A 144,179-nucleotide genomic window follows, 5' to 3' on the forward strand; every position below is an offset into this window, starting at 1 on the left:
AGTTTAAAGGTGATCCTCTTGTTGACGGGGAGCCAGTGTAGGTCTCTTAGGTGGGCTGAGATGTGGTTGCGGCGTGGGATGCCGAGGATGAGGCGTGCGGAGGCGTTCTGTATACGTTGCCGTTTTTTCTGGAGCTTGGCTGTAGTTTCTGCGTAGAGAGCGTTGCCGTAGTCCAGTCTGCTGCTGACAAGGGCGTGGGTGACTGTCCTTCTGATGGGGATCCATCTGAAGATCTTGAAGAGCATGCGTAGGGTGTTGAAGCAGGAAGATGAGAAGGCATTGACTTGCTGGGTCATAGTGAGCGCTGAGTCTAGGATGAAACCTAAGTTGCGTGCGTGGTTGGTGGGCGTTGGTGCGGTTCCTAGGGTGGCTGGCCACCAGGAGTCGTCCCATGTGGAGCAGTTGGAGCTAGGGATGAGGATCTCCATCTTGTCTGAGTTCAGTTTTAGGCGGCTCCTCTCCATCCAGTTGGCAATGGCCTTTATTCTGTCATGGAGGTTGGCTTTGGCGGTGGCGGGGTCCTTGGTGAGTGAGAGGATTAGCTGGGTGTCGTCGGCATAGGAGATGATGTTGAGGTTGTGGGATCGGACGATGTTGGCGAGCAGTGCCATGTAGATGTTAAAAAGGGTAGGGCTGTGAGAGGATCCTTGGGGAACGCCTCAGATGGTTTTGGTGGCTTCAGAGAGGAAGGGAGGGAGGCAGACTCTCTGGGTTCTGCCATAGAGGAAGGATGTGATCAAGTCCAAGGCTTTGTGGTGGATCCCTGCATCATGGAGGGTGTGGTGACAGATGGTGTAGAAGGGAGCGAGAGGTCTAGGAGGATGAGGGCCGCAGTTTTGCCTTTGTCGAGCATGGACCTGATGTCGTCGGTTGCGGCGATGAGGGCAGTCTCGGTGCTGTGGTTCTTACGGAATCCGGATTGAGAGGTGTCCAGCATGTTGTTGGCTTCCAGGAAACGGGTCAGTTGGGCGTTGGCGATCTTCTTGATGGCCTTCGCCGGGAAGGGGTGGAGGGAGATGGGCCGGTAGTTCTTGAGATCTCCGGGGTCCGCTTTGGGTTTCTTTAGCAGGGCGTTGACTTTGGCGTGCTTCCAACTTTCCAGGAAGGTGGCAGTCTTGAAGGAAGTGTTGACGATCGTATGGAGTTGGAGGGCGATGATGGGGCTTGCTTTGTTGAAGACATGGTGGGGGCAGGGGTCGGAGGGAGATCCGGAGTGGATGGTGCTCATGGTTTTGAGGGTGTCCCCGTCGTTGATGTGGGTCCAGGAGAGCAGCAGGTTGGTGTGGCTGGGAGCTTTGGGGTTTGTGGTGGCCGTGGTGGTCGTGGTGGTTGAGGTGTTGAAGCTGTTGTGGATGTCCGTGATCTTGCGGTGGAAGAAGGTGGAGAGGGAGTTGCAGAGGTCTTGCAAGGGAGGTGGGTCGATGGAGCAGGACCTGAGGTTGGCGAGTTCCTTGACGATGTTGAAAAGTTCTTTGCTGTTGTGCGCGTTGTTGTCGATGCGATCCTTGTAGAAGGATCTTTTGGTGGTCTAGATTAGCTGGTGGTGCTTGCGAATGGCTGTCTTGAGGGCGGTGTGGTTGCTCTCTGTTTGTTTGTGGCACCACTTCTTCCCAATTTTTCGGCACTCCGGCTTGGAGGCCTGAAGGTCGGCGGTGAACCAGATGGCCTTAGTGCTGGTGCGGTTGTTGGAGGGTTTCCTGATTGGCGTGAGGGTGTTGGCGCAGTCGTATATCTATTGTCTGAGGTTCAGGGCGGCTGTGTTGGGGTCGGTGGATATTTTATCCTTATCTTTCATATTGAATTTTGAATGGGTGACTAACCATCGACAATCTTTGTTTTTGAACAGTTCAGTAGACTCCGTGCTAATAGGCGACAGTCGGGGGGGAATTACTAAGCAAGACAACAAAGGGGCAACAACCTGGAAGGAGATTGAACTGTGACAAATTTAGATCAGAAACTTTTTGGCGGGGAAAGCATCTTATCACTCAATCTGTAGGTGCTGTAGGTGCCTCAGCTGAGCTGACTACAGGAACAACAGACTGTGGTGAAAAATATGTTGAATAATAAGCGGTAGCACCTGAGTCAGCAACGGGGGATGGGTGCAGCAATGGATGGTGGCAGTGGGGCTTAGATGGCTGCAAAGCTGCCGTCACGGTTTCAGGGCTTAGGTGCTCAAAATAGGGTTGGCAAACCTTAGAGATGTTACCGATTTCCATTTCCTGCACATTCTCCCTCAGAGGGGCCGAATAGTCCGTCAGTACTCCCAGAAACTTAGCTTGCAGCAAGTACCACACAGAGTCACAGAGTGAATCCAGGGAATTAGGTCATAAAGTATCAAACAGACCAGATGATGCAGATAAAGTGGAAGATACATTCTCAGCCATAGGCAGAACACCCCTGTTTTTTCTCTTACATTTGGCAGTCAGACGGCACATGGGTGACTGATAGCCTACCTGGTCCTTGGAGGGACCTAGAGTTCCAGGGGCATGAGACGTAAGAGGCTCTTCTTCAAGCAAATGAGGCATACCAGGCCCCTCAGATGCCTGAAGGCTAGCCTTATGAGCAGAAGAGTCAATGGCTGTGCATGCAAAATAAAAAGATATAAGTATTTTGGCCAAATCTTGTTCCTTAGCTGTAATACCAACCGCTCTAGCTGAAAAAGAGCCAATAGTAGTCTTTGGGTGGTCTACTGGGGATTTAAGATTCAGGGTTTTTTCTTCCCTATGGTAGTGTTAGACTTTTCATCCTTGGCGTGGTCTCCCTTAACTTTTTGCCTCTGTTCCCCAGGTTGTTGATGTGTGCTGAACTCTGATTTTGCTGTTTTTGTTACTCTGGGCACTTTACCACTGCTAACCAGTGCTAAAGTGCAAGTGCTCCTGTTTAAATTGTATGTAAGTGGTTCATCCATGATTGGCATATTTGAATTACTAGTAAGTCCCTAGTAATGTGCACTAGAGGTGCCAGGGCCTGTAAATCAAATGCTACTAGTGGGCCTGCAGCACTGGTTGTGCCACCCACATAAGTAGCTCTGTAATCATGTCTCAGACCTGCCCCTGCAGTGTCTGGATGTGTATTTTTACACTGTAAATTCGACTTGGCAAGTGTACCCACTTGCCAGGCCTAAACCTTCCCTTTCCTTACATGTAAGGCGCCCCTAAGGTAGGCCCTAGGTAGCCCCAAGGGCAGGGTGCAGTGTATGGATAAGGTAGGACATATAGTAATGTGGTTTATATGTCCTGACAGTGAAATACTGCCAATTTCGTTTTCACTGTTGCAAGGTCTGTCTCTCTCTCATAGGATAATATGGGGGCTACCTTTAAATATGATTAAAGTGTAGATTCCCCTAGAGAAGAGATGGACAGGTGGAGTTTGGGATCCCTGAACTCACAATTTAAAAATGCATCTTTTAGTAAAGTTGATTTTGAGATTGTGCGTTTGAAAATGCCACTTTTAGAAAGTGAGCATTTTCTTGCTTAAACCATTCTGTGACTCTGCCTTGTTTGTGGATTCCCTGTCTGGGTCAGTTGACAGTTGGGTTGTTTTTCACCTCACACCAGACAGTGACACAAAGGGAGCTGGGGTGTGATCTGCATTCCTGATTAGCCATCTCTGCTAGGAGGGAGGGGTGGAGTGGTCACTCTCATCTGAAAGGACTGTGCCTGCCTCTGACAATGCTGTCTCCAGCCCCCTGGTGTGTGTCTGAGGCCTTGCCTGGGCAAGGCAGGATTTCACAAGAAGGTGTGAGTCCCCTTTGAAGGAAGGTGACTTCAAAGACTAAAATGGGTATAAGAAGGGCATCCAAACTTACACACTTTAGAAACACTTCTGGAATCAAGGGGAACCTCTGCCTGGAGAAGAGCTGATCGCTGAGGAACAAGTGCTGCCCTGCCTGTGACTGTGCTTTGTGGAGCTTTCCTGCAGTGCTGCTTCTGCCAGAGTAAGAGGGCAAAGACTGGACTTTGTGTGCCTTCCATCTTGAAGAAGAAATCTCCAAGGGCTTGATGTAGAGCTTGCCTCCTGTTGTTGAAGTCTCAGGGATAGCAAAGACTTCTTCCTGCCAGCACCTGGAGTCTCTGGAGAGACCCCTACTCTGCTCTGTGGTGCCCTTCCAGTTCCTGGGACCCTGAAAGGAGAGGCTGGCAGCCTAAGGACCAAAAATACACGCACCGAGCACCGTGCGGAGAAAAGATCGACGCGAATCCGATCGCGGCTGAGAAAACGACGCGACGCCGACTCCGCAGCTGAGAAACGACGCCGCTGGAAACGCGACCGGAGAATCGACGCCCGGAGCAGGAGAAACGACGCGCAGCATCGCTGACGAAGGCTGAGAGATCGCAACCAGCGCCGCGGGACTTCGGACCGTCGCGTGGCTGGCTTTTTCGACGCGCCTCGCCGAGCCGAGCTGTTTTCGACGCATATACCCGTGCAGGGTTATTTTCGACGCACACCGCCCGTGCGGGGTTATTTTTGCCGCAAACCAGGTACATTTTCACGCTAGCAGCGCTAGTGTGGTGTTACAACTACCTAAAGACTCTTTTTATTTTAAACCTTTAAAAAAATCATAACTTGACTTGTGTATGTTGGATTTTTGTCGTTTTGGTCTTGTTTTGTCTAGATAAATATTTCCTATTTTTCTAAACTGGTGTTGTGTCATTTTGTAGTGTTTTCATTAAGTTACTGTGTGTGTTGGTACAAATACTTTACGCCCAGCACTCTGAGGTTAAGCCTACTGCTCTGCCAAGCTACCAAGGGGGTAAGCAGGGGTTAGCTGAGGGTGATTCTCTTTTATCCTAACTAGAGTGAGGGTCCTTGCTTGAACAGGGGGTAACCTGACTGTCAACCAAAGACCCCATTTCTAACATTGGTGACCAGCGGTCGGGATTTGGACTTGTATTTGTACTTGACATACAGTAATTAAGTGTACACTACTGTTTTGATCTCAGACCACTACGTGACCACATACTACTAGTCTTGTGATTTTTGTTTTTTACTTGGACTGTTTTTCTCTGCATTTAGTTTCTTTTTTTTCGCTGATCCCGGGATTGACTTTGCTGAAACTTCATTTGAGAACTTGCTTTTCTGTTTTTGGAACTGTGCATATTTTTTTTAACCTCTCATCATGTCTCAGTCTGGAGATGCCCTAGCTGAAGCTGCTTTTGACTTGGAGAAATTGGAGAGCTACAAGGTGGCTCAGTTGAAGCAGTTTTGTAGTAATGTTGGCTGTCCCATTAAGAGCTCATCCAAGAAGGATGAGCTGCAAAAGGCGCTGAGGGCCTGGGTGACAGCCAAAGCAGCTGAGGGGCACACAGATGAGGAGCCAGAGGGGGAAGAGGAGTTGCAAGTCACTCACACTGATGTAGTGGGTGGGCCTGCTATGTCTCAGGGGAGAATCTCTAGGGCAAGTAGCAGTGTATCCTCCAAGGGTCTGACACCTGAAGAGTTGCAGGACAGACAGGCAGAAAGGGAGTACCAATTGGAGCAGAGAAGGCTAGCCCTTGAGGAGAAGAAGATAACAATGGCTCATGAGCTTAGCTTGAAAGAGATAGATCATAGAAACCAGTCCAGTAGGGATGGTGGCAGCAATTCTACAGTGCAGCCTGAGAGAAGGGTACACATCCCAAAAGACCTTGTGAGGGATTATAAAAGGGAGGATGATATCTACTTGTGGTTCAAGGGTTATGAGTCAGCTCTCCACATGAACCTGGTCCCTGAAGCTCATTGGGGGGCAGCCCTGTGGAAGCATTTTGAGGCAGAGGGGAGGGACACACTGACGGCCTTAGGGGATGCTCAGAGTCTCACCTACCCTGCCATGAAGGAGGCCTTACTTACCAGGTATGGTCTCACCCCTGAGCAGTACAAAGAGAAGTTTAGATCCTACAAGAGAAAGGAATCCCAAACATGGTTGGAATGTGTTGATTCTTGTTGCAGGTCACTGGATGGTTGGGTGAAGGGCAGTAAGGTAAACACGTATGAGGGGCTTTACAATTTAATTGCTTGGGAGCACTTGTACAGTTTATGTTTTCCAGAGCTGCGCCAGCACCTCATTGACAGCAAGCTGACTGACCCCAGGAAGCTTGCACAGGAAGCGGACCGCTGGGAGAGCACCAGGGTCCAAAAGAGGTATGGGGGAGACCACGCCAAGGGTGGGCAGGGTCCCTCTCAGAAGAAAGGGGGGGGTAAGGGCAAACAGGATGAGTTCTCTAAAGGGCCCCAAACTGATTCCCAGGGTAAGGATTCCCAACCCCCCAGTGAAAAGAGGCCATGGTTCTCCAAAGGGAAGCCAATGGCAGGTGGTCCCCTACGTAAGTGCTATTCATGTGACCAGGTGGGTCATGTGAGGGGGGACCCCAAATGCCCCAAAAGTACACCGGCACCCACTGGTGCACCGTCCCAGGGTTTGGCCAGTGTAGCGCTTGGGGAGGAGTTGGTTTCAGGTGGGTGGGAACCAGCAGAAATGACCCTTGTCTCACTAGGGGACAGTGAGATGGTCCAGAGAAACCTAGTGCCTGATAACACTAAGAAGTACAGGCAATGGGTGACCATCAATGGACAGAGGGTGGAGGCTCTGAGAGACACAGGAGCCAGTGTGACTACAGTGAGGAGTCACCTGGTGTCTGAAGAGCAGATTGATCCCCGGGTACTTCACCAAGTAGTTGCAGTAGACAACTCTGAGCGCCTCTGCAGAGTGGCGCAGGTTCCCTTTGAATGGGGGGGGGTCTCAGGTTCCTGGAAAGTAGCTGTGAGTCCAACCATGCCTGTTGATTGTTTGCTAGGCAACGACCTGGAGGATTCCCCTTGGAAGGAGGTGGAACACAGGTCTCACTTGGAGATGTTGGGTCTGCCTGGGTGGGTATGCGTATCCACCCGGTCTATGGCAGCCAATCAGGGTAGTCAAGAGCCCCTGGAGCCTGAAACAGTGGCCCAGGGGACCGCCAAGAAGAGGAAAGGCAGGAGGCGCGGGAAACCCGCCCCAGAAGTTCCCACGGTCCGGGAGGAGGCAGAGCCTGAGGGTGATGCCCCGGAACCTACAGGGGAACAGGTGGCTGAACTGGGGGAGGTCCCTGAGCTGTCGCAGTGGCAGCAGGAAGGGGGACCCACCAGGGAAGTATTCTGCACAGCGCAGAAGGAATGCCCTACTCTTGAGGGACTGCGGCAGCAGGCTGCAGCCCAGGCGGCTGGCGGGGCGCCAGGTACTCACCTGATTTATTGGGAGGATGGCCTCCTGTATAGTGAGCCTAAGGTTCCTGAGCCGGGGTCAGCTCGTATGCTGGTGGTACCCCAGGGCTTCAGGACCTTCCTACTGGGTTTGGCTCATGATGTGCCTTTGGCAGGACATCTAGGGCAGGACAAGACCTATAAGAGACTTGTCTCCCACTTTTACTGGCCCTTGATGAACAAGCAGTCAGCTGCTTATTGTAGATCTTGTCAGACTTGTCAGGCAAGTGGCAAGAGTGGGGGGAAATGCAAAGCTCCCCTCCAACCTTTACCGGTAGTCAGTACTCCCTTTGAAAGGGTAGGAATTGACATTGTGGGGCCTCTGGATCCCAAGACAGCCCTGGGCAACAGGTTCATCCTGGTCTTGGTGGACCATGCCACACGGTACCCAGAAGCTATTCCTCTAAGGACGGTCACCGCCCCCGTGGTGGGACGTGCCTTGATGGGGGTTTTTACGCGCATGGGGTTCCCCAAGGAGGTAGTATCTGATAGGGGTACAAACTTCATATCCACTTATATGAAGTCTCTGTGGAAGGTGTGTGGGGTAACCTACAAGTTCACCACCCCTTACCACCCCCAAAGTAATGGTCTGGTTGAGAGATTCAACCGCACCTTGAAAGGCATGATTCAGGGCCTGTCAGAGCCCTTGAGGCGTAAGTGGGACGTCCTCTTGCCATGCCTTCTGTTCGCTTACAGGGAGGTGCCTCAAAAGGGACTTGGCTTTAGCCCCTTTGAGCTCATCTATGGCCACCCTGTGAGGGGACCGCTCAGTCTGGTGAAGGAGGCTTTGGAGAAAGCTCCTAGTAAACCACCCCAGGATGTATTTAGCTACATGCTGGCACTAAGAAACCAGACTGCCCGCTTCAGGCGTCTCGCTCAGGAGAACCTGGAAGCAAGCCAGGAGGACATGAAACGGTGGTACGACCAGAATGCCACTCTGGTTGAGTTTCAGCCTGGACAAAAAGTGTGGGTCATGGCACCAGTAGAGCCTAGGGCTCTCCAAGATAAGTGGACTGGGCCTTTTGAGGTGGTGGAAAGAAAGAGCGAGGTCACCTATCTGGTAGACTTGCAATCCCCCAGGAACCCCTTGAGGGTCCTACATGTCAACCGCCTCAAACCCCACTTTGAGCGAACTGAGCTATCCATGCTCCTCGCGACAGATGACGGGGTGGAGGAAGAGAGTGAGCCTCTTCCTGACCTCCTGTCTGCAGGAGAGAAAGATGGGTCTGTGGAGGGAGTGATCCTCTCCCCCTCCCTGACTGAGGAACAGCAGAGGGACTGTCGCCACGTGCTGGGACAGTTCGCCTCACTGTTTTCCCTGATCCCAGGAGTCACACACCTGTGCACACATGATGTGGACACTGGGGACAGTACACCTGTTAAACATAAGGTTTACAGGGTGACTGACAGGGTGAGGGCTTGCATTAAGGAGGAAGTCTCCAAAATGTTAGCCCTAAGGGTTATTGAGCACTCCAGCAGTCCTTGGGCCAGCCCAGTGGTCTTGGTCCCAAAGGCTACTGCTCCTGGTGCCACTCCAGAACTTAGGTTCTGTGTGGACTACCGGGGTCTCAATGCGGTCAGCAAGACTGACGCACACCCCATCCCCCGAGCTGATGAGCTCATTGATCGGTTAGGAGCTGCCAAGTACCTCAGTACGTTTGATTTAACATCTGGGTACTGGCAGATTGCCTTAACTGAAGGGGCAAAGGAGAGGTCAGCATTCTCTACCCCCGATGGGCACTTCCACTTCAATGTGATGCCCTTTGGGATGAAGAATGCCCCTGCCACCTTTCAGAGGTTGGTCAACCAGGTGTTGGCAGGACTGGATGAGTTCAGTGCCGCCTACCTGGATGACATTGCTGTGTTTAGTTCCACATGGGAGGAACACCTGCAACACCTCTGGAGAGTGTTAGAGGCCCTGCAGAAGGCAGGCCTCACTATTAAGGCGAGCAAGTGCCAAATAGGGCAGGGTTCTGTTGTGTACTTAGGACACCAGGTGGGGAGTGGCCAGGTGGCACCCCTACAGCCTAAGATTGACACGATTCTGGCTTGGGAGCCTCCCAAGACCCAGACTGAAGTGAGAGCCTTTTTAGGTCTCACAGGATACTATAGGAGGTTCGTTAAGGGATATGGTACCATTGTTACCCCCTTAACTGAGTTGACTTCTAAGAAGCAACCCAAGAAAGTGATCTGGACAGAGGCTTGCCAGAACGCTTTTGATGCCCTGAAGGCTGCCATGTGCACAGCACCTGTGCTGAAGGCACCTGACTACTCCACGGAGTTTGTTGTACAGACAGACGCCTCAGAGCATGGTATTGGAGCAGTACTCTCACAGCTGAATGAAGAGGGCCTAGATCAACCCGTAGCCTTCATTAGCAGGAGGTTACTACCCAGGGAACGTAGGTGGAGTGCCATAGAACGTGAAGCGTTTGCTGTGGTCTGGGCACTGAAGAAGCTAAGACCCTACTTGTTTGGGACTCACTTCCGAGTTCAGACCGACCACAGACCCCTCAGATGGTTAATGCAGATGAGGGGTGAGAACCCAAAACTGTTGAGGTGGTCCATTTCCCTACAGGGGATGGACTTTACGGTGGAACATCGACCCGGTACAGAACACGCCAATGCTGATGGTCTGTCCAGGTTCTTCCGCCTTAGTGATGAGAACTCCCATGAGGTTGGGTAGTTGCTCCCCACTTTTAGCTGGGGGGGACACGTGTTAGACTTTTCATCCTTGGCGTGGTCTCCCTTAACTTTTTGCCTCTGTTCCCCAGGTTGTTGATGTGTGCTGAACTCTGATTTTGCTGTTTTTGTTACTCTGGGCACTTTACCACTGCTAACCAGTGCTAAAGTGCAAGTGCTCCTGTTTAAATTGTATGTAAGTGGTTCATCCATGATTGGCATATTTGAATTACTAGTAAGTCCCTAGTAATGTGCACTAGAGGTGCCAGGGCCTGTAAATCAAATGCTACTAGTGGGCCTGCAGCACTGGTTGTGCCACCCACATAAGTAGCTCTGTAATCATGTCTCAGACCTGCCCCTGCAGTGTCTGGATGTGTATTTTTACACTGTAAATTCGACTTGGCAAGTGTACCCACTTGCCAGGCCTAAACCTTCCCTTTCCTTACATGTAAGGCGCCCCTAAGGTAGGCCCTAGGTAGCCCCAAGGGCAGGGTGCAGTGTATGGATAAGGTAGGACATATAGTAATGTGGTTTATATGTCCTGACAGTGAAATACTGCCAATTTCGTTTTCACTGTTGCAAGGTCTGTCTCTCTCTCATAGGATAATATGGGGGCTACCTTTAAATATGATTAAAGTGTAGATTCCCCTAGAGAAGAGATGGACAGGTGGAGTTTGGGATCCCTGAACTCACAATTTAAAAATGCATCTTTTAGTAAAGTTGATTTTGAGATTGTGCGTTTGAAAATGCCACTTTTAGAAAGTGAGCATTTTCTTGCTTAAACCATTCTGTGACTCTGCCTTGTTTGTGGATTCCCTGTCTGGGTCAGTTGACAGTTGGGTTGTTTTTCACCTCACACCAGACAGTGACACAAAGGGAGCTGGGGTGTGATCTGCATTCCTGATTAGCCATCTCTGCTAGGAGGGAGGGGTGGAGTGGTCACTCTCATCTGAAAGGACTGTGCCTGCCTCTGACAATGCTGTCTCCAGCCCCCTGGTGTGTGTCTGAGGCCTTGCCTGGGCAAGGCAGGATTTCACAAGAAGGTGTGAGTCCCCTTTGAAGGAAGGTGACTTCAAAGACTAAAATGGGTATAAGAAGGGCATCCAAACTTACACACTTTAGAAACACTTCTGGAATCAAGGGGAACCTCTGCCTGGAGAAGAGCTGATCGCTGAGGAACAAGTGCTGCCCTGCCTGTGACTGTGCTTTGTGGAGCTTTCCTGCAGTGCTGCTTCTGCCAGAGTAAGAGGGCAAAGACTGGACTTTGTGTGCCTTCCATCTTGAAGAAGAAATCTCCAAGGGCTTGATGTAGAGCTTGCCTCCTGTTGTTGAAGTCTCAGGGATAGCAAAGACTTCTTCCTGCCAGCACCTGGAGTCTCTGGAGAGACCCCTACTCTGCTCTGTGGTGCCCTTCCAGTTCCTGGGACCCTGAAAGGAGAGGCTGGCAGCCTAAGGACCAAAAATACACGCACCGAGCACCGTGCGGAGAAAAGATCGACGCGAATCCGATCGCGGCTGAGAAAACGACGCGACGCCGACTCCGCAGCTGAGAAACGACGCCGCTGGAAACGCGACCGGAGAATCGACGCCCGGAGCAGGAGAAACGACGCGCAGCATCGCTGACGAAGGCTGAGAGATCGCAACCAGCGCCGCGGGACTTCGGACCGTCGCGTGGCTGGCTTTTTCGACGCGCCTCGCCGAGCCGAGCTGTTTTCGACGCATATACCCGTGCAGGGTTATTTTCGACGCACACCGCCCGTGCGGGGTTATTTTTGCCGCAAACCAGGTACATTTTCACGCTAGCAGCGCTAGTGTGGTGTTACAACTACCTAAAGACTCTTTTTATTTTAAACCTTTAAAAAAATCATAACTTGACTTGTGTATGTTGGATTTTTGTCGTTTTGGTCTTGTTTTGTCTAGATAAATATTTCCTATTTTTCTAAACTGGTGTTGTGTCATTTTGTAGTGTTTTCATTAAGTTACTGTGTGTGTTGGTACAAATACTTTACGCCCAGCACTCTGAGGTTAAGCCTACTGCTCTGCCAAGCTACCAAGGGGGTAAGCAGGGGTTAGCTGAGGGTGATTCTCTTTTATCCTAACTAGAGTGAGGGTCCTTGCTTGAACAGGGGGTAACCTGACTGTCAACCAAAGACCCCATTTCTAACAGGTAGCAACAGTGGCACAGTCAGCTGATCAGATATGTAGACAGCCAAACTAAGCTACTAGAAGCCCAGAGGTAGAAAAAGAATATGACTTACTCCAACGCAGCCATGATCATCAAGAATCAAATAAATCGAAGACCTGGAGATGAAATTATGGGCTAAGAGACAGGGCCCAGCCCAACCTCGTCCAGCCACAGACAAGTGCAGGCAGGGCTGCTCTTGGCCTGGTCTTCTCCCAGGTGCACTCCTGGGTGCATCTCACACTGAGGGTATCCGAGCCATGGTACGTAGTGTTTCAAATGTGCACCCCCCTGGTGCTGCAGGCATGTCCTGGCAAGCCATGTTCTGTAGCCGGAAGTCCCCAAGCAGTCCATGGGCAAACAAATAGTTGAGCTGGCATCCCACGCTGCAGGTATCCCGACCGTGCTAATTAGTGCTACAAAGGTCCACTCCTTGGTGCTGTAGGCGCCTCCTGGTGCACGGTGTTGTACGACTTAAAGCCCCCAAGCCGTCCCTGCGCAAACAAGCAGTAGAGCGGGTAATAATTTATTACCAATTAAATATGGAACTAACATAAAAAGTTAATCTTAAATAAGTTACAATAATTTATAATTTAAATACGTTCACACCCAATTTCCCTATAAACCCAACAATGTGCTACTGAAATATAAATACCTAATTAAATGTAAAAATATTTTAATTACTGACTAAAACTTATGGACGATACTAAACAAAAATAAAACAAGCATTAAAATAATACTAATTCCTAAAATTAACTCATATACATTAAATTAATTAAAAACCATGTTCAATACAACTATATTCAAGTAAACAATACTATACACAATTATATACAATGATATTTTAAAAACGGATCCATACATAAATAAATTTTATTTTTACCAAACAATTTTCAAGTTGATAATAATTTTTGCATAATATTCTGGTAACTCGATATTTTTGAAACTATAGTTGTGTCATTCACACCAAAGAACATCTTTTGCTTTCAGGCATGGCCAACACCTGAAGTATTGTAAGCACTATAAGAAGTGGGGTACTAGTTGACCTCAAATAGTCCTTGTGAGGGTTAACCACTAAAGTAACTAAATAACCATTAGCTTAACCCCTTGATAGCTATGGCACAGAGCAGACAGACATAGCTTAGAGACAATGTATAATGCATCTATGCAGTACTAAAATAATTAAAAAGTCAAAATGCTAAAACATAACAATCCCAAAAGGAATTAGAAAAATAGAGTAAAACTGAATAAACAAAATGACTCATAAATAAAAACAAATCCAATAAGGGAAACCAGAGATAGGATGTTTTAGGTTTTATGTGGAAGCAGCGCACGTCAACAGGAATCTGGGCACAGTTTGAAGCTGACTGTGATAGAGCCAGGGTTGAATTCACCAGCCAGGGTCACACAGGTCAAAGGCTGTACCTTTGTGTTAGTCTTTTAAGCCCCAATCCTCCACAGGAATACAATTCTAATGCCCCCGACCTCAGGGAGAGCTCACCGGGTGTCGGGCAGAAGCCAGTAGTAGGGATGTGTACAGGTTAGTTGCCACTTCTCAGCTGGGCAGCTGCATGAAAAGCCTCTTACAGCTTTTTGTATCTCTGTAGCTTTAACAGGAGTTCTGCCTTAATCCTTGGAGTCCACCTGTTTGTCCATAATACAAGCGAGAGAGGGAGAGTAGGTCCAGTCCTTTTGGCTATTCTCAGATCTTAGATAGCGGGTTCAGTTCTCTTCTATCTTCCATATGTCCAGGAGTTTTCTGAAGTGAGTGCCTGGAGATGCCAAATTCATGTATTGGTATGCGTTTGTGGGTGGGAATGATTAACATGCCCTAACCAATAGGGTAAAGGTTCTCAGGGATAACCCTGCCCATGTTGGGCATTTTTAAGATAGGGCAAGGCTTCAGCCACACTAAACTTGGGCTTTGGAAGCTAGAGTGTGGTGAGTGCCTATGGTATCCCTAGTGTCCTTCTGCATCTAACACTATAGTCCAGTTTGAAGTAGGCCCTGTACCCACAACAAGCTTAGAGATGGAGGTCTGGCAGAACAAACACATAATAACTCTTTTGGCATCCAGTTCTTATATTTTCAAGTGTGCCTCAAGTGTTATATGTTAACTCTTAGTTGACCTGTCCAACAGGTTTTGACACTCCAGCAGGATTTGACACTGTAATGTCAAAAAGACGCTCACAGTATTTGGAGCCTGCCTGGCTGGAAGGACAAAGGAAGGGGTTAGGCCTAAGTGTTAGCTACATCTGCTTATGACATAGTGGGCCTCTTTGAAGTTAATCAAATTCCTGGGACCTTCTCATAGGCTAGCCTGTCAAGGACACAGCAACACGTCCTGACACCCAAGATCTTTGTCTTGCAGCAAGTTCACACCTCATCAAGGGGGCTATTCAAATGTTTATTACCGAGTGGCAGAATTAGGAAAGCCAAATCAAAATTAGCCCAGGAACTTCAGGCATAGGAAAAAAAACTTTCTAAAGGTTAGTTTTCCTTAATATTTGGTAACAATCTGGATTCCTAATTGATTTGGATTTTAATAACTATTGACAATAGTTCTTTAACCCTTTAGTTGCCAGGCCTTTTCCCCCTCACGTGCCAGGCCTTTTTTTGACTATTTGGGGCAGTTCATGCTTAGGCCCTCATACGTTTTTGTCCACATAAGCTACCCAGGCCAAATTTGCATCCTTTTCTTCCAACAGCCTAGGGATTCTAGCGGTACCTAACGTTTGTGGTTCCCCTGAAGTAGACCAAGAAATTAGCCAAAATACAGCAAAAATTCTGTTTTAAAAAAAAAAAATAGAAAAAAGGGCTGCAGAAGAAGGCATTTGTTTTTTTTCCCATGAAAATGGCATCAACAAAGGGTTTACAGTGCTAAAATAGCCCTCCTCCCAGCTTTCAGGAAAAGGCAGACTTGAATCAGAAAACCTCATTTTTCAACACAATTTTGGCATTTTACTGTGATATACCCCATTTGTACTATTTTTTTGTGCTTTTAGACTCCTTCCAGTTAGTTAGAAATGGATGTGAAACCAATGCTGGATCTCGGACAGCTAAACATTTCTAAAAAGTAGACAATATTCTGAATTCACCAAGGGGTCATTTGTTTAGCTCCTACAAGGTTTTCCTACAGAAAATAACAGCTGAAATGAAAAATATTGAAATTGAGGTGAAAAAACAGCAATTTTTCTCCACGTTTTACTCTGTAGCTTTTTCCTGCTATGTCATATTTTTTAAAGCAATATACCGTTATGCCTGCTGGACTCTTCTGGTTGCAGGGATATATAGAGCTTGTAGGTTCATCAAGAACCCTAGGCACCCAGAGCCAATAAATGAGCTGCACCTAGCAATGGGTTTTCATCGTATAACGGGTATACAGCAATTCATTTGCCGAAATATAAAGAGTGAAAAATAAGTATCAAGGAAACATTTGTATTTCTGAAATGGGCCAAGATAAGGAGTTGAGAATCAGTGGTTATTTGCACATCTCTGAATTCCAGGGTCCCCATATTAGCATGTGAATTACAGGGCATTTCTCAAATAGATGTATTTTTTACACACTGTCATATATTTGGAATGAAAAATGTTGAGAAAGACAAGGGGCAAAAACACTTGTTCTTCTATTCTGTTTTCCCCCAAGTGCCTCGATAAAAATGGTGCCTCACTTGAGTGGGTAGGCCTAGTGCCTGCAACAGAAAACTCAACATGGACACATCACATTTTTACATTGAAATCTGATATGTTTTTTGCAAAGTGCCTAGCTGTGGATTTTGGCCTCTAGCTCAGCCAGCACCAAGGGAAGCCTACCAAACCTGTGCATTTTTTAAAACTAGACACCTAGGGGAATCCAAGATGGGGTGATGTGTTGGGCTCCCACTGGGTTCTGTTACCCAGAATCCTTTGCAGACGTCAAAGTTTAGCAACTCACATTTTGGTGACAGAAAGTTCTGGAATCTGAAAGGAGCCACAACGTTTCTTCCACCCAGTGTTCCCCCAATTCTCCCGATAAAAATGGTAGCTCACTTGTGTGGGTAGGCCTAGTGCCTGTGACAGGAAATGCCCCAAAACACAACGTGGACACATCACATTTTCCCAAAGAAAACAGAGCAGTTTTTTGCAAAGTGCCTATCTGTGGATATTGGCCTCTAGCTCAGCTGGCACCTTGGGAAAACTACCAAGCCTGTGCATTTTTTTAAAACTAGACACCTAGGGAAATCCAAGATGGAGTGACCTGTGGGGCTCACACCAAGTTCTGTAATCCAGAATCCTTTGCAAACCTCAAAATTTGGAAAAATAACCACTTTTTCCTCACATTTCAGTGACAGAAAGTTCTGGAATCTTAGAGGAGCAACAAATTTCCTTCCACCCAGCGTTCCCACAAGTCTCCCGATAAAAATGGTACCTCACTTGTCTGGGTAGGCCTAGTGCCTACGACAGGAAATGCCCCAAAACACAACGTGGACACATGACATTTTCCCAGAGAAAACAGAGCTGTTTTTTGCAAAGTGCCTAGCTGTGGATTTTGGCCTCTAGCTCAGCCGGCACCTAGGGAAAAATACCAAACCTTGTGCATTTTTTAAAACTAGACACCTAGGGGAATTCAAGATAGTGTGACCTGTGGGCCTCTCACCAGGTTCTGTTACCCAGAATCCTTTGCAAACCTCAAAATTTGGCAAAACACCTTTTCCTCATATTTCAGGGACAGAAAGTGCTGGCATCTGGGAGGAGCCACAAATGTCCTTCTCGATAAAAATGGTACCTCACTTGTGTAGGTCGGCCTGGTGCCCGCGACAGGAAATGCCGCAAAACACTATGTGGACACATCAAAATTATCAAATACAGAACTACCTGTTTTTGCGGGGGCACCTGCGTTTTTGGTCCCAGGCTCAGCAGCCGTCTAGGGAAACCTACCAAACCCAAACATTTCTGAAAACTAGAGACCCGAGAAAATACAGGGAGGTGTGACTTGTGTGGATTCCCTAGTGTTTTCTTTCCCAGAATCCTCAGCAAACTTCAAATTTAGCTAAAAAAACCAATTTTTTCCCACATTTCTGTGTGGGATCACCGCATCAGCACAAATTTCCTACCACTCAACATTCCCCTCAGTCTCTCGGTAAAAGGTATACCTCACTTGTGTAGGTGGGCCAAGTGCCTGTGACAGGGAAGAGCCAAAAACATGTAAAAAATAAGGGGGAACCAAAGCGGGTCCAAAAGGACAGTTTGGAAAAAAATGTTTTTAGGCTCACAAGTGGAGCAGAAGTTTATTGATATAGATGTGACAATGCTGGGTGGTATGAATTTTGTGGATTCCTGCAGATTCCAGAAGGTTCCATCACAAAAATGTGGGAAAATGTAGATTTCTGCAAAAAGTGCTTTCTGGCCCCCTTGGGGGCAGATCAGCCTAATAAAAGGGGGGCAGAAATGACCTAAAATAAATTTGCCCCCCAGGGGAATGACCCTTGCCTAAGGGGTCGCTCCCCTTGCGTGAAATTGATGCACAAAAATAAAAAATCCCTGGTGTCTAGGGGTTTCTGACCCCTTTGGGGGGAGATTGGCCTAATAAAATAGGTAGCAGAAAGGGCCTAAAAATAGCTTTCCACCCTTGCCTAAGGGGTCGCTCCCCTAACGTGAAACTGACCACAAAAAAAATCCCTGGTGTCTAGTGGTTTCAGCCCCCTTGGGGGCAGATTGGCCTAATAAAAATAGGCCAATGGGGCAGAAATGGCCTAAAATAACTTTTCCCCCTAGGGAGCGACCCTTGCCTAAGAGGTCGCTCTCCACATCTAAAAAAATAAAACAAACAAAAAAATGATCCCTGATGCCTAGATGTTTCTGTCCCCCCTGGGGGCAGATCGGCCTAATCACAATAGGTCGATCTGCCCCCAACAGGGGCAGAAATGGCCTAAAACAAATTTCCCCCCTCCCCAGGGGAGCGACCCTTGCCTAAGGGGTCACTTCCCTCGTGTGAAACTGACAAAAAAAATCCTTGGTGTCTTTGGCCTAATAAAAATAGGCCAATCTGCCCCCAAGGGGGGTAGAAATGGTCTAAAGTTAACTTTTCCCCAAGGGGAGCAACACTTGCCTAAGGTGTCGCTCCTCACATCTAAAAAAACATAAAACAGAAAAGGCCTAAAAATAATTTGCCCCACTGGGCTGCAGCCCTTGCCCAAGGGGCTTATTGCATAAATAAAAAAAACAAATTCCCTGGTGTATAGTGGGCATTTTTGCTGCCCGATCACATCGCGATCGGGCAGCAGAAATGCTGAGAGAGACATCAAAGGAAAGGAAAAGCCTTTCCTTTCCTCTGATGCCTCTCTTGCCCCCTCCACGTGATTGGAGGAGAAATGATTTTGCATTTCTCCTCTGATCTGAGCTTCCATTGAGGAGGGGGCAGCCTCTGATGAGGTCAGCACACGATTGTGTGCTGACGTCATCAGACACCACGGGGGTTCCGGGTGAGCAGGGGTGAAAGGGGAAGCGATTACCCTTCCATCCCTGCCCATGGGAGGGAGGTGTGAGGCCCTAGGAGGAGCGCTAGTGCTTCCCCCGACAGCCCATACCAGGACGTAACAGTTACGTCCTCAGCACCCGAGCGGTGCAAACGAGGACGTAACCGTTAAGTCCCTGGCATCCGAGGGGTTAATTATTTTTCTAGCTAGTCACATACCCGAGATACAATATTAGTGTTTAGTACTGCATCTCAGAGTTTTGCTATGGAACAGCCAGCATTGCTACAGTGAAAATAGCTTTTGGAACCTTTTCACCATAAAGACATATGTAACATTAAAACATTACATGTCCTACTTTTAAATACCATGCATCCTGTGTTATGGGCAAAAAGGTCTAATTAGGGGTGACTTATAAATATTTAAAAAGAGTTTAGGCAAGGAAAAATAGGTTATTTTGACAGATCAGATTTGCAGTTTAAAAATGCGCATCAAGGCTACATAAGGTGGGCTGTTAGTTATATTTACATTGTTACTGTAGTGGATGGCATAATGGGCGCAGAGGTCCACTTGGGGCATTGTACTTACAAGCCCTGGGCATACTTTGTACCACTTACTAGGGACCTATAGGTAAGTTAAATATGCCAATTAGTAGTATCCCTATTCTACCGTATTGAAAGGAGGAGCACAAGCACTTTACCACATGTTAGCAGGGTAAAGTGCACATGGGTCTACAGCCAGCAAAAGTGTAAGGTCCAGCAAAAGACAACAGTCTGGGGTGACCACACAGAAAAGGTAGAATTCATAGAGTCCTCCTAGTATTTTTGTCACTCTTTCCTTTTCTGCATAGGCTCCCAATCCACTGCAGCATCTGGCCATGTCCTTCTATGTTTGGGTGCCCACTTCACTACTGAGCTAGTCCCTCTCCCCACCAATACAGTTGAGGATTATGTAGGTGGCTTCCCTCAAATTTATCTCCAATTCTTCAGAAATCTGGAGCCCCTCTCTTTGAATTCCTTTACCATTTTGGGGAAAATTGGACAAATGGAGCAAGGCGATGAAGGAGTATTGTGATGGGCTATGGTTCAAGAAAAGCCTTACTGTGATGCAGCAACCAAGTAGCTGCTCACATGAAACATGAGGCCACTAGTTGGCCATGCGCCTGCAACCCTGACTTCTGCTACCTGCTCCACCCAGGAGATCCAGGATAGAACCTTAATTCAGGAATCATGTCTACATGTAAACTCTGTCACATGGCGCTGTTGTACAATAAACTACAATAATCTTGCACACAACTTCAGAGAGGTACTGGAGCACTCCTCTTTATTAGCAAGGCATCGGAAGTGCAACTTGGGGATATCAAAAATCCTCTCAATGAAGGTTAATGTACATGTGCGTGTCCTTTTCTAACTCTGTAGGGGCTGTGACGATGGACGTCAGAACAGAGCAAGGAGATGAGGAGAGAGGGCATAGCCAGCATCACCTACAAAAAAGACATGATTTTTTTATAATGCTAGTTCATTGTAAAAGCTGTAGACATTATTTATGTGCATGCATACAATGTTAGTCATTGGTGTGTGTATAGCAATAGGCTGAAGTTAAGAGTAACTATATTTGAAGCCATTCCCTAAGTATACGTGTGGCCACAGTGTGAATTATAACTTGTCTATCAGCCACATATCACAGATATCCCCACCCAGCAAGCGACTGATGTACAAGAGGTAACTGTTGTAAGATGTAGCTGTTGTGTGTGCACCTAAGTAATATAGCAGACAACTTGAATATTGATGGAGTGCCAGAGGTTTCTTTTTAACAGAACTTATGTACTCTATGGCAGTGGTTCCTAACCTGTAGACCGGGGCCCCCTGGGGGTCCGCGAAGCCTCCTCAGGGGGTCCGTGACTGCTTAGAAAATTAACTAATATAAACTGATTAATAAAGTGTATGTAAATAAACTGGCTAAATGTACAATTGAAAATTTTAAAACGTACTGTAAATGTCTAGAAATGTGAAATTGAAGACTAACAATTAAATTAGTATCCTCAAATTGATTCATAGGAGCAATAAAAGTGCATCAAACATAATACCGTATGAATGTGTGGCTTCAATTGAATTTAGAAAAGCTCCAACCTTCCCATTAAATTAAAAAAAAATCAAAAATGTGTTTGCAAATTAAATAACATGTTATCATTTGTTTATGTATTTGATGGAATGTTTGTTTTTGTATTTTTTGTGTATTGTTTTGTGGTTCAAATCATCAACAATGTATAGGCCTGGGTCCCCAGATTCCAATAATGATTCAGTGGGGGTACCTGTATACCACTAATGATAAAGTGGGGTGCCACAGAAGTCAGAAGGGTGGGAACCACTGCTCTATAGCATGGTGGCTTAAGTACCACGTATGTGCAATCAATAGCACCTAAATTTTGAGGGAAGTGGGCAGTGACGTAGAAATGTCCTAACACCCGATGCATTTCTGCCAGTGACTGTGGCATGGTGATAAACTGGCATACTAAGCTCGTGATATATCTCTGTCTCTATTGTAAGCAGTCTGACTGGCTTGACTGTGAGATGACCAAGGTGTCCTCACTGACTCTCTGGAAAGATCCAGTGCCAAGGAAACTGAGTGCAGTCAGTATTTATATATTTATGGGTGCAGGAGCAGGCTGAGAGCAGGCTGTAGTTGAACTGAGCAGCTTCTTCTACTTTGCAAAGATGTCAATGATTACAACTGGAAACATATTGTATCAAGCAATGACTGCTTTCCATGACGTGCCAAAGATGCCGATCCTGTACCAGTATATCTCTCACTCCTCCTCGGAAAATTGTTCCTCAAAATGAGGGACAAAGATACAAAGCTCTTCGCTGACTGGCTAACAAAATCTTTTGGCATGTGTCTTGCTTTCTTATTTGTGCAGCCTGTGAGAGTTTGGCTGATATAGTATCAGTTGTGTTCAATGATTATGAAGCTTGATTGCAATTTGGGTATTATATTACTTGCACGTACAATTACCTTTTCATAATTTTTAAAAAAGAGCTGTGGCATTTAAAATAATTTATTAACATTTTTATTTTTTAAATTATTTTTGATGTCTTCCTATGTGGTGTTAGTGCTATTGCATACCTCCACTGGATTCTATGATAGTGCATTCCAATGTCAGTAAATGGCCATTGGGTCCTTAATTACTCCAAGGCTTTAATGGAGTAAATGTGTGCCTATTTTGTCAGTAGTACTACTGTACATGTGGGTGTAACTACTGTGAAGAGCAAATGCCATGCTCTTTTGTGGGTGTGTTTTAGTTTTTGCAAGTCCATCCCTATTAACCTCCTTAAATATCCCTTAACTCCCCTATCTAGTAGATATTCCTTATTTCCCCACCACACCTAGTTTCCCCTACATAAATAATACTAAACTGTATACCTCCATGGGTGTTGATATCCGCACATCAGATAGGCCAATTGTAGGCATAGATCTCCACCTTGAGCTTTGTGAGCAACATCTGCTGGTACTTAAAGTAGCATTACTGGAGTACTCTTTCCATACTCAAAAATGGTTTGTTGAATAGGCTCCATACAAGCATCTAAAACAATAGGCATGGAGGCATGGCCAAGATAGCAGCAGAGCAAAACACGCCAATTGCTCCTCCACCGCCCAGACCATCACCCGATGCTATTGACGGAGTCCCTGGGACCGCTGCCACCTTCAAACTTACCCCAAAAATGCTGTGACTGCCAGTAGGGGGTTATCTCTGCCCTGTAGGTGTTCCAACTGTGATGCAGAGGCCCGGGTGGCCATCCATGATCCAGGCAAGAAAGTGGCTGCCTGAGCCTGAGGGTCACGGCCCGCGCTACACCACCTCTCTCCGTGGTGACAAATGCCCAATAACATGCATGCATGTCAGAGTCCCAAGAGTCTTTCTGGGGGCTCACACCGATGTTGGAAGGACCTCTGCTGACATGTGCTGGCTCTTCGGTACATCCTGGGAAAGGCAAAATGGAGGCCACCGGCACCTAAGGCCAGACAATCTCATGGCCCAGCTCCTCACAGCAGCGGCAGCCAGCTTCTTGTGCAGTGGACAGAGGGAGGATGGAGGAGCAATGCACCAGACGCAGGAGGCTTGAAGCAGTCCTGTGCACTCTGCTGTGGCCTTTGGGCTAAGTGGATGACAGGGGGCCTGGGGGCTGGCCACAGCACAGAGCATTAGAGTTCTGGTAGGCCCCGGAGTGGCCTCTGAAACTGCAAGTGCCCTGGGCCCGGAGTGGACTTCTTAGGGGGCACTAATGACCAGAGAGGCCTTTAAACCACGGACACCCCGCACTGATGGGCCGGCCTACCATTGTGTCTCAGGGGCAGGACGGCCCTCCCCTTGACAAAGAAGTCAAACCAGAGACCGTGGAGCTTTCTCCCTCCTTGGCTGACTCTGGTTTGACACCCAGTCCACAGTGAGTATTGGGATTGGGCAGGCGGTGTGGTGCACCCCTGGCTGCGTTCATCTGAAGCAGACCCAGTGAGTCCATCTGATTTGGTGACTCCCCTCACACCGCATGACTCTGATAGTTTGGAGAAGTCCATTCAGATCGAGGAGATGATTTTGGCTATTGTGTGCCTAAAACCGCTGAAGGCCTCCAGGACTGATGGCTTTTCTCCTCAGTTCTATAAAATATTTTGTCCGGACCTGCCCCCCCTACTTACCTGACTTTTTAACCCCCTTGCTGATACCGGTACCATCACAGATACAATGCTAGAGGCATCCATCTCAGTTATCCCTAAACCTAGTAAAGACACTACCTTATGTGGTTTTTACAGTCCTATATAGCTCCTTATTGTGAATACCAAGCTGTTCACCAGCATCCTCGCCCACTCCCTTAATCTCCTCATGCCTGGCCTGGTTGACTCCGATCAGGCTGGTTTCATCACCAATCGCCATTGTGGGGATAACACCAAAAGCATACTCTACCTCGTAGACATGATCCATCGGTCAGAAAGAGAGGCTCTCCTCCTTTCAATCGATGAAATAAAGGGTTTGACAGAGTGCACTGGCCCTATCTCTTTGAGAACCTGTAACAATTTGGCTTCGGAGAAAGATTTAGACAATCAATCAAATTGTATTTATATAGAGTCGCTTCCCACCCGAGAGGGTATCCAGGCGCAGTACTGCTGGGTCAGTCAAAAAGCCAGGTCTTGAGCCCCTTCTTGGAGGGACATTAGATCCAGACTGTCAACAGCTCCCCACATGCATTGTTGAGAGGTAATGGCATGTTATCCCAACCCTTTCCATTCAGAGAGGCATGTGGCAGGGTTGTCCGGTCTCCCCTCTTCTTCTTGCCTTATACATAGAGCCCCTATCCCAAAGAGTGAGGACTAATCCCACCATTCTGGCAACCGTCTTTGGAGGAGGCCGCCATATCATTAGCTTCTATGCAGATTATGTTATTCTCGCCCTCGCCAATCTGATGTTATCCCATCCCTGTCATCGTGTTGGAGCTCCATTCGTTTCGGGAAGTATCTGGGTTCAAGGTTAACATACAGAAGTCCGAAATACTGAACCTTTCACTGGCTCTGCCACACAAAGCCTCTCTCTGCTCTCTGTTCTCTTTCAGGCGAATGGGAGAGCACATATCTTACTTCTGCATTAAGTTGGCCCGAATGGTTGCTAAGTCTGTGGCACTCAATTATGCTGCCCTCACCTGACAGGTCCTGTCAGACTTGGCTAGCTGGTGATGGCTGTAACTGTCCTGGCTGGAAAGGACAGCAGTTGTTAAAATGACAGTCTACCCATGGATCCTCTGTGTCTTTCAGGCCTTGAACCTGACACCACCAAAGCACACACTTTGGACTCTGCAGTTGGGGATCAATAAATTCATCTGGAAGGGCAAAAAATGCGGCTCCATAGGCAGTTGCTTTACTGCTCAACTCAGGAAGGCAGGTTAGCTGTCCCTAAGATTGTATGATACTACCAAGCCTCTCAACTTTGCTTCTTGGTTGAGTGGAGTAGCCCCGCCTCTAAGAAACACTGGTGTTTTATGGACCAGGCTGTGGCAGGTTCCCATACATGGAAGGAGCTGTTGCTGCCACACAGACGTAGACTGTTGGGTCTCTATTCATCTCCGATGACCGGCTCCACAATCTGGGTTTGGGACATTGTGGTGATCTGGGCCGGGCTTACCTCCTTTCCCTCTCCTATGACTCCTATTTTAACAAATCCTTACTTTTTTACAGGGATGCACCAGGAGTGGCTTCGGCAATGATGGGAGGGAGGCTGGAAGTGCATATATTGTTTGTTCAACACCCATGGGATAATCCTATTTGACTGATTGCGGACAGATTATGGCATGCTGGAGACAGACCGCATCCAGTACTAGCACATACGACACTGGGTGATGCAACCCTCCTTCAAACCGTACCCAGAGCACCCCCTCACACCCTTTGAGAAATAGGTCTTCATTAAGAAGGATGACAGAAGTCTTATCACAGAGATCTATGCAATCTTGGGTGAGGTGTCGACATTGGCCAAGACAGTGGTACAGAGACAGTGGGAGGTAGAATTAGGTAAGGCTCTTATCATCAAAGAATGGGAAGACCTCTACTACCGGACCCACCACACAACATGGCAAGCACAGAGATGGCTTATAAAATTGTTTCCAACTGGTACCTCATTCACACACAGTTTCAGGTGTGTTGCCCTGGGGATCACAAATGAGTGCTGGAGGGGATATGGAGGGAGAGGCACCTTGTTCACCTTCTCTGGCATTGTCTGAAACTGGTCCCTTAATGGGAGTGAATCCTAGATGACAAAGACAGAGGCCCTCATTCCGACCCTGGCGGTCATAGACCGCCAGGGTCGCGAATGGCGGAAGCACCGCCAACAGGCTGGCGGTGCTTCATTCGTCATTCCAACCGCGGCGGTACAGCCGGCTGGGAGAATCCTCCAGGGCAAGCAGCGCTGCCTTGGGGATTCTGACCCCCTTCCAGCCAGCCTGTTTCTGGCGGTTTTCACTGCCAGGAAGAGGCTGGCGGGAACGGGTGTCCCGGGGCCCCTGGGCATGGGCAGTGCAGGGGTCCCCTAACAGGGCCCCAGCCTGCTTTCCACTGTCTGCCTAGCAGACAGTGAAAAGCGCGACGGGTGCAACTGCACCCGTCGCACACCTGCAACACCGCCGGCTCCATTCGGAGCCGGCTTCAATGTTGCAGGCCCCCTACCCGCTGGGCCAGCGGGCGCTAACATTGTTAGCGCCTGCTGGCCCAGCGGGAAGGTCGGAATGCCGCCAGCGGTCTTTTGACCACAGAGCGGTCAAATGGCGCCGCCCGCCAGGGTCAGAATGACCCCCAGAGTCTTCAATACAACGATCCTGAAGTTCCTGGAATACACCATACTGGGGCTTCCCAACCCTTTAACATACCCTCTGCTCTCGTTTAGTGGGAGACAGATGGCCCTGGCCTTAGGGGTGGCTCAACAGGTCATACTCTCTCCATGGGGTTTCAACAGGGTCCCTGAATACACAGCATGGTTACATAAACTATGGTAAATGTGGGGGTTGGAAAAGATATCCTTAACCATGGGATCAAAACATGATTCCTACCTTGACCTGAGGGTGCCATTCATCACCATCCTCTCCATCAAATTCAATTAATTGACTTGCCTGACATTTTAAACTCCTGTGTCTTCTCCCCTCAGCACAGATGCCAGAGACAGCAGCCCGCTTTGAGGACTATACAACGACACACGTTTACTCAGGTCATTAACATGAGCCATCATATCGAAGGTGTGGGCCACTGTAGTTACCTCTATGGGAAGAGCATTGAGGGTGGACGAAGCTCTGGGGGTGTTTTTTATGTTATGATTCTGATTGTGTCTTGATGACGTTGCTTGAGCTAGTGTTGGAGGCGGAGAGCCGTGAACACGATTGATTTGTTTTTGCTATAAACAATAAACGGAATTGATCATAAAATAATAGGCATGCTCAAATGCATGAAAGTGAGGCCACACACATGTGGAAATACCTCAAGAAGCTCCAGGCGAGTTTGGGTCCCCAGGCAAAATCACACTTCTGCAGCCCCAGTCCTCTCGTGCCCACATCCACACTAGCAGAAAGAGAATGTGTCTGATGAGACTCCGCTGCGTTGGCAATTGCTGCAATTTTGCAACCTGCACAAGGCAGAAGAAAAAACAAATGTCTGCCACCCAGATATAATTGTTTGAATTTAGGGATTTTAAGCAAAAGTACAGAAAGAAAGATAAAAGTGATTTTGTTGAATATAAACTTGAATCCTTTTTCCATAAAATTCTATTAGCATGGCCCTGAAATGCTCACAAGGTCTTGACAGAAATTCTGTCTCTGGTGGGCAGCGAGTGAGGCGAGAACAGTAGATGTTTGTTACTACAAAAGGAGTGGAAACTGGTTGCCAGTCTTGCAGCATGGGTGTAGATAGTTTGGGAGCATTGAAGAAAGTTTTTGTGAAGACCTAAATTGTAATTTCAAATTTGCATCACAGACAGAATAATCAGTGCAGTGACTGGTAAGCAACAACAGTACTCTCCAGGTCGATATTCCTTCATTGGCCCTGAGCCTGCAAGGATTGGAGAAAAGGCCTGCAAGAATATATGAGGCACGCTTATTGAAGCATCCTCACTTAGGCTTATTAAACAGCATTCGTCACTCCCAAAGATGTTCATTTTTAAGATAAGACAATGTAAAATCTAACATTTAGAGCGACGTTACTCAAAGTACGGCCCGCGGGCCTCCAGCAGCCCCACGGACCGACCTTGGCGGCCCGTGGAGACGTACAACAAACGGCATATGATAATGGCCGCAGTATGTAAACATAGAAGATGGCTGCGGGAGCATGCTCAACAGTGGCTATTTGCGCATGCTCCTGCGGCCCTCATCTATGTTTACGTACGGCGGCCATTATTTATGGCGTTTCCGTGACGATTCTGGAAGCCAAAGCCCCATAAAAGTCAGTGCTTGCAGCTAACTTTTACGGGGCTTTGTCATCTGCTTCGTGTCACCGGCTCCACGTCTGCTGCCCACCTGCCTGCCTGCTGTTCTACATTTGTGGCATCTTTACAGTGCTTTGAGTCAGGTAAGGCTCTTTGGTTATTTATTTATTTGTTTTTAATGTATTGTGTGTGTTACTGGGGTAGGGGTGAGAGTAGATTGCGCTGTGTGTGTGTGTTACTGGGGTAGGGGTGAGAGCAGATGGCGCTGTGTGTGTTACTGGGGTAGGGGTGAGAGCAGATGGCGCTGTGTGTGTGCGCTGTGTGTGTGTTACTGGGGTAGGGGTGAGAGCAGATTGCGCTGTGTGTGTGCGCTGTGTGTGTGTTACTGGGGTAGGGGTGAGAGCAGATGGCGCTGTGTGTGTTACTGGGGTAGGGGTGAGAGCAGATGGCGCTGTGTGTGTGCGCGCGCTGTGTGTGTGTTACTGGGGTAGGGGTGAGAGCAGATGGCGCTGTGTGCAGATGGCGCTGTGTGTGTTACTGGGGTAGGGGTGAGAGCAGATGGCGCTGTGTGTGTTACTGGGGTAGGGGTGAGAGCAGATGGCGCGGTGTGCAGATGGCGCTGTGTGCAGATGGTGCTGTGTGTGTTACTGGGGTAGGGGTGAGAGCAGATGGTGCTGTGTGCAGATGGCGCTGTGTGCAGATGGCGCTGTGTGTGTTACTGGGGTAGGGGTGAGAGCAGATGGCGCTGTGTGTGTGCGCTGTGTGTGTGTTACTGGGGTAGAGGTGAGAGCAGATTGCGCTGTGTGTGTGCGCTGTGTGTGTGTTACTGGGGTAGGGGTGAGAGCAGATGGCGCTGTGCATGTTACTGGGGTAGGGGTGAGAGCAGATGGCGCTGTGTGCAGATGGCGGTAGGGGTGAGAGCAGATGGCGCTGTGTGTGATAGACCGGACCCTGCAAGGGTAAGAACTGTGCTGCTTTATCTTTGTCTTGTAATGCTTAGGCACCAAGTTAGACCTTTGTTTGTGCAACCTCCAAACAATAATGCTTACTTTTATAACCCATACCCACCAACCCAGTACAGCCAGAGAGAAACCACCCACCCATGAAAACTACCAAAAATCAGATGACAATCCCAATATAAATCAAACCATTTGTGAAGTGTCCAGTGGGGTACACTTTGTGTGATGGGCAAACACCTTCAGCTTACTCCTCCTCCCAGGGGTGTGGTTCATAAATGGCTGCTGCATCTAATTAAATGTCTCTTGTGATTAGGATAGGGATATACTCTGGAACATTCCCATTTGGCTCTTGTGATTAGTGTAGGAATATACTACTAGAGCCAGGGCTGTTGAAAATGTCTTACAATAATACACATTTTTTTATCTGGCCCCTGGCATTTCGTGCACAGTTGATTTCTATTGCTGTGTGACCCAGCATGCTGAAAAAAAACAGTCTCTAAAAAGGGGCCCGTATACCATTCATTGGCCTCATTATCACTCTAGTATGCCTAGCAGGTTGCAAGCATAATTGCAAAAAATACTTTTTATAACATGGTTCTATGGGAATCGGCAAAGGCCAGCATGTGTGTTGACAATTGTTAGATCACGGTATGCTATGTTTCCTTTTACACATCACTTTATATTACTTTGGTGTTGTGCACAGAGGTCTGTAGCGAGACGCAGTGTTGGTCCATTGGTCGTGAGGCGGTGTCGGTCCATCGGTCGCTCGTGAAGTGTTGTCGGTCGTGAAGTGGTGTCGGTCCTTTGGCTGTGAGGTAAAAATCTGATTCCTGACCCTTGAAAATCATTGCACAAACTCGCTGAGACCAATGGCCTACAGTCCAGTTACCAAGCCTTGCAAACGACCCAGATCCATACAGAGTGAACACAGATCATTCCAGGCAGCATGGGAAGAAGAGTACTTGTTTGTTGAATGGCCGAAGGAGAAAGCTACCTTTTTGCTTTGCAAAGAGAAAGTAAATGTTCTTAAGAGATATAACCTGGAACGGCACTACAAAACTCGACACGCAAGTTATAGTGAGAACTTCCCATTGCACTCACAACTGCGTTCAGCAAAAGTGGCATCGTTAAAGCAAACACTTCTTTCCCAGCAGAAGCTCTTCCTTTGCCAAATGAAGGAATCTGAGGCTGTTACAGAAGCATCATTCAAAATATGCTACCTGCTTGCCAAACATAAGAAGCCATTCACGGAGGCAGAGCTGGTGAAGAAATGTTTCCTTTCAGCAGCTGAAATTTTGTTTGAAAACTATAGCAACAAATCCAGCATTTTAAAAGAAATTGGTGCATTACAGCTATCGGATTCCACTTGTGCACACAGAATAGAGGCAATGGGTGAAAATATCCAGGAGCAGGTGATCAAAGCTGTCAGAGAGTCACCGTTCTTCAGCATTGCCATGGATGAGTCCACAGATATAGGCGATGTGGCCCAGTTATTAGTTTGGGTGAGGTATTTGGACCAATCGCTTCATCCCAAAGAAGAGCTCCTGTGCCTTCTACCACTGCAAGAGGAGAAGATATTCTGGACAGTATCTGCAACTACTTCGAAACACATCACATACCACTGGACAGTCTTGTTAGCATCACAACAGATGGCGCTCCTGCTATGGTAGGCCATGACAGAGGCTTTGTATCCTTGCTTAAAAAGAAGCTCACTGGACAGCCTGTAATAGACTACCACTGCATTATTCATCAGGAAGTTCTGTGTGCAAAATTAAAGCATGGAGAACTGAATAACGTCCTAAAGCTTGCAGTGAAAATTGTTAATTTTATTCGTGCCAAAGCCCTTAGCCATAGACTTTTTAAGGCTATGCTGCAGGATTCTGAAGCTGAATATACAGACCTCTTGATGCACACTGAAGTGCGATGGCTAAGCAAAGGGAAAGTTATGGACCGGTCCATTGCTTTGCTTCCTGAAATTAAACACTTTACAAATAGCAGAGGTCAAACATTCCCAGAACTAAAGGATGTGAAATGGCTTTAAATGCTCCATTTTCTTTCAGATCTATTTGCACACTTCAATGCTCTTAATTTGATGCTGCAAGGCAAACAACAGCTTGTGTGGTCCATGATGAATGGTATTTACTCATTTGAAAGTAAGCTTGTGCTATTCATAGAACAACTGGATGTTGCTGACTTCACCCACTTTCCAAAACTGTTGGCTGTGACTCAGAGGTTTCCAAATGCACAAGAAATGCTGCCAACGCTAAATCTTGGTGCATGTCTTGAGGAAATTTCTGGGGAGATCAAAAGGCGATTTTCTCAATTCAGAACCCTCAACCCCCTGTTCAGGTTGGTTGAAAACCCCTGGATGGTGAGTGCACGAAATGTTGATGCTGTTGAACTTATTGGCGTGAAAAGACCGCAAGCACAAAAGGAGCTGATAGACATGCAGCACAACTCAGCTCTCGAAGCATCTTTTTTGGGGCAGGCACCAGAAGAATTCTGGAACACTGTGCCTTCTGACAAATTTCCTGTTCTTTTTACAGTGGCCCAGAAAATAATTTGTATGTTTGGGTCAACATATGTTTGCGAAAGTTCGTTTTCCACAATAGGACTTTTGAAGAGTAAATTCAGAAATAAGCTAACAGACTTACATCTGGATCAGCTCTTAAGGCTTGCCCTTTCAGACATAATACCAGATTACAGAACACTAATAAGAGACATGAAGTGCAAAATAAGTTCTTAGTATGTCTTCCTTTGACATACCTATTTTCCAGACTCAGAGAAAACTGTGCTGCATTGGGCCTGTGCTGAATATCCTGTTCACAAGGATTACCATGCCATGCCTCTTAAGATTACTATTGTCTGATAATAAAAATGTTTTTCAAAATGTCCTCTTTGTAGGTTTGTAGTTATACCTGGATTCAAAATGCAGCATTGTTTAGCAATGTTTTGAAAAAGGGGGCGGGGTGGTTGTTCCCCCTCTAAGCCCCCCCCACCCCCCCCCCCCCCCCGCCCCGCTGTCACTTCAGTGCGGCCCTCGGCCGCAAACCATACTGCAATTTTGGCCCCCGAGAAAAAGTTTGTGAGTACCCATGATTTAGAGGAATAACATCTATCGCTATTTTTACATGACAGCTCCCAGTGGAGTAGGATGAACTTCATACTAAGAGATCTTGCATGCACGACTTCTGTAGCTACAATCAGCAGTTTGACCCACCTGTCTGTCTGTTGTCAAGACCATTTGGAGTGGGGAGGGCAAACATGAGCATGGGATGGCCCAGCCATGTCAGACCTCTTTTACATATGGCACTCAAGATGTAAAGATTTTTGGGTACAACCGGAAAACTCTAAGTCAGTGGTTCCCAACCTGTGGCCCAGGGACCCCTGGGGGTCCACAAAGCCTCCTCAGGGGGTCCGTGACTGCTTAGAAAAGTAACTTATATTAACAGATTAATAAAGTGTGTATAAATTGATTGGCTAAAAGTACAGTAATGACTCAATGGGGGGGTCCATATGTTGCAATAAAGATTCAATGGGGGTCCCTGGCTTCCAGTAATGATAAAGTGGGGGTCTACAGAAGTCAAAATGTTGGGAACCACTGCTCTATGTTAAATATGATAGCTGCAATCTTTCTAAAGCTCTAATCACAAATATTAGAAACTTTATGCGAATTCCTTAGGTATGCAGTGTACACTTTATCAATTATTAGAGAGCTAAAGCAGTCCTGAATCAGAGTTAAAATCAGCAGCTCGATAAATCTATGCCATGCATCCATTTCTAATATTATATATGAACTACTCAACACTCTGCAACTCAGTGCTGCTGAGTAACAAACTCAATCAAGGAATGTGGCACCCCTTTTGAGAAAAAGTTACTGTTGTGGGGAGTATAGAAATACAGAAATTACCATAGTCTTTATAAATGTTTAACTTCTAGGCAAAAAAAACTGTGTTTCCGCGTATTAGATATAAAGGCTGCTGCGTTTCAAGTGCTGCCGTAACAGCCCTTTCTAAAGAACGGGAACTGCCTGAAAAAAGCGTGAACTGCTGGGAGAATGGCACTGCGAGCCTTAACGAGAAAAAAAGAAGGCTCTGCACCATCAAAGGAAAACATCAAAGGTAACAAAGTGCGCGTGAAAGTGTGACTAAACCATGGTGCCCCTGGAATCATAGTGATATAACAATTCCCTGAAAGCCTTAGCAGTGTCGGGATCACCTTTCATTTATAGAAATGTCACAAAATAGGACGTCTTCAAAAGAATAAAGCAATTTTCACTGGAGTGCTTCAGTCATGTGCGCAGCAGGATTGGCTTATTTTAAACTTGAAAAGAAAAAAGAAATACACTTGTAGTTACATCACTGCAGTAATGGTGGATACTGAGTAACCCTCTGATAAAGTGAACGGGCGGCAAAACTTACAACCACACAGCAGAGAGCATTACCCCCTCATCTTACGTCCTCCTTGTCCCATTCCTGAAAGTCGAGGTGTTCTCACCTCTGACAGAGGTTATATTACACTTGAGATCAAACTAACCCTGTTGATTAGATGTTTCACCTTTTCCTATTGGCTATCTACAAAAGCTACTCTCAGGCAACCCTTCTTCCTGTTTGTTTCTCTGTCCTCGTCAGATAGGAGGTAAGCTAGACTATGCTGCGTCTTTTTTCTTTTTAAAAGTTTAATTCTTGTATTATGTTTTTTCCTTCCCTTGTCCCTGGCGCAGGGTTAAGCTTCGTAGGGCCAGATGTAGGAAAATTGTAAATTGCGACTTGCAATTTGCAATGCAGAACGGTGTCTCAGACACCGTCTGCGAGTCAGTATGCGGTCGCAGAGACCCACCTCATTAATATTAATGAGGTGGGTCGCAAATTGCGGCCCATACCGACTATAGGCACTCGCAAACATGGAGGCCTGCTGTAGTCAGCAGACCTCCATGTTCGTGACTGCTTTTAAATAAAGCAGTTTTTTTTTTTTAAGTGTAGCCCGTTTTCCTTAAAGGAAAACGAGCTGCACTTAAAAAAAAAAACGAAACCTTTAGTTTCTGTATTTTTTCAGGGCAGATAGTGGTCCCTTGGACCACTAACTGCCCTGAAAAAATAGTTTTGGGTCCATTCACAAAGGGGAAGGGGTCCCATGGGGACCCCTTCCAATTTGCGAGTGGGTTACCATCCACTTCAAGTGGATGGTAACTGCGACACCATTTGCGACCGCATATGCGGTCGCAAATGGTATTGCATACCACTACGAATCGCAAATAGGAAGGGAACACCCCTTCCTATTTGCGATTCTGAGATGCATTGGAAACACGCATTTGCGAGTCGCAAACGGCAGATTTTGCCGTTTGCGACTCGCAAAGTGTTTCCTGCATCTGGCCCCTTGTTCTTTGACACGCTCCCTGTCCATGTGCTATGCTGAGTCAAGGAGCTATCGTGATGTCACGGACTGGGCCATTTGAGAGCCGCTCTGTGCAGCATCTGAGCTTGTTGCTCATGCAAGTATCTTATCACTCGCGGCTGGCTTGGGAGGCAGCATTATGAAAGTTTGTATCCAAGATCTTGAAGATGGGTTTTGGCACCCTGGCAATCCTTACAACCAGGAAATGAACGCTGTAGTGGCATTTTGGTGTTCCTGGTTAGCAGTCGTGAAGGGCAGGAAAGCTCTGCAAAAGGAGCACAATCTTGAGCAACCTAATGAGGGGGAGGAAGAGGTACTCACATTTCCCACTTTGATATACAGTCTTTAATCACGGAGGCTGTCGATTTTGCTGTGGCTGAACTTTCAGAGAGGCAGAAACTGGCTACAGATGATGAACAGGAGTCTGTCTGATGAACGTGACTAATATGTCCAGCTTCCTCTGTTTAAGGAACTCTTAAAACTCAGGTTTGAGGAGAAGCCTGTGCAATCCAACGGGTTTTATATCAATATGCTGAGGCTGAGGTGGGTGATTTGCCCCTCCATTACATCATAAGGAACATGCTATTTAAGGAATGTAAAGATCCAGATAAAAAGTCAATTTCTCATTTTTTGAATAATTATTATTTGCTGAATGAGTTTGAGGAACAGTTCCTATAAATTTCCAGAGTTAATATAATGCTAGCAGTGATGGCTTCAACTTCTAGTTTGGCCTCAGAGGATTCTGTCCTCTCAGATTTTGTGGACAAGAAGGATGAGGCTTCTTTCTAATGATATTTTTCTGCTATAAATATGTCCATCTGGGCCAACATGTGCAGCGTATGTTTCTTGCGCTCTCTTCAAAAACTCTCAAACACTGCATGGCCAGTGAAGACCTTACTTCCATTTTAGCAAACATGGAACTTCTCACTCGTTTTTTCTCAGATATTTATTTTGAGTCTTTTATGCAGTCGCCTCTTCAGTTGGTTAAGCCATTTCTGGTTGTGACCTTCTATGGGTGAAATGTGGGAAGTTGGAGACTTATCAGCATCCTTTGGTCACAAGTTACCACTCATTGGTCAGAAGTAATTTGGTCTGGAGTTGGACCCTTCAGGTGTCTACATGAAATAAATCCTTCATCTCTCTTCAACAGACTCAGTCTGTATAAAATAAATGTACCTTTCAAGGCTGGGCCTGAGGCCAGGGGGCCGCGATGGGCAACAAGTACCAACCATCAAAACTCTTCACGATCAGTCATAAAAATGACTATCCCAAGGTTGCAGTGCAATTGGGACAATTTTATCTACAGTGGGAGCAACCCATCACAGACAGATGGGTCCTAAATGTGATAAGGGCAAGGTTATCAAATTCAGTTCAACAATTCCCCCTGGGATCGGTTCCTTTCTACTCCATTGCCAAAAGACAGAATTCATTGGCAAGCTCTGATGCAAGGTTTACAGACATTCTTAGACAAAGGAGCAGTCCTCACAGGAAAGATGGGAATGTTTTGTATTCCTTCCTGTTCTTTGTTCCCAAACACAATGGCATGCTTTGGCCTGTCTTGGGCTTGAAATCCCTGAACAAAATTATAGAGGTAGATCACTTCAGAATGATATTAGTTCAGTCAATACTTACTTCTGTGGTACAGAACAATTTTCTTGTCACGCTGTAATTAAAAGATGCATATGTTCATATCCTAAATAAACACGACTTGTGAATACTGTTTAAAATATCGGCATGAGAGTTAAATGTGCAGATGCACGGAGATAAAGGCAATGAAGTAATTAAACTATTTTATGGGAGCCGATTTGAAAGTGAAAACGTATCAAGCCGTGCTGATTATTAAAATGGAAATAATGATGTCACAACTTTCGAACAAGCCCCAGGTGGAACACACTAGAGAACTATAAATCCCAGAATGCACTAGTATAAATGAATATGTCCCAGAATGCTTCATGCATATATAAACTGTGATTGTGTTAATAATGTGAATACAGACGAGATACCACTTGATGAAGACGAGAGTCGAAACGCGTTGTGGGGTCTGACTTTATGCGTTTTGGAAGAAATAAATAGTTACCACAAAGAGAAACCTCCAGGAGTGCAGCGCCTTCTGTTGTTTTTGAATGTTCATATCCTTGTTTACCCATCGAGTCAGACAAGACCTTTAGTTCCAGACCTTGCTTTTCAGATTGGCAACTTCCCTGAGAGTGTTCACAAAGGTACTGGCTCCAGTTGTTGTTTACCTGCAGTTAAAAGACATAGGTATAATTCTATATCTTGATGATTGACTTTGTCTGCTTCTTCCTTCTGTAAGGCTCAAGACAATGCCCAGTTGATGAACAAAACTCTTCAGACTCTGGGGTTCATTATTAAATTTCCAAAGGCACAGCTTCAGCCATCTCAAGAAAAGCTTTTTATCGGAGTTCAGGTCACTACTCTGCTGAGCAAGGAATTTCTTCCCCCACAACAATTACTGAACATACAGTAGGTCGTCAACATCTCCAAACTCACAACTGTCTTTCAACAAGAGCATTGTTAAAGGTGCAGGGTCTCATAGCAGCAGCAACAGCTCTCGTGCTGTGGGAAATCTATCATCTCAAACCATTGGTGAGCAACATCCTGCAGCATTGATCACTAGTTTCCCAGAACAATGAGTCCCAGATTAAAGTTACTCCTCTCCTCATAGACTAACTTGCTTGGACTAACTTGCGTGGTAGTTATTACAGCCAATCTGACAAGGCATGTTCATTTCAGTCTTCTAGCCCCAATGTATCGTAAAAAAGATGCCAGCCAGTGGGGGTTGGGTGCAGTATTATGAGCTCAGGAGATAAATGGACTGTGGTCGAAATGGGAAGAAATCCAGTCCTTAAACTGGAGTGAGCTGACCTCTGTATGGCAGGCACTTCAGGGTGTTTCTCCCCAGTTAGAGAATTTGAATATGGTGGTTTGGACAGACAACCAGGTCACCCTGTGCTACCTGAATCACCAGGAAGTACAAGGAGAAAAATGCTGACTCAGCATCAGACAAATTTGCTTGGCCGAAGTTCACCTCTCAGCTTTATGAGTAGTCTATCTCCACGGTACATTGAATTTCAGAGCAGGCAGTCTTGATTGTAATATGCCATCTCTGTTACTTACCATCTGTAAAGTCAAGAGCTCAATTAAATGTGTGCTCGATTCGGGACTTGTGCTCAAATCGGGTCTCCTTGGATAGATAAGCATGTTTGCATTGCCAGAAAATGCTCTGATTCCTAGTTTTGTATGGAAACATGGTTCCTCAGGCTTGGGGCCTGAATGTTCTTGCCATCCATTGGCTACAAGAGATGACTTATGTGTTTCCTCCAATTGCACTCCTCTCAAGGGTGCTTCAGAAGAGTCAGGAGGAGAAGAGGCCGGTGATTCTCATTGCCCTTTTTTGCCATGTCTTAACTGGTTTCTGTGTCTCATAAACCTTCTTAAATGGGAGTTTTTCCAGCTCTCACTCCAACTCTCCCCTCTCCAGTATCCTATTCTACCATCAATTCATTTACAGCACCTAAAACTGACGGCATGGAATGTGAAGCGGTAGGTTTAGAGCAGGTGGGATATTCAACTCAGGTGGCAATAGACATCCAAGCATCATGCAAACTGTTTGTGCTTAAGTCCTACAAAAAGCATTGTGCTCTTCTAAGGATTTTGACCCTATAGCAGTGGATCCTTTTCAGTTTCTATAATTTTTCAGGGATGCATTTTTACATGGGTTGCCATTAAGGCACTCAATTTCCAGAGAGACTTCTCTACCATGTCTCCACTTGTTTCAGGACTGTTCAGAAGTTTTCAATTCAAAATATCAGTTTCCTCAAACCTAGTTCCTTTTTGGGATCATTCTATTGTGCTCAAGAGTTTACAACTGGCTTCTTCCAAACCTCTTAAAAAGGCAAATATTTACTGGGTGTCTGAAAAAACAGCATTGTTAGTTGCCATTACATATGCAAAGAGAAAAGGAGAATTGGGGTCACTGATGTAATCTTTTTCTTACTGGTGTTTCTTTCGGGACAGAGTGCTCTTAAGGTTGGACCCTAAGTTCATTACACAGGTTCCTTTATCTTTTCCTATGTCTCAGGAAGTTGTGATGTCAAAAGAGCTTTATCTGTCTGTCTCGACTGCACAAAAGACTTTAGAGTGTTCAAGTCTTTGTGTGTTTCTCAGGGATCAGCCACTAATGGCCTCTAGGTGCCCAGTGAGACTTTGAGCAGATGGCTTTGTCAAGCAATTAGTCAGACTTACAAGACAGTAGTGAAAGTTGTCCCTGCACATAATCAAGGCACATCTACTAGAGCAGAGGCAGCTTCATGGGCTGAAGCTGGAGGTGCTTCTATACATTAAATCTCTTGTGCAGCCACTTAGTCATCACTTCATATGTTTCTAAAGCACTACCAGCTAGATTTATCAGATTCAGTTGGTTCGTTGGTTTCAACAGTATTACAATTTGCAGTTTTGAGATGATGATATTATGCATTGCTCATTGATTCAACAATGATGTAATTGTTATACCAATAAACTTCTAAAGCATTATGGTTGTCGGTGCACCTTTTGCTTGGTAGAGCCTCAATCTTCAGGACTGGGACAAGGAGGACATGCGCCGATTCACTGTCTTCCTCATCCTTGTCCACATGTCTCCCTCCTGTACAGTTTGCACCTCCAACCCTGTTTCTACTTGGTAAAACCAGAGGAAGAGCTGCATCGGAGTGGGTTGTGTTGATAGCCAACAGGGAAGGGTGAGACAGCTAACCAATAGGGTTAGTTGTGTCTCATGCGTGGTATATCCTCTGCCGGAGGTGAGAACAGTTCAAGCTTCATAACTGGGATGGGGAGGACAGCAAATTTGGGTAATGAAGGTTACCAGAAATATGTGAGTAATTACATGTGCATACTGCACACACAGATAATTTAGATTCTAATGTCAATTACATGTAAGAAAGTGGATTATTACTTGCAAGGAACAATAACACTAACTTGTCTAGGAGAACTGGAAAGTCACTAAATTACCCTGAACTCAGCCCCCGGGTAGCTATGGCACCACAGAAGATGAGCTTAGCTTAGGGCAATGTGTAAAGTATTTTTGCAGTACCAAAACAGTAATAAATTCAAAACAAATAAACAGTAAAAACACAAACTGAATTAGAAAATCAAGGAAAAAGTGATTTAAAAAGAACACTAAAACAAAAACACACCAACAAGGGAAACCAAAGATATGAATTTTTAAGATTTTAAGGAAAAGTAGCACCAAAAAGCCAATGATTGTATACGGAAGCAGTAGACCGGGATGTAGGTGCAATTTCATGCCAACCACAATGGAGCACTAGTTGGATACACCAAGTGGGTTCATCACGCTTAAATATTTTACCTTCTGACTCAGTCCTTTTTAATGAGCTCAAAATCTTTCAGTGGGACGAGCCTGTAGCTGTATTCAAGAAAGTTGTATCAACAATTGTCACTTTTGCCCCAAGGTCCTTTTGATGGCTGCAAAGGTCTTGGAAGTTCAAACATTTTCTAAGCCCAACTTTTCAGGGTGTGTGGAGCAGATCCTGATGGTCACATATAAGGCTCCTGCTACTTCAGGGATGATAGTTAAGGGCCAGAACTCACTCCATTAGAGGCTGCCAGCAAGCTCCAGTCCACTTGGTAAGGGAGAAATGGTCATTCAGAAAAAAGGTCTGTGCAGCTTGTTGTGTCCCTGTAGCCACACAGGAGATGATCCAAAAAAGCCTTCAAATTAATTTAGTTGTTCTGGGAACAAGAGGGAACAGGTCCAGTTTTTCAGGACTCCTCTTAGGTCACAGACAGTGGGTCTAGTCCTCTATGATTCTTCCAGAGGTCCAGAAAGTGTTCTGAGGAGGGTGCTTTGGAGTGCTACATTTATGGTTTTGTGCTAGCCAGTAGGCGATGATGACTTCCGGGGCAACCCTTCCCCCCATTTGCAGCACATTCAGTTTACCAAACTGCAAACTATTCCACATTGCAGCATTTTAAGGGAAATCCAAGATGGCACAGGCCTTCTGCCCTTGGAGGGAGCATCTGTGCCAGCGAGGAGTGGGTTTATGGAAATGAGCAGCCCCCTTCTTCTCAGTACCAAAACCTGGATCTCGGACCAGTTTCCTCTGGAAAACAAATGGTTATCTTGGTACTAAAGATCATCAGCTGACCTTTCCTTGTCTCCCCTCACACTAAACTGTGAATAAGAAGGTCTCTAGTCTGTCCCTTACAATTTATTGAAGTTCTTAGAGCCTCCTCAGAATCTTTTCCTAAGCTGATTTATATCATACTTTTCACCCTCATTCCATCCTGTCATCAGTCCTAAGCCACTGTCTGCTCTCAGAGCATGTTTCACATATCATTAATATCTAAGACTATCTGGGCAGCTTCTGGCAGGTTCATGCAAATTGCCTCCAAGAGCTTCCGGCAGGTAAAAGGTAACTTTTTAAAAGTTGTATTTCTTATATTTTTATCAAGTATATTGTTATTAAAAATCAAACTTCACCCATGAACTGGATTTTTTATAAAAGTAATAGTTGAATGGCTAGTTTAGAACCTGTATATTGACATTTTTGAAGATCCAGTTGCAGCCCTGCTAGTGAAAATAGCTTTTGTGGTCTACTCACTGAAAGAACATGCAATTTTTAATTTTGTAAATATTATACTTTTAAATAGCAGTCACTCTCCATCGTTGGCAACAAGGTGTACTTTGGGGTGACATTAAAAGCAGGAATCTGTAGGCAAGTTAAATGTGTCAATTAGAGGTTATCAAATAAACATGTTTAAAGGAGAAGCACAAGCACTTTATAGTGCACATAGATGTAATGCCAGCAAAAAAATAGGATCCAGAAAAAAGTGAAAAATCTAGCGTGACAACACACAAAAGGAATATTTTCCATACAGGTGAATACCCATAGTAGCACAAATAGCATCTACAATAGACATAGGGTGCCTTTATGAAGATAAATTGCACATTGATCTAATAAAATGGGGAGTAGCGCAAATAGTCTTTGCACCTATTTTGTGTGCATTGTTACTACTTTTTACATTTTGCGCTCAGGTTAAAAACGTGTGTAAATTACAAGCACGTGCAATTTGCCCAAAGCTTTGAATCATCATTAGTGCAAAAACAGATGCGAATACTGTTAACATCTGTTTTTGCATTAGGGCAAAGGTTTAAATGACCAATTTGCCCAGATTCTGAGGCAGCAGGTTATTGGTGGTATGAGGATTGAAGTTATGAATTTGGTCGGTATCTCCACACAAATAACAGCAATTTTGAGTTTTTGGACCCAGAATTACTGCATTCAATCCCACATGCAGTTCCAGGTTCTGATCTTTTCTATGCACACTTTTCTCCTGCTATGAGCAGGTGTAAAATGTGCTCAGAAAAACATTCGGTCTTACTGGGTGTTTTTCCACACCCTGTACAACCTGAACTTGGATGAGGATGCCTCTCCCATGAAGTCATCACTCTGCCTTTCCTAGAATTGTGACCAAAGTATTCAGTTAATCTCATATACACTTTTTAAGACAAAATGTTCCTGCATAAGTACAACACAAATATTCTGTACTGTATTATAGTATGTGCAGAATAGCCAAATTATGAAGGAGGAGTTAGTGATTATATATTAAGCTAATTTTCCTAGCACATTATAGGTAAACATTATAGTAACATCTAGTCTGCTGGAACTGGATATTTAGTCTACTGGGACTAGAACCACAAATGAAAACAAGCCTGTAAAGATGGCAAAATGGGGGATGGAGTTAACACTCATTGTTGATGTCAGCAGGGACCTGAAGATCCTACATTTAAATGCCAGCAGAGTAGAGTCAGACTTCCAAACTCCCAAGGATGGCAAATTGAGTACCACTAAAATCTCTTACTTGCAGTTCTTGGAAATGGCAGTCAGAGGTGCTGCATCCATTAGTACAACAGGTCAAGCAAGCATATTCTAATACAGAGTGGCAAATCTACGTGAGTGTGCTAAACTACTTGGCTGCAGACACGGGAAGAAAGACCTTGGCCAGGAGAAGGATTGTCTTCATGCACACACCACAGTTTTGGACAGACAAATAATACATGAAATAATGATGGTATATCATGATTACATAAATTTCAGATTCCATGAACCTCCTTCATGATGTGAAACAAAGCATCTCTATCATGTGCCAAGAGAACGCGTAGCGACTTGAAATTTGAGTAAAAGCAAAACAGCTTTACTTCTGCGGATGTCCTCAAAAACAACAAACATGGAGGTTAAATAGGTTATTTTGTTGGAGGGAATGATCATTGTCTATGACAAATCTATTGTTAAGGTCACAACCTTTAAGCAGCTTTTGAGGTAACTCAGTGATGAAAGCTTTAGCATCTCGTCTCCTTAATCAATTTAAATTCTGCAGTGCCAGCTACAAAATGTTACAATTCTGCAGAATCACATTGTAATTCTAGCTAAGTATCCTGCATAAGGAAAGAATGGAAAGCATGGTATAACTGGTAATAATAGCATGCTACGATTTGTTTATACTCTTTTGGTGGGACAGGAATACCACCATATGGTATTCCGACCTTTAGTTTGGCCCTAACATCACGGTATTCTAGCATGTGCACTGCGGCCTAGGCCTGTCCTTAACAATACAATATCCATGACCTGTCCTGTGACCTGGAGAGGCACACCAAGCGCACCCTCTGAGTGGAAAGAGGACTGCAGTCCATGTCTTGGGTTTAGCACATAAGGCATTGGCTGCAGCATACTATGGGCATCATTTACAAAGTCCGTGGTGCAGCGCGGCACAGCAAGTGCCTTGCTGCGCTGCCCTGCATCACAGGAAAGGGCAGATGTATCTATAAGATACAGTGCATTTCTGTCCTCTCCCCCTGCATTTGTGCACAAATTGCTGCCATGCACTAACACAGGCACCCTTACACCATGGTGCAAGGGTGCCAGCATTGTGGGGATGATTGTTTTTGTGCAGGAAGGGATACCTTCCTGCACAAGAAACAATCACAAGAGGTGTTTTCCTCTTTGTATGTGTGTTACAGAATGCATCACTCATAGAAAGAGGAAACAACAAGGCGAAATAAAGATATTTCTCCCCATTGCATCACTCTTATGCCACCCTTGATGTGGTGTACGAATCTGACGCATTTCCAGACTCTTAAATCTGGGAATGCATCAGATTTCTTCAGGTTCCAAGGGTGCTGCATGGGAAAATCCAAAGCAACTCCCATGGAAGGCCCCTTTCACACAAAGTTACGCCTGAAAGGGGTCTATATTTACAAGGCCATGAAAAGCCATGCAAGGTTGCTTTGCATGGCCTTATAAATATGGGCTGGCACACTCAGTCACTGGAGCGTAAAACAAATGATGCTCTGGTGGCGCAGTGTGCTGCTAGTGCCTCGTAAATGAGGCCGTATGTTTTGTGATCTCATAAATCTGACTAGACCTTTTTTCTGGGTCAGTGAGAATGTGACCTATTAGCCCCTCCTGTGCAAAGATTTGCTGTTATGTGAAAACACAGAACCTTCCACTGACATCCTTTGTGTATGTTGTGTGCAGTGTAGCATGCGTGCAGCACATGTGCAGTAGGAGGAATACATTTATAGAGAAGTCAGTACTGAATCAAATGCAGATAATTTTAAATGCCCATGTTTTACCATGGCATAAGATGGAGAAAGAGGGCAGCTTCCCCAGGCAGTAGAAGTTTATTGCTGACATTCGTATGTCTGAATGGTGAAAGTGGGTTCACTGAAGTGAGTAGGATGGAGACAGGGCTAGCTTCAGAAATGCCATAGTGGACTTTGTTAGCAAAGAGGTGCAGAGTAGTTATTTTTTAGCACTGCCATTTGATTGATGGTAGCGGTGATGGGCGGGACTACAGTTTCAGTGGCTCAGGCAATGAAAATTCTAGGTGAGGCCAGCCCTTTTGTCGTCCCTTGAGTACTAATTCAGGCAGGCGGGTGACAGCCAGGTGCATAAACCTCACACTTCATTGTGCCCATGTTGTGGGTACTCCAGTTTGGAGACAGCGCCAAATGTGACCTGCTGTCAGAAGCATCACTTTAAGTAAAGGCTCTCTCTGTGGGGCAGCCTGAGAAAGACTCTCAAAAGAGAACCACCCCAAACCATTTCTGAAGTTTGAGACAATGGACTCATATCCCTTGTTTGGAAAATATGTACAAACAGAAGCATGAATCCACTTTGTTTCAGAATCAACATCACAATGACCAAGGAAGGGAGCGCTCCTAAGGGTACTCGAAGGACTGCTGTGTGACCAGGGTTGGAGTCTGCCTGACAGCCAGTCTACTAGATGTGCGGGGACATTACCTGAAGTCTGCACTTTCTGTTGGAGGAGCTGAGGGACTGTCTAGTGCCTACAAGCCTGCCTGCCTGTGTGCCTTGAAAGGAATTTATCTAGCTCTGCAGGATGAGAGGCTCTCCAGTAGGAGAATCCCAGCATATTCCTGGCCAGGGTAGCACCCACAGAAAGCTTACTTTCTTAGAAAGCTTAGAAAGCAAAGCCAGGAATGACCCATGCTGCAGAGGGTCTTTCAGCTCTCCATTGTTCCTGTCAAGAACAACAAATGTTTACATACATATGTATATGAGCCCGAGGCGGTCTGCATCTACCTTGTCATGTGTTTGAGACCAGGTCTTTGCCTTGACCTGTGTATTGGCCCAGGGTGGAGCTGCATCTACCTTGCTGTGTGCAGATCATCCCAGGTTAGTCTGCATCTACCTTGTCCTGTGTAGCGGCCCAGGTTAGGGCTGCCTCTTCTGTGCTATGCTTATTGGCTGAGGTCAGGCTGCAACTGTCTGACTGTGTGAAAATCATCCCAAGATGGACTGTAACTGCCCCAGAGTCAGCATTGGCCCAGGTTGGGGTCACAACTGCCATTGATAAATGGCTGCATCAGCCCAGAAGTTGACTACAACTGTCAGGAGCACCCACACAGTGGTGTTGAGGTCTGCTGAAGGTCTCCAGACTATCCAGAGTAACCACGCTCATGACAGAGATGAGACACACCCGACTATCTTAGTAGCTGCCACTGAAACTGCATGCAATCACTGGAGGCTTCTATCTACTTTTAGGATTAGTCACTGAGCTCGAGCCAAAGGAAGCCGAAGGACTAAAGACTGATTTCCCACTGAGTACAGCACTATAAGTCTAAAATTAAATGGATGGATCACAATACAATTTAGTATACGTTATCACCTGTAAAAACTTAAAGACTCTCATCGCTTATCACAACTTACAAACAAATAATCAACCGAAGCCACAGATTTACCTTTGCAATAGGCAGGAGTATTAGAAATTTAATTGTCAAGTCACCTGCACACACAAAGTAAGAACAGAAACACATTTTAACTTACATCGGTTTTGTTACTTGAAAGGCCTGCTGAAACACCATTTACCACTCACTCTCCATGATGTGCGATTCCAGAAGCTTTGTGGCAAGTTAAAGTGCATGCAGAGTACAGAGTAGCCAGACTGAAAAGAAGAGATGGGATAACGAAAAGGAAGGCCCGCCTTATGGCCTTTCCTGTATTCTGAAAGGGCAGGGTATTCAGTCCTATCACAGGCAAGGACAGGACTTGTGATCCCGCCCTTGCAGTTATTGTCAGATTTCAGATGGTCATTGGGATGCACTGATGAGAGCCCTGGCAGAATTTCTTTAGTGCATGTCCTGCACTACTAAAGGCATGTGCAGTATGTCTCCTAAGTGACATGGATTGTAGCTGCATGAAGAGATGTGGCTGAATTACCGCCCTCATGCATGTGCAATCCAAACATCACATAAGGTTGAGCCCTCAGGCACTTTCTTCCTGTCATTTGCTGGGCAAAGCAGCATGACTTGTGTACATTTCCTACTCTGCTTGCATGAAAACACGTTCAGAGAAGATCGTGTTTTCTTACAACTTGGCTCAGGCAAACAGAGCAGTATTCTGTGGAGTGAGTATGCATGGGGTCTGTGTGACAGGGCTCACAGCAGGTGGTGAGTCACCATCCAAAACACGCATGTACACCAGCCACTGTTGTCCTCTACCTTTCTTTTCTAAACCCATTTTTGTTGGCTTTTAGGACTATGTGCACTTTCTCCCTGCTAACTAGTGGTAAGGTGTTTATGGTCTCTGCCTTAAACATGTCAAAATTGGCCTCTATCTCATTGCTCTCCCTTCTAAACATGTTACAAAAACAGGCATATACCTAATAGGCACATTTAATTTACTTGTAAGTCCTTAGTATATAGTACTACATGTACCCAGGACTTGTAAATTAAATGCTACCAGTGGGTAGCAGCACTCATTGTGCCACTAACTGAAGTAACATTTTGCCACCCCAGCCTGGAATGTAGTAAATAACTGCCACATCGACCAGGCAAAATACACATTTTGCCAGGCCTAAACCTTCAGTTTTAATACTTGTGAGGCACCCATAAGGAAGACCCTAAAGGCTTATAGGTAGGGTGCATGGTATTGAAAAGGTCTGACATATGTGTTTAAGTTTTACATCCCTTGAAAGTGGAAAACTCCTAAAGTGTTTTTTTCACTGTTTTAAGGCATATTTCTCCCACAGCCTAACACTGGGTTAGATTTTAATACGTGGTAACATCAGATTGGGAGCAGACAGAAATCTACTGTTTACACTCACATGAGTTGTAATTTGAACTTTTCTTTTAATGGTAAAGTCAGATTTTATGTATATTTGTAGTTTTGAAAATGCTACTTTTAGAAATTTTGTATTTTCCTGCCCTAAGTTTCAGAAGCCTTTCTAGGACTTTCCAGCTGCCTGGGACTGGCCGGCTTCAACAGATCAAGACATGAGAGTGTTTCTGTTTTAAGATTTGTCTGTATTTAATATCTCTATGAATGCAATTCAATTGTTGAAGTGAAAGTAAATGTTTTTTTTAAATCTTTTATCAACTGTGTTAAAGTTGGAAAGGATACATGAGCATCTTCATAACTTTTGGGCTCAGCCACTTCCTTGTCATATCAGGACCCAGTCCCTTGTAAGATTTACACATTACCTATTATTAACCCTAATTATACCTGTAAAACAGTTTCTTCGAGCTAGTATATTAAAAATGACATTCAACAGAACTACTGAATGCCAGAGACCATACAGAATAAATGTGGGGCACATTTACACATTTTTAACACAAAGCAGGGCAGCAGGTAAAATGGCTGTGCTGCGTTGCATGAATGAAAGCCAGAAGAAATCTGCCACATCAACAAATATATGAAACATTTCTGCTGTCTCCGAGCACTGGCGTGCTGAGGCCTGCCTCGTGCCAACGCAAGCACCCTTACACTATGGTGGAAGGATGCTGCTTTGCAGGCACAATTCTTTTTGTGCAGGAAGCGATACCTTCCTGCACAAAAAACTATCCTTAAAGGCATTTTCCTCTTTCTATGTGTGCTTCAGGATGCAGGATGCAGCATGCATAGAAAGATTAAAATATAAGGAGAAATAAAGATATTTCTCCTCATTATGTCTGCTTCAGGGATGCGTAGCTTTTTGGTGCATTCCCAGGTTTACTAAATTTAGGAAATCTTGGAATGCACCACAATCCATGGGTAAATGCATGGGAACGATCATGTTCCACCCATAGAGTGCCTCTCTAACGCAAACTAACTCAAGGCAGGGCTATATGCTGCCTTGTGTTAGTTTTTGGGGAAAACACCCACACAAATCTGAGATGCTTGGATTTGTAAATCACAAATTACATTTTGTGCCATGGCTGCACCAAAAAGGTGGTGCATCTACCAAATGTTTGTAAATCTTCTCCTTGGATTTGAACTTCTGTTAGAAAACGAGTGATTTACAAGGAAGAGACTGAGATACAAAAACAATGCACACACCACATACATGGATTGCTTATTCAGTGAACTATTGCAGTGCTTAAGCCTAGAGGACCAGCCATCTTATTCCTCATCCCAGGAAAAAACTCCATCAATTTAAAAACAATTTATGACTCAGCACCCACAGCAAGTTAGTAAATTAGTAAAGACAATGTACAAAAATGCACAAACTCCCGAAGTCTTTTTCACAATTGACGCAATTCTTTATTCATGATTTGTTTATTTAAGTTGTTTCTTTTTCTTCACTGATTTTGCTGTAGCCAACATCATTTGTCCAACAGGACTTCTTCAGGGCTGCAAAACACATAATATACACACATTTTAAAAACATGCAAGACCAGAATTCCTCTTAAGAACATTATGGGTTATTTCTGATACTACATACATACGCACAAGATAGATGTGCTATAGATGAAACAACTCAACCAAACAAAATCAGTTAATTTAGAGTCTATGAATACACAGGTTTGTTTCAATTCACTACACCAGATTTTACATATTTTAAACACATCATAATATTCTATTGGCTAACATATTTAAGGATGAGACCATAATCAGAAATACAACAAATACAACTTTTTGCACGAAAGGTTATGCATGTAAAAATGGGGGGACATAATAGTATCACCCGAGGTAAAACACAATCTGCTCCACAAAAATGTCAGGTATAAAATTATACATGAAACTTAAACCTTATTCAGTGTATATTCTTAAAGTATGGTTTCAACTGACAGTTCATCATCAAGTACCACATTGCAGTCAAGGGAGCCATGATTCAAAATCTCTAAGAATAACCCATAAAACAGAGCCTCTAAACTAAATGCTACTAATGGGCCTGCAGCTCTTATTGTGCCCTTTTAAAGATTTCTCAAACCTGCCATTGAAGCCTGTGTGCAGTTCTAAACTTTTGCCAGGCCTCAATCTACTTTTTAATACATATAAGTCTTTTCATTTTTACATGTTTTAGTAGTGAAAAGCTCTTAAATTCATTTTTCACTACTGCAAGGCCTACTTTTCCCATAGGATAACATTTGGATACCTTATCACATGTGAGAAGTAATAACGTTCAATTGGGAGCAGGTAGGGATGTTAGGTTGGGGGTTAAATGAATGATACTTTAGAACCCTATTTAATAGTAAATTCAGATTTTAAGTCACGATTCTCAAAATGCTACTTTTAGAAAATTGGTGTTTCCTTGTCCTAGCAATTTGATGATTACAGCCTTATCCTGGGTCACATAACTAGGTGTAGCTGGCAATTGCCATTTGTGAATTCCTCACAGACACAGACAGCATCATAAAGGGGGAATGTGTGTTGGCAGGGTGGGCCATCCTAATGGGAAGGGCAGAGCTGTGACCTACCACACTTGCACTTTAAAGGTACTGCCTCATCACACACTTCACACTAGTCTTTTAACAGCCTAGACTCCTCAGAGTCATTCAGAGCCAAGGTAGGGGAAGGAAGCAAATTCCAAAACCAGATGTGGAGGGAAGTATAGAGGTTTCTCCCACTTCAAAGCTGGCACCAGATATTAATATTGGACCCTCAGACCAACTCTTCCAATCACCTCTGGACCTATGCAAGACTCGGAAGAAGGACTTCTCTGTTGCCCTGCTGCTAGAAGGACTGGGCTGATGCCCTACTTCCTACTCCCTGAAGAACAAAGACTGGATTGCTTCATTGAACCCAGAACCACCAGAGTGACTCCAAGGGCTCACTTACTGGCCTCCTGTTTTGAGCTACAGGGATATATTAAGCTCCAGAAGCCTATCTTGCATCTGCCCAGTTGCCCAGACTCAACTTGACCTGCGTGTGCCCTACTGCTGGCATCTGCTGGAGTGAGCCCTGATTTCCAAGAGGTGCCCCCCAGGAACTTGGCTGGCATCAGAGTGTACTCCTTCTGGACCAATTGTGGGTTCCCTCAGAACTGACACAGTGCAACACAACACAATGCAAAAGGACATATGAAATTGCATCGCATTGCAGCACCTTGCAGTTCCAGGTCGGTGGCCTCATTGCAACCAACGCACCTCCACATATCTTGATGTAAGACGTCACATCCCAGCATCTTGCAGCTCCTGATCACCAGCCTCATCAGAACTCAAGCAGCATGACGCAACTTGATGCAGAACCTCGCAGCTCCTCATAGGTGGCCCATTGGAATCAATGCAACTCGGCGCAGAACCTCACATCTCAGTCCAAATACAACAAAGTACATTGCCCAGCGAGCCATCCCTGTCCTTTAAACAGCCTGCGCTCCACCGTTGACAGCCTGAACTTGTGATTTTATCCCAGGCCAGTCCAACTAGGTCACCCCATTTGGCGCTTTGCACTTTTTTGGCTCTACTTTTACCTAAGACTTTGAAATTAAATATCTCACATTGCCTCTAAGCTAAGCCTGACTGCTTCTGTGCCAAGCTACCGGAGGGTTTAGCACGGGGTAATTTCGCGAATTTCTGTGGCTCACCCTGACATACATTGTGGTTGTTGCATAAGTATGGTTTCATCCCCTCTAACCAATAACCCAATTTCTCACAATGGGGTAGATTCAACAAGCATTTGTGATTATGGGACGTAGTACTACAAGAGTAATGTTTAATGTACCTTTGCATGCCTTTGTGAATTAACCCAAAATGTAAAACTCACTATTGGTAAAAGTGCAAATTGAGATCAGTCCTTTCTATTTCTATTAGTTGTGTATCAATATCACTTGACTGTTCCCCTTTTATTCCCATGCTAAGTGTTTTGGAGCCTATTCACAAAAGGCCTGTAAAGTACATAAAGGGTACTTCAAGAGTACTACTTTGCATACTCCAAAGTGCGTTTATCCCTAGCCCCTACATACTTCGGGTCAATACGCTTCACTAAATGATTATGAGTGCTGTTTTACATAGCAGATTGGTAAATGTCATTTTGTGTCTCAAATTCTTGATGATTAATTTTATTGCTGTGGTCATTAAAACAACTGCATCCATTCATATTAAAATGTGCAACAATAAGCAAATCTGCTTGAAGTTCATATAGAGGTTTTTAAGGAGAATATATGAAAGGTAAATGTTGCTTATTAACTGGGCCACTAAAACGTTGTGATCCTGGGCTGCAGAATTTTCTGTATAATTAGAGATTTGTTACATTTACCACATAATCCATCATCTGCTGCAAAACCTGCAGATTTTACACAAAAAAAAGTTTGTAGCTCAACCGGATCAAAAGTTATTAAAAACTTGGCAAGTTGTCTTCTTGGGCAGTGGAAGGGCCGCAAAAGTTGAGCAGTCATCTTTCAGTTGCATGCTGCTGCATTTATTTGTTAAACAAGTACTAAAGAGGTCAAATATTTATCTTTATTCAGATAGAGTTGCCATGAGTAAAATGGCAAAACGAGGAAGTAAGGCTGTCACAAAATGTGCGGCGTTATACCACATAATATGCCTCATTATTTGACCACCCGAGTAATTCCAGTGACTCCACTTATAAGTAAATTCGACATATGGGTAGGGGACAAGTATTCTACGGCGCTAAAGTTAAGTGTAGCTTGAACACACCCAGAAACTCAAAAGTTTTTGGATATTCACTCATTTTTCTTCAGCCAGTTCCCACCATGGAAGGGGCGAGCGATTCGGGCCTTTTGTATCAAACGGCTTTACCTGTTCTACGCCTTTGAGGAAATGTGTTGATACCTAAGAGCCCTACTTCTGTCAAGGGCGGCATGAGTAAATCTCTTTCCAGGTTGGGGCTGGAACATCCTCAACTTTGCAGTGGTTTAGGAAAAGAGATTTCTGCACAAAGACAAGTTATTTGCCCAGTGGACGATTTTTGTAACTTCATTGTACAAATGCAGTGTCCTTTTCCCATGAGCAATTGTGTACTGCATACGATGGGGCAGGTGTGATTGCCTCCCTACAGGCACATTTACTAATTCACAAACGTTTTCCAGGTTTACCTTTGCAAACCTTCGTGAATGTTCTTAAGTCTTAAATCTGCACTCATGTGAGGATGTAACTCATGGGGTGCAGATGTTGACCTTTCTTCTTTGAATGAGTCCAATTTCTTTCTTTTTTATGAGACAGTGGGGACAGGAAGGAGATTCTGAATTAAAGCAGCATCAGATCTCTAATCTCTCATATCCAGATTTTTTTACTAAACTTTCATGATTGCAATCAAAATACACAGTAAGCAGCAGGGGCACCGGGGTCTAGAAATTACATAGGGCACTCGTCTGCACCATGTTCTATATTATTATCGAGTGCTTTCTGCTCCATATCTTCTTACAAAGTAGAGTTTTGTTTTGTTTGAGCGAAAATGACTGTTCATACTTCACAAAACTGCCTGGACCTCCAGAATTAGAAACTGAAAATGTTATTATTACGATATGTAGCGTGCTGTGGTAGAACATTCGTGTGCAAATTAGCAGTTTATGTGTTTTATCATTGACAAACAATGGTCGCTAATGTTTATAGTTAATTTCAGTGAGCTGGGTAATTTCGAGCTGCAAACATTACTAAAGAAGGTGTCAGAACAATACCTTCAGTTTAGGCAGATTATTATTTTATTAATTGTTATCAGCGTAAAGTTTAAAAATACATATAATAAAAGCATAAAAATAAAAACGATAAATCTGATTATAACACTCCAAAATGCAATTCATAGTTAATTATAGTTAATTGCTATAATAATACAATCAATGTACTATTTTGAGCAAGAAAGACAATAGGCAGGTATAAATCAAACCCAAACACTCGGTTTCACTAAATAGGAATCAAATAGCAAATCATGTACAACTCATGCAATTAGAACTAAGAAGATGAAATCATTCCAATGATCATAGTTATACAACTATAAAAAAAACTACCAATAGCATTATCTAGTGGATGGGTACTCACAAATATATTCCCAGAGGCCACAAATTATGGTCTTTCGTGTGCCCAAGGGCCACATTGATGCAAGCGGTGTGGGAGTAGTGTTTGCCGGGCCGGAGTGGCGGTAAGGTGGGCGTTGAGAAAGTGCAGCATGCACATGGTGTGGTCAGTGAGTCATGGGGTTATTTTGAAGGTTTCACTCCATACTGCTTTTAAAATAAACACCTTGGCCCTCATCCTGACCTTGGCGGGCGGCGGAGGCCGCCCGCCAAAGTCCCGCCGTCAGGTTACCGTTCCGCGGTCGAAAGACCGCGGCGGTAATTCTGACATTCCCGCTGGGCTGGCGGGCGGCCGCCTTCAGGCCGCCCGCCAGCCCAGCGGGAAAGAGGCTTCCACGATGAAGCCGGCTCGGAATCGACCCGGCGGAGTGGAAGCTGTGCGATGGGTGCAGTTGCACCCGTCGCGTATTTCACTGTCTGCGCAGCAGACAGTGAAATACATTTAGGGGCCCTCTTACGGGGGCCCCTGCAGTGCCCATGCCAGTGGCATGGGCACTGCAGGGGCCCCCAGGGGCCCCGCGACCCCCCCTACCGCCATCCGGTTCCCGGCGGGCGGACTGCCGGGAACTGGATGGCGGTAGGGGGGGTCGGAATCCCCTCGGCGGCGCAGCAAGCTGCGCCGCCTTGGAGGATTCCTTAGGGGCAGCGGAAAACCGGCGGGAGACCGCAGGTTTTCCTGCACTGACCGCGGCCAAAGCGCCGCGGTCAGAATGCCCTGCGGGGCACCGCCGGTCTGTCGGCGGTGCTCCCGCCGACCCTGGCCCCGGCGGTCTAAGACCGCCAGGGTTAGAATCACCTCCCTAGTCTCTACAAGATTAATAGATTTCACAATACTGTGCTATGCAGTATCCGAATCACTATCCCCCTACCACACTTGGGGTAAACTTTCTCTACTTGCTATCACTACCCTGGGAGAGTCAAGGATGAAAAAAGAAGTAACTTCATTACTGAATTGGAATGAAATAGAATTGCAGAATATGAAACCAGAAAATCTGCTATCAGTCCCAGCTTCCCAGCTTGACCAAATTGTGTGATCCTATGTATGGCGTGCTGAGGCCTGCCTCGTGCCAACGCAAGCACCCTTACACTATGGTGGAAGGATGCTGCTTTGCAGGCACAATTCTTTTTGTGCAGGAAGCGATACCTTCCTGCACAAAAAACTATCCTTAAAGGCATTTTCCTCTTTCTATGTGTGCTTCAGGATGCAGGATGCAGCATGCATAGAAAGATTAAAATATAAGGAGAAATAAAGATATTTCTCCTCATTATGTCTGCTTCAGGGATGCGTAGCTTTTTGGTGCATTCCCAGGTTTACTAAATTTAGGAAATCTTGGAATGCACCACAATCCATGGGTAAATGCATGGGAACGATCATGTTCCACCCATAGAGTGCCTCTCTAACGCAAACTAACTCAAGGCAGGGCTATATGCTGCCTTGTGTTAGTTTTTGGGGAAAACACCCACACAAATCTGAGATGCTTGGATTTGTAAATCACAAATTACATTTTGTGCCATGGCTGCACCAAAAAGGTGGTGCATCTACCAAATGTTAGTAAATCTACTCCTTGGATTTGAACTTCTGTTAGAAAACGAGTGATTTACAAGGAAGAGGCTGAGATACAAAAACAATGCACACACCACATACATGGATTGCTTATTCAGTGAACTATTGCAGTGCTTAAGCCTAGAGGACCAGCCATCTTATTCCTCATCCCAGGAAAAAACTCCATCAATTTAAAAACAATTTATGACTCAGCACCCACAGCAAGTTAGTAAATTAGTAAAGACAATGTACAAAAATGCACAAACTCCCGAAGTCTTTTTCACAATTGACGCAATTCTTTATTCATGATTTGTTTATTTAAGTTGTTTCTTTTTCTTCACTGATTTTGCTGTAGCCAACATCATTTGTCCAACAGGACTTCTTCAGGGCTGCAAAACACATAATATACACACATTTTAAAAACATGCAAGACCAGAATTCCTCTTAAGAACATTATGGGTTATTTCTGATACTACATACATACGCACAAGATAGATGTGCTATAGATGAAACAACTCAACCAAACAAAATCAGTTAATTTAGAGTCTATGAATACACAGGTTTGTTTCAATTCACTACACCAGATTTTACATATTTTAAACACATCATAATATTCTATTGGCTAACATATTTAAGGATGAGACCATAATCAGAAATACAACAAATACAACTTTTTGCACGAAAGGTTATGCATGTAAAAATGGGGGGACATAATAGTATCACCCGAGGTAAAACACAATCTGCTCCACAAAAATGTCAGGTATAAAATTATACATGAAACTTAAACCTTATTCAGTGTATATTCTTAAAGTATGGTTTCAACTGACAGTTCATCATCAAGTACCACATTGCAGTCAAGGGAGCCATGATTCAAAATCTCTAAGAATAACCCATAAAACAGAGCCTCTAAACTAAATGCTACTAATGGGCCTGCAGCTCTTATTGTGCCCTTTTAAAGATTTCTCAAGCCTGCCATTGAAGCCTGTGTGCAGTTCTAAACTTTTGCCAGGCCTCAATCTACTTTTTAATACATATAAGTCTTTTCATTTTTACATGTTTTAGTAGTGAAAAGCTCTTAAATTCATTTTTCACTACTGCAAGGCCTACTTTTCCCATAGGATAACATTTGGATACCTTATCACATGTGAGAAGTAATAACGTTCAATTGGGAGCAGGTAGGGATGTTAGGTTGGGGGTTAAATGAATGATACTTTAGAACCCTATTTAATAGTAAATTCAGATTTTAAGTCACGATTCTCAAAATGCTACTTTTAGAAAATTGGTGTTTCCTTGTCCTAGCAATTTGATGATTACAGCCTTATCCTGGGTCACATAACTAGGTGTAGCTGGCAATTGCCATTTGTGAATTCCTCACAGACACAGACAGCATCATAAAGGGGGAATGTGTGTTGGCAGGGTGGGCCATCCTAATGGGAAGGGCAGAGCTGTGACCTACCACACTTGCACTTTAAAGGTACTGCCTCATCACACACTTCACACTAGTCTTTTAACAGCCTAGACTCCTCAGAGTCATTCAGAGCCAAGGTAGGGGAAGGAAGCAAATTCCAAAACCAGATGTTGAGGGAAGTATAGAGGTTTCTCCCACTTCAAAGCTGGCACCAGATATTAATATTGGACCCTCAGACCAACTCTTCCAATCACCTCTGGACCTATGCAAGACTCGGAAGAAGGACTTCTCTGTTGCCCTGCTGCTAGAAGGACTGGGCTGATGCCCTACTTCCTACTCCCTGAAGAACAAAGACTGGATTGCTTCAGTGAACCCAGAACCACCAGAGTGACTCCAAGGGCTCACTTACTGGCCTCTTGTTTTGAGCTACAGGGATATATTAAGCTCCAGAAGCCTATCTTGCATCTGCCCAGTTGCCCAGACTCAACTTGACCTGCGTGTGCCCTTCTGCTGGCATCTGCTGGAGTGAGCCCTGATTTCCAAGAGGTGCCCCCCAGGAACTTGGCTGGCATCAGAGTGTACTCCTTCTGGACCAATTGTGGGTTCCCTCAGAACTGACACAGTGCAACGCAACACAATGCAAAAGGACATATGAAATTGCATCGCATTGCAGCACCTCGCAGTTCCAGGTCGGTGGCCTCATTGCAACCAACGCACCTCCACATATCTTGATGTAAGACGTCACATCCCAGCATCTTGCAGCTCCTGATCACCAGCCTCATCAGAACTCAAGCAGCATGACGCAACTTGATGCAGAACCTCGCAGCTCCTCATAGGTGGCCCATTGGAATCAATGCAACTCGGCGCAGAACCTCACATCTCAGTCCAAATACAACAAAGTACATTGCCCAGCGAGCCATCCCTGTCCTTTAAACAGCCTGCGCTCCACCGTTGACAGCCTGAACTTGTGATTTTATCCCAGGCCAGTCCAACTAGGTCACCCCATTTGGCGATTTGCACTTTTTTGGCTCTACTTTTACCTAAGACTTTGAAATTAAATATCTCACATTGCCTCTAAGCTAAGTCTGACTGCTTCTGTGCCAAGCTACCGGAGGGTTTAGCACGGGGTAATTTCGCGAATTTCTGTGGCTCACCCTGACATACATTGTGGTTGTTGCATAAGTATGGTTTCATCCCCTCTAACCAATAACCCAATTTCTCACAATGGGGTAGATTCAACAAGCATTTGTGATTATGGGACGTAGTACTACAAGAGTAATGTTTAATGTACCTTTGCATGCCTTTGTGAATTAACCCAAAATGTAAAACTCACTATTGGTAAAAGTGCAAATTGAGATCAGTCCTTTCTATTTCTATTAGTTGTGTATCAATATCACTTGACTGTTCCCCTTTTATTCCCATGCTAAGTGTTTTGGAGCCTATTCACAAAAGGCCTGTAAAGTACATAAAGGGTACTTCGAGAGTACTACTTTGCATACTCCAAAGTGCGTTTATCCCTAGCCCCTACATACTTCGGGTCAATACGCTTCACTAAATGATTATGAGTGCTGTTTTACATAGCAGATTGGTAAATGTCATTTTGTGTCTCAAATTCTTGATGATTAATTTTATTGCTGTGGTCATTAAAACAACTGCATCCATTCATATTAAAAGGTGCAACAATAAGCAAATCTGCTTGAAGTTCATATAGAGGTTTTTAAGGAGAATACATGAAAGGTAAATGTTGCTTATTAACTGGGCCACTAAAACGTTGTGATCCTGGGCTGCAGAATTTTCTGTATAATTAGAGATTTGTTACATTTACCACATAATCCATCATCTGCTGCAAAACCTGCAGATTTTACACAAAAAAAAGTTTGTAGCTCAACCGGATCAAAAGTTATTAAAAACTTGGCAAGTTGTCTTCTTGGGCAGTGGAAGGGCCGCAAAAGTTGAGCAGTCATATTTCAGTTGCATGCTGCTGCATTTATTTGTTAAACAAGTACTAAAGAGGTCAAATATTTATCTTTATTCAGATAGAGTTGCCATGAGTAAAATGGCAAAACGAGGAAGTAAGGCTGTCACAAAATGTGCGGCGTTATACCACATAATATGCCTCATTATTTGACCACCCGCGTAATTCCAGTGACTCCACTTATAAGTAAATTCGACATATGGGTAGGGGACAAGTATTCTACGGCGCTAAAGTTAAGTGTAGCTTGAACACACCCAGAAACTCAAAAGTTTTTGGATATTCACTCATTTTTCTTCAGCCAGTTCCCTCCATGGAAGGGGCGAGCGATTCGGGCCTTTTGTATCAAACGGCTTTACCTGTTCTACGCCTTTGAGGAAATGTGTTGATACCTAAGAGCCCTACTTCTGTCAAGGGCGGCATGAGTAAATCTCTTTCCAGGTTGGGGCTGGAACATCCTCAACTTTGCAGTGGTTTAGGAAAAGAGATTTTTGCACAAAGACAAGTTATTTGCCCAGTGGACGATTTTTGTAACTTCATTGTACAAATGCAGTGTCCTTTTCCCATGAGCAATTGTGTACTGCATACGATGGGGCAGGTGTGATTGCCTCCCTACAGGCACATTTACTAATTCACAAACGTTTTCCAGGTTTACCTTTGCAAACCTTCGTGAATGTTCTTAAGTCTTAAATCTGCACTCATGTGAGGATGTAACTCATGGGGTGCAGATGTTGACCTTTCTTCTTTGAATGAGTCCAATTTCTTTCTTTTTTATGAGACAGTGGGGACAGGAAGGAGATTCTGAATTAAAGCAGCATCAGATCTCTAATCTCTCATATCCAGATTTTTTTACTAAACTTTCATGATTGCAATCAAAATACACAGTAAGCAGCAGGGGCACCGGGGTCTAGAAATTACATAGGGCACTCGTCTGCACCATGTTCTATATTATTATCGAGTGCTTTCTGCTCCATATCTTCTTACAAAGTAGAGTTTTGTTTTGTTTGAGCTAAAATGACTGTTCATACTTCACAAAACTGCCTGGACCTCCAGAATTAGAAACTGAAAATGTTATTATTACGATATGTAGCGTGCTGTGGTAGAACATTCGTGTGCAAATTAGCAGTTTATGTGTTTTATCATTGACAAACAATGGTCGCTAATGTTTATAGTTAATTTCAGTGAGCTGGGTAATTTCGAGCTGCAAACATTACTAAAGAAGGTGTCAGAACAATACCTTCAGTTTAGGCAGATTATTATTTTATTAATTGTTATCAGCGTAAAGTTTAAAAATACATATAATAAAAGCATAAAAATAAAAACGATAAATCTGATTATAACACTCCAAAATGCAATTCATAGTTAATTATAGTTAATTGCTATAATAATACAATCAATGTACTATTTTGAGCAAGAAAGACAATAGGCAGGTATAAGTCAAACCCAAACACTCGGTTTCACTAAATAGGAATCAAATAGCAAATCATGTACAACTCATGCAATTAGAACTAAGAAGATGAAATCATTCCAATGATCATAGTTATACAACTATAAAAAAAACTACCAATAGCATTATCTAGTGGATGGGTACTCACAAATATATTCCCAGAGGCCACAAATTATGGTCTTTCGTGTGCCCAAGGGCCACATTGATGCAAGCGGTGTGGGAGTAGTGTTTGCCGGGCCGGAGTGGCGGTAAGGTGGGCGTTGAGAAAGTGCAGCATGCACATGGTGTGGTCAGTGAGTCATGGGGTTATTTTGAAGGTTTCACTCCATACTGCTTTTAAAATAAACACCTAGGCCCTCATTCTGACCCTGGCGGTCTTTGACCGCCAGGGCGGAGGACCGCGGGAGCACCGCCGACAAGCCGGCGGTGCTCCAATGGGGATTCCGACCGCGGCGGTAAAGCCGCGGTCGGACCAGCACCACTGGCGGGGTCCCGCCAGTGTACCGCGGCCCCATTGAATCCTCCGCGGCGGCGCAGCTTGCTGCACCGCCGCGGGGATTCTGACCCCCCCTACCGCCATCCAGATCCCGGCGGTCGGACCGCCGAGATCCGGATGGCGGTAGGGGGGGTCGCGGGGCCCCTGGGGGCCCCTGCAGTGCCCATGCCACTGGCATGGGCATTGCAGGGGCCCCCGTAAGAGGGCCCCTACATGTATTTCACTGTCTGCTGCGCAGACAGTGAAATACGCGACGGGTGCAACTGCACCCGTCGCACAGCTTCCACTCCGCCGGCTCGATTCCGAGCCGGCTTCATCGTGGAAGCCTCTTTCCCGCTGGGCTGGCTGGCGGTCTGAAGGAGACCGCCCGCCAGCCCAGCGGGAAAGTCAGAATTACCGCCGCGGTCTTTCGACCGCGGAACGGTAACCTGACGGCGGGACTTTGGCGGGCGGCCTCCGCCGCCCGCCAAGGTCAGAATGAGGGCCCTAGTCTCTACAAGATTAATAGATTTCACAATACTGTGCTATGCAGTATCCGAATCACTATCCCCCTACCACACTTGGGGTAAGCTTTCTCTACTTGCTATCACTACCCTGGGAGAGTCAAGGATGAAAAAAGAAGTAACTTCATTACTGAATTGGAATGAAATAGAATTGCAGAATATGAAACCAGAAAATCTGCTATCAGTCCCAGCTTCCCAGCTTGACCAAATTGTGTGATCCTATGTAATTATTTTATTTCGTTTTGCCTCTCTTTTCTTCATTATCACATGTAAGATCTATGTTGAAGTTATGAAGTGTACACTACCTTCTCTTGTGATTGATTTAATAAACTAAAATGTTACCCTTTCTAACTCTAACCCAGGTCACCCAAGGGGTCCACATAATAACATGCAATGAGTGTGCAGCAGGGCTCTGACAACGCCACCACAAATGGATTGGGACCTTTCTAACTTTTACTTGTTCTTAAACTTGCCAATCACAATCCAAACGGAAACACAGTATTTAGCAACTGCTTGATATATCCTGGCCTGGCCTGTTGTGTAACAGATTTTTTAAGCATCTGTAGGATTCGATATGTTATAAACCTCAAAAACAGGAGTAAGCCGTTTAATGCAGGCAATTAATATCCTAGGGCAGAGTAACAGAAAATGCATGCGAAGTGCGTGAGTGATTCGCTGGCCCCATGGCACATTCATATTGATCATCACAGGCATTATAGCTTTTGCATTTGGTAGTATAATTTTTAATGGAAGTGTGAAAAAACAAACCTCAGGCCCTGATTTATATTTTTTTTGCGCTGCATTACCGTCATTTTTTGACGCAAAAATAGCGCAAACTTACAAAATACAATTGTATCTTGTAAGTTTGCGCCACATTTGTGTCAATAAATGACGGTAATGGGGTGCAAAAAAAGTATAAAAAAGGGCTTAAATGTTCAAAATGGATCTCACTTCGGAATAGATGTCATTTGAATAGGGCTCAAAGCCAACCTGAACATTATATGTAAGATATCGATGCACTATATAAACTCTCTTAGAGGAAGTATAAATATCTTTGCCTTCCAATATGCCTCCTTGATTCTCTTAGGTCTGCCACTATCTCTAACAGGGGGATCCTCAGATGGGTTCGAGGTCAAACAACTTTAAAACATTCCATACACGATCCCACCAAAGCATCTTACTTGTCCCAGCATGAGCAGCAAGCTCCCTTAAAGCACTCTAAAAGATCTGTATATTGGTCCTTATGCAGGCAAACCCAGTATAGAACTGGAGAAAGAGGAACAATAGTGGGAACGTTTGATCCCTAATTCATGATTGAGACAACCAGAGGTGCACCAGGACCCAGGGATCAGCAGAATCCTAAAAACCTATTCTCAATTTTCTGTTAATCAGAAATGTCTATATAGCCACACACTTCGGCTCCAAAAATAGTGGCAGGTACTATGTGAGATTTATTTATGTTCCACAAAGCACTCGAAGACTGACCCCCAATATTAGGAGCTGCTTCAAGATAGCTGCTGCCTTTTCTCTATATTGGTTCCATGAAAGCCTGTTCTCATATTGTATGCAAGAATGTTTCTATTTGAATCCATTCTTATTTGGGGCACAGAGAACTCGTCTATAGATCTTGCCTGCACCATCCAGTAATGATATGGGGAGATAGTTAGATGGATTAGTTAGTGTGTTCTTCTTGTGTATTGGAACAATTGTCATCGTGCACAGTGATCTAGGTATATCACCAGTTCTCAAGACTGAATTAAAAAATTAATGAGGACTGTACCCAATAATGCTGGTGCATGTTTATAAGGATCGAAAGGTCCAAAGACCGGGCATAGAGGTTTATTTTACAGCTGTCTTGAAACAGCATTTTTTACCTCTCCAATGGCATTGTCTAAGATGTCATTCAATATTGACAACTGTTGCTTCATACTTGGGTTTTCTACAGGCTGAGCTTCCATCGTACCAGAAGCATAAAGTATTGCAAAATATCAAACCCCCTCCTAATCCTCAATACACGAATCTTAATTGTTTCTGGATATGTTGCAGCCTGGGAAATGAGGAGCCAACATCTTCTGGATTTTTTTTCTGTAGCTGGCATTAAATGTCCCATATCTTCTGCAGCATTGCAGCCTTTTCCCACATATCAAAGCTTTATAGTATTGTCTTATTCTTACAAAAGCTATCTCTGAATCCCTGGAGTCATACTGTCCCACTAAAGCATGGGGCAGCTCCCTCTACATGCTCCAGTATTCTTGGTCAAATCAACAATAATCTGTTAGGATGCCATCCTCAGCATGGTTGGTGATTTTGGTGGTTGTCAAGAAGAAGGATGCATTAAAAGTAATTTGTCCATAAACAGTTATCACCCTGCCCTCACCAGCCCTTTCAGGTACTAATTCTATCAAACTTGAGTGGATTAAACTGGTCATACTTAGAACAAATGGTTACATTTTCCTAACCTCCATTTCACTGCCCTTTCGACTGCTAAACTGATCAGAAACAGGGCAATTTTTATATTATCTTCATCACAGGTACAACATTTTCATTTTTTCAATTGGTGAGGAGGATATGTTCGCAATTAGTCATGGGATTACCTAATATTCCATGCTATTGACCAAGCTTCAATGTTTATCAGAATATAGTCAATGAGGGATGAGCTTTTGCTTCATCTTTATGTCATATTTCCTTGAGCACCAAATGTAATATGACTCCGCAAACCAACATCATTGTAAAAAAATAATCCTCCAAGATCCTATTCATTTTACTATGCTGAATGACAGATTCAAGAGGAGTCTTCTTCTGGAATTGCACTTTTATACATGTCATCATCCTGGGAAATATTAAACTCGCCACAAATTATTATTCTATGTTGCAATATTTGTCTTCAATCAGATCTAATCATTGAGACTGATATTTTAATAATGCTTAAGATGGACTTAGCTTTATCTTTCCTCCAAGGAAGGACATAAACATTTGCTATATCAATAACTCCCATCATGGGACAGTCTCCACCCCAATCAAATATGTATTACATTGGTGGACATGGCTGATACAGTAAGACGTTTCACAGACTTTTTCAACCTTAAAGATATCCAAGTAACTGAACCCCCTGCTAAGTGGCCTGGTTTATATTTACTAACTGGAGCATAGTGAAGTGTATATCCTTCCATATTAAGTTCCAGCATAGCCCACGTCTCCTATAGGCAATAAATGTAATTTTGCCTAAAACTCATTGCTATTCTAAATCTTCCACTTTAGACATTATGCCAAATACTATCCAGCTGGTTGTTCTTAAAATGTTTAGCTCACTTCCCATAATAACCTCTCATATCTGTCCATGTCCCATCTGCTGCAACTTGGATGTATGCACAATGCTAACCTTCACCTCTACATCCTATAGAAATCTTTGGTGTAAATGGGCTCACTAAGGCTAGGGGCAACCAAGCCCATGTATTTTCTAATGGAACGTGCTCATTTTGGATGCTGTATTCTCTCTATGTGGTCCAATCACAGACCACCCCGCTATCCCATTTAAAAAAAAATACTAGCTGTTCGTCATCACTTCTGATTTTTTGTGAAAAAAATTTAGTGACCCATTTGACAAGATAGTCCATATTCATCACTAGCCACTGATTGATGGGGTTCTACATCTATGCCAATTATCCACAATCCATCAGCATTGTCCAAGACTAATCTGGCAGCATAAGTGGTTGTAAATTCTAAATAAGTAAAAAGCACAAATTTTACCATAACACATCATAGGATTCACACACTTCAAGTCTTTTGGGATAAGCAGTCATAGTTGTGGTATTTGATACAAAGGCCCTCATTACAACCCTGGCGGTCAGTGATAAAGTGGTGTTAATACCGCCAACAGGCCGGTGGTAATTAGCGCCAAAGTATGACCACGGCAGAAACCGCTCAGACTGACAGCCACTTTAACACACCGACCACCAGGGTGGAAACAACAGGCACCATGGCTGTAACCGCCTACAGCCAGGCGGAAGACAATGTTCCGCCCACTGTATTAAGACATGCCAATCCGCCACCTTTTCCAGGGCGGTACCAACAACATCAAAAGCCTGGCGGAAACACTGCACAGAAGGGAAACGACTCACCTGTGGAGACTCTGGGAAGAACCACGCTGCCATGGAGCCCGAGTTGCATGTCTTCCCCATGCTCTTCTATGTACTGCTCCACTACGAACACCAACGATGGCGAAGACGACCATGGTGAGTACATCTGCCTAGCACACAGGTAAGGAGGGAGGAAAAAGAGAGTTACATACACACGCAACACACAACACCCCACCCTCAACACCATACACACAAGCAGATGCAGCAACATAACATATTGACCCCGTACCCCTCAGGAATAATGCAAGGACAACTCCAATAGACTAAAGTGAGTGTAATAAGATAAATATTGTAGAAATACATGCATCCAAATAAAAAAGTATATACATATGTACAAATCAAGGGACACTGCCCAGTCCTCAATGTTTGTGGGCCACAGGGCCACATCACAAAGTCTAAGGCCCCACCTCACTCCTGCAACAACACGGAGAGAACACTGCAGGGGCATCAGGTCGAAAATAGGCAGGCACCTCAGGGGGACTGGGAACGGGGGGACACCTCAGCCGGAAGATGGTACAACGCCACTAGTCCTGGAGGGGGCAACATGCCCAGTGCTCTGTCCTGGGGAGTGCAAGGCCACGGTCTCTCGAGTGGATGACTCCTCCACTGGCTCTGGAGGGGGCAACATGCCCTGTGCTCTGTCCTGGGGAGTGCAAGGCCACGTCTCTTGAGTGGATGACTCCTCCACTGGCTCTGGAGGAGGCAACGTGCCCTGTGCTCTGTCCTGGGAAGTGCAAGGCCACAGTCTCTTGAGTAGATGACTTCTCCACTCACTCTGGAGGGGGCAACATGCCCTGTGCTCTGTCCTGGGGAGTGTAACGCCACAGTCTCTCGAGCAGATGACTTCTCCACTGGCTCTGGAAGGGGCAACATGCCCATTGCTCTGTCCTGGGAAGTGAAAGGCCACAGTCTCTTGAGTGGATGGCTTCTCCACTGGTTCTGGAGGGGGCATTGTGCCCTGTGAGCTTCATCCGGGGGAGGATGAGGTAAGTGGATGGCTTCTCCACTGGTTCAGGAGGGGTAATCGTACCCAGTGAGCTTTATCCTGGGGAGGATGGGGTGAGTGGATGGCTTCTCCACTGGTTCTGGAGGGGGCATCGTGCCCAGTGATACAGATTTTTGGGAGTGCAAGGTCACAGTCTCTCATCTGAGTGTCATACCCTCAAGATTTGCAGTGGCCATGCCGCACAATAGCCCATGGATGCAGGACTACACACTGTCTGCTGGCGGCAACGGCTGTTTAGTGGTGGCAGTGGTGGTGCTGCTGCTGGTAGTAGTGGGGGGAGGCTCCAGCCCATCCCTGCAGCCTCGGATGGCTGCCCACTGGGGCGGCTGCTGTTGGTGGTGGTGGCAGTGCTGCTGGTGGTGGTGGGGGGAGGCTCCAGCCCATCCCCTGCAGCCTCTGACAGCTGCCCACTGGGGCTGCTGGTGGTGGTGCTGCTGCTGGTGGTAGTGGGGGGAGGCTCCAGCCCATCCCCTGCAGCTTCGGACGGCTGCCAACTGGGGCTGCTGCTGCTGGTGGTGGGGGAAGGCTCCAGCCCATCCCCTGAAGCCTCAGACGGCCACCCTCTGGGGCTGCTGCTGATGGTGGTGGTGGCGGTGATGCTGGTGGTGGTGGGGGGTGGCTCCAGCCTATCCCCTGCAGCCTCGGACGGCTGCCCACTGGGGCTGCTGCTGGTGGTGGTGTTGGTGGTGCTGCTGGTGGTGGTGGGGGGAGGCTCCAGACCATCTCCTGCAGCCTCAGATGGCTGCACCACCATGGTTGGTGGTGGGGGCTCCGACTGAGTCCCAGCACCAGGCCCCTTGTCTTTATTGCCTGCTGATGCAGGCCCCTTGCCCTTCCTGGCAGCAGCTGGGCTGGCTTCTTGCCCCTTTTGGCAGCAGCTGGGGCTGGCTCCTTGCCTTCCTTCCTGCAGCTGGGGCTGGCTCCTTGTCCTTCCTTCCTGAAGCTGGGGCTGGCTCCTTGCCCTTCCTTCCTGCAGCTGTGGCTGGCTCCTTGCCCTTCCTTGAAGCACTTGGGGCAGGCACAATTCTGTCTTGCTGGCTGGTGGCCGGGATCCTTTCCCACCTGGAGTTGATAGGGACACTACGGTGCCCGTGGACTTGGTGGCTGAGGTGCTTGCCTGGGTTTTGACCACCCAGCCTGACGTGAGGGATGGGGATGAGGGGTAGGGAAGAGGTCAATGTTGGAGAGGAAAAGCTTCTTAGGGACATTGGGGCGGGAAGAGGGAGAAGGTTTGGGAGTGGAGGAAGATGGAGTGATGGTAGGAGGTGTCAGTCTGCTGTGTTTGGGTGCAGGTGCATGGGCTGGATGCTGTTGTGAGGTGGATGGCTGTTGGACGTCTGAGTGTTTGCGTTTGTGTACTTTGGGAGGAGGAGGCACAGACACAGTGGGAGAGGACACAGGGGACGTGTGCATGGATGTGGGGTGGTGACTGCCAGTGAGGGGTGTGTACTGATAGGTGTGCTGGTGATGGTGGTAATGGATGAGGATGTAGTGCATGCAGGTGTGAGTTGAGGAGCTACTGGGAGGGAGGTGGACTACGAGGAGGAGGGGGCCACAGTGGAGGCACTGGATGTTGGTATGTCTACATCTGGATGGTGTTTGTGTGAGTGCCTGTGGGATGAAGCGTGGTGCTTGTGTTTGCCATGTTCACTCTTATGTGTTTTCCTGTGTGCATACTCGTCTGCCTGTGTGCTTCGGATAGGTTGGGGTTGAGGGGAATGGGATTGGGTGGAGGAAGTTGGAGGGTGGAAACAGGGACAATGGCTGCCATCAGAGAGGAGGCAAGAACTTGGATTGATATCTGTTTGGCCGCCAAGCCAGTGTGAATGCCCACCAGAAATGCATTGGTCTGCTGCATTTGGGCTGCCAGCCCCTGGATGGCATTCACAATGGTTGACTGCCAAACAGAGATGGAGCGCAGGATGTCAATAGCCTCCTCACTCAGGGCAGCAGGGCTGACTGGGGCAGGGCCTGAGGTGCCTGGGGCGAAGGAGATGCCCACCCCCCTGGGTGAGTGGGCATGGGCAACTCGCTGAGGGGTTGCTGGGAAGGCGGTGCTGGTACATGGGTGGTGCGTGTACCTGTAGCTGGGGTGGACACAGAGGTGTCTGCCACCACTAGGGAGCTTCCGTCAGAGGAGGTATCTGTGTCTGAACTGTCCCCTCCAGTCTCCACCATGGTGCTCCCCTCGCCCTCCATCCCACTGGTGCCCTCACCGTCGGTGGATTCGGCCTCCTTGGTCCTGAGGGATGCTGCTCCCTCTGTTGCCGGTGCCTCTGCTCCTCCACCAGATGACGCTAATGCATATAAGGACAGGGTGACAAAAAAAAAAGGGGGGAAAGAGACAAAGGATACACTTGGTCAATGGCGCCACCAACACCACTGTTGGCGTACACAACACAAAGGGAACAGCCCTAAACACTGGGCAATGCACTACCAGTCACAATGCTAGTCACCAGCCCATGGATAGGGACACCTAATGCCAATTGCAGCATACCTGAGACCCACAGACCCCTGCCCGGTAGTGGATGCCTACTAGCTTGTTTGGAGGACCTTCAAATTAGAACCTGCCCAACACGGGACCTACTCTGCAATGTCAGGCCTGGCCTATGGGCACCCACAAGACCCCCACCCCACACCTGGATACCACCCCACCAGGCATAATTTGTAATGAAGGGCACTGTACTCACCGCCTTGTTGCTGCTGTGATGCCCCCAAGTGCCCATCCAGCTCTGGATAGACCACCGCCAGTATGCAGGCCATCAGGGGGGTCAGGGTTCGACGGGCACCCCTTCCTCATTGGGAGGCCATCCCGAGCTGGGCCTCCATGGTCTTCCATGCCCAGCATCTCAGGTCCACCCACCGTTTCCGACAGTTGGTGCTGTGCCTGCCGTAGACCCCCAGGGTCCGCACGTCCTTGGCGATGGCACGCCATATACCCTTCTTTTGATGGGCGCTGACCTGCAGGGAAATAGACACAGGGAAAGGTATTAGTCCGACCGTCCTGCCTGTTACACTTATGGCCCACCATGCCCCTTCCCATCCCAATTAACACAGACATGGCCCAGCAGACATGCTGCAAGCTGCCAAGGGCCCATCCACCAACCCCCCCACACGAGGCTTTTACACACAGCACTCAATGTACTCACGGTGTACTCACCTCTTGGTCTGGAGGTCCGTACAGCAATCGGTACTGGGGTAGAACCCCATCCACCAGTCTCTCCAACTCTGCCGAGGTGAAGGCAGGGGCCCTTTCCCCAGTCACCGGAGCCATGGTCGGTTCCAAACACAGGTCACAGCAGCACATGCAGTGTAGGTCCTATCCTGTTGAAGGTCTGGTAGTAAGTGCGTGAACAGACAGAAAATGGCTGTCATGTCCGTGGCGTCACCGCCGGCGTACATCACCATTGGCCACTGTACCCTATAGGGCCCAATGACAACCAATGAGCAGTTGCACAGAGGTTCTCGACCGCCTCCCGCAACGGTGCACAACGTCAGCGGAATTACCTTACTTCCACCTGTCCCGCCATACTGGACAGGCGGACACCATTTCAGGGGGGTGCAAGCCATGCATCATAACTGTGTCACATTACACAAATTCACATTTTGGACCTATCACACCTAAAAATAGCAAAAAACACAATATGCATAGAGCTCTAGTGGTTGCAATCTACAGATAATGACCAGCTGCTCACTCTTTTGCCACATAGATTGCAACCACTGCAGATGAATAGGAGATGGAGACATCCCCCGTGTACAGAACCCTAGTGGACTTGGCAACAATGGAGAACAGGTACATTATCTTCACCTATAGACTTGACAGGGCCACAATCACAGAGTTGTGTGCCCAACTGGAGCCTGACCTCATTTCTGCTATCCGTCACCCTACCGGGATCCCCCCTCTTGTGCAAGTGCTATCTGTGCTTCATTTCCTGGCAACTGTTTCTTTCCAAGTGACAGTGGGCTTGGCAGCAGGAATGTCACAGCCAATGCTCTCAATAGTGCTGACCAGAGTGTTGGCTGCCCTGAATAAACACATGTGCAGCTACATTGTTGTCCCCCAGGTGGAGGATTTGGCCACAGTGAAAGCTGACTTCTATGCAATGGGACATATCCCCAACATCACTGGGGCAATTGATGGAACACATATTACATTTGCCCCACCCCCGGCAGAATGAATGGGTCTTTTCGGAAATAAAAAGAGTTTTCACTCCATGAATGTCCAGATGGTGTGCCTGGCGGACCAGTACATCTCCCACATCAATGTTAAGTATCCTGGGTCTCTGCATGATGCCTTTATCCTGAGGAATAGCAGCATCCCAAATGTGATGGCCCAACTCCAGAGGCACAGGGTGTAGCTAATAGGTGAGCCCATGATTCCCACCCAGTGGTTGTTGGTGTATGGGTATGTTGTGGGCCCTAAGGGTGAGTGTGTGGCTAACAGTTGTCCCTCGATATTTGCAGGTGACTCTGGTTACCCCAACCTCTCATGGTTACTGACCCCTGTGAGGAATCCCAGGAAAAGGGCAGAGGAACATTACAATGAGGCACATGGGTGAACAAGAAGGATAATAGAAAGGACATTCAACCTCCTGAAGGCCAGGATTCGGTGCTTCCATCTAATAGGTGGATCCCTGTGCTACTCACCCAAGAAGGTCTACCAGATCATGGTGGCATGCTGTATGTTGCACAACCTTGCCTTGCCGTGCGGCACCAGTGGACCCTGTGGACAGTGAAGAAGAGGAGGCAGAGGATGACACACAGGTAAGACTTCATTCACAGTTTGATGTGTAACATTGTCACTGGCAGGCTGTGAATTCCTACTTCTATGCCCACTCACTGTACCCTTTGGCATCTCTGTTTGCAGGTGTTGGTGCCCCACTATTGCTCCTGGTGTGTTCAGTGCAGCCAACTACAGGTCTTTCCTATGTAAACATTTCTGTACAATTGAATTGCAATCTTTGAACCTTGTTAAACGAATACATTTTGAAATCATTTGACATACACCATACTTTTTTCAAAGTGTGTTTATTACAGTGCTCTGAAGAAGAGGGGGTAGTGCAATGGGCTGGGTTGATGATGGAGGAAAGTCCAGGGTAGAGTCCAGTCTATTTGTATCACAGGTGCAGTGCCCAAGGGGGCATAGAAAGGGGAGCAATGGCAGTTCAAGATGGACAGGGTGAAAGAGTGGGACACAAGGGTGACAATCATGAGAGTCTTATTTCCTGGTAGGGGTCTTGGCAATAGTCTCTGGCTTCTGCCTGGATCGCAGGGAATGTTTGTGGGGTGATTGACCTTTTGCAGGGGGTGGGGTGCTGGTGGCCTGTTGGTCCTGTGGCGGGGCCTCCTTTCCACTAGCAGCAGCGGAGGTGGAGGGCTGTTCAGGAGTCAGACTAGTGTCAGAGGCCAGGTGGTGTGCCACTGCCTCCCTCATACTGTTGGCCATGTCTGTCAGTACCCCTGCAATGGAGACCAGGGTGGTTTTAATGGACTTCAAGACCTCCCTGATCCCCAGGAACTGTCCCTCCTGCAGCCACATGTTCTCCTGCATCTTGTCCAGAATCTGGCCAAGCGTAACCTTGGAATGTTGGTAGGGTCCCAGGATCGTGGTGAGTGCCTCCTGGAGGGTCGGTTCCCTGGGCCTGTCCACCCCCTGTCGCACAGCAGCCTTCCCAGCTTCTCTGTTGTCCTGTGCCTCTGTCCCCTGAACCTTGTGCCCACTGTCACTGATCCCAGGTCTCTGATTGTCCTGGGTTTGTGGGGTGCCCTGGGGTCCCTGTAGTGGTGGACACACTGCTGATTGACGTGTCCTGGAGACAGAGGTATGGGCCTGCTGGGTGGGTGCTGTGGTGGTGTTTCCTGAGGCGGGAGGCTCTGTGGTGGTGTGAGACTGTGGCTGGGTAACCGTCTGTCCGGAGGTCCCTGATGGGCCAGGTTGGTCATCCAGATACAGGCGAGCAGAGCTGCAGTCATCACTGTGGGCCTCTTCTGTGGGGGGACTGGATGTTGCTGGCACCTCTTCTCAGGTGACATTGGCTGGGATACCTGTGGGGATGTAAATGCAGTGTTATTGTTTCTGTATGTGACATCTTATGCATGTGTGGGTTGCCCTCTATGGTTGTTATTGCCCTGGCAGCTTTGCCTTGTGTGAGTTGTTATTTGGTGGACTAGCTGATTGTCTCTAGTGTGCATGCTTTAGTGATGGGTGTCCATGCAGGGCTGTGAGGGGTGTCCATGCATTTGTAGAACATGCAGGGCTTGGCTTTGGGATGATTGAGATGTGATGTGGGGTGTGTGGGAAGTGGTGGAGTGATGGGAGTGAGGGTGAGGGTCGGGGTATGTGATGGCATGCAGGTAGGGGGGGTGATAGAAGTGGAGAGTTGACTTACCAGAGTCCAGTCCTCCTGATACTCCTGCCAGGCCCTCAGGATGCATGATTGCCAAGACTTGCTCCTCCATGTTGTTAGTTGTGGGGGAAGAGGTGGGGGTCCACCACCAGTCCTCTGTACAGCGAGTTGGTGTCTTGCTGCAATGGAACGTACCCTCCCCCGTAGGTCGTTCCGCCTCTTCCTGATATCATCCCGTATTCTGGGGTTCTGTCCCACGGCATTGACCCTTTCCAAGATTCTCTGCCATAGCTCCATTTTCTAGCAATGGATATCTGCTGCACCTGTGATCCAAATAGCTCTGGTTCTACCCAGATGATTTCCTCCACCATGACCCACAGAGAATCTGGGGTGTCGTTGTGGTGCCATGAGTGTAGTGTGTGTGGTGTGTGTGAGGTTGTGTAAGGTGATGTGTTGGGGTGTGTGTTGTAAGGTGCGTGGGTGATGTATAAGTGATGGTGGTGTGTGGATCTGGTCTTGTCAGTAGTCGTGATGTCAGTCTTTCAGCAATAGTTTGTAGTCGTAAAGGTTTGAGGGTAGTGTGAGTGTGTGTAGTTTGAATTGTCCAATGTGGTGCTGTTTTGTATGTGTGTGTGTATTTTACATGCAGTGGTATGTACCGCCAATGTTATACCGCCATTGAATGTCTGCCGTGGTGATTCGTGGAGTCATAATGTTGTGGGCATTGTTCTGTTGGCGTAACGGTGTGGGTTTTGCTACCGCCACTTTATCACTGACTTTTGGTGTGGCGGATTTGTGTGTGTGTCTGAATAGTGACGGATTGGGGTGTGTGTGTCATAATATGGTTAGCGGATATCCGCGGCGGTATGTTGGCAGCAGTCGGCATGGCGGTAAGTGGGACTTACCGCCAATGTCATAATGAGGGCCAAAATGTCTAACAAGTGAGATCTAGGAAATGGAAGACTCACAGAAATACTTTAGAAAATCTCTATAAAGTCCAATATAAGGAACTCAAAATTAAGTTCTTTCTCTAGGCTGTCACAAGAAAGGCTTCAAGTTCCCAGCCTTCTTCGAGAATCTTTGGACTGCCATCATTGGTTGCAAGTAACGGTTCAGCAAAGGCACTCAGAACCCAGATATCATTGACAAAGTAGAGGATGTAGAGGATGAAGGGTCTTGCATTCTATAAAAAGAGTTGAGGTTTTGCTTATCCCTGGGGGTTGTTGTGCAGCAGCTGGCTCGATGGTCTTGTCATCTATGGCCTCACGCACCAGGTTGAATTGGACCATGCGCACCCCCTTTTTAGTAATTCTTCTTTGCTTTCTCCTCTTGTTGATGTTAGTGGTTGGCCAAATTACGGCATCATTGTTTTTTAAAAATAAAATATAGGGTACATATCTGTCATGAGACCATGAGAAAAAACAGCACCTACTACAACTTCAGTGTTTCTGTTGGTCACATGGAGCATCTAGCAATGCAATATTTTCTTCCTATTTTTTGAAATAGTTACTGTAGTAAATATACTATATCATTAATTATCTTGTACTTTTTATTAGGTTTCGCCTGCACAGAGCTTGCACTGGGAAATCTCTTGTAATTAAAAAAGAATTCTTAAGAGGTGCTTATAGCCCGCCCTTAATTTCCATTTTTTTGTCTGCTTGCCACTCTGTTCTCCTTGCTTTCTGTTGGTTGTAGTATGCTATTTCCTGTTGCGTTCGGGTTTCTTCTGTGTGTTTATCCTGCCTGGACCAAGTACTCCTTCCTTTGAACTGTTCATCCGCATTGTTTTCTTTCATGGATCTACTTTTTCCTTTGAGATGAAGCATGTTTGGTGCCTCCATGACTTGTGGGCAGCTGTGCTCATGGTCTGGACTCTTTAGAGCATCCAGATTCTTTGGTGATTGAAGGTGTGTACTTGAAGGTATTCGTCCCAAACACTCTCACAGATTTCATAATTTAACTACTATTTTTCAGTCCCCAATGTACCTGTGCCTACTCTTTGCTACTTGGGTAGAAAAGGGGATACAGTTGCCCATCCTTGCAGGAGGTACATGCTTAAAAAGTAAGAACAGAGGAGCACATCTTGTTTCCGTGAGTTGAACCACACAGCCGATTTATTTATTTATTGTTTTATCTTGTGCCTACTTCACCTAACCGAATTTCAGAGTGCTGTTTCTAAGGAGGACGTGAAAACACCAGCAGTCTGTTCTGTTATTCACCTGTCCCTTTTTACTTATTTGCTGCTCACGCCTGCACTACTTCTCCTGGAAGGCTGATCCCTGCATTCCCCATCCATATGTGAAAGGAGCGGACTCTAACGTTAAACCACATCCCCCCTCCCGCTGCCAAGCATTCTCTTTTCACGGCCACGCTGTTAGCAGTACTCTGGCCCTAAGGTAAGCACCGCTCCAGAATTGTGACTACCTTTCACCCCCCACGCCCCCTACCAGTGCCCTGGCTAGGAAACAACAACCTGGAATTTGGAGAGCCAGTTCATTATTCAAATATAGTTTAGTCTCTGTGTGTGTATTCATGACCTGACTTGTTATGCCAATAAACTTATAGCATTGTACAGGTTCTGTTTCTGTCTGGGAGCTGGGGACTCGGGCAGAGGAGGTCAAACGTTTCAGTACTGGTTAAAATGTTTGACCCCTGTTGGGGAAAGATACAACCTTTGCACAACTTTTGTACACATTTTTATTTGTGAACCAACAATATTTCTCATTTGGCCTTCCTCCCTCCTGTACTTTTTTCTTTCTTTCTCTTTTTAGTAACCTCCTTTCTGCCTTTAAGGTATTATTCTGTTATTTGGACCGTTATAAATACCTAAACACCCTAATGTGCTTTTTAATGGACTTCATGGGGATAAAAAGCTACGCTGGGTGCTCCAGGACTCAAAGCTATGTGACCTGCTTCACAAAAGCAGATCTCCGCCTTAAGGATATTAGTTTGCTGAGCTACCTTGCTTAGATTTGACCGTGTGGCTCACAGTTTACACACAAATCGCCACACTAGTTGCATTAACCCAGTGATCTATCTCCCTCCAATGAAAACATGTAACCGACGGGTTACTCCCTTTTCTCTACAGCAGAAACTTCAAATCAATGAACTATATTCACAGATCTCCTTCAGGAAAGAACGCTCCTCGGTCATCGGCTATTCTCAATGCTAAGCCCGTCTATCTCTCCATTAGAAGGGAGCGAGCATTTGCCTGTTCCCAGCAGGAAACTAATGGGGTCCCCTCCTTCTCTGAAACAAGCATTGGCAAAGCCAATAGGTTTCACCTACGCAAAACCTATTGGTTTTGTCAGTGTTTTTTTTACATGCTGAACAGCAGTAGCACTGCTGTGTATCATAGCTTGAAGTAAAAAAAAAAATGTTATGACGCAGCCAGCATTGTCTGCTTCATAGTGCTTCTTTTTTTTACTTTAAGCCATGTTGCACAGCAGCTCAACTGTGTAACAAGCCAACAGAATTTGCATAGATGAAACCTATTGACTTTGCCAATGCCTGTTTCTCTTGCAATTGCATTTTTTAGTTTTCTCCCTGAGCCTTTGCTTTTCCTTTAGATGGGATGCAGAGGAACTAAAATCCTATACCTCTCTGTCGCAGATACTGAATTTTCCCCGCTAAATACCTTTATTGACAGCGGTTGATATCTAGCACCTCTGCCCTAGCACCTCCAGGGCCACTGCACCTGCCTTTGCCCGGTCCTGGCTGGGATCCATTACTGCCTGGCCGCGACTCCCTAGGTCTGCGGTGGCAGTCGTATAAAGAGCGGCGGGACTGAGCTGTCCATCCACCTGGCAGCCTCTTTCAAGGACCTGATCCCGGCTAACCTCCCCTGACTGGGGGCGTCTGACTCCCCATTCCCCAGGCAATCTCACAGACTCTGAACTGGTGCCTGCAGGGGGTGCTACACCACTAAGCAAGCGGTTGTGGACACGTGTAAATGTCCAGCTGGGCCCTGCGGCCACGTAACACTTGCCTACTTACCTGTGACTCCCAGATAGAACCTTGGACGGGTTGGCAAGAGCTCATTCTTTCCCCTCACCGAGGCTAACGGCCTGACCCCAGCTCACTCCTCCCAACTGAGAACAAGGCCTGCCTTGGCAATGGGTTCCTCAGCTGCTCGCATACCATCTCCTTAACTGACAGGCTCTGGCGGGAGCTGCACTGCTGGGGAGACTACAGCATACCTGCCCCCTCTGGTGAGATTTGTAGGCGCTTATTGTTGCACGCTACCACCTCCTGGACTACTGCTGGCTCTGGAACCATTGTGAACTACCCCCCATGCCTGCACCACCTGCCCATTGTGACTACTTGCGTATAGGCCTCGACTTGCGCCCCATAGGTGACACAAACACCAAGCTATTCTGGCTGTCCTGGCCCCTGGTTGACTTCTGTGGCCCTGTGCCCCTCTCACAACACCAAGGACTTGTCCGGGACTGACACTAGAGCTCTCCTGCATCCTCGCTGTCACACGACTCAAGGGGAACACCTATATCACCTACTCTGTCAGGCTGGTATTGAGGTCTCCACACCACACCCTCAGCCCCTGAAGTGCATACCACACATGCAGCTTAGTCAAATGGGCTACCCACCTAGCAGTCACAGGATAAAAGCCACTTCCCTTCATCTATCCCCAGTCATGGTGTGTGGGGATCTTAAACAGCGGAGACTGAATGTCAACAAACCCAAGCAGATTGATGCTGTGGAATCTGCACCCATGATGAACAGGGAGCTGCAAGGAATTGGAGCCTGAACAATTGACTGGCACTGATGCCATAGTGGCAGAACTAAGGACGGGCTTTTGAGCCATTGATAACAAATTTGATGCCCTTGCTGGGAACCTCGATAATATAGGCGAATGGCTGGACCAGCACAACTTGAGATTGGAAGTAGGGGAGTAATGAATTTAGGGCTTTGAATATGGAGCCACAAAGAAGCGGCTGGAGAGTCTGGATCTCCTGCTGAAATCAATGGCCATTACGAATTAAGACCTCGAAGTGTGAGGTTGACGCAACAACCTACGCATTCTGGGGCTATCTGAGTCCACCAACACCAGAAGCCTGGATCTGTTTGTCGAACGCTTGTTGACCCAATGGTGAGTAGGTCGAACTTTACGTGTATCAACATGGTGGATTGGGCTCATCTCTCTCTGGGTCCAGGCCCTGCACCTGGCAACCCCTCGAGACCAATAAGTTTCATACTGCCTAATTTCCAGGAACACGATGTGGCCCTCAGTTTGGTCCATGAAAATGGTCCCCTACAATGGAAGGGCTTCCAAATCTCCTTATTCTCAGATTTCACTATGGTGGTCCAAGAGGCCTGCTACCAGTTCACAGATGTCAAATTAACTCTCCGAAAGCTGGGACTACGCTACGGCATGCCCTACCCATCCCGTCTCAGAGTGGATGTAGACAGGAAGACTTTCTTCTGTGATACCCCAATGGCAACCCAAGAATTCTGCAAGCAGCACACACAGGATCCCCCTGGAAATACACTTGAAAACCAGTGTGGATCTATCCCCACAGGATAATCCAGTGGGCCCCAATGGATGACTCTGGTGTGTGTCCCTGCAATGGTGCTGTGCACTCTGTTTCCCTTGCCCCCATGCTGCAATTCATAGCAGCTACCCCAAGGTCCTCCTCATGCCTGCTGGACAATAACACATTCCTCCCACTGCTCTTCAAGATCCGCTCACTGAATGTGGTCGACCACCACAGCGTTGTCACTCCCTAGTCGTGTACACTATTATGGCGATTGTACGTCGGATCATGGGAATGTTTTCATAGGGACTCACTGTGCTAGTTTCTGCCTGGTGTGGGTGGAGGCGGGGTAGGATCCATTGTTTGAGTTAATATTTGTTGTTTCTCTGCCACTGGCAATTGTTAATCCCAACGTGCATACACACCACCACATAGATTCTCTTTCACATCTTAATGCTGCCATCACAATGTCCTGAGATACCTAAACAACCCAGGAAAGGGCATACAGGTTTTGCAGTATTTATCACACCAAGGTACACAAACTGCCTTTCTGCAAGAGACACATCTCCCAAACGGCAAGTCATACACATTTGCATCAACATGGAGTCCACACAGCTACAACTCCTGCTACAGCACATATTCATGAGGGGTCTGCACTCTCATCCACAAGAATCTACAATCCAGCCCCACTGCTTCCATTTTGGATGAGGAAGAAAGGTACGCACTAGTGACATGGACACTGGACAGGCATTTAGTGCTGCTCGCTAACATCTATGCCCCCAATGTTGACTTCCCTGAGTTCCTTCAGACACTGCATACTCAGATTGGGTGCATGGACTTCGACCACATGATCATGGGGGGTGACTTTAATCTACTAGTGGATGCCCCTGTTGACACCATGACAGTCTCACAGGCTGGTGAACTACAATTGCTTCATGTTTTGCACAACATTTGCAACACTTATGCGCTTTGAGATGCCTGGTGTCTGCAAAGTACCCCAACAACAGCATAGACGCTCTACTCTGCCCCCCACAACACTTGGTCTTGCACTGACTATTGGTTTATCTCTATGACGCTAGGTCTATGGCTGGACACAGTCAAACAGTTAGCCCGCACACCCTCGGACTACTCCCCAGTCTGTATTACAATGAGCCCCCCTTTTAGCGGCGGGCTGGAGAAGCAATGGTGCTTTCCTAACATGATGCTACAAGATGCACATTTCTGCTTCGAACTGCACATGCTAGTGATGGAATACTTCCAGCTTGTTATAAATGGGGTTTCTGGTTGGCTTACGTATGCACCAAAACCAAAGCCAGGCAGAACCCACCACTCTCGTCAGGGCAAGTATACACCAAAGATAACCTGTGCCCACCCCCAGTAGCTTGGCACAGAGCAATCTGGCTTATCTCCAGAGGTCATGTGTAAAGTGTTTGCACAACACACTCACACCAGTGACACAATAAATACACCAGAAAAGAGACTCCACTCCATATAACTGGGTTATATAAAAATATAAGTTCTATTATGTATAATACAAGTCTAAAAACACCAGAGGCCATAAAAACTAAGCACAATATGCAAAGACTGAAGTAATTTGCATTGTCCTGGCCTTTAGAGGGACAAAAATACGTAAATCATAGTAGCATCAGGTAGTGAATAGAGAGTTACATACATCATCTACATATTCCAATGGACGCTACAGTAACTAGTACAGAAATGTCCCTTTACAGATATGAAACAAGAAAGTAATATCTTGCAAGGGACCAAAACATATTTGCAGAGAAGCACATGGATCACACTACATTCTCACAACGCACAGGGTTCAGCGTACCTGTAACCCTGCTAAACTTTCTATGGCATTGTAGTCCTTCACATAGGATACCTGGCTCCCTGCGCAGCTATTACCTGCATTATGGTAATCCTCCTTTTTGTGAGATTGTGCATGTTCCTAGCGGCAACCTCTTGCCGCACTTGGGGACCACCATCCAGACTCCTTCCCCAAAGATGATGGTGGATTCAGTCACCCAGAGGTAGGCCCAGGATGGGGGAGAGCACACAGACAATGTGGATGATGGTAGGGGGAGGTGAAAGGGGGTACCCTGCGTTATGAACTGGTGATGGAGAGCTACCCTGTGTGCAGGAAAAATGGCTCTGGTCTGCTGTGATCCCCACAGGCAACTCAGGGCGGCAATGCAGGCTTTGTCAGGGGTACACACTGTAACTGTAGGGAGGAAACCACACATGGTCCGCTACAGTAGGAATATTTGAATGCAGCTATAGCTGCTCCGTGCCCCACCTGGCTTCTTGGTTGGGACTATGGAAGTGGGACACCTACCTACAGAGTAGGTGTGGCACAGAACATGAGGGGCCCCCAGGGTCCCTTTATGATGGGCGCGCCTCACTCCGGCAGCTCGCTAGAGGTCAGGGTGGCCTCACATGCCTTCCGTACATTACTGTAGTGACCTGAGGTAGAGATGGTCCTGTAGTCCACGGGGCTCCCCCCCACAGAAAGTGCCTGAGGTAAAGGTCGGGCTGGTCTGTCCTCCGAGACAGGATTCTGAGGGCACCTTGTGACGAGGATCTTCCTAATGGCACAGTCACTCCATATAACAGTGCGTCTGTCTCCTTGGCAATGCATCGCTTGGGAAGGCGGCACCCCTCACAGGGAAGGCTCTCAATACGCAGTCCTGGTAACTGGGGCAAAAGTGCTCCCTCTGCACTTCTCATGAACGGTGCTCCACATGGGCTGAGGTTGCAGGACATAAAGCGCTCACCATGCTGAGTTACCAAGGCACCATAAATAGTGCTCACCACATGCTGGGTTACATACCAAGGAGTGGGGATCAGTGCTCTACCTGCTCTGGACTCCTTGTGAGCCAACTTGGGGTGGCACAACAGGGTTAGGCAGGCCAGCACACACAAGCAAGGAGCTGAAATGGTGGTTTCTGCTGGCAGTCCTTGGAGTGCCAATGCAGTCAGAGGCAGGCGTCACCTGGCAGCAGGCCTACACAACAGAGCAGCAGCAAAGTGTCAGTTTCTCCTATGGCTCAGCACACAGTAGCAGTAGGACAACACAGCAAAGCAGTGCAAGTGTCAGTCCCTCTTTCCTGACAGGGTGTCCTGGTCCCAAAAGTGCTCTACAAATCATGAGGCAAGAGCCTTTGTACTTATACTCCAGGTGCCCAGCTTTAAGAAGGGGGGAGAAAGTTCCAGCTGGATCTGACCAGTTCAAAGAATTTCCCTTCTCCTCTACACCAGTTCCGGACATCAGTAGGGGGTAAACATGCCCTTTGTGTGAGGGCAGGACACAGCCTATTCAAGTGCAAAGTGTGAACACCCTCTGCTTCTCCAAGCCTAGGAATAACGTCAGCACGTAGAACAATGCAGATGAAATCCTGTCACACCTATCCCTCCTTGGTAGATGGCTGTCTAGAGAGTATGCACAAAGTGGAGCTGTCACCCTGCCCCAGAGGTGGGTTGGAGTCAGGCTGCAAAGCACTACACTTATAAGCACAGAGAAATGCCACCTTTCTGAAAGTGGAATATCTAAATCCACCTACACCAGTCAGCAGGATTTCACACTACTATGCAAAACATACCAAACATGTCCAAGCTACTCCTTAAAGATCAAAAAATACCACTTACATATGTAAGGGAATTTGCACTGCAAACCAATAACAGGAGTGACACTCACAGTAGTGAAAAGCAAAATATGAAGTTTGTCACTACTAGGACATGTAACACAGAAATATATTTGTTCTACCTTTTACTTACACAGCACCCTGCCCATTGGGCTATCTAGAGCCTAGCTTTTGGTTGACTTAGGTGTAGTAAAAAAAGGGAGTTTAGGCCTTGAAAAGTAGCTTGACTTGCCAAGTCAATGTGGCAGTAAACTACGCATGCAGGCACCACAGAGGCAGGCCTGAGACAAGTTTGAAATGCTACTTCTGTGGGTGGAGCAATGAACGCTGCAGGCCCACTATTAGCATTTAATTTACAGGCCCTGGGTGTATGGTATATCACTTTACAAGGGACTTACAGGTAAATTATATAAGCCAAATAGGTGTACCAAGTTTTAGGGAGGGAGCACATGCACTTTAGCACTGATTAGCAGTGGTAAAGTGCCCAGAGTCCTAAAGTCAACAAAAAGGGGGTCATAAAATAGAAGAAGAAAGCTAAAAGTTTGGGGACAACTCCACAGAAAGGGCTATTTCCAAGACAGCTCAATGTGGGCTCGATGGATACACAGGCCACCTTATGGGAGACCTTTAAGACATAGATTAGGGGCATTTGCATTTTAAAACACTCAGGGGTGCTGCGCAATATGCGAGGGGGCCTGACGCGCATGGAGAGGGACTTGGCCAAACTGGATGCCACGGATGCACTGTGACATGGCGACCCCCAGTGCCCTGTTGCTGGCAGAATATTGTGACCTGGCTGAAGGTAAGGTGCTATTCCTTGGAAAATATGCCAGGGTCTGTAAATTTGGTGAGGGGAGCATCCTGGATGCACACTAGCCAGACCTCTATGGCCCCCCTAAGGGCTATTACTACATCTCTGAATTACATTTGGAGGAGCGATTGACAGTGACCTACTTAACTTTTACACACATCTCTACACCTCCCTAATCTCTGGAGATACTTCAGCACAGATAGCATACCTTGAGGAGATAGCCATGATGTGGCTTACAACTGCCCAGCAACAGCTTCTCAGTGAACTCTTCGATAGCAATGAAATCATGCAGGCCATAGACTCGTTGGATGACTCTAAAGCTCCTGGCCTTGACGGCTTTGCTGGGGAATTCTACATACATTTTAAGCACGTTCTTGCACGAATCTGCTGGCCATGTATGCTGAATCCTTCAAGACCAGTATCCTCCCGCCGACACTGCGGGAAGAAGTAATAACCCTGCTCCTCATACCAGGTAGGATCCCCAACAATGTGGCTCTAACAGGCCCCTTTCACTCTTAAACTTTAACAACAAGATTTTGGCCAAAGACCTCTCCAATCGCCTTACTCTCTTGATAGAGCAAATTTTATCCCCTGTATAGTCTGGCTTTGTCCCCCACTGATCCACTTCCCTTAACCTAAGCACCGTCTTTTGTGTCCTAAACAGAATCGCTCCTAACAGTTGCCCTCTGAGATGCAGAGAAGGCTTTTGACTCTGTAGAATGGCCCTTTCTTCACACCACTTTTTTCAAGCTGGGTATTCCCCGTGGCCTTACCTACCTGTAGGGGGCTGGCCTGGCTTGTAGTGGGTATCAAAGGTACCTACACCTGATACCAGATCCAGTTATCCCTTATTAGTGAAATGGAGTCAGTGTTTAGAAGCCAGGCTGTCTAGGGGTAGCTGAGCAGCCCAGGCTTATCTAGGAGACATGCAAAGCTCATGCAATACCACTGTAGTCACACAGTACTTACACACATGAAAGAAAATACTCAGTGTTACAAAAATAAAGGAACTTTATTTTGGTGACACAAATGCCAAAAATACCTTAGAGAATATACTCCCTTAGGTGGAAAGTAATATACACAGTACACACACTAGAATGCAGAATTAGCTGTAAAAACAGTTAGAAACAGTGCAAATAGTGAAAATCACAATAATTAGAAATGGGCCTAGGGAGAACAGAAACCATATACTAAAATATTGGAATGCAAAAGTTGATTTCCCTCCTAGGCAAGTGTAGTGTGTAGAGGGGCGCTGGGAGTGTAAGAAAACACCAAAGGTAAATAATAGAACCCAGAGCCCAGTAAAGCAGGAATAAATCACAGTAAGTGTCCTAGAACACACAAGAACATGTGATAGAAGATTATGCAAGAACCAGAAGAGACTGCAAGACACCATTGATTGATTCCTGGACCTGGAGCCCTGTGGAAGAAGGGGACCAAGTCCAAGAAGCACTGAAGAGTCCAGGGAGAACAGGAGCCCCTGCTAACCCGGATGAAGGTGCAAAAGAAGAACCACTGGTGAAGAACAACAGTCAGTACTGCACCCAAGAAGATGGATGCAGGTTCCTGGTCGGTGCAGATGATGTCCCACGCTGGATGGATGATTGTAGTCTGCTTTGGGTCACTGGATTCCGCCAACAAGCCGTGGCACATGCAAAGCATGCGGTTAGTGGAAAATGGCGCTGCCTGGGACCAGGAGGGACCTGGTGGCCTCTATCAGGAGGGGAAGACAGAGGGGGCTCTCAGCAACTCGGAGAGCCCTCAGAAGACCAGGCAGCATGCCCCGGAGTCCCACAGCATGGGGACAAAGAGGGTGCAAATAGAGGCCCATGCAGCACAACACAAAGGGATCCCACGCTGCTGGAGGACCACTCAGGAAGCTGTGCGTCACAGGAAGGAATGCTGGGGGCCTGAGCTGTGCTGTGCATGAAGAACTTCATGGAAGGTTGCAAACAAGCCTTGGCAACTGCAAAACACAAGGGTACTGTCTTGCATGGGGAGGCAAGCTCTTACCTCCATCAAAGTTGGACAGCTGGACCTTAGGACCATTGGGACCACTTCAGTCCACAACCCGTGTTGCTGGATCCACCCGTCGTCGCTGCAGAGGGGTGCCTGCTGAAGCAGGGAAGCGACTCCTTCACTTCAAGGAAGATTCCTTCATTCTTCTGGTGCAGGCTGAAGACTGGCTGCCCTCTGAGGATGCACGACCTGGAAACAGTTGCAGTTGCTGGCAGGAGTTGAAGATACAATGTTGCATAGGTCGTCTTGGCTTCTTTATTGCAGTTTGTAGAGTTCCTGAGGGTCCAGATGCAGTGTTGTCGGTAGAAGGTGAAGTAAAGGATGCAGAGGATTCCTGCTGGAGTCTTGCAATCCGAATCTGAGGAAACGCCCAGAAGAGAGACCCTAAATAGCCCTGAAAAGGGGATTGATTGGCTACACAAGTAAGCACCTATCAGGGGAGCGCTCTGATGTCACCTGCTGGCACTGCCCACTCAGATGCTCCCTGCCCCACTACCTTGGAATCCAAGATAGCAAAACCCAGGGACACTCTGGAGGAGCTCTGAGCACCACCCCTGAGGTGGTGATGGACAGGGGAGTGGTCACCCCCCTTTCCTTTGTCCAGTTTCATGCCAGAGCAGAGACTGGGGGTCCCTGAGCTGGTGTAGACTGGATTATGCAAGGAGGGCACCATCTGTGCCCCTCAAAGCATTTCCAGAGGCTCTGGGAGGCCACCCCTCCCATGCCTCTAACACCTATTTCCAAAGGGAGAGGGTGTAACATGTCTCTACCAAAGGAAATGCTTTGTTCTACCTTCCTGGGCTCAGGCTGCTTGAGCAACAGGAGGGCAGAAACCTGTCTGTGAGGTGGCATCAGCGGGGCTGCCTAGAAAACCTCAGAAGGCTGGTAGGGCAGTACTGGGGGTCGACTGTGGAGCCCCCAGAGTGCATGGAATTGTACAACCAATACTCAAATCAGTATTGGGGTACAGTTCCCAGATGTTAGACACCTTACATGTTCGGAGTTACCATTGTGAAGCTGGACATAGGTATTGACCTATGTCCAGTGCACATGTAAAATGGCGTCCTCGCACTCACGAAGTCCGGGAAAAGGGTCCTGGAGGATGTGGGGGCACCTCTGCTAGTGCAGGGGTGCCCTCACACAGAAGTACTTTGCACCCAGCCTTCAGGGTTGAAAGGCCTGACATATAGGTGACTTATAAGTTACCTGGTGCAGTGTAAATGGCAGTGAAAGGGTGCATGTACCATTTCACACAGGCTGAAATGGCAGTCCTGAGGAAGCTTTTGCATGGGCTCCTTATGGGTGGCAAAAGTAATGCTACAACCAATAAGGATCCCCTGGAACCCCAATGCCCTGGGTACCTAGGTACCATATACTAGGGACTTCTAAGGGGACACAAGTATGTCAATTATGAGTGTAATACTGTGTTAACAGTATCCAACAACCAAATTTAAGGGTGAGAGAGCATAAGTACTGGGGTCCTGGTTAGCAGGATCCCAGTACACAGTCAAACACACTGACAAACAAGTAAAAAATGGGGGTAACCATGCTAGAAAGAGGCTTCTTTCTCACACTACCTGATCAAAATTTTATAAAAATACTGCAAAGCACTCATTAGGGCCAATATATTAATGACCCTCCCCCTTTTCCATCACACGTGGAATGAGACAGGGGTGCTCCCTACCCCAGTTGCTCTTCATAATAGCAATGGACCCCCTAATCCGACACCTCCAGAAGAGGCACATGCACTAAGACCTACAGTTTAGACCCGGGCCCTTACTTATCTGCCTTTATGCTGATGACGTGCTATTGCTTGTACGGTGCCCAGAAGACAACTTGACCTCACTTCTTCGCAAAGTGGTCAGCTTCGGCAGCCTCTTAGGTCTCCAAATCAATTGGTCTAAGTCGGAGTTTTTCCCACTCATGGATGTTACTAAGCCTTGTCAATGTGATTTCCCACTATCCTGGTGCAACGGCCTGTAAAATATCTCAGCATATTCCTTCACCAAGATAGGAAACAGGTGATGTGACTAAACTGGTGCCTCACTATTGATTAGCTGACTATCCAGGTAAAGTGGTGGACTCGTCTCCGACTGTAGATGGCCAGATACGCAATGATAAAAATTGTGGTTCTTCTCCACTTAATCTACCTCTTCCTAAATATTCCCATTCAACTCACCAACTCATTCTTCACTACACTGCGTGGCAATTTGTTAAAACTTATCTAGGTTGGCAGACACCCGCGAGTCGACTGGGACACATTAGTACTTCCTCATGAATGGAGTGATTTCACGCTGGTTCACACCGTCCCTACACCAAACCTGAAATTGATGTGGCCGCACCTAGGCTTCTGGCCTCCAGCCTCCCAGTGGGGAACCCCCTTAATCCCACAGACATACAGACCTTATCCACCACCTGCTGTGCATGGAGAAAACTCTTGTGACTACTGAGGGGCTCATCAGTTTACTCACCCTCACTGGCATTGCCGGATAACCCCTGGCTTCCCGTTACCAAGGAAACACTAATCAAGCACACAATGGCATGGCATACCCTCCACACCTTTAGGGACGTCTTCATGCTCACTCTACAGACACCCGCTTTACCACTGCCTCCAGCATGGAGCACTTTGTGATGCATCGTATTCATAGTGCATCACAGGCCACTATCCCGACATACCCTCTAGCACTGGACAAATTCACCCCTGACCCTAGTGATCGACAGCAGGGACATGGAATGCATAGTCTATCATGCATGTGTGGCCCTACTGCCCACTCATGATGAGAAACTCAGGGGCTACTGGGAGGCAGATCTGGGATGCCAACTGACTGACAAGATATTGGCAGCCTGCTGCACACAAACACATCTTGTCTCACTTAACCACCGTCACAAGGTCATACATTTCATGTTTTTGCGCAGAGCCTATGTCACTCCTATGGATCAACATCAGTTTGACCACACAAGGTCCTCGGACAGTTCCAAATGCCACCTTGCAGGAGCAGACTTCATACACATGACATGGATGTGTAGGCACATCGTAACATATTGGTGCGCAATCTTCTTCCGATTAGCTCATATAGCAGATATTGACCCAAGCCCAGATCTGCTCTTGCCATTGGTAGGCTATGTACAGTACCTACCGAAAAGTATCCGCTGCTTTACAGCCATGGCCCTACCCCTCGCCAATCGCGAAATTGCCCTGCACTGGAGTAGTATATGTCCCTCCTCTGGCTTGACTCAGTAGCTTAGTGTATTATGACACCACCAGCGAATTGTACACCTTCCTACAGCCATCCACCTCCAGCCAAAGGACGTATGGCAACCTCTATGCGACTATCTGTTGCCAGCAGTTGATGCAAACCAGGGTGCACGAACTGTAGATGCTGTGGCACCCTAACATAGCACACCCCTTCCTATCTACACCTCGCCACTTGGCCATGCTCCCCAAGGCCCCTAAAGGCCCTTATACAGCACATGAAACATTTACACAGGACATAATTCCTGACCCTCAAATAGACCAACGGCTAATGAGCACTACTGTTTCCGCCGTGGGATTGCTTAAATACACAAACAGTTGTTCCCAATATAGAGAAACGCTGTTATGTGTTTGGTGTTTCCTTTTGCTCTTCAGTTGCAAAAATGTATTTTATTTACAGCAACCGTAACTAGTGATGACTTAACTGCTCTCACTAAATTCTGCAGTAACTTTATTTTTGCCTATCGGTGAAAAGACACATGTATCTCCTCTCAATGATTGGTGGCAGTGAGATGTTCATTCATATGGATATGTGTACGTATTTCCACCTTGTTGTGCCCCGTGTGTGACCCTGTCACAACATTGTTGTTTATTATATGTATGTTCCATAGATGATAAATAAAACATTTAAAAAACTTCTGAATGTGATTTGGTCTCACTCAAAGCTGCAGGACAACCCAGAGGACGAGGCTAACATCACTGAATACTTGAACCAAATATTTAATTCGATGAAGGAAATTCCCCACTATATGAATGAGCTAAAGTAGAAACCTTAGTGATTGGCGGGGGTAATCTTTACTGTTTTTGATATGCTGAACACTCGTCCTTAGAAAATCACAACAAACGCTTCTCTAGCAGTAAGGAATTTAGGAATAATTTTCGACACTGAGCCCTCTTTTGCACCCAAAACCAATAAAGTGGACAGGTGGGTCTATACACCTCTAGTTTCTGTAAAAATTCTTACCTTTTCCCAGAGTGGCCATTGCATGGAGCATGTAAGAGCACTGATTACAGAATCATTTGACTACTGTAATGTAATATACTCAGGCTTACCAAGAAAACGAATTAACAGAGTCCAAAGGCTGCAAACAAAACGTATGGACTGTGCATGACCATTCAACATTATGATACATCTAACCAGTATTGTAAGAGCTTCAACAACCAAAGCTCAACTGACAGGTTTCTGCACACTGATCAACCTCTAATGATCCATCCTTACAAACACCCAAAGTTGACTCAGTTTTTAAAGATTCTTATCTCCCTGAGTGACATTAAGTTCCCTGCAGCTCAATATACTCTCTTTGTCATCTTCTCCAGCAGACCAGGTCATAGCTGGTGCGGAGACCAGGTCATAGCTCAGCACCAGCTTCCTCTGTCCTTGAAAATGAAATGTGCATCTGATACCCTTCAAAGCTGCATTCATATACAATGCACTAACTTTACTTACGAGTCAAAGCTCAACTAACAGAGAAAAAAGAGTCAGCTTAATCTAAACCACAAACCCATGGCCTAATTTCCATGAAACTGATGCATCGTCATTGATGTGTCAGCTTTCTCATGCCTTCTGTACATCCCATAATGACGCCATAGATGTGCTGTATTTACAGTACAGAGCTCCGTGGCTCACGTTTTCACAGATGCGTCAGAGGTTCTGATGCATCTATTGGCGATAAAGTGATGCATTGCTGGAGTTGAGTCATTAAACTGATGCAGCTCCAGCAATGCGAGGAGAGTTCCATTGTAAAAAGCCCTGCATCAATTTTACACCTAGTATGAGCAGGTGGTAAAATTTTGACAATTTTGAAAAGTTGTAAATTTGACTGCCTCAGTTCTACATAGCTTTTTTCAGTGGGAATGCCTACCGTGCATACCTTATACCTGGTGTGGGTATAATGGGACACAGGGCTTTACAAACTGATGCATTTGAGCCCAATGCATCAGTTTGTAAATATGGAGCAGCATAGTGCACTGTGAACGCCGTTGCTGCGTCACAAAAAAATTACAGAGCGGTGGAGCAAGGTACTTGTAAATGAGGCCCCCAGTGTTTACAGAAGTCAAACGTTTCTTTTACTGGTGTTGCCTGGGTTTTCCAGAAGCTCCTCTCTTTCCTTGACAGCACCTTCTGCGTTTTCTTTCACAGCGCACTTTCAGCAGTTTTTAATCTTTGCTTCTCAAAATATGTATATGATTAACTCTGTCAGCAAGAACTAAAGGTATTGATGTACACTCTCCGCTGTCATTCAGATACAGAGCCTGCTCTATGCATCTGGCAAGATTTTACCTCATATTACCCGCTGTAACCTTATATGCCAAAATAAGTGTATTAATTTCTAAATGGTACTTAACATTTCCAATGAATACATTCAATTTGCTGATTTATGAATGTTATGAACAGGATGTGAACATGTTCGAACCTATTTTCGTTGAGTAAATGTCTTTTAGACCCTGCAGCTATAGTGAATTAGAAATAAATGCATTGCTGAGCATAAATAGCCTTAGAACAGTGGAAACATTGTCTTTGCACTACAAAATATTGTCCAAAGACGGCTAGGTATGTAGGACACAAATTAACAATATAACAACCCGGGCCACTAAGTTCATCTTCAGTATAGATGCAACATTGACAATGATACTTTTTTCCGTTTGAATCTGTTTATTAAACCTTTCCAATTTTAAGATTTAATGACATATCAAATGGTGAGTAACACAGTATGCAATGGATATCCTGATGACGTGCTCCCTTGGAAACATAGTACAATAATCATGTAGCATCTCTAAAACAGGTGCTCCACTATGATAAGTACTTGTAGAAAGACATTATGTAATAAGTAGCACTAGAGCTTAGCTCCGAGATCAAAACATGCATTGACATTGTACATACTACCATAACAAATGGGATGCCTGTATGGTAACCCCTTTAGTATCGGACATTGGTACGTCATTATTTGGTCCAGATACATGGACGTAGATTCACCAAAATACCGGGAAATAGCAGAATAGATATCCCACACCCTTTGACGTCAATACATCGTAGAAAGAGACATAGGGGGTCATTACAACATTGGCGGTAAAAGGCGCTTACCGCCGTGCAGAAGACCGCCAATACACCGCTGCAGTGGCGGAATTCCGCCACAGCTATTATGACACACATCTCGGAAACTGCCGAAATTCAGACACCCACACAAGTCCGCCACACCAAAGGTCAGTGATAAACTGGCGATAACAAAACCTCCACCTCCACGCCAACAGAAACATGCCCATGCTATTACGACCCACGAATCCACGCGGCGGTCTTTCAACCGCGGTATTCCATTGGTGGTACACACCGTCGCGCTCAAAATACACACACATCTCCAAAACACCGCCATATTGGACAATTTGAAATACACACACCTGACACACATACAAACAACACTCCCACACACCCAACGCAATATAAAACACACACCCACATCACCCACAAACCCCTACGACCAAAAATTTATCACGAAGGCCAGAGACACAGCACAGATCAGACAATCCCACCACGCAGAGGCACACAACACCATCACCAACACAACATCCACGCACAAAACACCACACACCACGACACATCACCACACACATCAACACTCACACCGCCTCACACATCACACACACCACCCCATGGCACGCCAAAGACACCCCCGCTTTTCCGAGGAGGAGCTCAGGGTCATGGTGGAGGAAATTGTCTGGGTAGAGCCACAGCTATTTGGCTCACAGGTACAGCACACATCAATAGCCAGGAAGATGGAGCTATGGCGAAGAATAGTGGACAGGGTCGACGCTGTGGGACAGCACCCAAGAAATAGGGAGGACATCAGGAAGAGGTGGAACGACCTACGGGGGAAGGTGCGTTCAACGGTCTCCAGGCACAACATCGCGGTTCAGCGGACTGGCAGCGGACCTCCACCACCTCCCCCTCGCACAGGCACAGCCCAACACTGACCTTCCACCATCTGGTAACACCAGCACAGCACCCACCCAGCGGGCCCAAACCTCCCTACCCAGGACAGGTCAATCAGCGGTGTGTTCACCACTACAGGGAACCCAGGCTAAACCACCACCCCAACAACAACAGGGACCTGGGGGCAGTGGTAGTGGGCACACGGTCCAGGGGACGGAGGCACAGGAACACAGGGGAACTGGGAGGGCTGCTGTGCGACAGGGGATGGACAGGCCAAGGGAATCCACTCTCCACGAGGCCCTCACCTCCATCATGGGAGCATACCACCACTCCCAGGAGATGATGGCCACGGTCCTGGTCAAGTTTCAGGAGACCCAGCGCCTGCAGGAGGAACAGTATTTGGGGATCAGGGAGGAGCTCAGGACCATCAGCTCCGCCCTGGGCACCATCTTAGGGGTGCTGAAGGACATACAGCAGACCCTGAGGGACACTGTGGCACTCCAAGGGGCCCCTGACACTAGCCAGGACGATGAACTGCCCACCACCTCTGCCAGCGCTAGTGGACAGGACGCCCCGCCACAGGACCACCACACCAGCATCCCACCCCCTGCAGACGGATAACCACCCCGCAAGAGGTCCCTGAGATCCAGGAACAGGACAGAGCAAGATGGCAAGACCCCCGCCAGGAAATGAGACCACCCTGATTGTCCCCCCACTGCCCCACTTTGTTACCCTGTCCATACTTGAACTGCCCCAGCTCCTCTTCCTATGCCCAGATGGGCAGTGCACCTGTGAGACTAATAGACTGGACTCTGCCATGGACATTCCTCCTCCATCACCCATCACCATGTAACAACCCCCTCCCAATTCTGAGCACTGCAATAAACACCCTTGAAACACAAAACAATCTGGAGTCAGTCTATGATTTGTTAAAATGTAATATCAATGACAGTGTGAAAATGCGTTGTGAGATGTAAAAGCAACATACCAATGTCACACATCAAAAGTCCTTGAAGGATGCAAGTAGATGACACACGTTGGTAACCACACCTGTGAAACCGTAATGGAAAGAAACAACTCAATTACCAAATAATCCCAAGTACTTACACACAGGATAGAGGAAGACGTGTGACAGTGAATGTAATGTAAAATTTGAAAATGTTCTCAACTGTGTGTCACTGGAAATATTACTGTATGACTGACTCCCTGTTGTCGTTGTCTTCTTCCTCAGCTTCCTCCTCATCACTGTCCCCAGGCTCCACAGGCTCCACAGCTGCCGCAACACCGTCATCTGGACCATCCTCCTGCAGAAAAGGCACCTGGCGTCGTAAAGCCAAATTATGAAGCATCGAGCAGGCGATGATGATCTGGCACACCTTCTTCGGTGAGTAGAATAGGGAACCACCTGTCATATGGAGGCACCTGAACCTGGCCTTAAGGAGGCCGAAGGTGCGTTCGATCACCCTCCTAGTCCACCCATGGGCCTCATTGTAGCGTTCCTCTGCCCTGGTCCTGGGATTCCTCACTGGGGTCAGTAGCCAGGAAAGGTTGGGGTAACCAGAGTCTCCTAATAGCCATACACGGTGCCTCTGGAGTTGACCCATCATATCAGGGATGCTGCTATTCCGCAGGATGTAGGCGTCATGCACAGAGCCAGGGAACATAGCATTAACCTGGGAGATGTACTGGTCTGCCAAACATACCATCTGTACATTCATAGAATGATAACTCTTCCTGCTTCTGTACACCTGTTCACTCCTGTGGGGGGGGACCAGAGCTACATGGGTCCCATCAATGGCACCTATGACGTTGGGGATATGTCCAAGGGCATAGAAGTCACCTTTAACTGTAGGCAAATCCTCCACCTCAGGGAAAATGATGTATCTCCTTACGTGTTTCAGCAGGGCAGACAACACTCTGGACAAGACGTTGGGAAACATAGGCTGGGACATCCCTGATGCCATGGCCACTGTTGTCTGAAAAGAGCCACTTGCAAGGAAATGGAGCACTGACAGCACCTGCACATCAGGGGGAATTCCAGTGGGATGGCGGATTGGTGACATCAGGTCTGGCTCCAACTGGGTACATAGTTCCTGGATTGTGGCACGGTCAAACCTGTAGGTGACGATGACATGTCGCTCTTCCATTGTCAACAGGTCCACCAGCGGTCGGTACACCGGAGGATTCCGCCATCTTCTCCCATGTCCCAGCTGACGGCGCCTACGAAGGACAAGATGACGATAAAGTAAATTTTCATCCAGGTATGTACCCATAGTTACACAGAACACGACATCACACACAAAACCCTTCCTGTATGTGTGTTGAGTGTAGGCCTAGCTATGTGTGACGCAGAATCAAATGAAGCCATGTGGGCCCCTGAAATGGCGGCTGCCTGACCTCTACACTGGGACAATGGGATTGTGGGGTAACTGCGCTGGCGTTGCACACCGTCGCGGTAGGCGGTCGTAGACCGCGGCGCAATGCTGCATTGGTTCACATAGGACCCTATGGGTACCAGGAGCCAATGAACAGGTGCGCCGGCGTTGATGATACGCACCACCGCGGACGTCACCGCCATTTTCTATCTGTTCAATCACTAGATACCTGACCTTCGACAGGAGAGGACCTACACTGCAAGTGCTGCTGTGACCTCGGTCTGGAAGCGACGATGGCTGCTGCGTCTGGGGAAAGGGCCCCTGCCTTCACTGCTCAGGAGTTGGAGAAACTGGTAGACGGGGTCCTCCCCCAGTACACGCTACTCTACGGTTCTCCAGACTAACAGGTTAGTACACAGGGAGCACGTTGTATGGGCTAGGCCTGGGTGGAGAGGGCTGGGTGGAAGAGGGAAGGGGGAAGAGTTCAGGGAACATTAATGCATGTCAATGAATGGGCCACATGGCTAGAGTAGGGAGGGGGGCCACTCACATCGACGGTGCAGTTGGTAATGACTTCTCTTCTTCCCTTGTGCATGTCATGTGGGTCAGCGCCCACCAGAAGAGGGACATTTGGCGTGCCATCGCCAAGGACGTCCGGACCCTGGGGGCCCACCAGAGACGGGGCACCCACTGCCGTAAAAGATGGGAGGACATTCGCCGCTGCAGCAAGAAGACGGCGGAGGCTCAGCTGGGGATGGCCTCCCAACGTGGGAGGGGTGCCCATCGCACTATGACCCCCCTGATGTTCTGGATACTGGCGGTGGCCTACCCGGAGTTGGATGGGCGCTTGAGGGTATCACAGCAGACACAAGGGGGTGAGTACAACCTCATTCTGCGGACTTTGCGTGCAGTAGAGGGGTCTGGGTGGGGGAGGAGGGCTGTGGGTGTACCTAGGCCTGCCAGAAATGCGTAGACTAGGCCCCACTGTAATGCAGCCCATGTGGCACTCTACCCCACCTCAGTACAGTGCCAAGTACAGGTATAGTTGCCCCTGTGGCATCCATGTGTGCAGATGTCCACCATAGCGATGTAGGCCATATCCCAGGAATTGCATATGCAGAGGCCAGGAGCATGGTGTAATGCAGGGGGCTGCTGTGTCTGTCTTGTCCGCCAACGGTAGCGGTATGCCATGCACTCAACCTGTTCTTCTTCTGTCTTTCCCCCCCTTTTTGTGCTCTCCCTGTTCTTTTGTGCATCAGCATCATCAGGCGGAGGTACAGTGGCACTGGAGCACGAGGGAGCTGCATCCCACATGGCCATGGAGGGCCACACCACGGACGTAGAATGCACCAGTGGGACGGAGGGCGAGGGGAGCTTCACGTCAGCCACCGGATCACCAAGCAGCGACACAGACTTGTCCGCCGATGGGGGCTCCCTTGTGGTGGCGGCACCATCTGTGCGCCCCACTTCTACAGGTACAGCCGCCACTTCCCCTACCAGAACTGCCCTCCCAGCAGCCCCTCAGCGTTCGCTCCGTGCCCGCTCACCCAGGAGGGTGGACATCACCTTCGCCCCAGGCACCTCAGGCCCTGCCCCAGTCACCCCTGCTGCCCTCAGTGAGGAGGCCATTGACCTCCTCAGGTCACTCACTGTTGGGCAGTCTACCATTGTGAATGCCATCCAGGGTGTAGAACGAGAGTTGCAACACGGTAATGCATTCCTGGAGGGCATTCATTCTGGTCAGGCTGTCCTTCAGCGAACCCTGCAATCTCTGGCCTCAGCACTGATGGCAGCCATTGTCCCTGTGTCTAGCCTCCCCCCTCCAACCTCCTCCACCCAGACCCAATCCCCTGTACCCCAGCCCATCCCAAGCACACCTACAGACCAGCATGCACACAAGTCAGCACACACAAGTAGCTCAAGCAAACATAGGCACCACACAACCCACAGGCACTCACGCAAGCATCACACACATACAGACACATCAACATCCACTGCCTCCACTGTGTCCCCCTCCTCCTCTTCTCCCTCCTCCCTCCCAGTCTCGTCTACACACACACCTGCATGCACCACATCTACAGGCACCAGGAATCTCACCAGGACACCCAGCACCACAAGCCGCTCACCTGCACTCACCACCTCCACTGCCATTTACACGTCCCCTGTGTCCTCTCCCAGTGTGTCTGTGACGCCCCCTCCCAAAGTACACAAACGCGGGCACCCACACACCCAACATCCATCCACCTCACGACAGCCTCCAGTACCTGCATCTGCACCCAAAACACCTAAAGTGACACCTCCTACAACCACCTCCTCTTTCTCCACTCCCAAACCCCCTCCAACTACCCATCCCAGTGTTCGTCAGAAACTGTCCCTGTGTAAAGTTGACCTTTTTGCCCCCACCCCCCTTCCAATTCCTCAGTCCTGTCGTAGCGCCTCAGCCAAAAAGCCTCCAATACCAGTGGTGCCTGTTCAAGGTATGTGGAGTGCACCGGCCACCAGGGCAGGCAGTATGACCCGGAGCCAAGGCACTGGCAGCCCACCCCCTGTAAAGGCTCTGAAATTGGAAAGTGGACGACGGGACCGTATGAAGACTCCTGGTGGGAAAACAACTCACAGGGGTCCCAAGGGGATTGGAGAGTCAGCTGTGACTCCACCAAAGGTGGGGAAGGGCCAGAGGAGGTCTGCTCAGCCTGTTGTGAGTCTCACGGCGGAGAAGGGCGGCATCATTCCCGGCGGTCGAGACGCCACTGCCAGCACCGTCGTCACTGGTCAGGAGACCACCGTCGGAGTCAGTGCCCAGGAGGGCCCAAGTATCGTCACTGGTCAGGAGACCACCGCCACCGCCGGAGTCAGTGCCCAGGAGGGCCCAAGTATCGTCACTGTTCAGGAGACCACCGCCGGAGTCAGTGCCCAGGAGGGCCCAAGTATCATCACTGGTCATGAGACCACCACCCAAGTCATTGCCCAGGAGGGCCCAAGTATCGTCACTGGTCAGGAGACCACCGCCACCGCCGGAGTCAGTGCCCAGGAGGGCCCAAGTATCGTCACTGGTCAGGAGACCACCGCCTGAGTCAGTGCCCAGGAGGGCCCAAGTATCGTCACTGGTCAGGAGACCATCGCCCAAGTCATTGCCCAGGAGGGCCCAAGTATCGTCACTGGTCAGGAGACCACCGCCGGAGTCATTGCCCAGGAGGGCCCAAGTATCTTCACTGGTCAGGAGACAACCGCCGGAGTCATTGCCCAGGAGGGCCCAAGTATCGTCACTGGTCAGGAGACAACCGCCAGAGTCATTGCTGAACAGTCCAGAACCGCCATGGCAAAGCACCGCTGATCAGTCCAGAGACCGCCATGGCAAAGCACCGCTGAACAGTCCAGAGACCGCCATGGCAAAGCACCGCTGAACAGGGCAAGCACCGCCATGGCAAAGCACCGCTGAACAGGGCAAGCACCGCCATGGCAAAGCACCGCTGAACAGGGCAAGCACCGCCATGGCACAGCACCGCTGAATAGGGCAAGCACCGCCATGGCAAAGCACCGCTGAACAGGGCATGCACCGGGTAACAATGTAAAGACCACCACATCAAGCATCCTTATCCCATGTGCATCTGGGACAGTGACGGGACAGGAACTTTCACGGGGAGACTGATCCAGTCTGGCCACCAGTCCCCCTCCAGAGCCACTGGCGGATGTTATCTACTTGAGAGACTGTGGCTTTGCACTCCCCAGGATATGGCAGTGGGCAAGCCACCCACTGTAGAGACTTGAGAGGCTGTGGCTTTGCACTCCCCAGGATATGGCAGTGGGCATCCCACCCACTGTAGAGACTTGAGAGACTGTGACTTTGCACTCCCCAGGATGGTACAGTGGGCAAGCCACCCAGTGTAGAGACTTGAGAGACTGTGGCTTTGCACTCCCCAGGATACATCAATGGGCATGGAGCCCCGTCGTGGATCTGGCTTTGCAGTCATCTGGCTGAGGTGCCCCCCCCCTTTCCTTCCCCCTGAGGTGCCTGTAGTATTTCTATCTGATGCCCCGGCAGTGTTCTCTCCGATTGAGGACAGGTATCTTTTGTGGGCCTCGCCCATGCTTTTTTGGACTAGTGGTGCACGGACATTGCTATGTGCATATCTGCACTACTTCTCGTAATGTATATATTTCTAGCTGATTTTCTTATGTATCTGTATATTTTTGACAGACATGTATATTGATATATTACAATGTTTGAACAGATTTCGCTTTGTCTTTGCATTCTTCCGGTGGGATTGTGGGTTGTTACTGTGATTGTTTTGGATGCATTGGTGTGTATGTTGTAATATGTGAGGGTGGGGGTGGGAGTGTTTCGTGGGTGTCCCCCTAACTTTTGCCTCTCCCCACCCCCATGTCGTAGGTGCTGTACTCACCATTGTCTTCGGCCGCGCCGCTGTTGGTCTTCGTAGATGAGTAGGAATACAAGGGCGGGAAGAATGTGTAATTCAAGCTCCATGGAGTCCTCGTTCCTCGTGGGATGTGTTGAGGTGAGCGTTTTCCCATTGCAGTAACTGTTTCGGCCTTGTTTTTATCCAAAGTGAATCCGCCCCGGAGAAGGTGGAGGATTGGCGGGTTGTGATACTATGGGCGGTACATTGTCTTCCGCCTGTCTGTTGGCGGTGACCGCCGCGCTGCTTGTCTGTACCGCCGTGGCGGGCGGTGTGTTAAAGTGGCTGTCTTTGCTGGCGGTTTCCGCCAGGGTCATAATTCCCTTTTTTTGTCCGCCGGCCTGTTTGCGGTATTGCCGCACCTTTAACACCGTCCACCAGGGTTGTAATGACCACCATATTATGACCTCTGTCCCTTATCCCAGGAAGTGACGCCATATGCCCTTGATTCCGGTGACATCACAATAATTGATGCCAATGAAACACAGTGCATTTCTCAAAGGGAAAGGTATTGATAAACCACAGAGACGTTTACAAAAAGAGATTAACGCAAGCGGCGATGCCCTTATGGGCCATTTATGGAAAATGGGCTATGCTGTTGGCTTATTATTGTTACCACTATAATACATGCTAGGACCTTTCCCACTTTTCAAACACATTGTTGGCCTAGAGAGAGCTTTCACTGTTTTATTTTTGTCACCCTCATATGATGAAAAGAACACAAACAAAAAACACAACTATATACATAAGTAGAGGAGCGCTGGTCATCCTTCTTCTTATATTGGTCTAATCAATAGTCATTCACGTTTTGCTTCTACCCACTGTAGAGTGCACAGTGTAGCAAAGGGTCAGCACATTTTATCCACTGACTGCCTTCAGTTGTGAGTGGCAGCATTTTGTGTGATCACACACGCAAATCTTCTAAAATGAAGTACAGTTCAGTGCCAAGAATTGTGGGCGCATACCTTACTTTTCCTGTGCTTTTTTCACATTCTTTATTCATTTTTATGTTTTAGTCATTGTAATTTGTTTATACTCTGTCTTCAGATTACAGTAATTCAGACCCATAAGTACCTTTTCTTTGTGCCATAAGAATCATATTTTTCTGTGACATCTATTCATACTGAAACGGTTTTCTATAATTTTACGAAGCATAGCTACATGCTAGGAAGGACTCACACTGTTCCACTAAACCTACATTATATGCAATTTTGATTTTTATTTAATTTAAAATTGGTTTTGCAAGCATACGGTGCAACATTAGGCAGTGGACATACTGACTTTACCAATGCTTCTTTTTCACATAAAGCATGCATTTTTTCGTTTGTTTAATTTTGTGATATAATATAAGGAGTTAGACCATGATGAAGACATTCAGGACTAGATTTATGAAACATCGGGCCGTTTGCGACCAGTAAAATTCATTTTGCCATGTACAAAATGCAAAATGAGACCATGTAACTTGTTACAGAATCACATTTTGCTTTTGCGACTCGGTATTATAAATGAAAGTGTTTAGGGCATCCCTTCCTAATACCGAATAGCACTGGTATGTATGAATGTTTTGCTACCAGAATGCGGTTGCTAAACTTTCATATTTTACAGACTCCATAGAGGAGGCGGTAATCCATTCGTAAACGGGGATTCTCATTGGTGAATGTGGGTGAAAACATTTTTTAGGGAGCAGGCAGTAGTCCCACGGATGGTCTGAGACACTATATTACATCACAGTTTGTGATCTCCCAATAGCATATTGCAAAACTTTGAGATTAGGAAATCCTATACCACTTTTTTGGGCATCTGGCCCTTAGTTTACCAAACTGAAGGTGTACTGTCCCAGTGGAAGCGGCAGAAAGCAAACAGTGATCAGTGCACTGTTTACCTTCTGTTCATGGCACTGCATTTGTCAGCTCTGAGACCAAGGGTCACCAAGGGATTATTAGGGATCCCAAGAGGCAAGACAGGTGTCACCCTGCCAAGATTTAGGGGGTCATTCTGACCCTGGCGGTAAAAGGCAGTTACCGCCGGTCAGAAGACCGCCATAACACCGCCGCGGCAACCCGCCAGGGTCATTCTGACCCACAACTGCCAAACCGCCAAAAACCCGACCTCCACTGAAGGCCGCCACATCAGCGGTCAGTGATAAACTGGAGATGACCAAACCTCCACCGTCACGCCAACAGAAATACGCCCATGCCATTACGACCCACCAATCCACGCGGCGGTCTTTCAACCGCGGTATCCCATTGGCGGTACACACCGCCGCGGTCAAAATACACACACCTTTACAAAACACAGCCATATTGGATAATTCAAAATACACACACCTGATACACATACAAACACCACTCCCACACAATCAATACGATATAAAACACACACCCAAACCCCCACAAATCGAAATTCAGAGACAAGGCGCAATACACAGAGAGAGAGCACAGGGAACGCAAACCACAACACACACAGGAACCCAACATCATCCCCCACACTACATCTACGCACAAAACACCACACACCACTACACTCATCACCACAAACACCACCCCACATCTCATCCACACCACCCCATGGCACCCCAAAGACACCCCAGGTTCTCGGACCAAGAACTCAGGGTCATGGTGGAGGAAATAATTAGGGTAGAGCCCCAGCTCTTCGGCACACAGGTGCAGCACACCACAATAGCCAGGAAGGCGGAGCTATGGCAAAGGATCGTCAACAGGGTCAACGCTGTGGGACAGCATCCCAGAAATCGGGAAGACATCCGAAAGCGCTGGAACGACCTATGGGGGAAGGTGCGGGCTATGGTGTCAAGACACAACATCGCTGTGCAGAAGACTGGCGGCGGACCCCCACCCACTCCACCCGAATTCACAGCATGGGAGCAAGAGGTCTTGAACATCCTGCATTCTGAGGGCCTCGCTGGAGTAGGCGGAGGAATGGACTCTGGTAAGTCTAATCTCAACTACTTCCCCCCCCCAACCACCAGCATGCCAACCCCCACCCCCACCCTCACCCCAAACCCCCCAGCACATATCCTCCCTGCTAATGTGTAACCAGCACAACCCACCCAAACCAACACCAACATCTGAATGCCAACACAAACCATGGACACCCATCACCTAAGCATGACCACTGCACATACCCATCCCCCCCCAACCCACCCTCACAACTCCTCCACAAGGGAATGCCAGCACTGGGGGACAAGGGCACCCACAATTTGCACGCCATGGCACACACAGAAGCAATAACCATACTCTTTTACCCCTGCAGGGCCCGAACGCCAACACACCGGCCCGGAGGGTCCAGAAATGTCCATCCCACCCCCAGAACAGGCCCCCAGTGATGACAGCAGCTCTGTCGACCTAGAACCTGATGACCAGCCCGGACCATCGGGGACCTCTAGACAGTCGGTTCCCCTCAGGCAGCCACAGGCCACAGCAGACCTACCCCCCTCTGGAAACCCCAGCACAGCACCCACCCAGCGGGCCCATGCCTCTGTCTCCAGGTCAAGCAGCGGTGTGTCTACCACTACAGGGCACCCAGTGCAACCCACCACCCCAACAACAACAGGGACCTGGGGGCAGTGGTAGTGGGCACACCGTCCAGGGGACAGAGGCCCAGGAACAAAGGGGAACTGGGAGGGCTGCTGTGCGACAGAGGGAGGACAGGCCTAGGGAACCCACTGTCCAAGAGGCCCTCACCACCATCATGGGAGCGTACCACCACTCCCAAGAGACAATGGCGACGGTCCTGGCCAGGTTCCAGGAGATCCAGGCCATGCAGGAGGGCCAGTACATGGGGTTCCGGGAAGAACTGCGCAGCATCAGTTCCGCAATGGGTACAATCGTGGTGGCACTCAACCAGATTGTCACCACATTGCGGGACCATGTGGCCCCCCAAAGGGCCCCTGCCACTAACATGGAGGAAGAACAGCCCACCACCTCCGCCGGCGCTAGTGGTCAGGAGGCCCCGACACAACAGCAACGGCCCACCCGGACCACACCCCCTGCAGAACATGAACCACCCCGCAAGAAAGGCCTGAGATCGAGGAAGAAGACAGAGTAGGATGTCAAGACCCCCGCCATGCACGGATCCCCCCGGATGTCATCCCACTGTCCCACTTGTTCACCCTGTCCAACCTTGAACTGCCCCTGCTCCACCTTCCACAGGCATATGGACAATGCACCTGTGCGAACGTGAGTCTGGACTCTGCCATGGACATGCCTCCACCATCACCCATCACCCTTTTTGAACTATACACCAATTTTTGCACTTCAGTAAACACAATTATTGCACAAAAACCATCAGGAGTCTGCTATTTATTTTTCTAAACCAAATGTATTCGATATAACCAACCAAAAATGTCCAAATACATTGTGATGACAACATACCAGTGTCACACAGCGGTAGTCCATGGGGAAATAAACCAGAGGGCACTCCGTGGGGACCACATCACTGAAATAGGAAGGCAAATTCACAACTAAGTTACCATACATTGGGGTGAAAGGTCAGACAGTAGAGAGCCAGTACTGTTACAGATATAATAAAATGCAGGAGTAGATTATTACCTGTGTGTTACTGGAAATACTGCAGTATCACTCTGTCCCTGTTGTCTGTGTCGTCCTCTTCGTCTTCCTCCTCTTCACTCTCCGCAGGCTCCACAGCGGCCACAACACCACCATCTGGACCATCCTCCTGCAGGAAAGGCACCTGGCGTCGCAAAGCCAGGTTGTGAAGCATGCAGCAGGCCACGATGATATGACACACCTTCTTTGGTGAGTACATTAGGGATCCACCTGTCATATGCAGGCACCTAAACCTGGCCTTCAGGAGGCCGAAGGTCCGCTCGATCACCCTCCTAGTACGCCCATGGGCCTCATTGTACCGTTCCTCTGCCCTTGTCCTGGGATTCCTCACTGGGGTCAATAGCCAAGGCAGGTTGGGGTAACCAGAGTCACCAATTAGCCACACACGCTGTCTCTGTAGCTGTTCCATCACATAAGGGATTCTGCTATTTCGCATGACGTACGCGTCATGCACTGACCCTGGGAACTTGGCATTTACATGGGAGATGTACTGGTCAGCCAAACAGACCACCTGGACATTCATCGAATTATAATTTTTTCGGTTCCTGTACACCTGTTCATTGTCTTTTGGGGGGACCAAAGCCACATGGGTACCATCAATGGCACCAATGATATTGGGAATGTGTCCAAGGGCATAGAAATCACCCTTCACTGTAGGCAAGTCACCCACCTCAGGGAAAATGATGTAGCTCCGCATGTATTTCATCAGGGCAGACAACACTCTGGACAACACCCTTGAAAACATAGGCTGAGACATCCCAGATGAAATGGCCACTGTAGTTTGAAATGATCCACTAGCCAAAAAATGGAGTACTGACAGCACCTGCACTAGAGGCGGAATCCCTGTGGGTTGGCGGATGGGTGACATCAGGTCTGGCTCCAGCTGGGCACACAGTTCCTGTATAGTGGCACTGTTGAGTCTGTAGGTGAGTATGACATGTCGTTCTTCCATTGTCGACAGGTCCACCAGCGGTCTGTACACGGGAACATTCCTCCGTCTACTCGCAAGTCCCAGCGGACGGTGCCTAGGAAGGACAACATGGAGCACAGAATCAATCAACCCACAAGTAAGTTCCCACAGCCTGCACAGTACACGAATCTCTCTGGATTGAATAGCTTGTATGAGTGTCGATGCAAGGCCTAGCCATGTGTGACGCAGTAGGAATTAAGCCATGTGGGCCCTTGAAATGACGGCTGCCTGACCTGTGAAGTGTGACAATGTGAAGTGAGGTCATTGCGCTGGCGTGGCACGCCGTGGCGGTAGGCGGTCGAAGACCGCGGCGCAAAGCAGCATTGGTTAACATTGAACCCTATGGGTTTCAGGAGCCAATGACGATGTGCGCCGGCGGTCGCGGTACGCACTTCCGCGGGCGTGACCGCCATTTTCTCTCTGCTTAATCACACGAGACCTGACCATCCACAGGAGAGGACCTATACTGCAAGTGCTGCTGTGACCTCGGTCTGGAAGTGACAATGGCTGCTGCGACTGGGGAAAGGGCCCCCGCCTTCAGTTCCGAAGAGTTGGAGAAGCTCGTGGACGGGGTCCTCCCCCAGTATGCGCTACTCTACGGTCCTCCAGACCAACAGGTGAGTACATGTGGGCCAATGCATAGTGGGCAATGCCTGTGATGAGTGGGGTGGATGTACGATGGAGGGGAGGGGAGCGAATTACGAATGCATGGCACGACAGATGAGAGCATGTGCCACCTGGCAAGTTTGGGGAGGGGGGGCCACTCACATCGAGCATGCAGAAAAGAGATGATGTTTCTTTTCCCCCCGTACATGTCACATAGGTCAGCGCCCATCAAAAGATCGATATTTGGCGTGCCATCGCCAAGGACGTCCGGGCCCTGGGGGTCCACAACAGACGGGGCACCCACTGCCGCAAGAGGTGGGAGGACATCCGCCGCTGGAGCAGGAAGACCGCCGAGGCTCTGCTGGGGATGGCCTCCCAACCTAGGAGAGGTGCCAGTCGTACCTTGACCCCCCTGATGTCCCGGATCCTGGCGGTGGCCTACCCCGATTTAGATGGGCGCTTGAGGACATCACAGCAGACACAAGGGGGTGAGTACCAGCACATTCAGCTAAATTTGCACGCAGTGGAGGTGCCTGGGTGGGGGAGGAGGGCTGTGGGTATCCCTAGGCCAGGGCGATTTATGTAGGCTAGGCCCCTCCGTGAGGTATGGTCCTGTGCACCCGCCCCCCACCTCTGTAGGGTGCCTAGTAACGCTATTCATGGACCTGTGTATTCTGTGTGGGCAGTTGTCGCCCATAGGCTTGTAGGGCATGTCCCAGGGTATGAGTAGTGTACCCCAAGTGCGCAGCGTAGTGCAGGGGGCTTCTGTGTCTGTCCTCTCCGCCAACGGTGTCCCCAATGCATGCACTCAACTTGTCTTTATTTCTCCACCCCCCCCCATTTTCTTTGTTTTTCGGTGAATGTGTGCATTAGCATCATCAGGCGGAGGAGAAGTGGCATTGGTGCAAGAGGGAGCTGCATCTCACATGGCCCCCGGAGGGCCATGCATCGGACTCCGACATGACCAGTGAGACGGAGGGCGAGGGGGGCTCCACCACGGGGACCCGTGCAGACGTCAGTGACACCGACACGTCCTCGGATGGGAGCTCCCTTGCGGTGGCGGCAACATCCGTGCCCACCGATACTACAGGTACAGCCGCCACTCAGCGCACCAGCTCTGCCCTCCCAGCAGCCCCTCGGCCTTCGGCCTTCGGCACGTGCCCGCACGGCCAGAAAGGCGGCCATCTCCTTTGCCCCAGGCACCTCAGGCCCTGCCCCAGTCACCCCTGCTGCCCTCAGTGAGGAGGTCATTGACCTCCTGAGGACCATCATTGTTGGGCAGTCTACCCTTTTGAATGCCATCCAGGGTGTGGAGAGGGAGGTGCATCAAAGCAATGCATACCTGGAGGGCCTTCATTCGGGTCAGGCTGCCCATCAGCGATCGTTCAAAGCTCTGGCCTCAGCACTGACGGCAGCGATTGTCCCTGTCTCCAGCCTCCCTCTTCTAACTCCCTCCACCCAGTCCCACTCCCCTGTTCCTCTGCCTATCCCATCCACACCTACAGACCAGCCTGCACACACCTCAACACCCAAGGGAAGCTCATCCAGACATAAGCACCACAGAACACACAAGCATTCACACAAGCAACATACAGATGCAGACATGCCAACAGCCACTACCTCCTCTGTGTCCCCCACCTCCTCGTCTCCCTCCTCCCTCCCTGTGACGTCTACACTCACACCTGCATGCACACCACCATCAGCCAGTACACCCATCACCAGCACACCCTCCACACCAGTCCGCACACGTGCAGTCACCACCCCCACTGCCATGTACACGTCCCCTGTGTCCTCTCCCAGTGTGTCTGTCACCCCCGCTTCCAAACCACACAAACGCAGGCAGGCACCCAACCAACAGCCATCCACCTAACGTCAGCCTCCAGCCCAAGCACCTGCACCCAAAGACACCTGACTTGACTCTCCTACAACCACATCCTCTTCCTCCACTCCCATACCCACTCCAGCTACCCTTCCCATGGCTCCTAAAAAACTAATCCTCTATAAACTGGACCTCTTTTCCTCACCTGACCCACCCCCTCCATCTCGTAAGAGTTCCAAAAACACCTCAGCCACCACCAGCCCAGCAACTCCCAAGAACGTCGTGGCTGGTTTTTGGAGTCCGCCCTTTCCTTGTGCAGGGACATCGGCCAGCAGCAAAGGCACAGCCAGCCCCCCCCCCCCGGGAAGAGGAGCAAAAAACTGAAGGGCAGGCGCGACAGGCCTGATACGCCTGCCCCCAAGGAGGGTAGCCTTGCACCGTCACCTGCCACATCGGGTAAGGGAGCCAAAGGCCACGGAGAGTCTGCCAAGGAGGGCAAGGGCAGCAAAGCGCAAAAGGCAGGGAGCAGCCGACCTGGCCATGAGGGCCCCACCAGCCCCATTCCGGGGGTATCGGAGGAGACCCAGGGCCCCAGGACTCCATCACAGGAGGGCCCCGCAACAGAAAGGTCCGATGCTGACTGAGCAGGAAGTATTGGCCAGGTGTGGTTCACTCGAAACACAAGACAGGCACCGGCTGAACAGGGCCCCGCCGTGAGAAGCACTGCTGAACAGGGCCCCGCCAAGACAGGCACCGCTGAACAGGGCCCCGCCGTGAGAAGCACCGCTGAACAGGGCCCCGCCAAGACAGGCACCGCTGAACAGGGCCCCGCCGTGAGAAGCACCGCTGAACAGGGCCCCGCCGTGAAAGGCACCGCTGAACAGGGCTCCGCCGTGAGAAGCACCGCTGAACAGTGCCCCGCCGTGAGGAGCACTGCTGAACAGGGCCCCGCCGTGAGGAGCACCGCTGAACAGGGCCCCGCCGTGAGAAGCACCGCTGAACAGGGCCCCGCCGTGAGAAGCACCGCTGAACAGGGCCCCGCCGTGAGAAGCACCGCTGAACAGGGCCCCGCCGTGAGAAGCACCGCTGAACAGGGCCCCGCCGTGAAGGGCACCGCTGAACAGGGCCCGCCGTGAGGAGCACCGCTGAACAGGGCCCCGCCGTGAGGAGCACCGCTGAACAGGGCCCCACCGTGAGAAGCACCGCTGAACAGGGCCCCGCCGTGAGAAGCACCGCTGAACAGGGCCCCGCCAAGACAGGCACCGCTGAACAGGGCCCTCCTGTCAAGCACTGCTCCGCTGGGCCCTCCTGTCAAGCACCGCTCCGCTGGGCCCTCCTGTCAAGCACCGCTCCGCTGGGCCCTCATCTCAAGCACCGCTCCGCTGGGCCCTCATCTCAAGCACCGCTCCGCTGGGCCCTCCTGTCAAGCACCGCTCCGCTGGGCCCTCCTGTCAAGCACCGCTCCGCTGGGCCCTCATCTCAAGCACCGCTCCGCTGTGCCCTCATCTCAAGCACCGCTCCGCTGGGCCCTCCTGTCAAGCACCGCTCCGCTGGGCCCTCCTGTCAAGCACCGCTGGCCCATTGGCAGGCCCGGTTCTGTGTCGGGCAGGGCTTCACGAGGCACTCTGCCCACCATGCATCCTCCATGACCAGTGGACTCTGTAATCCACCTGATGGACTGTGGCTTTGCACCCCCCAGGATGGCACAGTGGGCAATCCACCCACTGTAGAGACTTGAGAGACTGTGGGGCTTTGCACTCCCCAGGATGGCACAGTGGGCATGGAGGCCCTTCGTGGATCTGGCATCGTGGACTCATGTGGCTGAGGTGCCCCCCCTTCCCTTCCCCCTGAGGTGCCAGTATTTTATTTTTGTGATGCCCCAGCAGTGTTCTCTCCAATGGACTCGATCTTGTGTGTGGGCTTTGCCCATGTGTTGCTGCACATTGGCCCACGGACATTTGGACTTTGCCAAACTGTGCCGGACTTTTGCTACTTGTATATATATAGTTCTAGATGTGTATTAATTCTTTATATATTGGTAAGTTCGCTATACTTAATTATTGATATAATATAGTTCTATTTTTACAATCATTGCCTTTTGTCTTTGCATTTTTGTTTTGGGGGTTTGGGGGTGTCACTCTGACTTTTCAATCTGCATTGGTGTGTAGGTATTTTGGTGGGGGTGAGGGTGGGGGTGGGTGTGTGGCGTATGTGTGTGCCCGTAACCTTTCCTCCTCCCCCCTCCCCTGTGTCGTAGGTGCAGTACTCACCGTTGTCGTCTGCGGCGACGTTCGTGATCCTGGAAGAAGAGCAGGAAGGCAATGGCTGGGAGAATGTGGAGTTTCGGTTCCATGCTGTCCCGATTCCGCGTGGAGTGTGTCGAGGTGAGCGTTTTCCATTGGAAATGTCTGTTTCCGCCGTGTTTTTATCGGCGGGGCTCCCGCCCCGGAAAAGGTGGCAGATTGGTGAGTTGTGATAGGGTGGCCGGTACATTGTCTGCCGCCTGGCTGTTGGCGGTGACCGCCGCGCTGTTTGTTTGTGCCGCCGTGGCGGTCGGAGTGTTAAAGCGGCGGCCTGTGTTGGCGGTTCCCGCCAGGGTCAGAATTCCATTTTTTGGACCGCCAGCCTGTTGCCGGGTTGGCCGCCGCTTTAACACTGACCGCCAGGGTCAGAATGACCCCCTTAGTGTGCTGTATTGGGAGCTCACAGGATGCCAATTGTTGCTGCATGACATAAAGCAACACAAATGACAATGGCAATCAACTTTCATGTGCAAAGGGACTTTTGAGCTGAAAGTTGCCATTAATGCAGCACTGAACAGGGGTGGCTCCTCTACAATGGTAGAGGAGCATCGTCCCCATAGCCAAGAGCCACAAGATGAAAAATAAAACAATAGCTTATTATTGTTTTATTTTTCATCTGCTGACTCAGCCAGAAGTGCAGGGAGGGGCGGACTGAGTCCTGGGAGGGGGGAGGAGGAGAGAGTGCACCTAAGTGTGCATGTGGGTTTGGCCAGCAGTCTCAGTCCAGCCAAACTCACATGCGCATATAGGTTTCTCCGGCCCGGCTGTGTTGAACAGCCAGGTTGGAGAAACTGCACAGATCCCAGGGCTGTGTCTGAGTGGCAGTCCAAGCCACTCAAAACAATCCTGGTGCTGCTTTCATGCTAGGTTTAGCATGAAAGTAGCACCAGGATTGCTGGAGAGCCTGTGCTGGTGCCCCAGTGAATGCTGGGTCACCACAACAAGAGGAGCGACGAGCAAGGTGGCAGGAGTTGGTGATATGGAACAAATGTTTAGATACAACTGAACATTACTACTTCACCAAAAATACAGTAACAACTTAACAATCGTCCACCAGCAATTAAGTTTTGCGAAAGCTAAACACAACATTTCTAGCATTTGGTGAATGTTAAGAGATGTGATCGCTGAGTTGTTTTATTGTATGAGTTTGAAGAGGCTTCACTTCCTATTTTTACCTAAAATGTTTCCCAAAGGCTATTGGTTTGGCTCTTTTATAAATGAAAATGATTCTTGGCATTGTTGTGTGTACGGTAGTGTGGGTGCACGTGTTGGTTTAGATGATAATGAGTCAACAGTTGGATGGAGGAGAGTGTGTGCATGGCTGGATAAATGAGTAGTTGGCTGAGTACATGACTAAGCATTGGATGAGTCATAATGTGATGGAAGGATGAATATGTGAAGGGTTGGTTGAGTTGGTCAGTGCAAGAAGAGATTCATGAGTGTGAGCATGGATGGATGCAGGTATCTTATGGGTTGAGGACACAGATAGCAGTGACAATGATATAGAAAAAGTCAAATATTACTAAGAATATGTAAGTGCAAACCTTACATCAGGAGTGGGAACTGCCAAGATTGTCCACAATATGTATTCAGTGAATTACAAACATTATGGCAATGTACGCATCTTACCAACAGTGGGCACCATTCTTCCAAGAGTACTTACAATACGTCATCAATTACTGCCAGGAGTGGGAATTATCATGTCAAGAATGTCCACCCTATATCAAGAATTGCTAACATCATTTATGTGAAAATGTGCCCCATCGGTGAGTAATCCTTACTGAATGTTCAGATTGCACCATTACTCAGATGTTTTAGAAGCCAGGCATGACAAGTCCTAAAAGAGAATACGTGGGTGTATGTGTTGGTGTCGTTGGAGAGAGGCTAAGTTCTATGTAAGAGCAGTAAGCAAGTTCTTTAGAGGATGCATGTGGCAATGGAGGACAGTAATGTACATGGCGTTAATGATTTCATGTAATGTAGGGAAATTGGCTATGATTTAATTGTTGATGTAATGCAATTGATTATATAAACCATACCTGCACAGACTGATTTCAGATTGAAGGATGGCAAACGTTTAGGCGAATGGAATTGCAAACGTAATCCTGCATCCCACTGTTCTTTGCAAGTTTAGTGCATCAATTGAAATAGTAAAAATAATTGCATGATACACTGAATCACTTTAAAGTCAATGTTAGCAGGAAATGGACTAGAAATTACAAATTAGATCATACCTTGTATAAAGGATAGATGCTGCACACAGAGACAGCAGCTGCACCGCAGGTAAAGTAAACCACTAATAATTTGTGCCATTGTGTATTCTCAGGTTGCTAACACCTGGAAAGCTCCCTAGATGAATGAAGAATCGGGTCAAATAAACGGAGAAATCTCACCACTTCAAAGGATCTGGCATAAATCCAAGAACCCTTATGACACAAAGCTTCGACAAAGACACAAAAGTGTATACAAATCTAAAAAGACTGAAAAATCACACTACTCAAAAGGCTCCACAATGCCATGTGCCCTTCAAGGGTCCTCTTTAAAATTGCAGCAGAATTCTGTAATCCAGAAAGCAGTAACATCAGCATCCCCACTCACAAAAAATTTGCAGTAAGATACCTGCTCATTACATAAACAAAGTGCACACATTGGACTCAAATCTGACACTCAGAACAACTGCCTAAAAATTACACAACCAAAAACAACCACATCCTAAAATATAACAGCATCTCTCATTACCTTCCAAACAAGGTCTGAAGGGCTGAATTTCATGACCTTGTAAAAGCAAGTGGCTCAGCCACCTGTCCGTCGGACCCTTGCTCTCCTCAATTTTCAAAAAGATTCTCCTAACAACATATGTTGCTATCCCTGTCAGAAAAATAATCAACAACTCCTTATCAACAGGTGTTTTCTCAGAGGACCTAAGGAAAGCTTACATAGGGCACGGATCTCACTCATTAAAAAGGTGATCCTGCCTAGGTTCCTCTATTTATTTCTAACATTCCAATTTACACCCAGCACACATTTTTCAGGCAGGTGCAGGAGATACTAACCCAGCCCATTTGGGGCGCGGGTCTACCTATAGTCCACTGGGAGGAGCCTACGAGGCCCCTCAAGGAAGGAAGGCTTGTGGTACCGGACTTCTATATCTGTTTTCTGGTGTACATACACACTACTTGAAAGACTGTGTTGAGACGCAGGTGACGGCGACACATGCTAAAGTTGAGCATGCTATTGTTCGTACCTAGTCAGTGTTGGGGAACGTGTGCATTCAACCTCGACTTGTGAGAGATGTTGACATTGTAGTGATGACCTGTTGAGCTTGGAGAAAATGGCATAGTTGCAGGCACTTAATGCACCTTATTTGTATCTCTCCTTTGTTTGCCTCTCCCAAATAACCTACTACTTCCACCCACCAAGGAAAAAGGTATGAAGAAACTATTACATATACTGAGGTTGGTAACACTGGGTGACCTATATCCTGAGGGCGCTTTCCTAACGAGACAAAACTTCCAAAGTCGGGCTGGGGCACACAATTGGCCATGTTGAGCTATCATAGATTGCCCTGGGCTGCCAGGGTGGGGTTCACTGTATTCCCTGATCCACCATCTGAAATGTCCCTTCTCCCTGCCTACATTCTGAGGGCTGATACAGGCCACTCAGTATCCTTTTTGTATTCCACACTCCTCAAGCATGGTAGACACGCTCCTTGATGCTAAACATAGATGGGCGAGTCATTGGAATATCAAGTATTTAACAAATCCTGGGCATATTATTGTGCTCAAGTAAAAGATTTGCCATTGAAATACAAGCATAAGCTAGTACAGTTTAAGTATTTACATCAATACTACTACACCCTAGAGCAACTGGCTTAATTTGGAGATGCGGCCACACTGAGTGTTAGTGCTATAGCCTTGCTAATTCCACTTTCCTGCACATATTTTGGAATAGTTCTAAAGTGCTGTTACATTGGTGAGGGTATTCCACATTTTGAGTGAAAAGCTGGAGGTGCTCTTGGACCCTTCTTCTGAGATGGCTATATTAGGAGACACATCCGCTCAGCTTACCACAATATGTCATTTACCATCCATGGTTTTTGTTCTGACCAAAAGAAGAGTGGTAATGGTTTGGATGCAGAGGACAACACCTGCAACAGCTCAATGGTTCAAAGACATTCCCTATTGCCATTACATGAAGGAGCAGTATGTGGCTGAAATACACCCCATACCTGCCCTAAAAACATTTTGGGACCCCTTTCACTCTTACCTACTACAAACTAGATTGTTGTGATTGAGTACATGATGTATCATATCGCTTTTCTCATAGGTGTACTGTAGTATTATCTGGATATATGTGATGAATTGTGCTGCTACGACTTTTGTTCTATACCATGATAAAAAGCAAATAAAAAGAAAGCTTACATGCATCCATTACCTAAGCTATGGAGAGTACCACTGGCCAAGGAAAGACGTGAATTTCGCTTGGACGGGGGACATGCAAAGTAAACTGGGCCGCACTTCTAGACAATGCAGTTAGTATCTCATACAAGGTGGCGATCTTAATGGGTGGGGAAATACATTTCCTTGCGGTGGGAGAAAATGATTTTTTTGTGGTGAGGTAAAGGTAAAAATCCTCCTTAAAATAAATACAGCTGAACACAAATGCAATCATAAAATGCCTGGCTAGCAAGCCTATGCATTTTAAAAAGGAATACTTTATTGTTAAAAATGGGGTCTCTGACTGGCAGTCAGTTTGCACGGACCTTCACTCTTGTCAGGGTAAGAGAGATACACACTATGATAATCCCTGCTCATCCCCTTGGTAGCTTGGCACAAGGAGTCAGCCTTCTCTCAGAGGCAATGTGTAAAGTATTTGTACCAACAAACACAGTAACACAGTGAAAACATGACAAAGTAGTCAACACCAGTTTAGAAAAATAGCCAATATATGAGTAAAACAAGATCAGAATGAAAAAATCCCACATACATAAGAAAGTTATGAATTTTCAAAGATTAAACTTCAATATAGTGCTTAGAAACACAAATGCTTTTATTTGGTGATATCACAGCATTGTGACGGAGTCGTTCCCAACAATCTGACGCCAATGGAACCGGGCACGGAGTCGCACGGACCCCCAGGTACAATACCTTGTGAAAATGAGGAAACAAGATGATGCACGGAGTCGGGAATCAAGGCATCACCTGATCCGGTGCAACGTCGGTTCCGGGGCTGCAAAGCAGAGGAGCAGAGGCGTAGGTGCGAGAAGTCGGGTCCTTGCTGCAGAGCTGCGGAGATGAGGCGGCATCAGTGAGAAGCGTCGATTCCTTACACTTCTGGTGGGGTCGACATCTGGTGGTCAAGAAGCAGTGGGGCGACTTCACAGGGTTGCGGTCACACCACGAGACTGCAGGTGCCGCAGCAGAGTAGGTTGTCATGGACATCGGTGACACGGCACTTCAGGACTCACAGAGCCGTGGACTTCTGTGAGGCTGTGCGGCATCAGGCCTACAGGGTTGGTCGGGGTCGTCGCACTCAAGTGGGGACCACGGCTTCAGTTGCAGGGAGCGTCGCTCAATCTGGCAGCGGCGTCAGTCCAGGCATCGTCCGATGTTGGTGCACTTGGTTTTTCTTGGTTTTCCACCAGCTTCTGCCTTCAAGGGCGCAAGGACTGAATTAGGCATCACTTAACAGGGTAGGAGTCTCAGCAAGAAAGTCCAGGTGCTGTCAGAGGACATCTTTGAGGGCCCTGAGACATCAGAACAGGGGGCAAGCTCAGTCTAAGCCCTTGGAGAAACTTCATAAGCAGGATAGACAGCAAAGTCCAGTCCTTGCCCCCTCTAAGGCAGAACCAGCAACTGCAGTCCAACCCAGTAAGGGGCAGTACTCCACCTACAGCTCTTCAGCTCTTCTCCTTGGCAGAGGTTCCTCTTGATCCAGAAGTGTTCTAAATGTCTGGGGGTTTAGGTCCACTATGTATACTCCTTTCTGCCTTTGAAGTAGGCAAACTTCAAAGGAAGGTCTCTGTTGTTCACAAATATCCTTCCTTGCCCAGGCCTGGCCCCAGACACACACCAGGGGGTTGGAGACTGCATTGTGTGAGGATAGGCACAGCCCATTCAGGTGTAAGGGTCAGCTCCTCCCTCCCCACTCTAGCCTAGGAAACTCACCAGGATATGCAGGCTACATCCCAGCTCCCTTATTGTCACTGTCTAGAGGGAATTCACAACAGCCCAACTGTCAGTCTGACCCAGATGTGGAATACACAAGCAGGCAGAGGCACAGAATGATTAAGCAAGAAAATGCCCACTTTCTAAAAGTGGCGTTTTCAAACTGACAATCTAAAAACCAGCTTTACCAAAAGATGTATTTTTAAATTGTGAGTTCAGAGACCCCAAACTCCAGATCCCATTCTGCTCCCAATGCGAAACGGCACTTATATTTAAAGGCAGTCCCCATGTTAACCTATGGGAGAGATCGGCCTTGCAACAGTGAAAACCAAATTTTCAGTATTTTGCTGTCAGGACATGTAAATCACATCAGTACATGTCCCACTTTTAACATACACTGCACCCTTTCCATGGGGCTACCTAGGGCTTACCTTAGCGGTGCTTTACATGTACAAAACGGGAAGGTTTGGGCCTGGCAACTGGGTACACTTGAGAGGTCGAATTGGCAGATTAAAACTGCACATGCAGACACTGCAGTGGCAGGTCTGGGGCATGTTTACAGAGCAACTCATGTGGTTGGCACAATCAGTGCTGCAGGCCCACTAGTAGCATTCTGGATTACAGGCCTTGGGCATCTCTAGTACACTTTACTAGGGACTTACTAGTAAATCAAATATGCCAATCATGGAAAAGCCAATTACACATACAGTTTACGCAGAGAGCGCTTGCACTTTAGCACTGGTCATCAGTGGTAAAGAGCCCAGACTAACAAAAACCAGCAAAAACAAAGCCCAGCACACAGTCACATCATAGGAAGCAGAGGCGAAAAGACAGTGGAGACTATGCCAAGGATGCCAGGTCTAACACTTATATAGTGTGACCTGCAGTATCACATGTATGAAACTTTCAGGATGACAATTCTACTCACTAAGCAGTGGGCCTCACTGTTGGCATTGAGCAGCATAGCTACTCTGCCCCACTGTACTTTATGCCAATGCACTGCACTCTATACCACTTTACTCTATGCTATTACACTCTAGGCCACTGTACACTATGCCACTGCAATCTACTCTGCACCACTCCACTCTATATCACTTCACTCTACTGTGAAACAATCTACTCTCTGCCACTGCACTCTGCACCATTCTTCTTTAAACCACTGCACTCTACACCACAGCACTCTACACAACTGCACCCATTGTCACTGCTCTCTACATCACTGTACTGTATGCCACTCTACTCAGTGCCAATGCACTCTACACCATTTTACAATACTGACCTCTGTGACACTCTACAACACACTGCACTCTCTACCACTGAACTCTACACTACTCTACTCTGCACTACTGGACACTAAGGCAATGCACTTTATGCCATTCTACTCCACACCACTGAACTCTACACCACTGCACTCTACCTTACTCTACTCTATGCCACTGCACTCTAACCCACTCCACTGTGCCTCACTCCACACCACTGCACTCGCTGCCATTCTATTCTATGCCACTCTAATCTACACCCCTGCATTATATTCCACTGCACTCTTTGCAGCTCTACTCTGCACCACTCCACTCTGCACCACTGCATTCTACTATGCATAACTCTAATCTATGCCACTGCATTCTACTATGCTGCATTATATGCCACTACATCACTATGCTTTGCAACCCTCTACACCAGTTCACTCTATTCTATGCCACTGAACTCTACTCTTTAGCACTCTACTCTATGCTACTGCACTCTACTCTGCACCACTGTACTCAACACCACTCCACTCTAACCCACTGCACTCTACATGAATACAACACTCAACATCACTTCATTCTACAACACTCTACTCTGCAACACCGCATTCTATGCCATTGAACACAATGCAACTCTACTCTGTGCTACTGTATTCAATGCCAATGCACTCTATGCCACTGCACTCTACAGCACTGTATTCTACACTGCACCACTCTACTCTACACCACTCTATGCCACTGCACTCTTTTCCACTCTGCACCACTGCACTCTGCATCACTGTATTGTATTCTGCACCACTCCATTCTGCAAAACTGCACTCTACTGTACAACACTGTAATCTATGCCACTTCATTCTTTGATGCTGCATTGTAAGCCAATGAATTCTATGCATCTGCACTCTTTGCCACTGCACTCCAGACCACTGTATTCTCTTATACTCAATGCTAATGCACTCTACACCAGTTCACTCTACTCTATGCCACTCCACTGTACACCACTCTACGCCATTCCACTCTATGCCATTCCAATACATGACACTCTATGCCACCCCACTGTACAACACTCTACTCCACTTTTTGCCATTCCTTGCTACAATGCTCCATGCCACTCTCCTTTACACCACTAACTTTTAGCCATGCTGAACAGCAGCTGCGCTGTAAAGCAACAATGCTAAAACACATTAGCAAACCCACTAGCTCTTGCATAGGCAAGATCTATTAGTTTTGCCAATGTTTGTTTTTATTGGTGTAGCTCATTTGCTCTTCCTTAGCGCTACTAGTCCCTCTCTACAGCCCCCTGTCAGTTCCACAGGGTAGCATGTAGCAGATTACCCAGACAGCACGGCAGCAAGAACAGTCCAAGTAGCTTCGTGCAAAGTGTTCCCCTTTCAGTGCCCAATGAGCCAGCTGTCTCACAGCTGCTTGCATACTGCTGGCAAAAGCTAAAATAGTACATTAATTCTCTAGGTTAACATAAACCTGATTGATGCTTGCCTGACACAATGGCTGAAGGGATTGGCCGGAAGTGACCAGGAGCTAGCCCAAAGTCCCTGTTTGTACCCTAATTACATTAGCTGTGCTATCCAGACCTAAACTCACCATGGTCGATATGCATTATGCAGCTCTCTGCATCACAATGGAATAATCATCAACCTGTGGCTTTTTGTCTCTACCCTGGCTTGATCTTTATAGGATCGGTAATCCATCTCAGTACTTTTCAGAGACAATTAATTTCGGACATATTTTTCAATGCCAACCAAAAATGTCAATGTTTGCTAGACCTTGCAAGAAATCGATTTGGTTGAAAAGTCCTTTATCGAAAAATATATTTATTTTCAGTGAAACCATTACTCCTTCAGCACTCATTGTTTTGTATATTTCACCAAATTGTGTTTTCGAAATACTTTGAAACCTTACTAAATCTAACCCGTACCACTGGCTTAATATTTGTCCTTAACCCAAATCTAAACCTAACCCTTCACCTACACAAAACGTATGAACCTAACCTTCACAATAACGCCACTAAACCTACCTCAAACATTGTTCCTACTCTTACCGTGTCTCTACCATTTACCCAAACACCTACCTGAAATTATCCTTGTCCTCAACGCTTATTTGAACCCTATTCTCTAATTCCACACCTCACTTTACCCTTCACTTTTCTTTGTAATATTTTTGGTATAATTGAGCCATGAAAGTCAGTGTATTTAGGGAATAAACAGAAACTTACTTTAAGATTAAAATATGAGTTTTTTCTGAAGACCAGCTTGTTCTAGCGAATAGGATCTGTGTCGTTTCAACTCAGTGCTTGCCACAGAACATCCGTTTCAGTTAACATTTTTCATTAAAACTCATCTGAATGAAAAGTAACCTTATGTTCTGTGCATTACAGTGGATATTTAAGGGAAAACCTTCGCCGCCCCCTGCAATATTTGCATATGTTTTTCTGAACTATTTTAGAAAGACCTTCACACTTAGATAACCTGAAGCCTGCGCCAGACAGCCACTTTTCACACTAAGGGCCATATTTATACTTTTTGACGCAAAACTGCGCTAACGCAGTTCAGCGTAAAAAAAAATAGCGCCGGCTAACGCCATTATGAAGCGCCATGCGGGCGCCATATTTATTCAATGACGTTAGCCGGCGTTAGCCGCCGGCGCTGCCTGGTGTGCGTGAAAAAAAATGACGTACACCAGGCAGCGCTGGCGTAAGGGAATATGGAGCTTGGGCGCCAAAAAATGGGGCAAGTCAGGCTGAGGCAAATGTTTCGCCTCAACCCGATTTGCGCAATTTTTTTCGACTCCCAACCCCCATCGAAATGACTCCTGTCTTAGCAAAGACAGGAGTCATGCCCCCTTGCCCAATGGCCATGCCCAGGGGACTTCTGTCCCCTGGGCATGGTCATTGGGCATAGTGGCATGTAGGGGGGCACAAATCAGGCCCCCCTATGCCACAAAAAAAAAAATACTTACCTGAACTTACCTTAAGTTCCCTGGGATGGGTCCCTCCATCCTTGGGTGTCCTCCTGGGGTGGGCAAGGGTGGCAGGGGGTGTCCCTGGGGGCATGGGAGGGCACCTCTGGGCTCCTTCTGAGCCCACAGGTCCCTTAACGCCTGCCTTGTCCAGGCGCTAAAAAACGGCGCAAAAGCGGCTGGACGTAATTTTTTTTGACCCGCCCACTCCCGGGCGTGAATTTTGCCCGGGAGTGTAAATATGCTGCACATGCCTCCGAGTCACTTTTTTAGACGGGAACGCCTACCTTGCATATCATTAACGCAAAGTAGGTGTCCACGCTAAAAAATGATGCAAACTCCATGGACTTTGGCGCTAGACGCGTCTAACGCCAAAGTATAAATATGGAGTTAGTTTTGCGTCGGAATTGCGTTAAAAAAAACGACGCAATTCCGGCGCAAACAGAGTATAAATATGCCCCCTAAATCTAAAACTGAGGCTCATCATGTCCCTAACTTTAAGCCTGGACCTGTCCTTCGCTTTTTTTCCTATTTCCAGACAAATGGAAATATGTCATTATATAAACCTCGTGTAATACCCGACCAAGGTGCTCCGGTACACCTGTAGCCATTAAGCACCACGACTTAACAGTAAATCTCACAAATTACTTGTAGTCACTCCTCAGAGTTCGGTACAGTACTGCAATAAAATGACCGTGCATCGAGTATGACCTCATACTCGATACTCGATGATACTCGAGATAATATGTATCCAAATTTATGACACAAATTATCCCGATTCACCAAGGAATACTTTGTGCAAGCATTTGCACAAATTAACACTTGTGGTGTACAAACTAACGAATGAACGAGAAATGTAAAAAGAACATGAACACAGAGAATACAAGTTAGATCTTAACTATTCTACATCACATAGTTTCTAGTATACATTATTTTTAGCATTAAGAAAGTGAAATGCAAAAAGGAAAAAATTGTTCTCCCAGTATATGCCCAACAGCGTTGAAGGATCATATCTCTCATTGGTAGTTGCAGACCTTAAAAATAATTTGCCTTTTATAAAAGGCCACATGATGTGCTAAAACATATATTGGACTGTATGTAATCTAGTAGCTTACTCACTCCCAGACATCATCAGGAATTCCACTTGTTATCCTATGAAGCTCCACTTAAACGATTTCACACAAAAAAGCAAATTAAATGTTGGGAAGGAAAAGTCCTCCGCATTATCAGAGTCGTGTACCCCTGCCCTGAGAGCCCAAATGTATTGTTGTCTGGATCCCTAATGCTGATTGTTTGTCATGCGCGAAAATAGATCATGTATGTGCGCCATGAGATAGGCATGTCTCATTAATTGTGGTCTTGTTGAACGTGGAGGAACACTCAAAGTGCTGCCCTTATAGAGGTGGAAGGCCACTGCCTTCTTCAGGAGTTAAGCAGCAGGGGCGCATTGGTGGCTGCATACTGTGTAGTGATTCATAGTAGTGAACAGGACCTTTTTATCCTGTGTCACTGGAGTGAGGCCTACAGACTCACTCACCTTTTTAAAGGTACAGCTGTTGTGTGATTAACTCACCCTTGACCTACATCAGGTAAGATGTGGAGTGCTGTGCAGTACAGGAGCAGTGAATGCATCGGTTGTATGCATGCCTGGGAAGGATACACTACAAGGATGGAGCAGTACAGTGCAGTGCCTATGTGGTTAGTACATATACTGGTTGTATGTAAGCCTGAGAGGAAGAATACATTACATGAGAGATGTAGTCCTGCGCAGCTTGTGCGCAATAAAGGCATGTGCTGGATGTACGTGTGCTTGCATGAAGTACAATATGTGAAAGGTGACGTGTTGTGCAGCGTGCACATAGTGAGTGTGTGCTGGCAGTGTGTGTGTCTGTAGAGGGCACGTCCTGGTTAATTATAGAAAGGCTTCTGTGCTGAACAGTGCGCACAGACAGAGTGTGTATGTGAATGCATGTCAACATATAAAGGTACAACGTATGGAGGAACAGTGCTGGGCAGAGAAGGTGCTGTGGATGTGCACTGAGTAAGTATGCCTGCAATGGTATATTACATGGAGGACCCTGGGTTCCATTTTTGAAAGCCCAGACCTGCCTGGGGAAGACATGGGGAGGAGAGGAATCCTCCCAGACAGATTTGAGTGTCGCTGTGAGCTACGTGGGGACACACAGAAAGGAAAGGGAAGCTACTCCCTTTACACTTCAAAACACTACTCTTTGATTCAGTGATAGATCACAAGGAAATAGCCTTGACATGTCGCAGGAAGTAGTTGGGATTGATCAGTGAATCATAGAGACTAGGGCTGGGGTCTGAGATTAACATTTTGATGCCCATATCACTGTGGCTGACATCCAGGTGTGAATTCTGCTCAGTCCTATGACTTGTGTTGTGGACAAGCAGCTTCTGAGTCATTCTTGCTGTGACAGACAGCCTTTCAAGAGGGAAGAAGAAAAGGAGAATTTACAATGTAAAAGAAACAGAACACCAACATAAAACTTCAAAGACACAGAGCCTAAATCACATTTTTTGGCTGGAAAAGGGCAATAAGAAGGGGAGGTTGAGTACCACCTTAATATTTTGTGTTCCCTAGACGTGGCCACCAGTGAATAGAGAATAATCCCAAACATGTTACACTAAGGAGGGTGGGACAGGATTTGTCTGGCAACAAGTAGAGTCCTGACCTCAAAGGGGAGCCTCAAGTGGGAGTGTGTTGTTGCTGCGGACTGTCATATTTCTTTGCATGTGTGGAGTTAGAAATAAAACATTAACTTTTCTTATAAAAGCTAATATTTGACTGGACATTAATTTATTGTTCATACTGTTTACACTTTGAGTTATGAGTTGTGTTCACTGACCTGTATCTGCATACCCCAAAGGGAGCATTGACTGCCGTACTACAGCTACCACTGAGAGTCAAGTGCAGAAGAGATACTTTGGCCGAATGAGCGGGATCCATCGTTGGTCAGGTCCCTGGACATCAGGAGTGAAAGGCCTCAACCACCACAGCTGAGCCCAGTCACCCCTGTGTGCCCCGTGGTCCTCTGAAAGGGGTTCTGACATGAAATAAATTATTTTTGAGGACTGTGTAGCATTTTCAAAGAATTGCACAAAATTACTTTCTGGCTTCCATTATTGACTCCTTTGCTAACTAGGTTCCAGTTTAGGCTTAGAAAGTGTGGAGTTGCGTTTTGAGGTATTGCAACAGAGTAGAGCTTACACTATGAAGCAGCCACACCTTTGTGTATGAAAATGGCACAAATTTCAGTTTGTCTCCAACACACTTTATGATGATGCACATGTGTGTCTTTCCTAAAAGACATGGGAATGGCTACCCTGCTCATCCATGGTGTTGAAACATAATGCAACAATGTTGGCGACAGTCTGCTAGATCTTTGAGTCAGCACATCAAATACAGTGCGTAATTTGCATCAGGAGTGCCATTGGGCCCCACTGCGATTTACAACACCATTCTCCCCCCCCCCCCCCCCCCCTCCAACTGGTATTCCTATTTTATCCCTTGAGCCCCAAAAAAGATAGCACAACAATATCAATAATACTTCAAACGTTAGAAGGCACCATTAACTCTCAAACCATGTATTTATTTTCACTTGTACATCACACCACAGACACATGAGATTAACTATTTCACAGCAAGAGCTGCTCCTTCAGGGCTGAACATTACACAGAAAGTGATAATAATGTAATCACATACATAAAACTAAAATACTAAAAAAACAACATCAGAATAGTACACAGTAAACCATAAACTCGAATAACTTACAGATCAGAACTTCTATATGAACTTCCAGTCTTATATTTACTCAGAATTGCCCTAAAACACATTGATTAATTCTAGTGTACAAAATGTTTTGGCAAATATCATAAACTGCAACTAATGAAATATGTGATAATTTGATCTTTTTTCATGACTACATATTGTTCTTTTACAAATGTCAGCAACGCTTATTTGGTGAAAGATGCATACAGGTTCCCATGAGGGCCTCTGGTCCAAATGTGGCTTCTGATGGTAGTACATCATTGTTGTGATTGATGGCCCATATCTGAGGGGACCAAATTCTGCACTAGGGGAGTCTCTGAAAGAGGAGCCACTTCAAGTGGATGTCAAGAGAATACTGCAGATTGTACTCACCAAAATAGTGTCAGCTGCAGCGGTTTCAGGCACTTTGTGGACTGCTACAGGATCTGAGTGGAAGAAACTGATGTTTTAGTTAAGAGGGTTGGAAGCCCTGCTCAAATAATTAACACAGTCCTTGTCAGGGTGAACCACCAAAGCCACTAAATAAACATATGCTCAACCTTCTGAAACTTTGGCACAAAAGCAGTCAGGCTTAACTTAGAGGCAATGAGTTAATTTTGGTAAATAAAATGACACCAAAATTACAAAAATCCAATAAGTTGAACCGGAGTTATGAGTTTTTAAAGTGTTACGTGAAAATAGTTCCAAAAAGCACAAAGCACCACTTGCGGTTATTTGACTGTGCTGGACCAGGGTAAGATCACAAGTTCAGGCTGACTGTGATGGAGTGCGGATGAGACAGAGGGACCAGCACTACAGGCTGCTGCGGCAGGCGTGAGACAGGTTTTGCAGTACCACTTAAATGGGTGGCATAATGAGTGCTGCAGTCCACTGTTAGCATTTATTTTACAGACCCTGGGTACATGCAATACCATTTACTAGGGATGTATACGTGGATTAAGTATGTCAATTAGGGGTAGGACAATTTTAAAATGTTTGAGGGAGGGAGCACAAGAGCATTACAACTGATTAGGAAGTATAAAGTGCACAGAATCTTGAAGCCATCAAAAATGAATTCAAGAAAAATAGGGATGTCAAGGCCAAAAGTCTGGGGGAACACCCCACCAAGGAGGTCAGGTCTAACAGGTGTGTTTGTAGGAGGGGAAGCCAGCGGAATCTTATCAGTATTGTGTATCATCTCACGATCTGATGCAGCAATGGTGTGTTTGCAGTGCAATATATAAATGTAGCATACATACCGAAGTTTGTAGATTACACATCCATGACTTTTCGCTATGATGCCCAGATAGTCTAATATAGCCTTAGAACCCGGCGTAGCGGGCTCTACCGGCTATTAAAGGCCCGCTCCCGCGGTAAATGCCCGAGCCAAAGGCGAGGGCATTTAACAAGGGAAAAGGGCCTATAATAGCCGGTAAAGCCCGCTACGCCGGGTTCTAAGGCTATTAGAACATTCTGCCACTCAGGGCAGAATGTTCTATTAAATAAAACAAATTGCTCACGGAGCCCGAGGGGATTAAAATCCCCTCGGGCTCCGTGAGGCTTTGTTCACAGCTGTTGCTGTGAACAAATCGAACATTGAAATTTTGGCGCTGCGGGCTTTTACCGGTCAGTAAAAGCCCGCAGCACTCCATTGTTTTCAGTGGAGCTGCCAACGTTCCAATGTTCTAATATAGATTGTCACATTTTAACATATCCCCCACACAGACACGTATCTCATTATCTAAAGTTTTCATTTTATTGCCTGTCGTCTACAGCAAGGTAATACCTACTCCTTCGCTTTACTTATTTTGAGCTATGTACAGCGTCAAGGGGTGAGAGAGAGTGGCAATTTTTAAAGCCTCTACGTTGGTATCATAGAAAGCTAGGCTAGGCCTTTTTAGCAATCAGCAAACTTTTTTATGTGTCATTACAAACAAGTGTACATGTGACTTCAAGATTGAATAGATGGATCATTAATATCTTAATAGGTCACAACCAGGCATGTGCTACAGGCAAGCATGCTGCAAGATTTTTGGGGTTTGAAGAGCATGTTTATCTTGCATTTGCAAAAAAAGAGCTTCACTAGTCTGTGTCCAGATGGAGCTTTTTTTCCTCCCTGCCTACCAATAGCACGCTGTGAGAATTGTATTACCTAGCACCATCATCTCTCAAAGCTATCTTCCTCGATCTCCTCTTAATTATTCATGTTAAATTTGAGTGAAGGACAAACTAAAGCATTTTGAAAAATGCTTTACAGCGGAGGTTTATATGATTTATTAAGTGTTGTTACTGCTAGCCAGAGAGGGATTGCATTCTACCTGCTGTTCTATAACACTCTCTAACACGCTTAAGGGATAAAAAGATCTGGGTGAACGGTTGTTTTTATGTTTCTGCTGATTTAATTGACACTTATGCACCCAGAAAGCTTTTTTGTTTTAATACAACGCAATATACAATTGGCAGATATTTCAGCAGCTGAAAACTGGTATGTTCTATTATAAGAGAATGGCAGCACTTTTAAAATATGGACAAGAAGAATGCTAAGGAATCTAGGCCTTGATATACAATGCAATTTTACCGTCCCAAAGGTCAAACTTGAGCCTTTGCAATCACAACATTTTGTAAGTGTATAAAACCCAAATTGCGATTCGGTAACAAGTTACTGCATCGCAATTTGGGTCTTAAAATAAATAAAGGCTCAGTACTTGGAAGAGTCGTTCATTCCAATTACCAATACCTTAATTTATGTGCTAATGTTTTGCAGATAAAATCCGGATGCAAAACATTAGTATTTGGCAAGGTCGCTACTTAACAAAATACCATTGCATTTGGTAAAAGTCGTTGCACACATGCACAAATTGCAACCACTTCTATTAAGTTCATTTTAGTAGATTTCAAAAAGCATATTTTAAATTGTTATTTGTCACAATAGCGTTTCTTAAGTGGAATCTGTGTACAATAGGCCGTAAATTATAAGACACTACAGTAAACCCAGCCCTCATGTACATAGGAAAAATAAAGATCTTGGTGAATTAAACTGAACATTTTTTTTCACCTTGTGATAACTTTTTTGACAGGAGGCTGCCAAACAGTTCTGCCCAGTGTCATGGTAACAAATATAGCTTCCAACTGCATTTACCCAAAATTAAGTTAAAATATTACTCTTAATAATGTCTGATTTCCCAGAGGAGCTAATTGAATTGAAATTACTTAGGAAAGTGTGAAAAACAGTAATACAGTGTACTCAGCTTTGACAACTATTGCAATCTAAAGGCATATCAATAAGATAACGTAGACTGCCTTAGTGATGAGAACTTCCAAGGGATTCAGTAGCTCTCCCCATTTTCAGCTGGGGGGGGTCACATGTTAGCCCTGGTCAGACTTAGAGTGGTCTTCCCTCAAACCTTTTTTGCCTTTCCCCTGCATTTTTACTAACCTCATTTTTGCTGGCCTTAGGACTCTAAACACTTTACCACTGCTGACCAGTGCGAAAGTGCTTGTGCTCTCTCCTCTGAACATGGTAACTGTGGCTTATACCCAATTGGCAAATTTAATTTACTTATAAGTTCCTAGTAAAGTGGCACTACATGTGCCCAGGGCCTATAAATGAAATGCTACTGGTGGGCCTTCAGTACTGATTGTGCCACCCACTTTAGCAGTCCTTTAAACATGTCTGCTATTGAAGCCTGTGTGTATGCTCTTTTAAACTAATATTTCGACCTAGCAAAATAAACCTTTTGCCTTGTCCAAACCTTCCTTTTGAACATATATAAGTCACCCCTGAGGTGGGGTAGACCCTGGGCAATCCAGTGGGCAGGGTCCAATGGATTTAAAAAAGTCGGACATGTAGTGTTAAGTTTTACATATCCCACAAGTGAAAAACTCTTAAATTCGTTTTTTCACTCTGCAAGGTCTACGTCTCCCATAGGATAACTTTGGAGTTACCTAGTTACAGTCAATGGGCCTGATTCACAAAAGTAAACTTACAATTTTGGTCTAAGTTTAGATCAAAAGGGTAAGTTTACAATTTGCAGGTATTCACAAAGGTAAGTTACGAGTAGTACCTTTATGTCTGCACTTGAGGCAGATCACAGCACTCACAGCGGATCATCTGTACTGGGGCCGGCTTATCCGCACTTGAGCCGGATGAGACAGAAATGCATACTGACACTCCTGTGTATGGGTCTACAATCCCCCCAACCAGCTCCATCTGAAACTCTTTAGCCCACACCCAATCCCAGCTGCACACATAAAAGCAAAGCTGTCACAGACAAACCCTTTCAGTCTTTTCAACATGTTGCTGAATGTGTTTGTTGGTTTGCCCCTTGCTATGCAACAGGATGATTTGAGGAGAAGAAAGAGGAGGAGGAGAGTAGAGAGGATCGTCAACCTCTTTGAGATGTCCAGCCAAGATGTCATGGCCAGATACTGTTTTCCCCCTGATACCATCTTGGGAATGGTTTGTGAGTGGGAGCAGGATCTTGACTCTGTGACCTGCCACTCCCACGCCATCCCAGCCTATGTCAAGATCCTAGCAATTCTCCATTTCTTTGCTATGGGGTCATTCCTGAGGGTCTCCAGTGACCTTGTGGGAATCTCCTAGGCAACCCAGTCTGATGCCTGCATCAAGTACTGAGCTGTATCAACAGGAGAGTCCACAGGCGAGAAGGCAAGGGGTAGCTAAGGATTTCTACCTCATTTCCTGCTTCCCACGTGTGTTGGGGGCAATTGATTGCACTCATGTGGCTTTACAGCCACCTCACCACAATGCGTGCATCTTCTGCAACAGACACCACTGGCACTCCATCAACATGCTGGGTGCCTGTGATACCAATGGTAGCTTCATTGATGTGCAGGCAATTTTCCCAGGAAGAACCCATAACAGCTATATATTCCACAGGTCACCTCTTGCCCGGCGGATTTGGCAACATGTGGCTACTGGGTAAGTACAAAGCACCACATAAGTATGATATGTATTATTGTGTTTGTACATGTGCACAACCATTAGACAACACTAATCCTCATGCCACATGCATGCCCCCAACAGACACAGTATGTACCGTTTCATACAGCATGTACTGTACAGATGCATGAGGGACATTTACTAATATTTACTATTTCCTTCCTCACATGAAGCTGCATATGCACCCTCCCCTCATCTCCGCACACCATACAGACGTGCAACCACTATATCTCAGCAGAAGTACAAGAGGGCACACAGATGTACAAGAGCCATGACTGAGAGCAGTTTTGGGCTCCAGAAGTCAAGATTCAGATGTCTCGACCATACTCATCTTAGGTGATGTGCAAGATCATAGTAGCCTGCTGTGTTTTGCACAACAAAGCATTAAATCATGTCTTACGCAATCCTCTGGACCCTCAGCTAGATCTGAATCCAGGCATCTGGGTCATTGTACAAAACAGAGGTCAGAGTATGCAGGTGCAGGACTAGCTGGGTGACACATTTTTCTCCTGAGCAACGTGTTGTGTCATAGCCTTCATGTGGTTTGCAGTCTGTTGTCAATGATGATTAGTGGACTTTTACCACTCTGTCCACATGTGTCATCCTGAGACTACTTTGTAAGCCATACATGATGTCTGTATACAACAGCTGTTGCCAAGAGTCAAAAGATTGGCCATGCATTACACCATCTGCATATTTCAGGTATTAGCATGGAAAACATCTTGTAGGGCTTCATTATCTCTGGGGACCAAATGTCTGCATCCGTGAGACCACCCCGGACAGTGTCACAAAAAGGATCTGCTTCACAAAGGGCCTCTACCGTTGGGATGCAGGTGCCACATCAGAGGGTGAGTACCTGTAACGAAGGGGACATTCCTGCTATGAGATTTCACTGTGAAGTGATCCTGGACCAAGTTAAGTGAATTACCTACAACTGTGTGGCCTCTGCCCCAGGGGCAGAGGCCCCTAGCAAACCAGGCCCCTTGTATGTGTGTGTGTGGCAAATCATATTGAAGTTTGGCCAAATGTCTGTCATAGGTACACCATGGAGCAAGTGGAGGAGTTGAGACATGGATAGTCCATGCTCATAGGTGACATGTTTGGCAGCTGCACATGAGATGTGCCATTCCAGGAATGGGTGAATTATAGTTGAGATTGGCCATTTTGTCCCTGTTTCTCCATGGAATGACTGAGACTACAAGACCTTGAATACATCATGATCATCTGGCCCAGATCAGCAGATAATAGTGCGTTGTTAACAGCAGAAAAATGTTTGTTACATTTGTAAAAAGGTAACAGATCTTAACTGCAAAGTTTAAATAAGGCTAGATTATTTAAACATTGCCAACATAATACTTTGCGTAACTACACTCAATACCACTACATCCTATATTACTGCACTCACCAACTCCCAACTCCACTGCACTCTATGCCACTACACTCAACACCAGTACAAACAACCATACACTACTCCACTCTAGCCTGCACTGTTCCACTCTACAGCACTATACTCCACTCTACCACACTCCACTCTACACCATTGTACTATATGCAGCTGCAATATACTCTACACCACCATACTCTATACCACAGCACTCTATGCTATTCTAACTCACTATTCAAAAACACCAATAGACTCTACACCACTTTACTGAAAACAAATGCACTCTTCACCACTACACTCTGTGCCAATATACTCTGCCCCACTGTACTTTAAGCTGCTTAACTCTAAGCCACAATACCACACTCTACTACACTACACAACATTACACTCTACTATGCTAAACTCCATAATACTATACTCCATTAAACTATACTACAATAACACCCCAATCCAGTACATACCAATCCACTCTACAGAACTATACTCCGCTATCTACAAGACTACTCTAATCCACTATACAACACTCTCCACTATACAACACTCTACACAACTCCATCTATACCGGGGTCTCCAACCGGTCCATCGTGAGCTACCGGTAGCTTGTTGAGACGCCATGAATAGCTTGCACCGGTAGGATCTCAATTTAGTAGCCCATTTACTTAGTTAAAATATTTTGTCTTTTTTTTAGGCGACGTTCCCCACCCTCACCCAAATCAGCTCCTCAGATTGGCTTAACTTAGCTTAGCAGGGGTGGGGTGGGCCAAACAGGATGGCATTGTTCTTCCCTGCGCTTCTCTATCTCTGCACCACCTGCTGTTCACACTCTAGCACCACACTTTTCATCCTATGCAACGAGTGTCGATGCAGAGCAGAAAAGCGTGCAGGTGGTGCAAGCAGTATTGAACTGCTAACAGGACCCGCACTACCTGCCTTTTTTAGCCTGCCACTAGTTGATTTGACCGAAGCAGCAAGTAAGGCTTAAGGAGCCCTGTGCTGGCCAGATCAGCTCCACACCCATAGTGAGCCCCTGTCCTGGCCTGTGTAGGCAAGGTGGCACAGTGGAAGTCCAGGTCACATGAAACCATTAAAAAAAATAGAGTGAAACGCTGTCTTAATTTAATGATAGATTCTATGAAACTGTAAAGTTATAACTGCTAGTTTAGTCCAAGTCGAGATATAAAGTAATGTGTTAAATTCCAATATAATTCATATTTAGAGGACACCACACAAAATAAAACTGTTAGTGCTTTTAACACTATGGAAATGTGTAATACAAATTGGGGCATTCATTAGAATGAGGAGGCGGGAGAGACAGTCAGGCTCACCAGAATGAGTTCTGTAAGTCTCATAACAGCACTAGAGAGGCAGAGGCAATTGAGACAGGGCAGGTGACAGAAGTAGTTCATTTATCTGCTGTAAGAATTAGTGGCATTGGGGACAGTTATTTATATGATTTATTGTCACGCTTGCCAGCAGCAGCTAGTGCCAGGTCTACAAAAAGTGTTTTGAATGGATCTGCAGTCAACAAGGAACTATGAGTACTTCTTTTTTATTTTTTACATCTGTGGCGCACTCCCGATTTGGGGTGAGGGGAAGACAATGCACTTTTAACCTAAAAATGATTGTATTTCCTGAGCATCCCATGCCCCCTTCACCCTATGCTCTGGGAGCCCCTCGTGGCCCTTGCCCACCCACTCCTTCCTCCCAAGCCCTCCATGTGGCCTGGCCTGTATTGCCCTTTCCTGAAGTACCAACAATCAATCATAGCATTTGTAAAGCGCACTACTCACCCGTGAGGGTCACTAGGCGCTGGGGGGGGAGGGGTGCTGCTGCTACTGTTCGAACAGCCAGGTCTTGAGGAGTCTTCTGAATGTTAGCAAGTCCTGTGTCTGTCGCAAGTCGATAGGAAGAGTGCTCCACGTCTTGTCGGCAAGGTAGGAGAACGATCTGCCACCGGCGGTCGTTCTGTGGATGCGCTCAACGGGGGCGAGGGCAAGGTCAGGGGACCAAAGCTGGTGGGTTAGGGTGTAGAAGGAGAGTCATCTGTTGAGGTATTCTGGTCTGGTGTTGTGCAGTGCTTTGTGAGCATGGGTGAAGAGCTTGAACGTGATTCTCTTGTTGACGTGGAGCCAGTGCAGGTCTCTCAGGTGAGCTGTAATGTGGCTGTGGCGGGGGATGTCCAGGATGAGGCATGCAGAGGCATTCTGTATGGAGCTTGGCCATGGTTCCTGCTTAGAGGGCATTGCCGTAGTCCAGTCTGCTGCTTACGAGGGCTTGGGTGACCGTCCTTCTGGTTCCAGTGGGGATCCATTCGTAGATCTTCCGAAGCATGCGGATGGTGTTGAAGCAGGGAGAAGAGACGGTGTTGACTTGCTGGGTCATTGATAGCAATGAGTCCAGGATGAACCCCAGGTTGCGTGCGTGCGTGGTCGGTGGGTGTCGGTGCGGTTGTCAGTGTGGCAGGCCACCAGGAGTCGTCCAAGGCAGAGGGGGTGGAGCCGAGGACCTCAGTCTTGTCAGAGTTCAGTTTCAGGCAGCTGTTCTTCATCCATTCGGCGATTACCTTCATTCCTTCGTGGAGGTTGGTTTTGGTGGTGGTGGGGTCCTTGGTGAGGGAGAGGATCAGCTGGGTGTCATCAGTTTAGGAGACAATGTTGAGGTGGTGTGATCGGACGATGTTTGCGAACGGAGCCATGTAAACGTTAAAGAGGGTCGGGCTGAGGGACGAGCCCTGAGGTAAGCCGTAGATGATCTTGGTGGATTCAGGGCGGAATGAAGGGAGGCGGACTCTCTGGGTTCTGCGGGTGAGGAAGGAGGTGTCGCGGATCCCTGCCTCGCTGAGGCATGTGCGTAGGGTGTGGTGGCAGACGGTGTTGAAGGCAGGCGAGAGGTCCAGGAGGATGAGGGCTGTGGTTTTACCATTGTCAAGTAGGGTCCTGATGTTGTTGGTGACGGCGATGAGGGCAGTTTTGGTGCTGTGGTTGCTGTGGAATCCGGATTGGGATGAGTCCAGAGTGTTGCTCTACTCAAAGAAACCGGTCAGTTGTTTGTTGACAATCTTCTCGATTACTTTTGCCTGGAATGGGAGCAGGGAGATGGGCCGGAAGTTCTTGAGGTCCTTTGGGTCCACCTTGGGTTTCTTGAGGAGGGCGTTGATCTCGGCGTGTTTCCAGCTCTCCAGGAAGGTGGCAGTCTTGAAAGAGCTGTGGGTGATCTTCCAGAGATGGGGTGCGATGACGGAGCTTGCTTTGTTGAAGATGTGGTGAGGGCAGGGGTCGGACGGTGAGCCAGAGTGGATGGTGTTCATGATTTCGATGGTGTTTTTGTCGTTGACGTGGGTCCAGGAGAGCAGGAGGTTGGTGTGGCTGGGAGGCAGTGAGTCTGTGGTGTCGGTGGTTGACAGGGGGGTCTGGGTATTGAAGTTGTCATGGATCCCTGCGATCTTGCGGTAGAAGAAGGTGGCTAGGTAGTCACAGAGGTCTTGCGATGGCGGGATGTCGTTGACTATGGAATCGAGGTTGGAGAGTTCCTTCACCATGTTGAAGAGCTCCTTATGGCTGTGTGTGTTGTTGTCGATGCGTTCTTTGAAGGAGGTTCTTTTGGTGGGTTTGGATGAGTTGGTGGTGTCTGCGGATGGCATTCTTGAAGGCTGTGTGGTCTGCAGTGACCTTGTTCGAACACCCTTGGCACTTCCCTCCAACCCCCACCTGCCACTCCTTTCCCTCTCTCCACCTTCTTGCACTGATTGTTGGGACGTCTCGGGCCCCTCTGGTCCTCTCACCTCCTCCCGCTCCCACCTTTTCCTCATAGAGAAGTCATTGCTCTGCCCAGTCTATGTGAGAGAGGCCAAGCAGAGGTGAGAGGCCCCGCACACAGTGCTGCTGGCACCTCACAGGGCCTGGGTGTAATTTAAAGTCATCCTGTGTCCTTCTGGAAGAGTGAGGATCTGGTGATAGTGCTTGGAGCAGAGGCCAGCGCTTCCTGCAGGTGGCTGTGGGGTTAGCTGAGGCCTGCAGGGCTGGAAAAGCTGAGGAGGTGGATGAAGATCACACCGGGCAGAGAGGTACAGAGGGACACTGGCCCTTTAAACACAGGCCTGGCAGCCCCTGAGGCCTAGCAGCCCTTTAACCAGGAAAGGCCCCTTAACAATTGCGATAAGAAATTGTAAATCTAGTTTTCACTGAATACTGCAGTTTATTATTTTGCAATGACAATAAAGGAGCTTAGAGGTATGCCCACTTATTTATCACTAACATATCACTAATCCACAAAGAAACCAATGAAACTAAGTTAAAAGTAGGGATGTGCTGACAGTACGATTAGTCAACACTTATTGATATCAACAATGGTATTATTTTAATGCTGAGGACTGTGGCACTCAAAGCATGATTATGTATAAAACCTATATGAAACAGTCTTGTTGAGCTTGTGTAAAAGTATATTCACTGTTTATTATCATTGCTCGTCCTGTTAAAAGTCTGCACGTAGACAGCTGTAAGAATATATTCTGTCTTCTGTTGTATTGTATTGTATTATTTCATATCCCTGATAATCCACAAAGTGCTCTGATTTTCAGTGGGTTTCGGGTACCTATTTTGTAGAGCCTGGTTGTTCATGTGTCAAATGTAATGTGGTTTATATGAGAGGAACTGGGTGGTGGGCATAAGGTTCAAAGGCGTACTTCAGAAAAATGCTGAGCATGATTGCTTGTAATCATGAGGATCATTTCAGGAGTGATCAGTATCCTAAAGTTGTGACTATCTTAGAGTGCTAAGCATGGGAATTGGTGTAAAACACCTGTGTTATCTGGAGTACACCGAGAAAACACAGCCATGGGGCCTGGCTGCTCCTGGGGCCTAGCAGACCATTAGCCAGGAAAGGTTGCTTAAACACAGGTCTGGCAGCCCCTGAGGACTAGCACCCCATTAGTCAGGAAAGGTTTTCCACACCCAGCACCTTTAGCCAGCACCCTTAAGGGATACGAAGCCCTAAACCTGTCAGGCAATATCAAACACCATTAGGAACCACTGGCCTGGGCCCAGCAGAGAATGAGAAAAGGCTGATTTTGTTTTGGAATGCTTGAAAGCAGCCATACTATGGCATGCTGTGCAAGGGAGTAGCCACAAAGTTGAAATATCCCTCACTTGAAATATACTTCTATTTATTAGCACCAAACATGCAAAGCAAGCAAACCAGACCCTCCTTTAAAGAGTTCCTTTCATCTTCTTTCCTATCATCTAAACATCTACCCATTCATCATTTCATTCATTTATCCAACCATCTGCCCATTCCTTCACCTTTCCATCTACCCACCCATCCACCAATAATTCCATCCATCCATGTATCCTTCCAACCATCTTTCGATCCGTCCTTTCATAGTTCTCCATCTGTTCATTTTTACACCCATTCACCCTTTCACCTTTTTATTGTTTCATTCTTCCATCCACACTTTCATCCTTTTATCTTTTCAACCTTTTACATTTACATCTGTTCATTCTTTCACTGTTCTGTCGTTTCACCTTTTTTCTTTTCACTGTTTACTTCCTATCACCCATTCCTTTCTCCTCCTTTTCTTTCTTTCCCCTTTCTATGTACCCAATCTTTTTCTCTCATTCTTAATTTTTCTTTCTTAATTTATCTCTCATGCATACTTTTCCCATTGATCCTTCTCACTGTGTTGTTTCACTATTTTAATTTTTCTTTTTCTACACTGTGCACGCCAGTCGAAGCCCCATATCCCTTTTTCATGGTATTCCACACATTGTTATTTTTGAGCATTTTGATTGCAGACAGAAAAGGCCCATAAACAAGTAATTCATTATTAACTGAGAGTAAGTTCTTCAGCCCATGTGCCCTGAGTCAACCCCACTTAAGCTGCTGCAGTGGGACGTTCCCTACATCTGATTCTGCGGCATGCTTCTTGCATCTATCTTTTGCCACTCTGTATTTCCACCAGCAGTACTGGAAATTCAGATATTATGAGCTGGGTCTCACTTACTACTGAAGACAGCCCTTGCAACTTGTGTAACATCCAGCTCAGCCCTTTGCAGCTCAAGGGGGCGCAGTGGTGATGGAGGTCAACAATATTTCTTCTGACCCACACAAATTCATATAAGTCTCTTTGATTTCTTTCTCTATGATCATATTTGCACTGCAGGCAGTTGGATCATTTTTTTTCCTGCCTGGCTGAAAGGCCATTACATCTGATCACTGGGTGCTGCAGATATTCACACTCTGTTCTCAACATTCTGTCACCAGGGCCCTCCAAGCCTCGAAATGCCCCACCTGTTTTCACACTGTATGCCACGCCACCTTTCTTCTGCAGTAGGATCAATCCTTTTTGGCATAAGGGGGCATTGTGGAGGTCACAGAGGTGGAAAGAGGCAAGGGGTGTTGCTTCTACTATTGCTTGGACTCCAAAAAGGGTGAAGAGCTTCATCCTCCTAATGCCTTTTGTTTGAGAATAAATTGAAAGTGCCTACAAAGCTGATGACTGTTACAGTGCTCCATTCTTGCAGACCTCCAAATAGGTCACCCAGCAGGGTGTGAGGAACCACAGGCCCCAGACACTACAGTGTCAACCACTGGCAAGAAACCACAGGCCTGGGGACTGCAGGGTCTGAGCCTCTGGCAACCACAGGCCCAGGCCCTGAAACTTATAAACCACGAGTAAGGAACCACATGCCTGAGCTCAGCAGGGTGTGAGGTACTAATAAGGAGCCACTGGCCCCAGACACTGCGGACAGTGTAAGCCACTGGTAGGGAACCACAGGCCTGGGCACTGCAGGGTCTGAGCCACTATAACAACAGGCCTTGTAACCTTCAATGAACCACTAGTAAGGATATTAGGTCATGGGCCCTGCAAGTAGTGTGAGCCAAAGGTAAGCAACCACAGACCAGGGAACTGCAGGCAGTGTCTGCCACTGGTAAAGGAGCCATAACTTTGACCCGGCAGATAGTGTCATGCCCTAGACCCTCAGGGTGTAAGCCACTGGTAAGGAACTACAGGTCCAGGCTCTAGTATAGAGTGTGTCAGCCACTGGTAAGGAGCCCCAGGTCCCTGCACGCAGTGTCAGCCACTGGTAAGAAACCACAAGCCTGTGTCTAGCAGGGTGTTAGTCACTGGTAAAGAAGCACAGGCCTGTGTGCTGCAGGCAGTGTCAGCTATTGGTAATGAACCACAGGCTTGGGCTCGGTTGGTTGTGTCTTACACAGATGATGAACCATAGGCCATTGGCCTTGATACTAGTGTGAGCCTCTGGTAAGAAACTACAGATCCGGCCTACGTAGGCTGTGAACCACGGATAAGGAGCCTGGGGACCTGAGCTGAGCAGCCTGTGATCTGAGCCACTATTAAGGAAACATGTCCTTACTCAGTGCTGTGTTGAATATGTCTAGCTGAGGTGGCATGAGGGGCAAAGCAATGTTTGGACTGAAATCCATCCCAAATAATTACCAGTAGATGACTGATTCAAGCAAAAACCTATTACTTTTTGTTTTGCTCACTCTCTGGCACCCTAAGTGTGACTACACTATCCTCATCCATCCACGGGACCATAATTCTCCATAGGTATTATTTATTTATCTATTCATTTTATTAAGCACATAATTACCCAAAGGTGTCCTGGTGCTAATATAAGGCAGTTAAACATTGCTAATTGAGAGAGGGTAACCTAAAATTCAGATACAAGTACAATTGGAGTTCATTAAATAGGTAGGTTTTTAAGGCCGTACAAAACTTTAAAATGTTCGTTTTGGAATAAATCTCAGTATGCAGCTTGTCCCATGCCTGTACTGTGACTAGAACAAAGGCACGTCCACCCATTCCTGTCGGTCAAAACTTGGGTACAGTAACCAGATTTGCAGATGAGGAAGGAAGCAATCTTGAGGGTATATGTATTTTGAAAATAGCAGAAATATAGTAAACACGTTTGGGATAGTAAGCCTTATGGCACGTACATAGAACCTTAAACTAGCATCCCTTCTGTACCGAGAGCAAATGTAACTTACTTCTAACTGCCAAAAGGCTTTCAAATTTTCAAATCCCTAATATCAGTCTAGCAGCTGCATTCTGGACTCTGGACTTGCTGCACTATTTGTATCAGATATCCCGGGAAGCTAACATACTGTGCATTGCAATAGTCCGGCCTGCAGACAAAGCTTGAGTAATTAAGTATATGAGTTGTTGAGGAATAAATAGTAAAATCTTTTTTAACTCCTTCATAATCATGAAGCAGCTAACATAACATAAGTTTCTTTATGTGAGGCTCAAATGACAATGTATTGTCAAATATGACACCCAGGTTGTCAGCTGTAGTTGTTGGGCTTAGGCAGGGTCCTGCTGGCCGAGGCCACCAGGAGGAGGACCCTTAAGATTGGTTGAAAAACACTAATACTTCAGTTTTATCAGAGTTTAATCGCAGATAATTAGCGTTCATCCAGCTGGCTACCTAAAGAAGACAGTATTTAAACTGGTCTTGCTGGTGGCTGAAATTCCCCTCCTGTCGTAGATAATCATCTGAGTGCCATTTGCATAGCGGCCATAAAACCGGAAACCAAAAGAAGTAATCAGATCAGCCAATGAAGCCACATAAATGTATGAACTTTGCTAGAACATGTTTAAAAGTGCTTTCTCTTTATATTTGCTGTTTTAAGCATGTAAAAGGGCTCACTTAAAAAACGGCTTTAAGTGATTTTAATTTGTATTTGTACTGGCTGAGACATTAAAATTACCTGTAGAAACCTGCTCAGGTGGCAACGCTAAGTGAAAACAGTCCCAAATAAATAGAAAACACAAAAGTATGAGTTTTTATCTAAAACGTACAGTGTATTTTGTAACATGTAGAAGAACATCTGATTAGATCACTGTTTTGAAAGGCATTTTATAAGTGATAGTAGTTTGTAAACATCATGTAATCTCTCCATCTCTGATCACAAGAAAGGAAAGTCACTTATCATGTGCATCATTTATGTGACCTAGGTTGTTATTACTACACACAGAGCTTTATAGTCGCATAGGAGAGATTTGGTACAGTGTCCACTATGAACTAATGCTTTTCAAGGTGCTGTCATGTGTGATAATGAAGAAAGGGGAGGCATTGTGTTGCAGCATTAATAGCGCTTACTAACCCAATGTGTGACCCTGAAGCACCTATCTACGTGATCAGTAAGCTGTGCCATGTAGGGTGTGTGGTGGGTAGTGTTTTCTTTGGTTTGCGATCCTATGTGGGAAGTGTTTCCATGTGCTGCCTGATGAACACCAAGTTGCATTTATCTGATGACATAAACTTTATCATGTTATGGGACACAGCACGTGGCAGTATGGTGGATGATGAGGTGTGAGACAGATATACAGGCAATGTTTTTCAGTTTGCTGATAGCTTTGAACAGCTATATAGGTCCCATAGGTATTTCTGGTGACAGTAGTAGTCTGCTAGCAGCCTTAGCTGGTGACTACCGAGGTCAGCATCACACGGTTTGTTGAAGAGGGGAGACGGGATTGATCCAAGGTTTTCTAGTTTCATGTTGTACAGTTCACCCACTGGGTATCCCCTTCTCCCTAGAGATGGCTTGCATGGGTGTCCACAGAAGGGGGTAAAGGGGGGTGCTTGCCCCCCCTGCATTTAGGTACAGCCTGGTGTGCAGGCTCACGGTGCAGCGTAATACTATGGCTGCTGTAGTGTTACGCTGCCTGCACTAGTACTGCCACATCCCCCACCAAAACAGTCCAGGATGCCACCCCCTGAACAAAATTCTGCGGACTCCCATTATGGCTTGGCCCCCTTCAGTTGTTGTGTAGCCATTTTAGTTACAGCTCCATGCACGTTATTCTAACACAGTAGGCCGCTGTGCACTTTAAACTAGATATATTTTATTCTGCTTCGCATTGTTATTTTTACAATAACCATTTTTACGGTCTTGTTTTATTTTCATCCATCTAACTGTTTTGCCTAGTCCAGCACTGTGGTCTCAAACAAGACATTCTTGATCACTCTGTGCTTCATTAAAGTCTACAGTTCAATACATTGCCGGTGAACGTGGTAGAAGTTTAGTCTCCAACATTTGTAGAAAATACACATCCTTACGTAGGGACATTTTCTCAGAACATCAGCTGTGTTGTTATATAAACACTTCATTGTCCCTTACACATTAGAGGGAGATTCCAGCCAGGGAACCACGACTGTATGCTGATTGCTGAAAGCTTCGCTACAGATGCTAACGCAGAACTTTGCTCATGTATGGGGGTTGATGTCTTCCCAGGGGAACCTGAAAGGCAGAATTAGACTTTAACATGCTATGCTCAAATTATAACCTAGATAGGAAATAGACCCTTGACTGTAGTGACAATATGATAGCGTTGTTTTTATGCTTCACTCTTCTCGTCACCATTTTAATACTGTCATGTTGTCATCCTGGTTATTGCAGCTCATGCTTTGCTATCTAAGATGCAGTTGTTTTATTAAACTAGTCATTGAAACATATACTGCTTCTGTTTGTCATTTATATATGAGACTGAATTGTAAATGAGAGAACCGGATGCGACCTGAGTGACCAAGACTTCCCTGAGAAGCCTAGTATGTCATGCGCTCGGCTGCCCAATCATCACTATCCTGTGGTAGGGATGAGGCACTGCTAGTTAGCCGGAGCAAAACCCGGATTTAGAGTGACAGATGTCACCTGCAGTGGGTTAGACTCAGTCTCCCACTCCGCGGACGATCCTGCTGCTCAAAATCGAGTAGTCTCATTAGAATAATGAGAGCCTAAGCGACACAGTGCTTCATTGGGTGAGTTGCGACCTGTGATGTACTGAGGAAGATTAGGCACAAGCAGAGCACTGGGACAGTTTAGAGCAGCAGTGCTTAACCTCGCTCTTCACAAAAGAGCCAGTCAAAGAATAACTGGTCATCCTGATATCGAGACATTTTCAGTCCTAAGTATAATGAGATAATCAGGGATCATTATTCCTTGTCTCAGTCAGCTGTGTCCAATATGGAGCATGCATACCGCATAGCTCACACCTCACCTAATGAAGTAATGTTTGGTTTAAAACTCAGGTTTTAAGTCCAGGACATCTTTTTATATCTTGTAATTGTTGCTTTCATGGTACATATAAAACAAAAGAGCATGCACTTCTTTTAATAATTTTTCTGAATTAATACTTGTCTTGCTTACGTGTGATCTTCTTCACTTAAAAATGCAGTTCAAGGCAGGCATATAAAAGGGTGATCCCGAAGGAATGGGGAATGAATATTCTTTAAGAGTGTGATACTGGTTTGAAATGTGGATGATCCCAGTTGCCATAAACCAGAGGTCACAGGGTTATGTCACGAAATCTGCAGCTGTCATGGAATATCATTATCTTGAGTAGTTTTGAAAGCTTGTCCTAATCTTAAAAACGCCAATGCTTGCTACAAATATAGGAGTACCCGATAGAAATGAATTGCAAAACTTTCACCTTTGTGAATTGGGTGCTTTGTGTGGTACAAATTTTAGTCCTCTTCCTATTTAAAGAAGTCGGCTAAACTCCACTCAACCCAAAAACTATGCTTTGGTCATACTAAATCAAATCTCAGGTCATTTGTGAAAAGCAGTCATTCAGCGTTCATAATTAAACGTAGCTAAGGTGAGTTGGTTATCTCACTTTCCAACAGTGCTATTTAGTTCACCAGCATGGCTGTTAACCACAAATGGCCTGCAATACAACATCATTAAAGGTGTCCACATGTACTCTTGCCTGTTATAGATTGGATGTTGACTTCATCAACATTTCTACTCTTGCTTACAGCCTTAACAACTGTAATCAGGGATGAGAACCAGGCCCCTCCAAAAGGCCAAAGAGTAAGACATACTACTTCCATCAAGAGTGGGAGAACACATTTTTATTTACACAAATTAAAGACAACTGTGTATGTTTAATTTGTGGAGCAAACGTTGCACTCGGAAAAAGGGCAATGTTGAGTTGCATTTTTCAACAAAGCACATTCATTTTGAGAGGAAGTTCCCTAAAGTAAGTATCCTAAGTAAAAAAGTAAACAAACTGAACTCTGCATTGCTGATAAAGCAATCTCTTTCTACAAAGCCAATGTAGAAAGCCACTGTGGCAACTGAAACATCCTTCAAAGTTACTCATCAATTGATCAAGCACAAAGCAACTGTTTTGGATGGAGCCGTTGTGAAGGAAGTAATGCTTCTAATAGCAGAGTCCTTATTCAAAGATTTCAGAAATAGCCCTTAAATTATGTCTGCCATTTCAGATGTGCAGTTAGGATCGAACACTATGGAAAGAAGGGTATCTGCATTATCGGCCAACATGATAGAGTTTGTTGATGCAAGCGATATTGCCTGGCTGGCAACGTTTGTTAAAATGTTTTTTGAAGATTTCATTGATAAAAGAGGATTTTTTTACTCTTTTGCCTCTGAAACCCAGAACCAGAGGAGCTGACATCCACAATGAGGTGAAGACATTTTTGAAACAAAGTGTACCTTTGCAACGGTTAATGGCAATAACAATTGATGGCGTACCTGCGATAATAGGGCGTAATTCTGGTTTTTATTGCCAACTGTAAAGCAGATCCAGAACTTCCTCCATTATTGAACTACCATTGCATAATACATCCACAGGCAATATGTGCCAAAGTAATGGGGTTTGATCATGTGATGACTCCTGTTGTTAAAATTATTAATTTGATTAGTGCAAAGGCCAAGCAGCACTGAACCTTCAAAATATTCCTTAAAGAACTATCAGCCGAGTATAGTGACCTTTAGCTGGATACTCATATCTGATGGCTAAGCAGGGGAAAATACTGTGTATATTCATTTTGCTATTGAAAGACGTCAAAGCTTTCATGGAAGATACCACACAGTTATCAAACTTTGAGTGGTTGCTCGATTTAGCATTTTTGACAGATGTGACAGAAAAATTTAATGTATTGAATCTGAATTACAAGGAAAAAACAAGACGACCACCAACATGATTAATTCTGTAGAGACATTCAAATCAAAACTTAACTCTTTCAAACAGCATGTACAGAAAAGAAAGATGCAGCACTTTCCCTCTGTGCTTCAAATCCTTTCAGAAAACAAAGCTCAGGCTGAGCTGTTGGACATAGAAAAATACAGTAGCATCTTGATGAGGCTTACTCTAGAGTTCAGTGACAGATTTAGGGACTTTGAGCAACTGGAGGCCTGTGTGATGTTCACTTCAAACCCCTTCATGTAAGTGGATGTTAGTGATATTTCTGAGAAAATTAGTGTGCTACCTAACCTTGACCCTGCCACCAGGGAAATGGAGATTGTCACATTTCAAAATGACATTGAATTGAAAGCAAGACAACATGTCATTAATTTCTGGAGTCTTGAAGATGCTTAAAAGTATAAGAACATCCACACACCTACATTGAAACTTTTTTCCCTGTTTGACTGTACTTACTATTGTGAATCAGCATTCGCTGATTACACATTTGTAAAATCCAAGTTTTGCACGTGTCTGACTGACAAACATTTGAATGACTCTATTAGAGTTGTCCTCTCTGTCTACACCCCAGATTACAGGTGATTGGTGGACACTCAGCAGTGTCAAGTGTCTAACTGAAATGGTTTATATGCAGTTGCACTGAATATGTATTTAGTGACAGTTAAAGGTGAAATCCCAAATCCAGGTATCAGTTTCATTACTGACTCCAAGAAAAATGTCAAGTCACTGCAGAAAAGAATCTTCAGCATTTACAAAGTTTTTTTGTTAGTGGTACAAAAACAAAGGAATGTGCACTGCAGGCCTGTTTTACTAACACCAAGAAAAAGTTGCTGCAGAGAAGAATCTTCAGCACTTTCCCAAATGTATATTTGCTGCAGAAGAACAAAGCAGTGTTTACTGGAGGCCTGTTTTATTAAGATCAAGAAAAAAGATAGCTATAGAGAAGAATGTCCAGCATCTTTAAAAGTTTTTTTATTAGTTGAATAAGAACACAGCAATGTGTACTGCATGCCTGGCTTTCAGACACCAAGAAAAAGTAGCTCTAGAGAAGAATTTTCAGCTTCTTTCAAAATTGTATTTGCTGTCCAAGATAAGAACAAAACAGTGTTTACTGGAGGCCTGGTTTATTGAGATCAAGAAAAAAAAAATCTTCAGCATCTTTCAAAGTTATTTTATTAGTTGAACAAGAAAAGAGCATTGTGTACTACAGGCCTGGTTTACTGACACTCCCAAAAAGTAAAGGGACCAATGAGAATATACTTGCCAACATCACTGGTGCCATGAAAACCTTAAAGTCAAAACATAACCTTTCAAAGAATACAGAGTAGAGGACAAATTCAGTACTTTCCCAAATAGTTGCATTCAACAAAGCTGAAATTCAGCTTATCTGGACATTGAAAAACACTGTGATCTCGTCAAATCTGCAATAGAAGAGTAATAACACTTTTAATCCATATGCTTTTGTGATTCAGCAGAGCTTTGCACCAGCTGACCGCCACATACTGTGATTACTATAATGACGTCTTCAGGATTGCCCTCCCAGGCTTCCAGATTAGGCAGTATAAAGGACATCACGCAGTTCCACGTTGAAGGTAAGATTGTTTTTCTTGTATGTTTGTTAATTGAGCTGCATTACAATGATTATTTCAGTGACAGCTAATAATTGATAGGTCTTTAAGCATGGTGAGAACACAAATCCAAAGTCATTGCTATCAGTGTTTCTAGAGAACTCTAAGGGCCTGATTACAACTTTGGAGGAGGTGTTAATCCGTCCCAAAAGTGACGGTAAAGTGACGGATATACTACCAGCCGTATTACGAGTCCATAGGATATAATGGACTCGTAATATGGCTGGTGGTATATCCATCACTTTACCGTCACTTTTGAGATGGATTAACACCTCCTCCAAAGTTGTAATCAGGCCCTCAGTATTTTGTTCAAACCACAGTATGGGCTCTGAATAAATTAGGCTTAAAGTCAATGAAGGCTGGCGTGGGGGTTCTGTCAGAAAAATGCACGAGGTGCTTGGCCTTTAGCAGCTCACAATGATTTTCACAGACCAGAAGTAGCTCGCATGACAGAAAAGGTTGGAGACCCCTGATCTATACACTATGGCCCTCATTATGATCTTGGCGGTTAAAACCGCCGAGATCCGCGCTGGTAGTCAATAGATGACCGCCAGCACGACTACCCCCCCCCGCCAGCCGTATAATGTTTTCCCCGCTGAGCCGTAACACTGACAGCGGCTTCAAATGGAGCCACCGCTAATGTTGGTGTGCAGCCAAGTGCATGGGCAGTGCAGGGGCCCCCAGGGGAGCACCCCTTATAAAAAAAATGCCATGGAAAGGCTGGTGGCAGAAGGGATCATTATCCGAGGGGCAGCACTGCTTGCCTATGGCGGCCCTCACTATGTTCATTACATGGCGGTTCAGACCACCATGCCAGTGGCGGTCTTTGCACCCGCCGCTTGCATGGCGGTCTGAACCGCCGGGGTTCATAATGACCCCCTATATACCATGTAACTTCACTATATTCTATAACACTATAGTCTTACACTATAAAACAACATAATCCGCTTTATGCCACTGTACTCTACAACACTCTACACAATACCCTCTACACTACTATACTATACTCTACACCACTACACCACATTATAAAACACTCCCCTCTATGACTCTATATTCAATTCTAATACTATACTCCACTCTACAACACTACACACTTCATAACATTTTCAGCAGCTTCATAACACTGTTCTTCACTCTTATCCATGCCACTAAACTCCACTATACTGGGAGTCCCATTGGCATTGCCAATGCTTGTTTTAATTATTGTTTGGACAAGAACCTCCACCCTTCATTTCCCTGCATCAAAACAACCCCTAGAGTGTTAGGCTCACTTGCTTATCCCACTTCAACTATTTGAGGTTTGTTTATATTCTTCCCATTTCAAAAAGCAGCAGGAGCCAACGTGAACTGATGACACAGGATGGCAATGTTTTCTGGTA

The sequence above is a fragment of the Pleurodeles waltl genome, chromosome 8 (assembly GCF_031143425.1).
Source record: "Pleurodeles waltl isolate 20211129_DDA chromosome 8, aPleWal1.hap1.20221129, whole genome shotgun sequence".
Classification (NCBI taxonomy): Eukaryota; Metazoa; Chordata; class Amphibia; order Caudata; family Salamandridae; genus Pleurodeles; species Pleurodeles waltl.